A 136,996-nucleotide genomic window follows, 5' to 3' on the forward strand; every position below is an offset into this window, starting at 1 on the left:
TTTGCATACACTGATCAATCACCCATAAGCACTCATGCCTTGCTATCTGAAAAGCCTTGTATTTCTCTTGAGCCTGTTCCATATGGATAATGGCATTATCAATTGTTCCATGGTTCTGAGGGCTCGGGTGTTTTCAACATGGCCGTACCCATACCATATCACACTAACTCTCGACTTCCTCTAATCCCCTCACTGTATTTACTGTTACATATTTGCAGTGTGTTTCTGTTCTTCCCTTGTCAATTTAATCCTTGGTGTTAATCCTACCTAAAATATGCACTAAAACGCACAAAAAAAAATCTAATTTACTTTAACCAGGTTCTAGTAGCATTCTTATTCCTCATCCAGACCACTGAGGCCATTTTACCATTAATGTAACTAAAATTAACTTATCCCGATCAGCTTTGATGTTTGTCTCCTTCTCTTCTGTGTGAACCAAGACTTGTGCCATTAGAGATGACTCTCCAGGGCTGGGGATTTAGCTCAGTGGTAGAGCGCTTACCTAGGAAGCGCAAGGCCCTGGGTTCGGTCCCCAGCTCCGGGAAAAAAAAAAAAAGAACCACAAAAAAAAAAAAATGACTCTCCAATATTATAACGTGTGTGTGTGTGTGTGTGTGTGTGTGTCCTCGTCCCCATCCTGCTGTAGGACACATACTAAACACACTCCCTCTGTGCACATCTCTTTTGGACAGGGTATGCATATGCCCTTTTGATAGAATTGTGGGGGAGCATGCTAAATCTGTGATAATGTGTGTCTTAGTTATTTTTCTATCCTGTGAAGAGACACAATGAGCAAACAAAAGAGAAAGCATTTAGCATTTAACTGGGTTACAATTTCATAGAATGAGTCCATGATCTTCATGACATGGAGCACAGAAGCAGGCAGGAAGCCATGACCCTGGAGCCATAGCTGAGAGTTTACATGTTGAGCCAACAATCAGGAAGGAGTGGGAGGGGGGAGAGAAACTGGAAATTGAATAAAAATGAGGACATGACTGCTCTTAGATATGGTTGAAAAGGTTTTTATTGTAAATGGAGGGAGGGGGGACACCCAGAGGATCTGGAAGAGTTCAGAGCAGGGAGAGAAAGTAGCATATGGAACACAGCCACCAGACTAAACTGGGCCATGAGAGGAGGTGGGGGAATCAAGAAAGGAAGAGAGAAGGACAAGAAGGGCAATCAAGAGAAGAGGACTGAGAGAGTGAATGGCTGAAATGGTAGGTTTAGATAGGAAAGAGAGTGGGGCAAGGGAAGTAAAGCTTCTGGGTTAGAGATTTAGGGTAGGGTGGGGTGAGAGTAGCCATGGGTACTGAGTGAACCTAGACACTTTTGTATGCTAGTAGACACCACAGTTAGCCATTTGTCCTGAGTTTCTTTAGGATTTGATATTATAGCCTTTTTTTATTAATGATAAGGGGTCATGTAATCTCATCTACAGATGCTTCTTAACAAAATTACAGCATTTTTATCAGGGGCCCAGGAAGGTTGTAATGTCAGTCAAAAGCTGGTTAGGGAGAGAGCAGTTCAAGATGGGGGATATTTGTTTCCCTCAGTACCCTGGCCTTACTGGGTCTCTTAGGGTCTCCACTGCTGAGAAGACACTATGACCAAGGCAACTCTTATAAGGGATATTTAATCGGGGCTGGCTTATGGGTTTGGAGGTTCAGTCCATTATCATTAAGGTAGGTAGCATGGCAGTGTCCAGGCAGTCATGGCACTGGAAGAGCTGAGAGGTTTATACCTTGTTCCAAAGGCAAACAGAAGAATACTGGCTTCCAGGAAGCTAAGAGAAAGGTCTTGGGTCAGTTTGCAGTCTAAAGTTGATTGAAAATCTTCTGGGACAGATACGGACTAGGGATAGATGGTAAAGTTAAGGTGCTTAGAGTATGACTCATCCCCTCACACTCACTGCTTAGCCCATGCTCAACGGATGCCAAATCTCTGATGAGCGTGCACACACACACAACCCTTTCAAAGACATGCTTTTCCTAGTATTTGCCAGAAATACTAGGTTTTGGGGGGGAACCCAGAGGAAGTACAAAAAACAAACAGAAATTCGGTCTGTGCTGATGTCACTAATTTGGGAAGAATCCAGCCCATTTTACCATGGCCCACGTCTCTAACTCTGAATTCTTGGATCCACTGAGTTTTAGGGTTGAGTTGCAGGGAGGAGTAAATTATTGTTGTGCAAAGAATGCGGAGTTGTCGGACCAGCTCTACCAGATCAGAGAAACTCAGGTCATGTCAGTATCTAGGAAGTGAGGAAGGCCGGGTGGAGAGCAAATGCTTAGCGATGTCATTGCATTGCTGGTGGCTCGAGACCAGGGAGAGAAAACAAGGACCAAGCCCGACAGATACCCTCTAATCTTTATTCAAAACACAGCCCTGGTGCACCCTTATCCAGGTGCTGCCTAATGGTCCAACCCCATTTCAGGGAAGACGTAAGTTGATGGACTGCAAAAAAGTACAATGCCTCCTCCTTGTGTGGCACATCTAGGATAGCTTCCGTGAAGAAGCCTAACTACCTGGGGCCTCCAAAGTGAAAGAGACCAGGGTGATCAGGTAGCCACTCCTCCTAACATTCCACTTGGTGACCTCAGATGCTCCATGCTCAGCTTAGCGTGGGTGTGGCCTCCCACTTGGGAGGAACCGGAGTCCAGATCTCCGAGCAGAAACACCAAAGATAAATTAGAAAGCCCAGATTTTTTACAAAAGGATTAATTTGAACTTGATAAGTGTTCACAGGGGTTGGGGATTTAGCTCAGTGGTAGAGCGCTTGCCTAGCAAGCTCAAGGCCCTGGGTTCGGTCCTCAGCTCTGAAAGAAAAAAAAAAAGAGAGAGAGAGAGAGAGAGAGAGAGAGAGAGAGAGAGAGAGAGAGAGAGAGAGAGAGAGAGAGAGAGAAAGTGTTCACTTTGAAATGGGGCTATGGGGCTAGCCAATCAAACCACACGTTCTGAATGAGTTTGAAAAGCACCTACCCCACCTCAATCACAAACTATGGCCAGTCAAATATTTCAAAGGCTACCGTAGCCTTGAGGGGCAGTTCATAGATCTTTTGTGATCCTCTGAAAGGGAGAGCTGCCGAGGAAGGCGGAGGTCACACCCCATACCCTAGAATCAAGTCAAGCACTGGTAGCTCGCCACCTAACAAGGACTAAGATGATTGGCCGCCGCTAGGAGTATTGGGGAATGTAGTCGTTTCTCTCCCACACTACTCTTTCCCTTCCCCTCCCTCGGTTCAAGTCCTCTTGGACTACATTTCCCAATCAGAACTCCGAATGCAAGCCAAACTGCCTGGAGAGAATCCTGGACAAACGCACTTGGGCGAGGGGGCCGTTAGGAGTTGTAGTTTTTTTGCCTAAAGCAGCCCTCGCCAATGCCTGAGCGTGGGAGGATGAGAGACTACAAGTCCCAGGGGGCGCTCGCGGGGCGTTCGCTAGGCGGCCGGTACGAAAGAGGAACCTGCCTGGTGTGTGGTGAGTGAAGGCCCAGGTCTGACGGAGGTGGCTGCTGCAACTACACGTTAAAGGCTCCGGGTAGCCCAGACTCCAGGACTCATCCAAGGCCTAGCGGGACAGTACCCACCCTGTCTGCCTGCCATTTTGTCAGTGATGAGGCGGTACGGATGGAGCCGGGAGTGGAGCATGGTGGTTGCGCGAATGGACAGATGGAGGGAGGGGAGGTTGAAAGGGAAGAATGAACCGCAGGCAGCACGGAGGTGCGCGGAGCAGGACGTGGGAGATGAGGGACTTCCGTTGGTCTGTTGGTGTCATGAAGTGGTCCAGGTCCTGCCACGGGATGTGGTCTTCTTGAGGACTTTGCTGTGAGAACCACTTATCAGCGTATTACAAATCCTACCGCAAAAGGCTTTTGGCCCTTGTAGTTTCTCCACGCAACTGTATTCTTACCGAATTCTCAACTCAGTAGGCCTATTAAATTTAAAGGTGTCGAACTTAGCCCAGTATTTTGTTTTTGTTTTGGGAAAGGGTTTGGCCACGTAGCCCTTGCCAGCTTCTAACTTGCGTCTATTGGCCTGTAATCTTGTTGGGTTTTCTTAGTATTACTGCAGTGTACGAAGAAGACAAAACCCGGCTTTTTTGTTTGTTTGTTTGGTTGGTTGGTTCTTTTTTTTTTTATATACTTTTTTTTTTCCCGGAGCTGGGGACCGAACCCAGGGCCTTGCGCTTGCTAGGCAAGTGCTCTACCACTGAGCTAAATCCCCAACCCCCCCCCCCTTTTTTTAAATGTGTGCATGTGTGTCCTAGGTGGGGTGGGGGTCAGGATTTGAATCCGGGGCTTTCTCACATTTTGAGACCTTGCTGTACAAACCTTGCTTCTCCTCTACTATAGATCCTGCAAGAAAGTCATGGGCTTCACCAGGTTGAACCAGGTCACAAACATAGTCTGGTAACTATGTTAAGAGCCCGACAATAATTTGAGTCCGTTTTTATTTTTAGAAGCTTGTAGAAGAAACTACAGATCTGAATTATACAGAAAGTTTTCTTTCTCCTCTCTCCCCTCTCCTCTCTCCCTTCTCCACCACCCTCTCCCCCCACACCCCCTTTTCTTTCCTTTTTGAGACAGGGTGGCTCTGTAGACCAGGCTGGGATCAAAAGCCCCATCACCCAACTGATAGTTTCTTTTCTTGACTTCCACATCCTGACCTTAATAGTCTTCCCCAAAACAAAGCAAGCACTTATCTTGGTGGGCTTAAGCTCATCTTAGGTGAGCTCTTGTGTCCACTAACAGCATCTATCACAACCTTCAGAACTGGCTTGCATTTGTCCCTCATGTTAATTAGGATCTATAAAGTAACTCGTTTAAAGAACACTGCTACCAGGCAATGGTGACACACATTCCCAGCATTTGGGAGGCAGAGGCAGGCAAATCTCTTGAGTTTCAGGCCTCAGGGTAGTCAGGGCTGCAGAGAAAAGCCCTGTCTTAATAAAACCAGATGGTGGTGGTGGTGGTGGTGGTGGTGGTGGTGGTGGTGGTGGTGGTGGTACTGGCAGTGGCTGGCAAGATGGCTTAGTGGTTAAGAACCAGTATTCAACAAGAAACCCTGAGTTCCAGTCTCAGTCATGTCACACAATCACCTGTAACTCCAACTTTAGGATCCATTTCCCTCTTTTGACTTCCACTGGCACCTGCATTTATGTTTATAAATATATAACCTGTAATTACCTAGTTAAGATTAAATCTTTTCTAAAAATCCAACTGTGTACTGGAGAGATGACTTGGCAATTAAAAATACTCTCTGCTCTTGCAGAAGAAGACTAAGGTTGAGTTCTGTCGGTGCCTCGGCTGGTCTCAAATTCAGGAATCCCTCAACCTGTGCCTCCGGGGTATTAAAAGCCTGTGCCACCATTCTTGGTGCTTTTTTATTTTTATTTTTGTGACCTGTTGAATTCAGTTAACGCTGTCTGCTGGAATATTAGCTGATCTTGTTGATAGTTTGATCTTGCACAAGTAGCCGTAGCTTCATTGAGCTCATATGCAACGGTTACATAATGTTCACAAGATAGCAGTTTACAACATTATTCCCCATCCCATGGCTTTTAAACTCTTTCTGTCCTCTCTTCCACAATTTCCCCAAGCCTTGGGGAGGGGAAGGTTGAAATAGATGTCCTATTTAGGACTGAGCACACTTATTTTCAGTTCTTCAACCACCAGATCAATTTACATTTTTTTTTATATTTATTTGTTAAGCCAGGATCTCACTTGTAGACAAGCTGGCCTCAAACTCACAGAGATCTTTCTGCCTCTGCCTTGACCTTGAAAGTGCTGTGATTAAAGGTGTGTGCCACTATGCCTGGCCTAGATTATCTTTTAAGAGAGAATACAATAGTATGTAACATTTTAATCTTTGGCACATGCCAGTATGTTATGTCACTATCCAGGGCCAGAAGTATTCCATTCTTTTGACCTGCATGCTTAAGGGGGCATTTAGGATATTTTCCTTTGTAGTGTTACCAGGGAAATAAGAGGTGGTGCCCAACCAATATCAGGGAGAGACCTATCTTCAATGGCATCCAAGGCTACTAATCCTTGTGTAGCTACCTAATATAAAATATAGTGGAGGGCTGAGCATAGTGACCCACCTTTAATTCCAGCATCCGAGAAGTAGAGGCAGGGGAATTTCTGTGAGTTCGAGGCCAGATGACCTTCACAACTAGTTCTAGTTTTGTTGTGTCTCCAAAACAAAAAAATGGTGGAGAGTGATAGAGGAAGATATGTCTCTCTCTGAGCACCCCATGAGCCATGAGAGTGAATCCATACACATGTACACACACATGCACCACACAAAATACCAAAATAAAGTGGAGAGTAATTAATGCTGACTTCTGGCATATACACTGCACACAACAGAAAAGTATCTATAGGACCCACATAGTGAGAGAACTGACTCACACAGGTTGTCCTCTGACCTCCATGCATGGCACAGCAGGTGCGTATATATAACAAACAAATAATCAAAACTTTAAAAATTTTATTCATAATGACTAAACCAGTGGAATGGCGGAGTAGGTAAAAGGGTTTACAGCCAAGGCTGACAACCTGAATTTGATCTCTGGAACCTACATGGTAAAAGAAGAGAACTAACTGTTCTCTGATCTCCACATACATGCTACAGCACGCATTTCATGGCATGTATGTGCATACTCATGCACACACACAGACACACGCAGTGAATAAGCACCTGTTACAGAACCACCATATCTCATTGGAAGATAATACAATTAAAACACATAAAAGATGAGAAAAGACAGTTCAATAGGACCCACATGTGATAAGAACATCATGAAAAGATGCCAACCATTGCTAGTCATGAATGCTTATAACCTAAGATACCACTAGGTGCCCACCAGACAATGGTGAGGGTGTAACACCTTTGAGCTCTTCTGCTCTACTGGTGGGGAAGTAAAGAAGTACTCCTAAAAGTGTGACAGGCTAAACATACCTCTCTGATCCAGCACAAGTTCCTTGGTATTTACCTATGGGAAATAGAAATAGAAATACAGATTCACATAAGGTCCTCAAGGCCCCATGATTTCCAAAGTAGTAGAATCAGCCCAGGAACCTGTGAGCAGTTAATAGGTAAAGGAAATGAGGTATAGCCTCCTCACAATCACATAGTAATGAACAGAGCACATAACCAAGTACACTTAGAGATCCTCAGTGCTGAATGAAAGGAGCCATATATATTGTCTGTACTATTAATATGAAATTATAACTGCTTTGTAGTGACAAGGTCAGCTTGGTTTCCTGGGGCTGTAGGTTGAGGAAGGAGGGCTCATAGAAGGCTCCAATACTGGTAGCTTTTTTTGTTGCAGTGGTGGCCTCACAGGTACATATTTTTCCAGAACCCCTGACTTGTCTATTTTAAATAGACAAGTTGGTTGGTTATTGTGTGGAAATTATGCTTTAGTACAGTTGACACGTAACAAATGGCAGTGTTGGTTAAAATGTTGGGCTTTTTTACTTGACCTGAGAGAGAGCAGAAGGGTCTATTTAACATCTGGGAGTTTTCCTCCAGGGCAGAGAAATATGGTCTATGGAAAGTTGAAATTTGAGTACATCCTACAGTTGAGAGGCGGGCAGCCAGACTACAATATAAATATGTCTCTAAGAAGATTTCACACCTTAGAAAGAAGAGTTAAGTCAAGGACAGCATGCATTACTGAAACAAAGAAAAAAGCATGTACTAATGAGTGCCAGAAAGGTGCTGGGAAAGGCTTCACAGAACTGCAGGCCTGACCTGAGCACCACCTCTTGCCCCTCGCAGAGTGGTCATTGCCTTGACAGTACTGGCTTAAATCCAGTATAAAGTGAATTATAGTACAAATTCCCACTTCCCCTGCTGATAGGACTAGACCTGTATCATCCTGAACCCCTAAGGATCATGTGGACCCCCATAAACCCTCAAGTGGGGCTCCCCACTGCCCCAGGCCAGAGAGTGTAGTTCCTCATTTTTTTTTTTTTTTTTTGGTTCTTTTTTTTTCCGGAGCTGGGGACCGAACCCAGGGCCTTGCACTTCCTAGGCAAGCGCTCTACCACTGAGCTAAATCCCCAACCCGTAGTTCCTCATTTTTAGCCTCAAACTGAATCTTCTCTGCATTCTCTTAGACTTCCTCCACCTAGGAAGCTCAGACTACTATTGTTCCAGAACTGGAGATGCCCAGCTTACCTGCTATTTCAAGCTTCAATGGCCTCTGCTAAGTAAAAAGTCTTCCTAGAGGTAACTTATCATCATCATCATCACCATCATCATTATTATTTTGAGACAAGGTCTCATGGTATTTCAGGCTGGTCTTCAATTTACTATGTAGCGGTGTACTACCAAGTGTTTGGATTAGGGGGCGTGTGCCACCACACCAACTTATGCTAATGGATAAAACTCAGGGCTTTGTTTATGCTGCACAAGCACTTTACCAACTGAGCTACATCTTGGGTCTCTTAAGAGGTAACTTTGTTTAAAGTTTTATTCTTTATTTTCCTTTAATGTGATTGGGTGTTTTGGCTGCATGCATGTCTGTACCACATGCGTGCAGTGCCCTCAGAAGCTTTACCCCACTGGAATTGAAATTAAAGATATCTGCTATGTGGGTGATAGGAATTGAACCTAGGTCCTTTGGAAACACAGCCAGCGTTCCAATGGTTAACCACTCAGCCATTTCTCCCATCCAGGTTTTGTTTTTTGAGAAACCCACTATGTAGTTCTGGCTAGCCTGAACCTCACTAGGTAGACCAAACCATACCCTGCTGACTTTCTGTTGCTGTTATTATTTATCTGTTTGCTTTTCAAGACAGGGTTTCTCTATATAGCCCTGGCTGTTATGGAACTTGCTCTGTAGACCAGGCTGATCTCAAACTCACAGAGATCTGCCTACTTCTGCCTCCTGCTGTTGGGATTAAAGTCACACACCAATACCACCTGGTCAAGTTTTTTGTTTTTTAAGAGATAACTTTATGGCAAAAAATATTTCTTAAATCTTGTTTTGGACTGATTGATTTATAAGTACCACTTTATGAGTTAACATAAGTTTGTTGTAAAAGGGATTTTGGGGAGAGAGAGACTGGAGATAGCTTAGTGGTTAAGAGCACTTATTTTTGCAAAGGACCCAGGTTGGGTTTTTAGGAACCACATGCTATTTCACAATTGGCTATGACTCCATTTCCAGGAATCTGATGCCCTTTTCTATCCTCTGCAGGCGCTAAGCACACATGTGATTACGTACACACAGTTAAAACATTCATATGCATAAAATAAAGTGATTCTTGAAAAAAGTTAAAAGGAATGGGTGTAGCTCAGTTACTTACCTAGTATGCACAAAGCCTTGCGTTCAGTCCCCAACCCTGCATAAATCGAGCTTGATATCGCCTGTCTGTAATCACAGCGCTCAGTGGTAGAAGCAGGAGATGAGAGAGGTGGAGAGAGATGTTTTGGCAGTTGAAAGTACTGGCTGCTCTTGCAGAGGACCTGTGTTCTATTCTCAGCACCCACAGGGCAGCTTGCAACTGCAGCTGCAGTTCAGTAGATCCGATGACTGTACTGGCCTCTGCAGGTGCCAGGCCTGGTCGTGGTACACAGACATATATGCAGACAAACACCATATATGTAAAATTTTTTCAAAAGTTAAAAAAATTAGTATTGTTACAGATTGAGTTCAGAGTCAGCCAAGGAATATATGAAACCCTTATCTCAAAAATAGGAGAAATTATTAAGACTGTACACATGATATTACTGCTAGGCTTTGAGGTAGGTAGTTTTCCTCTATTACACTAACAATGAAGCGTTTAAGCACAAAGGTAGCAGTTTGCAGGAACCAAGTGTTCTAAGGTTTAAATCTTCTTGCAATAATTGTGCTCTTTCTTGGTCTCCGGATCCTTCCTCTTGTGACTACACTTTTTGTTTGTTTGGTACCTCTGTCTCCCCCTTTTTTTTTTTTTTAAGATTTATTTATTTGAGTACACTGCAGCTGTCTTCATACACACCAGAAGAGGGCATGGGATCCTGTTAAAGATGGTTGTGAGCCACCACGTGGTTGCTGGGGAATTGAACTCAGAACCTCTGGAAGAGCAGTCAGTGCTCTTAACTGCTGAGCCATCTCTCCCATCCTGCCTCTGTCTCCTGAGTACTTGGATTAAAGGTGTGTGACACCATGCCTGGCTTGTTCCTGTACATTTTTAGGCTTGGGTTTTACTCTGGACCAAGCAAGGTTTTACATCCTGTTTCCCCAAGGTCATAAAGGCAGTATACTGTATCACTGAGAATTCCTAATGAACCCATGTTTACCCAAACCCCTAGCTAGCTACCCAGAAGGAAACCAAGTCTTGTTAGTAGTGCTTAACCTGATTAGGAGCTCACTAGGAGAAATGTGTGTCTACATCCTGGGAAATGAGAGGCATAGTGGTCTTGGCTTTCAAAATCCTGAGAACATGGTGTTTTTAGAAGGAGCACCACCAGGTCATCCCTCTCAATCAAGGCCTTGCCCACCTGCCTTGGTTCCTGAGTTTCGAGTTAAAACTACAGTGATCAGGCCGGTGAGCTCCCCCCAGTCCTGTCAATGTTGACTAATTGAGGAGCTGGTATCTGTACTTTGACTACATATGCCTTCCCTGAAAACTACCCCACCCTTTCCATTAAAGCCTCACCCTCCCTGCCTTGGTCTGTCCTCCCAGTTATGTCCCTCTCAGCCCCCACCCACACTTACTAGCGCCTCCTCCTTACACACTGTTCTGTCTTGCAGATCTCCCTGCCAGCTCCCCAGCATGGCACTGCAGTGTCTCATGCTCCTGACTGGCCTTGTGGTGGGAGGCATGAGCAAATCCACAGAAAGCAAGGTAGGTAATCCTGTACCCAGTGGCAAGCTGAAGCCTCTTCACAGGCAATGGATCTTTACCCCACAAAAATTTCAGTCTTTGAACTTAGGTTTTGCTGATGTTAGCCTAACCCAGGTAGAATCCCCTTGGAGTCTACTGCTAGGGTTAGATTAGAGATACCTGGAATCTACCTGTCACCTGTTTTGTTCTGCTTTCTAGAAGATTCTTTGGCAGACCTACCTGCTGCTATACCTGACTTACAGTCTCTGCAGAATCTGATCACCCTCAGAGCTGCCGCTCTCAGTTGCTAACTCAGCAGAGCTCAGGACTGGTAGGCACACATGGTCAAGCATCTTAGCTCCCACCAGAAGTAGTTGAACAGAACCAGTGACACGCCTGTGGGGTGAGCTTTGGTATCTTCAATGGGGGTGCCATTTATTATTCTGCTTCCCAAGCCAGGCAGGATGGCGGCCTCACTGTTTGGGGTGATGGTATAGGGAATCCCTTGCTGACTTGGCCAAGGGTAATGAAAGGGATGACTGGTGCACTGGGCCTTGATCTTTCCCATGCTGTGTCCCAGTTACCCTCAGGTCACAAAAACAGACGTGCCAGGCGTGGTCATACAAACCTGTAATCCTATTCCACAGGAGTCTGAGACAGTAGGACTGGCCTACATAATGGATCCTTGTCTGTCTGTCTTTTTTTTCTTTCTTTTCTTTTTTTTCTTTTGAGATAGGGTTTCTCTGTCCAGAAACTTGCTCTGTAGACCAGGCTAGCCTCAAACTCAGAGATCTGGAGTATTGGGATTTAAAGACATGCCAGCACCTGACTGGAACCTTGTCTTAAAAACAAAACTAAACAGGGTCAACAGGATGCCTCTGCAGGTAAGGGCACATGCTGCCAAGCCTGATGAGTTTGGTCCCTGGAACCCACAGTTAAAGGATTCCCAGAAGTTGTCCTCTGACCTCCATGTGCATGCCTCTACTCACATATGCCTCTACTCACATATACAACAATAATAAAAAGTGAAACATCTTGAGTATCATGGCATACGTCTTTAATCTTAGCACTCAGTAGACAGAGGCAGATGGATGAGTTTGAGGCCACCCTGGCCTACACAGTGAGTTCCAGGCCAGCCAAAGCTATATAATGAAAGAAATCCTGCCTCAAAATAAAACAATAATAATAAATAAAATTTAGAAATTAAAAAATAAAGAAAAGGCAAACAATGTAAGTTTTACATTTCTTGAAAGCTTCTATAAAGAAATAGAGACACCTGTATATTTATGTTGGGGTTTGGGGAAGAGGGATATTTCTAAGAAAGTGTGATTGGACAGATGGTATGATCTGGCCGTTGACTAGGGATGGACAGAGGGTATGATCTGGCCGTTGACTAGGGACCTAACGAGGCTGCTGTTCAGGTTCTTGTCCTATGGCTTCAGAGACCAGGGGTTGCCCTATCAATAAGGGAGGGCACCACTATGAGGGCCTTAGCCTGTCCTTGCAGGTAAAGGGCAGGAGATAGTCAAAGACTTTCTTCTGAGCTCTTTACTATGTCTAAATATTCTATTTTAGGGCTGTTTGTTCTGTGCCACAGTATGCCAGGCTGTCCAAGACCCAGGCCCTAGGCCCGCTTATATAAATTCATTAGTTTGTACCCTTGCAGGCCTTTGGGAGACTGGGTAGCTGGTGTTGGAAATACCTGGTCAGATTCTAGCCTTGTACTTGGTGGCTCATTCAGTTATCAAATGTTCACTGGTCATAGACTTTGCACAGTCTAGACCTGCAGCCAGTGGGAGAAGGACCTGTTGGATAGTGGTTCATATGACGTGACAGCAATGTAGTTCAGAGACTTGTAGATAGGTATGTAGGTAACCCCAACCTGTTTGTACTAGTAACTCCCAGGTTTTATCTCTGTCTAGGGCTGGAGTTTTCCCTGAGCTCTGCCAACACAGGCTTCAGTAGGAGTAGAGTAGGAATACTCACTTATTGACGAGATGTCACTTGACCCTAGAGAGTTTAGGGGTTGCGGGTGATGAGACAGATAAGGCCCTGTTAAGACCAATGCAGTCCTTGACATGAGCTAGGTACTTACCAACCTGTCTCACTGATGTCTCTCCTCTAGGCCCAGCAACCTGAGTGTTGTATGGATGTGGTAGACGTCAATGCTACCTGCCTAGGTACAGGTCTCTGTGGCCCAGGTAAGCAACATTGCCGACCATTCACCACTCCACCAGCATTCCTGGGTGTTCTTACTCCTCAGTGATAAGACAGCTGGGGGGATGGAAGAACTTGGGGTGACATTGTGCAAAGAAGGCCTACCTACGGGGGTTGGGGATTTAGCCCAGTGGTAGAGCGCTTGCCTAGCAAGCTCAAGGCCCTGGGTTCGGTCCCCAGCTCCGAAAAAAAGAAAAAAGAAAAAAAAAAAAAAAAAAAAAAAAGAAGGCCTACTTACCTGGGCACTCTCCTTGAGCAATGTAACCACACCTTTGTCTACTCCATGCAAGGACCCTGTGGGGTACTCTTGTTCTGTAACAGGCTAAGGCACAGGGAGGAGAAGGCTCAGAGGAGACTAAGCCAGGACAGTGCTTCCAAGAACTCAGCAGCTTTTAGGGGTATCTTTTTTTTAAAGATTTATGTATTTTTACTTTATGTGTGAGTGTGTGTGTGTGTGTGTGTGTGTGTGTGTGTGTGTGTGTGTGTCTGTGTGTCTGTGTGTGTCTGTGTGTGTGTGTGTGTGTGTACACATATGTACAAACATAAGTATGAATGTATGTATGTGCACCACATGCATACCTGGTATTTTCAAAAGCCAGAAGAAGGTATAAGATCTTCTAGAACGTAAGTTATGGATGACCGTGTGACTCCACGTGGATGCTAGGAACCAAACCCGGGTTTTCTTTAGGAATAGCAAGTGCACTTAACTGCCCAGCCATCTCTCCAACACCTCATGAGATATTTTGACCCTGGAATATCTAGGAATGTTGGAAGTCATTTTTGATCATCACAGCTTGTACTAAATGAGTTCAGGATGATGCTTCTGGAGGTGGAGGCCAGAGTGCTGTGGCCAGAGGCTACAGGATAACTCCACTACAGAGGATGATCCAGCCTTAATGTCAGCACACCAAAGGTGAAGTTCCTGAATCACAAAAGATTCTTGGAAGGTCAGAGCTGGAGAGAGAAATTGAATAGGGACATCCAGGAGAGGAAGACCCAAGCAAGGTGTCAAGGCCACCCACTGTCTTACCTGTCCTGAGGCAGGACTGTGGGCTGTTGCTTGTTTTAGACTAGAATGACCCAGACCTATCCCTTTATCTGTCCAGGGGCACTCCTTGGCACCCGTCCTCAGTTCCATTACACTCAAAACTACACAAACCCAGAGGAACTACTCAGGGAAGCAAGCACCTCAAAGCGTTGGTCAGGTGTTATGAGAGCAGGACTTGGACAAAATGTTGAGGCTGGAGTGGAGTAGGGGTCAAGGATGAGTGTAGTTACAAAGGGAAAAGGACATTGTTCTGGGGTAAGCAGAGAAAATGTGAGGATGCCAAGGGCCTTCATTAGCCCTCTAACCTAAAGTTCCAGCAGTTAAACTTTCCTGGGTTTCTTTTTTAAAGTCCAAGGTGTCTCTGGGCATAGGTACAGAAATGAAGATAACCAAGTTTGTGTACAGGAACCTTCAGGGCTTCCACATGACTCTGGCCACCCTCTTCCAAAAATATAGTTTAGCAATCCAGCAGCAGCCCTTGATCGAGTCAGCTGCATCTCAACACAGGAAATTAATAAAAGGGATGATTCTAGAGATGATCTCACGTTTTTGTTTGTTTTGTTTTTTGCCACTAATTCTTACTCTGTAGATCTGATTGGCCTGGATCTCCTAGAGGACCACCTGCCTTTGTCTCCCAAGGGCTGGAATTGAAGGCATGCACTACCACACCTGCTGAGAATCTCACTTTTTGTACTAGGTTTTATACTGAGGACTCCATGTTCCTTGGTCTTGCCTTTAGTAGACATACTTACCTCCAATGAGATCTACTCATGCCTTGAATTGCTGAACGGAGGGAAGTTAGACCACTGTAGGAAACCTATTTCTCGTTTAAGATTCCATGTTTGAGGGGTTGAGGATTTAGCTCAGTGGTAGAGCGCTTGCCTAGCAAGCGCAAGGCCCTGGGTTCGGTCCCCAGCTCCGAAAAAAAAAAAAAAAGGAAAAAAAAAAGATTCCATGTTTGAGCAGGACTCTTCCACACAAGTAGAACTGAGCAGTTGGACTTTGTTCCTGTCTGGTCATTTGCCCACAGCATTGTTAGAGCTAGAATGGGCTGATGTCCCTCTTAGACTTATCCATTGTTCTTGACACTATGTCTGCCACCACAGAAAGGCTTCTGTCTTATCTCAACCCATCTGTTGAGACCAGACATGGTAACATTCATTATTAAGGTTCAGTGACCCATGGTTTAGCTCTGTATACTGCTCAATATCCAGCTTTGGCTTCTAGTACCCAGGCAACATATATAGAACATGTCTGCTCATTTCTTGATTGGAAATGTTAGAAGTAAAGGCAAAGACAGTCTTCAGGATGCCCTCACCTGAGGGGAAACAGCTATCCACAAATCACTGGCCAGTGCAGGCTGGGTCACTCCAAGCATGAAGGTTTAGCTTTGGTCAGTACCAATCTGGGATAGAAATTTGGCTCGATCCTGCTACAGAGACCCTGGGAAATGGCACAGGGACAGCAAACAAACCTATGTACACCTGCCCCATGTAGAGACCCAAGTAAGGGCTACACTGATACAAGGTAGGCAGCTACCTTATATCCTGGAGGAAGTGGTTCTGGTGGATAGTCAAGATCTTCAGATAGGACCTATTTTAGGTTTCCTTCCCCAGCACTTTTAAATAGTCTCCTGAGGTATCCAATAAAATAAACGGCTTAGTGACAGCATCCGCAGGAACTTGGTTGACAGCAGTATGCTTCCTGCTGAGTTTACTTCTTTTTCTAGAATTGGAGCTTGTGCCTTCACAGACTTCCACAACATGTTAGTGTTTTTGAGTTGAAAATTACCCATTCACAATACAGAAAAGCTTACAGAAGACAATGAGATGACCTTGACTTACTTTGGCTGAAAAATTCTGTCTCCTGGTGCAGGTTGCTACAGGCACTGGAATGCAGATGGGAGTGCTAGCTGTGTTCGGTGCTGGAATGGGACCCTCCCGACATACAATGGCTCTGAGTGCAGAATTCGTATGTCTTCTCCAGCTATCTGTCCCAGTTCCCCCATACTTCACAGGGGTCTTCCTGTCCAATTTGGGGAGAAACCAAGGGAACTGAGCAGCCCCTTCGATCCCTCCCTGAGTTTTCTGTTTACTGAGGATAGCTGTAGGAGTGAACTGCTCCTTGCTTTCTCATCTCTAACTAAGATGTCCCTTTAGAACTATATGTGGAGGCCTCGGGAGGGTCCCAGGCATGGCCCAGGCCTTCCCTCAGTTCTGCTCTCCCACAGTCACTGGCCGGGGCATGCAGTTTCCCATGAACAGAAGCACAGGGACACCTGGACAGCCACATTTTGGTAAGTCTCTTAGCTAATAAGTCCAGAACTGTGGCTGTGGCTGTGACCTGGGGCTGGAGCTGGGGCACATCGTCAGAGTTAGTACTAGTCTAGCATCCCCTGTGGCTGGGGTCGTTTAGTGTGAGCATGGGCATGTGCTGGGATGCCATGGGAGGAAGACGCTTCGTGGTTTCCAAAGAGTTTCAGTTATTTAATAGCAGCCCTCACTGCTACCCACTTGTGCTTAGCCTTGGCCTCATTCCATGTCCACTGTGACCCCCAGGCCCTGAGGATTGCATTGCCCCATCCCAACTTGCTCTTGTAGCATGTAGGCCTCAGAGGAGACTGTAAACACATAGGCCATGCCTCCTGATCTGTGTTCAAGGAAGGGGCATGTCCTATCACCTGATGCTTGTATCTCCAGAGCCTTCAAGCTTACCTTAAATGAAGGCCTAAGAAGTAAAGGGTGAAGGGACGGGTCCGGTTAACAGTGTGATCAGGCAGGCAAGAGAAGGGTGTGGGCCTGGTGCTGTTGGAGAGACTATGTCTGAGGCAGAGGAGCCAGACTGAGCTCCAGTAGGAGACTGCCTCTTCTGAGACTGAGTCACTTTAGGGACTCCAACCTGGGCTCATATCCTTCAACAGTAATGGGTAGCACTTCCCGTAGCTGGCAGTTGTTCTGTCCACTGCCAACCCCCTAGTCTTAACCCCAAACAAATGGAGATGAGCAGAAGGCAACTGTATGTATCAGAAAGCAGGTACAGTAGAAGTGCCTGCTGGCAAGGCTAGAGACTTTGACTGTCACTCCAAGAGGCTGAGGCCAGTATAGTGGAGAGAGCCCAGGACCTGATAATTCTGGACCCTGAAATTATCCCGGGCCAGGAGAGAGTGGGCAATATGATGCCCCTCGTTTTGTGGCTAGATGTGTTGGGCTCATGAAGGAGGCTGAGTGCAGAGCCCTGACTCTGACCTGTGGCTGGCACCTAGTAGGGGCTCAGGTACGTTTGGGAAATGGTGAGCCCCAGGGGTTAAGCAAGAAGCTCTGGATATCCACTCCCCAAACCCAGGCTCTCCTGGCAGCTGTTGGTTTGTCTGCAGGGGGTCCTCATGTGGCAGCTTCCCTCTTCCTGGGGACACTCTTCATCAGCACAGGCCTCATCCTCTCTGTGGCTGGGTTCTTCTACCTCAAGCGCTCCAGTAAGCTCCCGGAAGTTTTCTACAGGAGAGACAGAGGTACTTCCCACTATGGCTGAATTTCTACCTGCCTAGCTTCACAGGTACTACCCAGAGTCTGACCCACTCAGGGCTTAGGGGGTCCCCAACAGGTACAGAGCAGGCACAGGAACCTCACTGTGTCCGGATACCACTGTGCTTACGCTCATCAACAGAGTGCCTTTGGATGCTATTATAGCTGAGCATGTGAGGCTGGGCCCTGCTGCTTAGAGTTCCCCAGGTAAGAAATGTGGCTGAGCAGCTGCCCAGGCTCAGGGTGCTCTGGGCACTCAGAGCTGAGGCAGCTGCTGGGCAGCAGTGTGACACTCCATTTTCTTCCCCAGCCCCTGTCCTGCAGCCTGGTGAAACAGTAAGTAACCTATCCAACTAGGCTGAGAACCTGGGTTGTGTGTGTACCTGTGCCAGGCCATCCAAGTCTCACTCTGCCTTTCTCTTTTCAAGGCTGCAATGGTCCCCCTGCCACAGTCTTCAGGTACAGGCTGCAGCATGTTATGGGAGTTGGGTGGAAGGGTCTTACTGTGGGCTATCTGCAAAGCCTATTCTATGCTTTTATCCCCTCATATAAAGGTCCCTCTCTGGGACCTGACCTACCTTCACATATGCTAAGTGGACTGCCCCATAAGGCAGGGAAAGGACAGGCATTCAGCAGGCTCTACTCTTCTTTCTTACCAACCCACATGGTTTTCATGCTGTCTTCTCAGCATAGGGCCAGACTCCCTGCTTCTTCTCTAGCCTTGTCCAAGTCTAGCTCTTCTTGAGAGCTGTAAGGGAAAGGTTAGTTCTAGAGCTTTTCCCTGGTGGGCCTATCTGAGTGTTTGTAAACCAGTGTATAGAAGAGGCCATGAGCAGAGGTTCCACAGCTACAAGCCCCGGAGCAGTTTTCCTTAACTTCTTCCCCATCCCATTGTCTTCCTTGTGCAGTGGTCCAGAATAGAGAACCAGTGACACTGTTTCTTTCTGTTGAAGATAAGTAGATTCTTGATGAAGTTAGACATACCTTGTTCCCATTAATACCTGTCTCAAGTTCTCCAAAGCAGCCTTGTCCCTGAGGACTTTACAGGTGTTGTTAGGACCTGTGGCACTATAGTTAGTGACTATGCAGCAAAATACACACCCTGGCCACTGTAATGAAACCATATCCCTTGATAGTTCTCGGAGCCAGACATTAGAAATCAAGATGTTGGGGTGAGAGAGATGCATTTCAAGGCCTGATAGATGGGGAATCCCTGGTGTTTCTTCCAGCTCCTAGTATCTCATTCCTCCTGTGGCTTGTGTCCACATCAGACATGTCATGTCTCTCTTTCCCTCTGAAGAGGTTACTAGTCATTGGGTTCAAAGCCTACCTTTTTAATCTAGAGTGATCTCACCTCCTATCCTAATAGAATCTGCACAGACCTTTTTTCAAATAAAGGTTATGTTCATGGTCTTCAAAGCTCAGGGTGCAGACCTGTCTTCAAAGGTCTAACTCCCATGTAGTGCATAATGCAAGTGTTGTTGTAAAAATATAAAAATAAAAAGGTACGGTTGTCTTTTATCCCGCTAGGTCTGCACCACGGTGCCCAAGGTATCTGCTAGATATCTTGGCGGAAACACATCCCAGCCGCACACTTTCCTACACTCAAACCGTCACTTAAAAGAACACACAACACAATAATCTTAGATCCAATTGATAAGATATAATTGCCCACTTAAACATGCAAAGCCTGGTACCATCCATTCCTTGAGAACACTAATAACAACCTGTAAATACACAGAGCAGAATCTTAACATCACCTGTCATGGCTTTTCCCCCTTTCCTCTCTCCTGTCTATTCCTCTCTCCTCCTCTTCTTTCAAACTTCTCTCCTGCCCATCCTTCCTTCTCCTCCAACGTCAGGCCTCCTTCTATCCTGTACCTGCCCTTCACCTGTACTTTACAAATTCAATGGGGAGGTGGTTCTGGTGAAGTCACCTCTGTCCTTGGGGCAGTGGAATTAGCATCAAAATACAGATAACTTCAGGGCAAACCACAACATGCAAGTGTGATCTGTGCTTTTGTCTTGAGGAATAACTGGGCTCTAATACAGGCCCAGGGGAATGGGGTCTGGGTGAGGTGGGGGTGGGGGTCTAATAGGAAATACTTGAGCTTACGGGAGCCTCCATTAGAAGAAATTGCTGTTGTGCAAGTGGAGCCTGTTTCTTGGTAGAATAAATACCATATATGGGCTTTTGTGCCCTGTGGCTGTTCAATATGCTCCTGAGAGCCAACAGTACAGGCAAAGACCTAAACTTACCTATCTCTCACTCAGCTTGTCTTTGACCCCGTTTCAGTGAGAAAGCCAAGATACATCAGGCGTGAGCAGCACCCAGAAAAGAATAGGGATCCTTCTGCCTTCTCCACAGTAGAGGCCCACATCAGCAACGTCTGACGTAGAGGTCAACTGAGATGTCACAATACAGCAGTGGAGGCCTGGGGCTTAAGATATGCCAGAATTGTCTCCCAAGGACAGACACGTACAAATGCTGGGGGATGCTACCCTCCATGCCAGGAGATCTTCACTGTGTGGTTTAACAGGAGTAACATCTGTGAGACCTGAGGACTCAAGAGCAAGTCATGTGGGGTCTGTGCCCCTTAGGAGTAACAGCATCTGTAACAGCCGTAACACAGGCCTGATTCAAATGATCAAAACTTCTGGAGCCCACCCACTGGAACTCATAGCAGACAGCATCTCTCCTTCACCACCCAGCTAAGAAGAGTGAAACCAAGGTCCCAACAGTGGAGAAAACACAGCCTGGAAACTGGTACCAGCCATAGGTTGCTCTAGTGTCAGCTGCTACTTAACTGCTGGCCTCTCAAGGCACATATTTCTCAGAGTTGCAGAATTGAGTGTCCTGGGTTTTCTGATTCCAGAAGCCATCAGAACCTTGTCTCCCAAGGTCAGACTTCCATCCAGGCACCTTTCAGGCTGGGCACTCAAAGTAAAATGTTTACCCATGGGGTCTCCATCTCTGAACACTTCAGATCACTTGTCCCATTGGGCTTGCGAGATCATGCTGGTCAGCAGTCCTGTCTTTGCTGTTCCAAGACTCCAGAAGCTATGTCTGTGATCTGCTAGTGTGGCTGGTGGCATTGGTCATGTGCTCCTGTAGAAGACAGTGCAAGCCACCCTCCATGTGTGGTCCAAAGGTGTCTAGCATCTTCTTCAGCATCAGGCACACATCTGATGTTCCTCACAGTGTTGTGAGTTTGTTTTCCCAGACTTAAACCAGTGGCTCAGGTAGCAGCAGCAATTTAAAGTTGGACCAATTAAATTAGACTAGATCTTCTCTCCTCTAGCTTTATTATCCCAAGGGTCATCTATTCAGTGTGTGGGCTAGCTACCCCATTGCCATGTTCAGGGGACAGGAGGCAGGGAGGGGAGGAGGATCCCTCAGCAGGATCCAGACCTGCTGCTGTCTAGTGGGACTGGCAGTACAGCACAAACCACCCCTTCTCTTTCCTTGGCCAGAACCTGTTCCACACGTGGCTTCTCCCATTTCAGGATACTGTTGGGCGTGAAGAGATGACCCGGCTCCTTAGGACTTGAGGTAGAAGTTGCCAATCAAGTATGGCATGGTTCTTCAGATAGGACGAGATCACTGGGTTTTGAGGGGGCCACTGACAGTTTATGGATCTAACTCACCCTTGGGGAAAGTAGAAGCCCCTACCTGGCCACCTGAGTCCATCTTAGTGGTTCCACTCCAATCCTCTGTAGATGTGTAGATGTTTGTCAGTTGACTAGAGGTAGAACTGGGTAAGGAATGCCAAATGAGAGCATAGGGATTCTAGAAGTCCTGCCAGGCAGTTTGAACGAGAATGCCTACCCGGTGCCCCCTAGGCTTATATACCTGAATGCTTAGTCACCAGGGAATGGCACTTGAGAGGGGTTAGGAGGTGTGGCCTTATTGGAGGAAGTGTGTCTCCGGGGGGTGGGCACTGGGCTCTCAAAAGCTCAAGCCAGGCCCACTGGCCTTCTTTTCCTGCTGCCCATGGATTTGGATGTGGAACTCTGAGCTCCTCTTCCAGCACCATGTCTGCCTATGTGCTACCATGCTTCTTGCCATTCTGATAATGGACTAAACTCTAAAACAGTAAACAAGCCCCAATTAAATACTTTCTTTTATAAGAGTTGCTGAGGTAATGATGTCTCTTCACAGCAATAGAACACTCACTAAGACACTGCCCTTTGCTTTGTAACTTCTGTTGATCTCCCTATGCACTGACTAAAGAGACATCTGTTCAGACTTCAAATGAGTTTCGTGCCTGTGGCATCCAAAGAGCAACCCCTCTGCCCTTGGCCTTATTTCAGAAAGTGCTGGGCAGTAAGAAGCTAGGAGGCTAAGATATGAGGTTTAGGCCCAGCTCCTTTGTTCTGAGACCAATGCCCTGGCCCTGGGAACAGTGTGGAGTAGTGTGAGCTACAGGACGGAATCTGACCCAGCATCTTTACGTTCAGCAGCTTGACACCCTTTGGCCTACAGCAGCATTGGGTGCTGTAGCCAGCATGAAGCACCCTAAGGTTTATGGTTCCCCAGATGATTTCTAATGAAAAGTGAAAGTGGAAACTCCAGATTATTCCAGCCACCTCCGTGTGCCACCCATCCCCTATCCCTCCTCTTTCTGGTCCCCACACCTTCATTCCTTTGTGCACTCACTGGTTATTATTGGGCAGTGCTGGAAGTGTTCCAAAGCCAGCCCATTGAGGATGAGTGGGGCAGAAAAAGGATCAACAGCCTTAGGAGGAGGGCCAGACCAGAGGCCATAAGAGTGATAGGACAGGGATTGGGGCTGCTCGGTCATGAGCACAGGAAGAACTTTCACAGAACAAACCCATCAGTCCTAAACAAGCTTTCATATAGGGCTGGAGACCTCGTCCTCACTGCTGGGTGCAGAAGGATACTTTTGGTTAGGCTACCTTATGTCCCAACAGTATGAGACCAGGTCTACATTCAGCCCCAAAAGATGGCGTAAAATAGTAGGTGTAGTGGCTTATACCCAGTATTTTAATCCCGGCACTGGGAAGCAGAAACAGGCAGATCTCTGAGTTTGAGGCCAGCCTGATCTACAGAGTGAGTTCCATGACAGCCAGAGCTGTTACATGGAGAAACTGTCTGAAAGGAGTGGGGCCCACATCCAGGGGCACCTTCTACCCTGAAGTCTACCTGTTCCATCACAGCACCCATTGTGGGAAACTAGTTTGTATTTAGCTAGGAGCTGGTGCCTTAGGAGAAATTCTGGCCACAGGGCAACCAGTACCAAATGAGAATGTGCATCCAACCTTTCATGTCCATTGTTTGGGGATAGCAGAATGGTCAGAGATGACCAGCACCAGGTGGGAAGACATAGATGAGTGTTGGGTCTTAGTCTGAAAGCTAAGAAGTCTTAGTCCTAAATAACCTCATGCACTTGCCATACCTTGTCTCCCAACAGTGCACCATCATGGACTTGTAGCCCGGTCCATAGCCTTGGTAGTGAGAACTAGAGTTGGGGTAAGTGTGAGGTTATTACTGAGAGGGTATGACCACTTTGATACAAGGGTAGAGGCTCACAGTCAGAGCCCCTAGGGCTCTAGGGCCATAGTGAGGCAATAAGAAAGAAAGTTGGCCTTGTAGACACATGCTAACACAAATGAATACCTGTGCTCAATGGTAGTACTATGTTGACGTGCACATCCACATCCACACATTCACTTGCTTGGCAATTTCACTTTCCTGCTTCTTAGGATAGGGTCAAGATGGACCCCACTTACTGCCCTAGACAATGTACTCTGAGCTCTTCCTATACTGGTCTTTGCTCCTCCAATTCCTGGTCCCTCTGCAAGCTGGGAGTTGACTCCCCTTGAGGTCAGGCCTGGAAGAAGGCCAGGGCTGTGAGAGGCCTGATAGATTCCTAAGGCCTCACAGTACATTTGCCTCAGGATATTGACTGTTCACTGGGTAGCCTTGGTGATCTCAGAGCTTGGATATTCCCAGAGCCCTCTGAAGATTGTTCCTAGAACATCTGGGACTCCAGCTTCCTAGAGGCATCATGTGACAAGAGAGTCATACTCTACACAGATCACTTGGGCTGGACCTTGGGCAGCATTCTGTCCTCAGCACCTCATACCCTCTAAAATCCTAGACACCCCCCCCAAAGACTCTATCTTCCTCTTTAGATCTTTAGATACCTACCCATCTTCCCTCTAGGCCTCCATTCTCCCTCAATCCCTTACTTCCCTGAGCCCCATTTTAGGTTCTTAGTATTCATGGAATTAGGTTCCTAGTACTTGTGGAATTAGGCAGGGGACCCTCTGTCCTTTCAGAGCTCAGGTCCCCTTTTCTGATAGGACATTGTCCACAGGTTCTCACAGTCACGCATATCTTAGCTCCCTTGAAAGTTGGCCTTGAGCATAGACATCTAGGAACAAAACTGTGGCAGTTTCCAGAGATCTGAACCATTGTGTGGTCATTGGGTACCTGTAGATAGTTGAGTACCTAAGGCCATCCTCCTACCAAGATGAGGTCCTCCTAGCATCATACCCTCCTCCACAGGCCTGTGTGTGAGCTCCCATCTCAGGACCCTACAATTCACTGTGCCAGAATACGATTAAACCTCAGGGGTAGGGAAGAACTTGGACTGACCAAAGTGAGTGAGGAAAAGTCCACTGGGGTTATTGAGTCTGGTCAACAAGGATATCTTGGCCCAATAGGCCTGGAGTAGACCAGAGGTTGCCTGTGCTACTGCCCACACTCCCTATCCCATCCCATTCAAGTGTGAAACTCCCTGCCCCAACCTTAGATGCTACCAGTCCTTTAGACCAACATTTTCTTCTATTTACCTGGTCAAAACTTCTTGAGATCCCATCCTTTCAAGCACAGCTGAAGACTAGGGGCTTCCTAGGTGTAGAACAAATGGTACCCAAGCAGGTTCCCACACTCTACTGTGACTAGCCTGGGTCCCTAATGTTCTTAACTGACCCCAATATCTAGGCTGTTGTCCAGACCTGCCTAGCACTGACCTTGCACCCCTGCTTCCCGGACTTCAGATCAGGGAGTTCCCCCAAAGACAGCAGGGTGCTGAAGCAGCAGCAGATGGGGGCCTTGCATGAAGCAATTGTAAGAATATAGGTAAGATGGAAGGAGAAAGAACAGGACATTGCGGGGCACAGAGATGGGGCAGAAGGGGACAAACTGGGCTATATCTGAAAGTGTGCTAGACTCAGTGAAGGGTCCCTGCTGAGCACACTTTGGGATCAGGTGGGCACACTTGCTTTCCAGAGTGGAGGGGTTTGAGTACCTAAGCATCTACTCTTAGTGTGGAATCCTAAGGCAAGAGGCCCATGCTGATCCTAGACCTATCCTGGCTTTCACCCTTCCTCTGGTTCCCCACCCATCTGAGTCAGCCAGGGAAGAGAACAGCCAATCGCTGATGTTCAGGGCCACACCCCCAGCCACCATGTCCTGGAGGGTATAAATACACCTGCTTCAAAACTCATGGCCTGAGAATTCACACCTGTCTCAGTCAGCCGCCTCCTGGTTGAACACGGGCATCATACCTCCACTCCCACTACACACAGGAGAGGTGTGCCGGCCAGACCGGTGCCACCGGGAGGCTTTCCGCTGCTAGCCTGTGAAGGAACACCTGCCAGGTGGAGCAGAGGCTGAGTCGGACCTGAAGGACGGGGAATAAGCTCTACTAGAGCTGGTCAGCCCAGAGACACAGAGCTTTGCTGTGACCAGTGGAGAGGATCATGCCTAGGAACTGCTGACCCCAGGCTACCAGGTAAGGCAAGCTTAGCCTGTCCTGACCTTTCACCTATGCAGTCTCAGGGTGAGGCCCCTTCATGGAAGGTGAGGCCTGGTGACAAGGAACCAGTCCTGTGAGCAGCACAGGTCAGGGGAGGAGAAATCCAGGTCCCTGTTAGACCTTGCCAAGACCACTGCTGCTTCCAGGAAATGGTGACATCTCATGCGAGAAGGTTGGGGCTCTCGTGATGTCACAGTGATGTCAGATGATTCACAGACCCGGTGATGGTTCAGCAATCCCTAAGCCATTCTGCTAACTCACCTACTTGGGGCTGACGAGTGAGGCAGGGAGATGGGTCATCTCTGTTGTGGCTGCTGGGCTCCATGGGATATAAGGTTCAGGGTTTTGTGGTGAATATTCTAATCTGGTCAGAGTGCCTGTGGTTCCTCAGGGATATTCCTGACTGGGAGAGGGGTGGTGGTGGTAAGCCATCAGTACTAAGTGGTCAGTGTATTTCTAGGATTCCTCTCAGAGACGGGAGGTGAGCTGTCAAAAAGAGAAGGCCTGGATCCTCTTCGTCCCACCTTCTCCTTGACAGGCAATGGTATGATCAATTCTGGCAGAACAGGGCAGAGGAGTTCTGGGCACTGGTTATGGAGCATTTTAATTGCTGACTTCTGACACTTGTCCTTCTCCCTACTGAACAAGCTGGCCCCAGATTCCAGCCGCAGCTGTTCAAAGGCTTCGTAGGCCCCTACTAAAGCCCTTCCTATTTCTTGGAGCTTTATGGGCCCAGCTGCCCTCCCAGAGACCCCAGAATCCTTACACAGCTGCCAGCAACTCAGATGTATGCCATACAAATCAGGGACCCATACCATGACCAAATTCAAACTCCTTCCACCTGATCCAGAGCCACAGGTAGCTCATGAGCCTGTCAGGACCCAGCTTTCAGTGGACTGGGCCAGAAGACCCTAGTTAAGTCACTCCACCTTGAAGCTGTCTTCTCCAAATGGAGGAGCTGTTATGATTATTCTGTGGCATGAGTTCAGCCTTGGAGAGCATAGACAAAAATAGTAGCTGCAGTGGGCCACTCTCGTTATTAGCATGGAGAAGGGTGGGCAACAGGTGTCCAGCCATCAGTGTTGACAACCCTTAGCGCCTGGCCTCTATTCTTGAAATCTGTCTGGACTGTCCATGCCTGGGGTACTCTTGACCTTGTAGTGAATAGAAGAGGAGAGGTTACAGTTTGGACATGGGTAGAATTTTGGGGGCACCTACAGGTGGATAGTGTCCTTCATTGGCGTCTTTAGGGGAAAGAAGAGGTATGACAAGCTGGCTCTTCAGGAAAAGGGCAGTTTGTAATGTCCTGTCTCTGTTCCACAGTTCAGAGTCATGTCATCAGTCCAGAGGATATGGCGCACTGCTATGCCACCCTACCACCAGAACAGCTCCACAGCCACAGTGCCCAGGTCTCCTGGCTCAAGTGGCAGCCCCAAGTCCCCCAGTACTCCTGGCTCAGTGAAGGTGGCCTCCCCATTGGAATGTTCCATTTGCTTCTCAGGCTACGACAACATCTTCAAGACGCCCAAAGAGCTTTCCTGCACTCATGTCTTCTGTCTTGAGTGCTTGGCTAGGCTGGCAGCGGCCCAGCCTGCAGGCCGTCCTGGCAGAGAAGCCGTGCCCTGCCCATTCTGCCGGCAGCCCACAACTGTGCCCGCTGCTGGGGCTCCTGCACTGCGTACCAGTCGTCAGCTACAGGCCAAGATGCCGGCGCACCTACAGAGAGAGGAGCCTGTGTGGCTGGAGGGCACCAAACTGTGTTGCCGCCCTTCGCCCACTGCTTCTGGCCAAGAGGCCAGTGACTTTGTATGTGTGGATGTAGGCCTGAGCAAACCACCTGAGCCCACCGTACCTATACCTGTCCAAGACCCTGCACCCAACCCAGGCTGTCTGGCCCGCTGTTGGGCACGCTGTAGGGAATGGCGTCGTGTAGCGCTGGTTTCCGTGCTGTTGCTGGTGCTGTTTTGTGTGGTACTCTGGCCTGTGCACTGTGCACTCAAAACTGGAAATCTGCATTGCATTAACCGGCCACCTGCAGCCACTGTCACCATCGCTGCCACCACCGATGCCCTATCCCTTGGGCTCTTAGCCAACAACTAGGGTCACCACTTGGGCCAGGCCAGCTATTCCAAAAACTCCATGGCTAGGTCTCTAATACACTGAGGTCAGGAACACAGCAGCTTTTGAAGTTAGTTGGTCCCCCAGAACCCCATATAGGACACGTACATGTTCCTCACTCTTCAGGACTAGATGCCAACGAGGACAAAAAGAGTCCTCAAAGCCTCCAAGAACTTCTAAAGGCTCGAGAGACTGCCCTGGGATCCTGTCATACAGATGGGGAAAGGAGCCCCGGGGACGTCTGGTCAGATGTCTGGCCTCCCTGAACACACGGAACTGGCAAAACAGCAGGAGTTTGCCATCCTTCCTTTCCTAAGACATTGCTGGGGGTGCTGAGCAGCTGGTTATCCAAGAGTGAGAGTGAAGAGGCAGGTCACCCTCTGCCCATGCCACAGCGGGAACTTGCCAGCTGTCCCCAGCCATTATGAATAGTACATTTCAAAATAAATTATTTTGTATAAATATTATATCTCTGTGTACCCCCGTCTCTGTCCTTTACCATTCAATTTGTCCTGTTAGAAAGGCTTCCACCCCACATCCCCGCAACCCAGCCTCCACTCAGGTAACCTGATCACAGCAGGAGGCAGAGGGGGCAGGAACCCGTAATCATCTTCCCGGGCTTCACAAGGGCAACGATAACTTTTGATGATTTGGCTACTAACCAACACCAGGAAGCTGGGAACCAGTAGGTGGCCTGAAAACCTACAGGCCATAGGACCCTTCCAGCAGATCCCCAGCCTTCTCCAGGCCAGCCTGGATACTGAAATAGCAGTTTAATGTCATGAGGACCAAGCGGAGCCCTGCCCACCTCAGGACTGCCCATTTTTACCAGACTACGTCTTGCCTCGCTGCTGGGCACCTGGAACAACACCGGCACTAAGCTCAGGAGAGGCAAAAGTCAGTCAGTCCTTAATGTGGATCCTTAGTTGGGGTCTGGGATGATTGCTGTGGAAGATCGACTCCGTCTCCTGAGTACCCAGGCACAGCTGTTGTACCACTGGAAGTTGGGAATGGGGGTCCCTGGTCCATGCTTCCCCTCAGGACGCCCACAAGCCAGGCAAGAAGAGGAAGGCAGGGAGTGGCGGGGGGAGAGTAGATTGATTCTGAGTGCTGATAGTACGGAGGGGCTAGAAGAGAGAAGGCCTTCTCTGGGAGCTTTTTATTAGCCCCCACCCAGGTGATCCTTGATGAAGAGACAGCCTTTGCTTGTTCAAGCTGCTTTATTTGATGGTGGATATGTGAATGCATGCACCTCACTCAGGGTGGACCAAGGATTAAATACCCTTTGCAGGAAGAACGCCTAGGAAGGGAAGCTCATTGGCTGAATGTTGGGGGAGTGGGGGGCTCGTTCTAGATATTTCGTTAACATGAAGAACTCCAGGTTTTTATGATACATGACTGCCTCTCGGTGGGGTGTTGTGGTTACATGTTCCAGAGAAGGTAGAGTCAGGCAGCCAGCTGGCTCCACTCTTACCGTCCTCAATTTGGAGATTCACTCAATCTTACCCATTCTTCTGTCTGCTGGCATGGTCCACTGCTCCATAACTCTTTTGCTTTTGTAAAGCAGAGGTGTCATTGGAGTGACTGTCTCCTATGTTATCTGTAATTAAAATTTTGGATGGGGCAGAGTGGAAGCATCAGAATAAAACATAGCATAAGCCAGAGGTATAGTGAGGGGTGGGGGCCAGGATTATTGAACCAACTTAATTGCTCAATGGATTGAAATCTGAAGATCAAATCTGTACAGAGTTTGAGTGTATAAACATCAATATTTTGCAAGTCCCCCCAAATTTAGCAGTCACTAGACCCTAGCAAAATCTCCAGTCAACTGGTGCATCTGAGCAAGGCGGCTGTGGTCCCAGCAGCCAAGCTGTCTTCCCTTTCTTGTAGAGATAAGCTCATAGAATGATCGATCGTAAAAGGGATGCAGAACCCTGGCACATCTGTGCAGTTATGTCTGTGCATATATATATACATGCATTCTTTTACACCAGAAGTTAGGGTAATGCACAAGCTGATCAGGTAACAGTTTGATTGGTAGCACATTGGTAGTCTGTTGCTATAGCCCTAGGAAAGAGGCAAGGGTGTTAATCGAACTCTAGTCCTGCAAGGAACCCTTTAAGTGGGAAGTCACTTCTGTTGCATTAAGGAAAGCAGAGGGAAGAGTTGGGAATTGATCTGCTTCAGGTAGTTGGGAAAGAAAATACCGTGGTAATTTTGTATTTGGGATATGCAGTAACAGCTTGTCTGTAAAAAAGAAACTGCCTTAAGTAGATAGTATTATTTTATTAATTAAAGATTTTTTTTTTGGTTCTTTTTTTCGGAGCTGGGGACCGAACCCAGGGCCTTGCGCTTCCTAGGCAAGCGCTCTACCACTGAGCTAAATCCCCAACCCCTATTAATTAAAGATTAAACAATGGTTATTATAGTTGTCGGTTTAACCTGCGGGAGGCGGAACCAATATGATTTTTTGAAGCTGAAAAGAATTTTTAAACAAATTGAGAATTTTTAGAACAATTTTGGGTTCAAAAGCAGGAACATTGTTTTAAGTGTTCCTGTTAGGGAGAAGAACAAGCATTTAAACAAAGAAGCGTGCGAATTGAGCTGTGTGTGTTCCAAGATGTCAGCAGCAAGATTCCACCCATTATTTTTCTCTGGGGGGCTCTTCCCACCTGGGTGGAGGGGAAGGCGCCTCCTCTGCTGGACCCTGCTGCCAGCCATTTGCTCCAGCAGGCAGGTCCTTCTTTCCCAGACCCAAGCTTTGCCTTCCCCATCCTGTCTGGCTCATGGATGCCCTGAGGGGAAGTGTGGATCAGGGACCCCAATTCCCAACTCCCAACAACAGCCGCACCTGGGCACTCAGGAGACAGGGAACCACAGCAATCATCCCAGACTGTTGTTTCCCACCCTGGAAAACACGGACTGAGGAAACCCATTACACACTGCATTTTGCCTCTCCTGAGTAAGGTTTGCTGGGGGCAGTCTACACACCCCAGTGGCGAGGCAGGACACAGCCTGGCACAGGTTCTGCCACTAGCCCCAGGAATCCTGTACTACCAGTGAGTATGGCCAGAAGAACCCAGAGCACTTCAGCTTGGGCAAGTTTCAGCGTCCTCACCTCTGACCCCAAGGACCAGATACTTCCCGTTCTAACTAGCTGTGCCTTTGGCTAGGGCAGGGAGGGGGTTTAGGGAGGTACTAGCTGGGTCCAGCTTTGGGAACCCCTACACACACCCCTGCCCCAGCACCAGTAGACAGCAAACCGGGTTCACTTGAAGGTACCACAAAGCCACAGACCAGCTGTGATGGGGAAGGGTTCTATGTCTCATGAGCTAGTGACTTTGCAGTCTGTCATATAGTGATGCATACATGTGGAGCCACACCCATGTCACTGGCAGGTCCAGTCATGTGAGAATGCCTGGTCACATGAGCGTATCACATAGGCCTTCATTCCAAAAGCCTTATCCATTGTAACCAAGACAATGCTGAGTCGTCCATGACAAGGACCACCCTGAATCAGACCACCCTGAAGTGGTTAAGGTTAAGGCAGGGCACAAGGAAGCTGGGCTAAAGTACAGGTCAAGTCAGTCTCAGACTGTGCCTATCCTTGTCCATAAGGTCACACCACAGGACCATACAAAGCGTCTGGAATTGTGGCACCCACAGGTTCACATGTAATCTCTTGTCAGTCCTCCAACTCCATTTCAGCTGGGAACCAGGAACCAGGACAGGACACTGGGATCTCCAAATGGGCTTTCCACCGCTAGAACCTAGGCCCATCCAGACTGAGGAGCAGAATCCTGGATGTTTTCCACAGCTCTAGTCATGGTTGATCAGTAAAACAGTCCTTCAAGAAAACACAGGGAGAGGCTCTAGTGCACCTGGGGCGCCCCGGGGTTCTGCTTCCTGTAGCTCCAGGTTCTTCTAGCACACAGTCCTGACCCTGTGGAGACTTCCCAGGACCCCAAGATGCTGGAGTCCGCAGGTACTGCTCAGATCAGGAGCTGTGACTGGGACCCAGTACCCGTCCACCTATGCGCGCTGGTGCTGCCCCTCCCAACCTGTTTGCACAGTCACAGCTTCTGGCCTTGGATAACTACTGCAGGCCCAGGACGCACGCCTTCCTGCACTAGCCTCAGACAGAAGCAGTGGCTGGCTCCCTCCCTACTTACTTGTGGTAATGATTGACATTCAGCAAATTCAGGTGAATAGATAGAAGCTCAGGGAGGCAAGGTGGGTCAGGTGGGCGTGGCCTAAGTAGTGAGAGGTGCATCAGTGGGACCCAAAGGGAGGATGAGAGGGACGGGTGCAGGAGTTGGGTCAGGGAGGAGGCAGAACCCAGAAAGGAAGGTGGCATTTTTAGGGAGGGACCAACAGGCAAAGGTGAATCTAAAGGTGGATTCGTAGGGTGGAACAGGGAAGAGGACTCTGATTAGTCGGAGGTGCGCTGTGGGGCTCACGTGTTTAAGGATGCAGTCAACCAGAACATTAATCTCGACAATGGTGTTGGTATGTCTGATACTTGCCCTAAAAGGGTCACTATTGGCTCTTGAGCCTACATGGATCCGGCGGCCCATCCCCCAGCCACATCTCTGGCTTGCTGCTCTGAACCAGGTTCACCTCCTCCAGAAAACTTAAGGATGTCAGCCGCGGTGCAGCCCACTAAAGCACTACTACCAGGGCTTCACAGTACCGGAGCAGTGAGCTGGAGACCCCTGATCGGTTGTGGGGTTTACGGATGAGAAACAGATGCATCACCGGCACTCTCGTGGGCTGATTTAGAGATAAGCGAGGACTGATCGTGTGGTGGTATGGATGATAGACCAGAGTCAAACAAAAGGAGAGGCAAGGGAATACTTGGGGTGGGACAGAGACCCCAAGTGTCTTAGGTGCCTAGGAAAGAAAAGGAAGGGCAAGATTAGTACCTGAGTTCTATTTGGGAAAAAGTCGTCCTTAGGGACTTCTGAGGAACTGCAGTTTTACCTGCTTCCACTCACAGCTGCGGGCAGAAAGAATCTGTGCCTGGGAAAGAAATAGGTACCATTGAATAAAAACGGTTACCAAAGCTGTTTTGGGTCAGGAAGGGTATGAGTGGGAGTACAGGTGGAGCTGCTCCGGATCCCTGGATCAGAGGCCTGGATTTGAAGTTGACAACGTGGCGTCTTATTTCTGTGATCAAACACCATGACCAAAAGCAACTTGGGGAGAAAAGGGTTTATTTCAGTTTACATTATGGGTACAGTAATTATGAAGGGAAGTCAAGGCAAGAACCTGACTTCTGGTAAGAACAGAAGCACAGACCATGGAGGGATGCTGCTCACAGGCTTACTCCCTATGGCGTCTCAGTGTGCTCTCTCACGGTACTCAGGACCACGGGAGGACCAGCGCCATCTACAGTCCTCCCACATCAAGGATCAGGAAAATTCTCCCACAGACTTACCTACTACTGAGCTTAGGGCTTCCTCATTCTCAGCATAGACTTGGGGACCTGTAATTCTTATCCACTGGGATCACCTGGATGACGCTGTACCTCAGTTCCTTCTGAGCCCTGGGTCTGGTGCTCAGCCATGTTGCACAGCCACCTTCAACTGCAAGCTGTAATTCTGGCCGTTATTGGAAGCGCTTGTTCTAAGGGAAAGCATGCCCGTATGTTCTGCAGAGCAACACCCATACACAAGCAGTCACTCACTTCTCTGGACCTTCCTTTATCCCAGCATTCTACAGCTGTCTACAGCTGTCTCTAGAAGCAAGGAGTAAGGGAGCTGGCACTGTTGCTGCAATAGTGTCTGAGCAGATGGAGACTTCAGCATGGTTCCACTGATACCTCCTCTTATCCAACATCCTTGGACCCCTGTCCCAACCCCAGAGGATAAGAGTACAATGTGGAAACGTGTGGAACCATCTCCAATGTTTCTCAGAAGCCCCACGTGGCCTTCTCACTAGGGTCCTTAGCACAACCGAGCTCCTTCATTCCTCGTGGCCTTAAGAAACTAGCAGGGAGACTGGGCAAGCTAGGAAGAACCTGGACGACACCCTCCACAGGGATGGGAAATATAAAAATTGTTAATTCCTGAGGTAAAGCCAGAGTCCTGTGTCTCTGTCTGCCATTGCTCTCCTTCCCAGGTCCCTGTGTGGCTCACTGCAGCAATGGCCAAGAGAAGTGGTACCTATGAACGAGATCTGAAGACGCTGTGTCTGCAAAAACTGATGAGAATTGCAGCCTTGTGAAGAGATTGGAATGTTGTAGGCCTAGAAACTAATTGGGTTATCTTGGGCTACTCGTAGTCCTCTGGAACAGACATCCCTTGCCCACTTCTTTTTGGAAACTAAAATCTCGTGACTAATAGATAAAAACCTCTTAGAATCTGTTAACTGAGCAAACCACCAGCTTCCACCAACCCAAAAGCTCAGATATTCTCTTGGGCCTATAGAAAAACTTCTCCCATTTCACTTGACTGCTTCTCTGATGTACAGATGTTGCAATCTCCTAAGGAGGAGGGTGTGGACAACCCTAGGAGCAAGAAGTGGCCCTTCTTGGGCTGGAGAGATGGCTCAGCGGTTAAGAGCACTGACTGCCCTTCCAGAGGTTATGAGTTCAAATCCCAGCAACCACATGGTGGCTCACAACCATCTGTAATGAGATCTGATGCCCTCTTCTGGTGTGTCTGAAGACAGCGACAGTGTGCTTATATAATAAATGAATAAATCTTTAAAAAAATTAGCTTAAAAAAAAAAGAAGTGGCCCTTCTTAAATCAATCCTTGTTTTCCACATTGGCCCAAGATGACCTGAGCTAAACTGATGGATCAAGGGAAAAGAATGTTTCCATATATTACCAGGGTACACACACACACACACACACACACACACACACACACACGGGTAACTACTTGAGAACATGGGGAATTCAAAGTGTTTGGAAACACCATCTCTTTACTTTAAAAAAAGATTTATTAATTTTTATTTTATGTATGTCTGTGTGAGGGTATTGAATCCCCTAGACCTGAGTTATAGACAGTTTTGAGCTGCCATGTGGGTGCTGGGAATTAAACCTGTGTCTTTTGGAAGAGCAGTCACTGCTTTTAACCACTGAGACATCTCTCCAAGCCCCACGTTGCTTTTCTTTTTTAAATTTTTTTTAATTTTATGTATATGAATACACTGTATCTGTCTTCAGATACACCAGAAGAGGGCATCAGATCCTATTACAGATGTTTGTGAGCCACCATTTGGTTGCTGGGATTTGAACTCAGGACCTCTGGAAGAGCAGACAGTACTCTTAACCACTGAGCCATTGCTCCAGCCCAGGTAGGGCTCTTTTCTTTTTTTTTTTTTTTTTTTTTTTTTTTTTTTTTTCTTTTTTTTTCGGAGCTGGGGACCGAACTCAGGGCCTTGCGCATGCTAGGCAAGCGCTCTACCACTGAGCTAAATCCCCAACCCCATAGGGCTCTTTTCTTAATCATACGTTTTTTGTTTTTGCTTTTTGAAACAGAGTGTCTCCATGTAGTCCTAGCTATCCTAGAGCTCCCTATTTAGACCAAGCTGAATTCATGGAAGTCTTGCCGCTACCTCCTGAATGCTGGAACTAAAGTTGTGTGCCATCATGCCCAGTTTCTTAATCATATGTTGAAGTTAAGAATAAAGATGATTGGGCTGGGGTTGGGGATTTAGCTCAGTGGTAGAGCGCTTGCCTAGCAAGCGCAAGGCCCTGGGTTCGGTCCTCAGCTCCGAAAAAAAGAAAAGAAAAAAAAAAAAAAAAGATGATTGGGCTGGAGAGATGGCTCAGTGGTTAAGAGTACTGTCTGCTCTTCCAGAGGTCCTGAGTTCAAATCCCAGCAACCACATGGTGGCTCACAACCACCTGTAATGGGGATCCAATGTCCTCTTCTGGTGTGTCTGAAGACAGCTGTAGTGTGCTCACATATGTTAAATGAATAGATAAATAAAATGTATATTAAAAAAAGAATAAAGATGATTTAGATCAATATACACACACTATTACTGGGAATAACCCGTGGTTCTCAGAAGAGGTAACATTAGATGCTGAGAACTGTCAGAATAGAAAGAACTATAAAATGAAAACATCTGTAGACCAGGCTGCCCTTGAACTCAGAGATCCATCTGCCTCTGCTTCCCGAGGGATTAAAGGCATGCGCCACCACTGCCTGGCAAAATATTTTTAAAGTCCAGAGAATGGGTGAAACAAGGTCGTTTTAAGGAAATGGCTAAATCAGACTTCACAGGAGTGACCAGAGATTACAAGTTATCTCCTTTACAATAAGCTTGTAAATTTTCACCTCTTTGCATATCGCGCGTGCGCAATTCCTGTTGTTCCGTTCCTTGCCGTTCTATGGCTGATGTTCTTGTCTTCGTCAGACAATTCAGCAGCCCTTCCACCTTCCACAGCAGCAGCCAACAGGCTTCCACCACCAGCTGCTCCCAAGAGGCTGCCTGGCAAGCCCGTCTACAGTTAAAAGAAAGCTTGCTTTCATCTTTGGGTACAAAGGATGGGTATGCTGCTCGCTGATACTATAAATTTAAAAACTTTCAAAGATTAATAACCTGAGACTTTTAAATTTAAAAAAGCTTCAAAACCGAGGCTCAATAACCTTCTAGCCCTCAGTTATTTATTAAAAAACAAGAACAGTGGAGCTCACCAACTGCCTCAGGGCTTTAAGTAAATACGTAAAAATAAATAAAAGTTCCTGACTTTAAGATACACTTAGGGGCTTCTTCCAAACAAAACCCTGCAAAGACCTTTATGGACTTTGGCAATTTTCGACAATAAGCTATAAAAACACAGGACAATAAAGAGATTGCTACCATTTTATTTCCTTCAGTGAAAATACAAAATCTGACAAGGCCTCTAAATGTTTCAAACATAAAAGTCAGGCCTTGCCTTTTCCCAGCATGAATAGGCTTCCTACTGAGATAGGTAAATTCACAATCAAGTTTCAGTGAAAAAGCAGAATCAAAACTACCACGCTGTTGTCACTGACCAAAAGTTTGTTTTTCCAACCCCCTTACAGCATTGTAATAAAAAAGATTTACCTTTCCGATGACTGCTCTCATTGCTCTGTCTCATGGCATTAAGAAGAAAAAATAAAATAAAAAGTTTAATGAATATAAAGATTCAGAGATTTAAATTTTTTTAAAGACTTATTTATTTATTATATGTGAGTACACTGTAGCTGCCTTCAGACACACCAGACATCAGATCCCATTATAGATGGTTGTGAGCCACCGTGTGGTTGCTGGGAATTGAACTCAGGACCTCTGGAAGAGCAGTCAGTGCTCTTAACTCCTGAACCATCGCACAGGTTGAGAGCCATTGGTTTATAGGATTATAGGTTTATAATTACCACTATTCTAATAGTTACTGGAATCATAATTGAGTCTACCAAAGGAACATTGGTTCTCAAACAGAAGTACAAACAGCTCAATTTACCAATGAGCTAGTTAAAAATGTTACCATCAGTCATGGGATCTGATGCCCTCTTCTGGTGTATAAGCGGCAGTGTACCCGTATACATAAAATTAATCTTTAAAATAAAGATGCTGGGGGAAAAATCCTGTGTGACACACTGCAGTTCCCAACGCCATTAAGTTGAACAAATATGTGATGGAGGGATGGGAAAGATTCGTGAATGGTGGAGAGGAATGGAACTAGAGACATAACATGAGACAAGGCTGTAGTGGACAAGGGAACAAATTGTTACCAAGTAGGGCCAGCAGAGCAGAGAGTAGTAGCCGGGAGCTTGTGTAGACTCAGACACTATCGATCGCCCTGGCTCTGAGCAAAGACAGGATGTCCAAGATGAAGAATGGCTCATGTTCTAGACTGGATCTCCTTAAAAGACCTCATGGATGCCCAATGGAGGCCATATTGATATTTGTGATCTGTGTTGTTTTATGCTGAGTTGAAGCCTGGGTTTTATGTGGATATCAGTTGTCTGGAGGACAAGTTGATGTCTGAGGCCTAAGCTATTACTTGTAAAAGTTGCTTTTCTTTGCCTGATGTATTTGTCTCCAAAGCTTACTGTCTCAGTCTGCTAACCTAGTCCTAGTCCTGGAAACTTCTAGCCTCTGCAAAATCTTATCTAGGACTTGAATGTGTTCAGCCTCAGAGACTTAGTGCTGAATAAGTTCACCCCTTCCTAGTCCTTGCTGGTTGATTCAACTCAGCTGCTCTGACTCAAACTTCTCTCCAAACAGACTGATTCAATCTGCCTTTTCTCTCTCTGTCTCTTGTGAATTTCTCTGCTTGACCTCAAACGAACCATAGCAATTTGTCCTAATTCTCTGGCCCATTCCATCTTCACTTGTGTTTAGCTCGTTACCTTTTCCACCTGTCTCTGTAAAACTCTTCTGGTAAAACAGCCTCCTCTCTCCGTGCACCGCTAAGTAGCTTCCTTGTCTTCTCTCTTCTAGTGAGAGTTGGCGTATCTTATCCTGTCTAATCTTTCTCTGATTCATCACTTTGTCTGCCATTTAATTATGCATCCCTTTGAAACATCGGTGCTTCCTTCTACAAACTAACTTTACCTTTGTTGTTTGGGACTAAAGGTGTGTAGTAAGGTCTGTGTTCCATCTAGAAGGATTAAAGCTGTGAGCTATGGGGGTTGGGGATTTAGCTCAGTGGTAGAGCACTTGCCTAGCAAGTGCAAGGCCCTGGGTTCGGTCCCCAGCTCCAAAAAGAAAAAGAAAAAGAAAAAAAAAAAAAGCTGTGAGCTATGGACTAAGCCATACTAGAAACAGGTTTTCTCAGTAAACACAATCTTAGCGTTCACAGTGTGATCAAATATCCTGCAACAACTACTGGAGACCATGTTGGTGTGTGTGGCCGGCACAGCTAATTGAGTACAGGTGATAAGTTGATGTCTGTGGTCCATGCTGCTGCCAAGGTCTAGATTGAGACCCATGGTTCTGCTGCAACCAGAGGTCATGTTGATATTCATGACCTGTGCTATTACCAAAGGTCATGTGGATGTTTGTGGTCTCTGCCAACTCTCAATCCATGTAAATGTCCTTGGGCCATGTGGCCAATGGGGGCCATCTTGATATGAGTGGCTTTTGCAACCACCTGAGGCCATGTTTATGACCCTGGTCCATGCTACCACTGAGGACTATGTTTGGGTCTGTTGAATTGGAAACTTAAGGGTTATTTAGAAAGTCAGTTGTTTTGAATGGTGTTTTGCTGGGGCAAACACGAAGGAAGCATTTAGCTGAAGTGGATACAGGTGAAAGATTAAGGCAGACTCATGACGGAATGTTTAGCTGAAGCAGACACAGGAGAGGATTTCTGCTGAAGCAAGCACGTGAAAGGATGTGTGATTCTTCACTAATGACACACATGTATTGGTCTGCCTCACATTGCTTAGTTGAGCTCCATTTGTTGCAACTCCATGGAGAGAAATGCACCGAAAAACTTCTGTTGGGGTGCTGCAGTTTCTTTCTTTTAAAAAAAAAAAAAGATTTATTTTATTCATTACATGTAAGTACACTGTAGCTGTCTTCGGACACACCAGAAGAGGGCATCAGATCTCATTACAGATGGTTGTGAGCCACCATGTAGTTGCTGGGATTTGAACTCAGGGCCTCTGAGAAGAGCAGTCAGTGCTTTTAACCACTGAACCATCTCTCCAGCCCTGCAGTTTCTTGTCACATCTGTGGACTTGGACTGATTGGACACACGTGCTGAGGCAAGACCCATGGGGGATACATGGTGTTTGGCGGGTGTATAGAAAGGACTCAATGGACAGTGACAGAGGCTGAGCCTGGCTTGCTTATAGAGCTTGCTGTCCAATGCTTGTTGGCTCTGCTGATCTTCACTTCAATGACAGAGGCATAGCCAAAAACTTCTCCTTGAGTTCCTGTTGACCTGGTTCCTCCTGCTGACTGGTACTGAGGCCGAGGCCTGACTGTCTCTGCTAGGTTGTATTACCATTTTTTTTTTTTTTGGTTCTTTTTTTCGGAGCTGGGGACCGAACCCAGGGCCTTGCACTTCCTAGGCAAGCGCTCTACCACTGAGCTAAATCCCCAACCCCTGTATCACCATTCTTGTAACCCAACTCAACCAAACGACTATTGGTGTATCCGTGAAGTGTTTGAGTGTGGATTCAGCTGCTGCTGCCTGCTGACCTGTGAACTGAACTTCCCATTTCCAGACAACACAGATGGGAGTTGCTCCAAAGAACCTTTCTAATCAGGTCTGCTTCCCCCACATCCTTTCTTTTCCACTACCTTTGATGGGTAGTGGGCTACAAGGATGTGAAAGTGTTTAAGAACTATCATTAAAAATAGGCTTTGAAGAATATTAAAGGTACAGTCTATGGTCCTGCTACAACCTATGGGTTGACGTTCATGTCCATGTTACCACTGTGGATGTCTGTGGTCTGTGCTGTTGCCGAAAGCCATGTCCATAACCATGGCTGTTGCTGCCACTAAGGACCAGTGTCTGTGCTGTGGCCAAGGGTCATGTTGATGTCTGTAGTCTGTGCTACCACCAGAGGCCATGTTGATGTCCATGGTTATCACCAAAGACCATGTGGATGTCTATGGCCTGTGTTACCACTTGAATCAATGTAGATGTCTGTGGGCCATACTGCCACAGGGGGTCATGTTGGTGTCCATGGTCCATGCTGCTACTGAGGGCTATGGTGGTGTTCATGGCCTATGCTGTGGCAGAGGGCTATGTTGATGTTTGTGGTCCATCCTGCCACCAGAGACCATGTTGAGGTCTGTGGTATGTGCTGACATCAGAAGTCATGTTCTGTGCTGTCACAGAAACCATGCGGAAGTCCATGATCTGTGTTCCCACTGACTAAAGGACAAGGAAGCTTCTTTTGCTGTGGCATCAATCACACACTCAACAGTTGAGGAAAAAAGACATAACAGGCTTCTGCGACAACTCTTACTCCACCTCACAAAGCAACAGCCTAGAAGGAGGCCATTGAAGAGAATTCTGGAAAACTGTGATAAAGATGAATTATACAACTGACGGCTTCTTGTGGGGGTCAGGGTGGGGAAGGACGATGTTTTCTCTAAGGGGCTGAGAATTTAACCATGATCCAATGACTATAAAGCCAACACAAATTGGACCTGTTTTTTTGGATGAAGAGGTCATAAGGGGTGGGGCTGGGGCTACCTTGGAGGACCGGGAAGCGAATGGGATCAGGATGCATTATGTGAAATCCCTAAATAATCCATAAAAAAATATTATGTTTGAAAAAAACTCCCCCATTTTACTATTATACCTTAGGCTCATATGATTGGGGGAATTTTTGGACATACTGCCCATACTCCCGAATCTAAAGAGCCATTGGGGTTGGGGATTTGGCTCAGTGGTAGAGCACTTGCCTAGGAAGCACAAGGTCCTGGATTCGGTCCCCAGCCCCGAAAAAAAGAAAAATAAAGAGCCATTCTTTAGTAGTTTGTCTTTTCTACTTCATGGGTTCTTTTTTCCCACCCTTTATCCTCCCCCACTTCACATCCTATTACTAGAAAGAAGGATAGAGGGGGAGAGAGAGAGATCTGAACCTATTTTTTTTTTTATTTCTTCTTTGAGCACTAACAAACCACAACCAATGCCCCCGAACGACCAACAACTACCAACCCCACCTCTCAGGGCCCTCACACTTATACACCCTCTGAAAAGTTCCCAGAATTCCAAATGTCACACAATTGCAGAAACTATCTGCAGCTGGCAAAACCATGCCTCTGCTAAAGCGTGAGGCAAACCATTGTCAGCTGTTGCAGACAATCCAAAGCAGCCCCATATCCCCACACTTGGGACTAAAACGAAATCATATTCTTAGTTTCTCTCTCTCTCTCTCTCTCTCTCTCTCTCTCTCTCTCTCTCTCTCTCTCTCTCTCTCTCTCTCTCTCTCTCTCTCTCTCTCTCTCTCTCTCTCTCAAATCAAAATTCCAGAATTGTCACTATACCATTTGTAGAATTAATGGTGGGGTCCTGCGTCTACTCCACCACTGGGCTCAGGCTGCTGGGGAGGCCGGATGTGGGGAAATTGACCGCGGCTGCTTGCTTATAGGGCAGCCACAGGACACCGCGCCATGGGTGGGAAAGCACAGTCTGAGAGCGGGACACAGCTGGAGCTGGTTTGGGGCTCCCGGTCCTGCAAGGAGGCTGGGGCCATCTGGTTCTCAGGCTTTTGGGCATCCAGGTGCCGCTGGGCTGCTGGGGAAGAGCTGAGAACGGGATGGGGGCCCCGCGGGGCTGGATCTAGTCCAGGGCTAAGGGGAAAAGAGGGGGAAGCTCGGATTAGTCCTGAGGGGCGAGTCCTTGGCTTGAGCTTGGGCTGCTGCTCCTGGGAGCGCAGGGAGACTTTCTTCGGGAGATTAGATGCGGCTCCTGAAAAGAGACAGTCAGTGGTAAGGCATTTATTTAAAACATGGTGGAAAGTGGATGAGTAAAACCGTACCCCACTTCTCAGGGTGGAGCTGAGATTAAGTACGTTTTGCAGGGAGGAGTGTCTGGGAAGGAAAGTTTCCTTGGCTAAGCCTCCAGGCCTTTAGGTACCTCATTATAATGGAGATCTGTCTTGAGCCTACATGACCTGTGATTATGTCTTCTACCTGTGAAGGGGCTTGGGTCACTGCCCTTATGTAACTGATGGTCACAAATCTATGGAGGACTACGGGCTAGTGGCCGGCCTGGTTTCCTGGGAGTCAGGCAAAATGCTTACCACCCCTTCAGGGTCTCTGGGATTCAAGCCTCCTCAACAGGGAACCAGGGTGCCTTTCATTGTCCCACAACCATTCATGTGGATAAGACTATATTCCTCTTAAGACTCATGGGGCAAGCTCACCCAGGGCTCATTGGAAAACTAGATCTGTTAGGCCCAGGAGGTACTGCATTAAAATGTACATGTTATCGTAGAGTTGGTCGATTCTTCTGTACTAGGTTTGATGGCCCTCTGTATCCTAGAATACCTATTTAATCCCTAGGAGACACTGAGGAATGTGATATTAAACTGGCATTTGTAGGATTTGGCCAAGGTGTACCACCATCTGGACCCATGTTCACTCCATGCACTCCAGTGTCACCTGAAGTATTCAGTAGGGGTCTCATTGTGTCTCTATAATTCTGAAATCTGGAAGGCACCATTCCTCTTGGAGGAGGAGGAGTCATTCTCTGCATTTGTCCACACATGCTTGAATGTCCTTATTGTTGTGTGGGTCCATTCTGCTGAGGAGTAATGGTTGATTTCCTGGGACACCTCCAAGTACTTAATCAGGTACCCTCCAAAAAGGGCTTTGGACCTCCAGGATACCAAGGTGACATAAAAGGCTGAAAGAGTCCTGGTGGCACAGGACCCATAAGGGTCTGAAAACCACTGAAGGAAGACCCCAGTTCATTATGCAGAGACAAAGAGTATGCAGAAATAACAAGCATGTGGGGTCAACCATTTTCCAAAATGGCAACCCCAAAGGCGTATAGGCCTTCTTCTAGGGACTTGGAGGAACTCTCTAGAAGGGTTAGGTAATCTAAAATTTCATTGGTGGGTGCTGGGGGGGGTCACAGGTGGCCAGTGGTCTGCATTCCTATGTCATGAATGTTTAACCGTGGAATGAGATAGGACTGCCCAGCACAGATGGTCCATTCTGAGATAAGATATTTCCCCATTTTTGTGGTTACCCCCAGGCTATTCTTTGGGAGAGGGTTATGACCCTGTTTCTGGATTTTATGGTCTGTTCCTGGAGCTGGTGCCTTATGGCCTTCTTTTCAAAATCAGGCCTGGTCCTTAAAGGGAGACAAATGGGGTTTATGTTGTCCTTTCAGACCTCTTGGTATGCCATCTTCTGGGGCTTGTTTCTATAGGGCATGTGGACCATATCGCCAGAGGAACTGGCAAAGAGCTGGTAAGGTGGAGTATGCTCAAACCCCGGAAATCTCAAAAACTTGAGACCAGCATGGGTGGGCTTAACTCTCTGCTTGTTTCCATGCCTGCCTCAGAGCTCTTAACTTGGAAATCTAGCCAGGTAAAAACCTCTTCATGCTAATGAGGCATCTTAATAGCCTTAGTCTTCAGCCAATGACTTTCCCACCCTGGCTATTCTTATGCCTCTCCCCAGAACTATATAACCCTTGGTTTACCCCGAATAAAGGGTATATATTCAAACCTACCCCCGATAAAGAAATATGAACAAGTCAAGACTGTCTCAGAGAGTTGCTTCATTAAAGAAACATCAGAGAAAGCCTTCTTCATGTAAAGGAGTCATAATACCCCACCCCCACCCCCACCCCCACCCCCTGCAACCAGACCCAGCTACTGCTTGTCCCAGACTCCACTTCACCTCTTCCTGGCCTGGAAGTAGCTGCACTTGACACTCCGGAGGAAAGAGGCAGGCTGCAGACCCCACCCATTCCGGACTTTACCCTGACCTCTCTGAGCCAGTATGCTGGAGGTGTTCATTCAGACACTCACCAGGAGAGGTGGAAACCAGAACTATTTCACCCTGTCCTGTCCCAGCCAGTGTGACAGAGGTGCCCAGACACCCCAAGAGGAGAGGCAGAACTCCGCTCCACATGTTTCCTAGCATGGGGTGGGAGCTGCTACAGCACTATAGTCACAGAAGGCTTTTGCTCTGCTCGAATGTTCACAGCAATTTCTAGAGCTGTGTAATAGAGATGCTAAGATACATACCACCAAGGATGTAGGAATCCTGGTGGTTCCCCCAAAGTGATGTTTTCCCCCATCTTATCTCTGATTAAAACATACGGGCCAATTTCTGAGCTCCTCCATGTACAGTGCTAACGTCTCCCAGGCCTGGCTATTGAATGTTTCAAGCATGTTTGCTGTACATGCTTGGGCAAAGAGAAGCTCCCCATTTTCACTCCACGAGTCAAACCATCATAGCCTCCCCTTGCTCATTCTTGACATGAACCCAGAGTCCTGTGTCTCTGTCTACCATTACCTTTTCAGGGCCTTCTGATGCCCAAAGCTGTGTTGGCTTGCAATAATGGTGCTTTACCGCAGTAACAGAATCTGGTACCAGAATTGTGGTGTCCTGCTGTGATAGACCTGATTATGTTTGAGGGAGGCCTGTGGAAAGACTTCTGGAAAAACCATTAAGTGTTCAGAACACAATGAGCTGTTGCAGAAACTTAAAAGACAATGCTGAGAGCAGTGCAGATGATGGGCGGTTGACAAGTGATATTTTGAATTAAAGATTTGTGGTTCTGGCCAGTGGGAACCTAAGAATCTGCTGTGATTAACAAGAGACCAGCACCACTGGAATAAAACCTTTGCTTTTCTGGGACAATGGATGGTGGTCATTTGGGAGTGGAGAGTCAGTTATGATTAACGAGAGACCAACATCACTGAGGCAGAATCTTCTGGGAAGTGTCCAGAGGCAGCCAAGGCTCACAATGTGTAAGAGTCTCCAAGGTAGCATTGGTTTTGAAGGCATGAAGGAGTCATGGAGAGCAGTCGTGGCTGGCACTGTGCGGCTGGAGTCCTTGAAGAGAGTGTAGGAGAGGCTTTTGATAAAAGTACAGGCCAGTTGCACCAGATAACCCTGGCGTTTTTGAGATGCTGGTACCCTGGGATGGTCACCAAGGACAACAGGCATGGAATGGAGCCGGTGCGCTGCACATGGCAGGCCCGAGAGGTAGCGCTAGCTGCTCAGGCCCTTCAGAGCCCAGAGGATCACGTGTGGGTCCCAGACGTCAAGCACTGAACTCTTGACCGAGGTTTGGTTTTGTTTGAATTTGATTGTGGTTGTACTCTGGTTCTTTCTTCTGGATTAAGAAAATAGTCGACCTAGTTTGTATTTTTATAAAAACTTTGACTTTGAACTTTTAAGGATTTTTTTTTTTTAGTTTTCCAGAGATGTTGAAGTTTTAGAGACCAGATAATTTAGAGAGATTTATTTGAGATGAAACTTTTAAGGACTGTGGGACTTTTACAAATTTGTATGTTTCATATTGTGTGTATAGGTGCTGCTGAGGCCAGAAAAGGACATCCAGCCATCTGGAGCTGTGGTTTCAAGTGGTTGCAAGCCGTCTGACATAGGTGCTGCACACCAAACTCGAGTCCTCAGGAAGAACAGCACCGGCTCATAACCGTTGAGCCATCTCTCCACCCATACCCTACTTTTGCTATTGTTGTTTGAAAGGAGGTCTCATCACATAACTCTGAAACTTCCTATGTGGAACAGGCTAGCCTTGAACCCTCAGAACTCTGCCTGCCTCTGCCTCCCATGTGCTGGGATGAAAGGCGTGTGTCACTATGCCCAGCCATGCCCCCACTTTATATTTATGTGTCTGCATGTTCGGTTTTCATGTTCATATGGACATCACATGCATTCCCGGTGCTCTGGGTGTTAGAAGAGGGCATCTGATCACCGGAAACTGGAGTTAAAGATGATCATAAGCCCCTGTGTGGGTGCTAGGAACCTAACCCTGGCCCTGGGCAAGAGCAACAAGTGTTCCTAGCAGTTGAGCCATTTCTCATTCCTCTAGTCTCAACCCCCCTTTTTGGGGGATGATTTTATTGTGTAGCTCTGGATGGCCTGGAACTCAACATGCTATAGACCAAGCTGGCCTTGAGCCAGCAGAAATCTGCCTACCTCTGCCTCCTCAGAGTCGGGATTAAAGATGTGGCTCCAACCTTTGAATGAAAGGAGGTATATAGGCTCCCAGACTTCGATAGTGAAGATGCAGCTTGGCCCTCGACCTGCTGGTCACCTCCCTTGCACAGTAAGCATGATGAACAGATTTCCCCTGCCCCTCATGCTTGAGGCTCTCACTGTAATTGTTAACCTCTCCTAGTGCCAGCCTCAGATCTTCACACAGCCATGGAGAGTAAATTCATTGCTGTTATAACTTTCTCTCTTAGGAATCATTTGGGCACAGGGGCAAGGACTGATGGCTCAGCAGTTAAAGAGTGCAGGCTGTTTCTAGAAAACCTAGGTTCAATTCCTAGCACCTACATGGCAGCTTGCAACTGTCTGTAACTCCATTCCAGGGGTCCTGACACTCACACAGACATACATGAAGACAAAGCACCAATGTACATTATTAAAAAAGGCCAGGGGTGGTAGTACTCCATTAATTCCATCACTGGGGGGTTGGGCAGGGGGAAGTAGAGGCTGGTGGCTCTTTGAAAGTTCTAAGCTAGCCTGGTTTACAAAACCAGTTCCAGGATAGCCAGGGCTGTTACTCAGAGAAACTTTGTCTTGAAAACAAAACAAAACAAAAACGAAAGAAAAAAAATCACTTGGAGTCATGTCACCCTCAAAGCAACCTACAAGTATCACCAACAGTGACATTTCTTAGAGAACTCCCCTTCTCCTGGCCTTCCACGCTGCCTCTCCTTTTACCTCCCAGAATATTATGGATAAATGTGTACTCTTCAACCCTCTACAAGGTCTCAGCTCAACACAGTCCCCTTCAGACCATCAGGGACCCCCATCCAAGTCCTCCATGGCTATTTTCACCCCTGCCTGCAGCCTGCTCACCACCTTACATGGCCTGTGTTACGCCTCACCATGCTTCAGGGCCTCCTCATGAAGTCACAGCTTTCTGAGCAGTCTAGCCTAGACGTACTTAGCATATTTGCCCACTACTCCTATCTAATGCAGGGCACTGACTTGTGTTGTGCCTGGTGGCAGGACCTCAGGCCCATTGTACTCTGGCAGGAGTTGAGAGGAACCTCAGTTCTTCAGCCTTTCCTGAAGCAAGACCTGACGTGCTACAGCAATGGCCTTTCTGCCCATTCTGAGTTTTTCTGACATTCAACTGGAGCACTAAAGACACTTACACCCCTATTACAGCAATTTGATGAGGGGAGTAGGGTAGTGAATTGTTAAGACTCGTGGACTTATGTAAGGACCTCCTGGGTGAGTTACGACTATTTTCTGATTGTTGTTCATTTGAGACAAGTTCTCACTGTTCAGCTGTAGCTGGCCTGGAATTTACTATTTAGTTCAGGCTGGCCGAAAATTCAAGATCTGCCTGCTTCTGTCTCTTGAGACTAAACGTCTATGTCACCATTCCTGGCTATATAGGATTTCAGTTTAAATTTATTATGTGTATGTGTTTGTACTACTGCCCCGTGTGGTAGAAAAACATTTTGTGGAGCTGGTTCTTGTTGTTGTAAAAATATAAAAAATAGGGGTTGGGGATTTAGCTCAGTGGTAGAGCGCTTGCCTAGCAAGCGCAAGGCCCTGGGTTCGGTCCTCAGCTCCAAAAAAATTTAAAAAAGTAGGTTTGTCTTTTACCTTACTAGGTTCAGCACTGCAGTGCCCCAAGATGTCTGCTGGATATCTTAATTCTCAGTCAGCAAGTGTCTCACCCACTCTGCCCCATCCTATATCACACTGCCAAAGGCCTCTCTCTGAGACTGGCAGCAGTCTCTCTACCCATCTAGTTCCCAAGGCAGGTTTCCATGCCAGAGACACACATCCCAACTCTGTGGCGGCCCAGACCAGCCAGCGCACACTCCATTACAGTTAAATCTACACATGAAAGAACATGACACAATAACCCTTGACCCAATTGATAAGATATAATTGCCCACCTAAACATACAAAGCCCAATATACATCCATCCCTTAAAAACATTCCTAAAGGTACAATATGGAATCTTAATGTCACCAGCCATATTCTCCTGCCACGGCTTCTCTCCCTCTCCCTCCTGTCTCTTCTTCCTTTCCCGGTCCAGTCTCCTCCTCTTCCTTCAAACTTTTCTCCCGCCCATCCTTCCTTCTCGTCCAATGACAGGCCTCCTTCTATCCTGTACCTGCCTCACCTGTGACATCATCCCACAGGTTCTCCATCCACCTTTTACTCTTTTTTTTTTTTTTTTTTTTTTTTTAATCCGGTGCTGGGGACCGAACCCAGGACCTTGCTGGGGACCGAACCCAGGACCTTGCGCTTCCTAGGTAAGCGCTCTATCACTAAGCCAAATCCCCAACCCCGCTCCATCCACCTTTTATATAGGTAGGTTCTAGAGTTTGAATTCAGGTTGTCAGGATTGCATGGCAAGTTGGTTTTTTTTGTTTTGTTTTGTTTTGTTTTTTTGGTGGTAGTGGTTTAAATAAGAATGAAGAATGACCGCCATAGGCTCATATATTTAAATATTTTGTCATTAGTGAGAGGAACTGTTTGAGAAAGACTAGGAGGTGTGACCTTGTTAAAGGAAGGATATCCCTGGGGTTGGGCTTTGAGGTTTCAAAAGCCTAAGCTGGGCCCAGTGTCTCCCCACCATGATAATGGACCAAACTTCCGAAACTGTAAGCTAGCCCTACCTAAATGTTTTCCTTTGTAAGAGTTGATGTAGCTGTTGTTTCTTCACAGCAACAGAAGCACTGCTGTAATAGGCCGTCCATGCTTTTTCTTTTTTCTTTTTGTTTTTTAGTAATATGGACTTTGGATTTATAAAGCAGTTGAATGCCATAAGTGAGGCTTACTCGGCAATACCGGAAGGAGCACAGAAAACAGTGGTGCTGAGATGATGAACCGTGGGGGACTGGCTCAAGAGGCTTCAGAGAATATTCGTATGTGGCTGCTTTTTGCCCTTGTCCGAAGTCTGCCTCGGGCTAAACTGAAGAGTTCTGGGTTGGCATTAGCAGAGGAAATGTCAAATAGCCTAGGACCGACTCTGTCATGTGTTATTAGTGTTCACTCTTATAGAGAAAGATCTATAATGAAAAGAAGCAAGCTGAGCAAGAAAAACAAAATATACATACAGTTCAGGGAGAAAAGGGGCGCCAGGAAGTGGGATGGAGGTAAGTCCTGTATTCAAGGAGATAAAAAGATTAAAGTCTGATGTTGGATAGAATAAAGGGAGTAGTGATCTCAGGGCATGACCCTACCCAGCCAGGGTCTATACAGAGAGTTCCAGAATGGCCAAGCTTAGAGGTAGTGAAGGAAGCCATTAAAAACAAAATGTATTTGAACAAGGGGGCCATTTTCCAGGCCCAGCAATCAGCAGAATTTGCCACATAGTTCAAACTTTAGAGTCAAGAATAGAAGAAAGGGGTTATAGAATCTCCCTCCACGGCTAAGGAAAGCCATTGAGGCCAAGTATGTGTCAGGGGTGTCCCTGTATGGAGGCCTAGAGAGGCCATTGTGTGAAGCTGTAAATGTGAAGCCTTGAAGATCCGAGATGTTGGAAATGCCACAATGGAGGGATACCTGCTGCGGAGAGCTGCTAACAGGGAGTGGCCAGCCCAAGAGAAAGAAGTGTGTTATGATCAACAAAGATAAAAGGAGTTGGAGATCTGAAGATTACTTTAACATCGGACGTGACGTTAGACAGTTGCCCAGCTAGCTTTGGTATTGTTTTGGTATTTCCTCACTATGCTCTGTTAGAATGGTAATGTAGAGCCTGTGCCACTGTATGTTGGAAGTTATGTGATCTGGTTTTTCATTTTGATTTATTTTATAGGGAATAACAGTTGAGATTGCATGAGTCCCAAAAGAGACTTTAAATTTTTAAACAGGGTTGATACTGTGGTGGACTGGGGACTTTTGAAGTTGGACTAAATGTGTTTTGTGTTATATGGCTACACGCCTATGGGGGCCAAGGAGTGGAATGAGGAATGAGTAAAAATGGCCCCCATAGGCCCATAGAGTGGCACTCTATGGAGATAAAGCTTTGTTGGGGTAGGTGTGGATTTGTTGAAGGAGTGTGTCATTAGGGGCAGGCTTTGAGGTCTCAAATGCTCAAGCCAGGCCTAGTATGATTGTCTCTTCCTCTTGCCTGCGAATCGAGATGTAAAACTCTCAGCTCCTTCTCCAGCACCCTGTCTGTCTGCATGCCACCACGCTTTCTGCTACGGCGATAACAGGTTCTGAAACTGTAAGCCAGCCCCATGGAATGTTTTCCTTTATAAGAGTTGTGTGGTCATGGTGTCTCTTCATAGCAATAGAAACCCTAAGATTCTGAGGTCATGGTCTCTTTTCACAGCAATAAAACACTAAGACAGACTTTATCAACACAAAATCAGAATAGCATGATTTTAAATTTAAGTCACGAGTTCAAGGAGCCACTGAGCCAACTGTACAACCTCTTTTCTCTTCCTGATCTTAGGGGGAGCTTCAACATCTTGAAGACTTCCTACTTATATATTTTCGGAGGTGCCAGTGATCAGAATTTCTTTCTCAGGGCTTCCTAGTTAATGTCTCCCACCATATACATCTGAGCCAGAAAAAGGGCTGCCTGGCTACTATTCTAGCTCATATATTTCCACAAAGGCATGTTTACCCTATTTGCCTGGTTTTATCCTCCATGCAACCACTAGCTCCCTTCCTTACAACATGCTCATACACAGATACACTGTAGCTTTGCTGCCCAAGAATGGTACCCTTTGAGTTAGCCCTCACACATATCCTGTGCCCACCCCACTTCCAGCATTACATGCTCAACATGTAAGGCAGCTCAGCCAAAAGGAATGGTGGATTCCCAGTTCATGTTCTACTTTCTCCACTGAGGGACAGGAGAGCTTGAAGTCTGTGCCTCCTGAACGTGAGCAAGAAGCCAGCAGGCTGGTAAGTACAAACACAGTCCCCATTTTAAGGTTTTCAGACTTTATTTCATGGTATTTGACATTGACACATACTGGAGTTAGTAACAAGATACCATGCAGTTCCCTCTAGCCTTGATCACCGAAGCAGGAAGAAGGTCAGACTGCCCCCATCCCAGATTTGTCTGGTTTTTCTCCCGAGATGACTGTGCTGGACATTAAAGATAGGGGATGGAGGAGCAGACAGTTGCTTCAGTTTCAGTCATTTTTGGCTCTATAGTCATCTCTGCCATTCTAGTACCTGCCCTTGGCTGGACACCCGGCAGTAACTGTCACTCAAACAAGGATGACCATCGTTACAGTGGACCAACTGTGGGTTGCCCTCACGTTAGACCAATTAAAGTTTGCTGTGCGTTAGAACAGGAATGACCGCACTTCCACATCAGAAATCAAACAAAATCAATGGTTGAAGAATATAGTTAGGAGTCTGGCTGGACATCTTTGAGAGACAGATGTAGCTGGCTGCTTAGGCAGGTAAGCAATGGAGGTCAACCACATCCCGTAGTGACGCACTCCCTCTTAGGGATTCCTAAGTGGCCTGATGTTTTGGGGAAAGGATGACCATGTTCAGGGTAACTGAGTAGGTGGGGAAGGCCAACTGAGGACCAGCCAGGACAACCTAGATGGAGCCTGGCTTCTGTTTACAGCCTCCAGGGACAGGCAAACACATTTTGGGAAGTAAGATGATGCCCCAATTATCAGGTTTTTTATATCACAGTATTGTCACAGGGAGCACTAGGGGTCCAGGCTAGCTTGGGGTGAGGCTGGCCCTTAGCACACACAGGAGAGCAGCTTAAGTGGGAACCTACAAAGGACCCAATGTTACTTGGTTTAATGAAGGGCCCCCTCAACCCCAACAGCACCCTCCTGCTCAGGGATACAGTTCTCATCCAATAACACATTAATAACACACAAACAGGGCCTAGCAATGGGCCAGGAGACCCAAAGGACCAATACAAGTGGACAGGTAGGAACATACAGTGCAAGGGGCTGAGGCACGGTACCTTAGGCAGAGGAGTGTGTCCTAAGGCTGCCTTCAAAGCCCAGGGCTCTAGGTGCTACGGTCTACTTAAGAGTCCCTTAGCACCACTTTGTCTCTGCAGCACAGCTGCCCGGACGGAAAGGAGGCCAGGCCAGCAGTCCTTCTGGCCAACGTGCAGTCAAAAAAATCATATAAAAATGCAACAAGTTTACAAAAATAGAAAATAATTACAGTAGGGAAGGTGGCAGCTCTGGTGGCAGCTCAGGGAGTGGGGCAGGGTCTTAGCTCTGGTTTGGTGACAGCGTCCTCCAGCAGATGCAACTGGCGATGGCCCACTACCACGTCCCGCAGACAGCCCACAAAACCTGTGCCATAGGCCTTGGGTAGAGCCTGCCCCACAGGAAGCTTCTGCAGGCCTCCTACAGGACAGAGAGAAGATTAGCAGGTGCTGAAGCCAACATATGGGGCCCACCAGCACCTGAATACCAGTGGGGTGCTATGCATGTGCACAGACTAAGATCCGCAAGGTTAATGAAGAAGAGGGCACTGCCCTGCCCTGGAGAGTCCACCCCATTTGTTATCTAGATGGGCCACTTCAGATGTCAGCTCTAGGAGAATCTACCTATCATACAGTTTGAGACCCTCCCCTGGCCAGTTCCAAACACTCACCAAGCCACAGGGCTCCATCTGTGTCCAGTTGCGTGGCACCCAATGGGGAAGATCCAGTCACAGGGGCTTCATTGCCCACCTGAAGGGAACCTTCCCTGTGCTCCCTAGGGGATGGGTGGGACAAAGCTGTCAAGAGCATCCTCCCTACCTCCTCTAGGACCTAGAACCACATTTTCTCCATCACATGCCCTGTAGGTACCGCACCCCGAAGGTAACACTCTGTGTTATCCCGGCAGGCAGCGGCTGACTGCTTCTCCCATGTCGTCTTACGTTCCCTCTTCCCCTTCTCACTAACAGGCCCGAGTCAGGCTGCCAGTGACCACGGACTCAGCTAAGAAAGTTCATCCACCACCCACCGCTGTTCTCAGGGGGCTTCACTCACCTGTGAGCCCTGATTCGAAGCCAGCGGTTGGTGTTGACCTTCACAGTGGAGCGCAGCACAACTGGCTGGGAACCTAGGTCATAGCTCAGTTGCAGGTGCCCGTCCACGATGGCCAGGGCCATGTAATCTGCACGTTCTGCAGCCTTGCCAATCCACAGCACCAGCCCCTGAGTGGCCTCAGTGCGTAAGCTCAGTTCAAAGTGGTTGCTCTGCAGTGCCTTCTCACTGAAAAGCAAAAGGGTGGGTCAAGGGCTGCCAGGGTAGTAGGCAATGGAGTCGGGTGGGTGAGGGCGCTGTTAGAGCACAAAAGCTTAAGCTACTATCACAGAGGCCAGAAGCTGGTGATCAGACCCAGGCAACTGGCTGGGCAGGGCAACACCAACAATTCGACAAAGGAGAGATGGTGGTAGACACGGTCAACTGGACAAAGTTGGTGAGAGAGGTGGCAGACGAGAGGCAAGCACCTGGCAACGTAATGAGCTGGGTCTCTCAAGTACTGCCATGTGCTTACCTGAAAAGGGCCCGGGAATCCAGAGTTTCAGGGCTTAGAAGCAGGAAGAGAGGGAAGCAGTAAGCAGGAGACAAGACAGGCTGAATGCAGGCCAAAATCCCCTTTGTCAACATGTGCAGATGAGAGGCAGAGCAAGCATAACTCCAGAGTGTCAATGGCCCTTCCCACAAAGGGCTCTGGCAGTGACCCTTATGTAATATGTATGTTGGGGACATGCCCTGATGGGTAGTTAGTACAAGGAGAGAGGCATTGGTGATATGGAATCACAAAGGTGTTCTGATGGCAGCAGCCTTGGAGATGACCTAGCATATATATATGACCATGTCTGTGCGCGTGCATGCACACACACACACACCCACACACACACCACAGACACACACACACACCACATACATACACACCCACCCACCCACACACCACAGACACACACACACACCACATACATACACACACACACCACATACACACACACACACACACCACAGACACACACACACACCACATACATACACACACACACCACATACATACACACACACACCACAGACACACACACACACCACAGACACACACACACACACCACATACACACACACACACCACAGACACACACACACACCACATACATACACACACCACATACACACACACACACACACACCACAGACATACACACCCACACACCACATACACACACACACCACAGACACATACACACCAAATAAATACACACACACCACAGACATACACACACATACCACAGACACACACACACACACACCACAGACACACACACACCAGACACACACACACACACCACAGACACACACACACCAGACACACACACACACCACATACATACACACACACACCACAGACACACACACACCACATACATACACACACACACACCACAGACACACACACCACAGACACACACACACCCCACAGACACACACACACACAACAGACACACACTTGCATACATAATTCACACATCTATACAAACTCACATTTACATACACAGGTGCACGTCGAAAGCACATATGGGCATATGTAGATACAATACATACATACATACATACATACCCACAAATCAGATACAACCCAAGTACATACCGAGTACATACCAAGTACATACACATAGAAACATGTATACACAAGCACAAAATCACACTTGCAATGGAGCCTCAGTGGTGTGGGTGAATCCTAGGTAGAGGACTGATCACTTCCAAGGCAGGAAGCTGAGCCTGACAGGGTATGAACAGGCCCCGATCCCATTCTCCATCCAGGGTAGAAATTCTACCTTCAATAGGGCTCAAGACTGTGATGCTGGGAGCAAAGCATGGACATGAGTGAGTGCCAAGGCATGACTAGAGCCAAGAGCCTACTTACGCTGGGATCTCATTGGTCAGCTCGCTTGTAAACAAAGAGACAGAGATAGTGAGAATGAAGTGGGTAGAGTAGATTCTGGGCCTTCCCTCCGGGCCAGAGCTGAGAGGGATGTGGAGAATCTAACACCCATACCCTGCATGGCATGCACAGACAGGACCAGACAAGACAGCCGAGGGTAGAGGGTAGAAGGGAGTGCCTGGCTCCTGACTGCATGTTACCTCTCAATCACAGCATTGAGGTATTCGATGTAGGTCCGCCCATCAAAGGCCAGTGTTTCTAGGTCCCCCACTGACTTCTCAACTAGCCCTGGGAGACAGATGGGATGAAATGGGCCTCAGGTGAGATCTCCAAGCCACGTCAAGTCTCAGCCCTGGGCTGCCAGTGCTCACCCTTTTCGCAGTGCAGCCCAGAGAAGCCCCCAGGACACAGGCATTCATAAGTGGCTTCCCTCGGGACACACGAGCCCCCATTAAGGCAGGGGTTGCCCAAGGCCTGGGTACAAGGGTGGTCTGCAAAAGGTGAGACATCTACTGCCCGCAACACATGCTCCTGAGTCAGCAGTTGATGGCCTCTTAGAGACACCTGAAGAAGAGAGGAGGGAGCACCTTAGTCATGTCTGCTACCTTCTCTGATGAGACAACCCCCACCTGGGACGTAATCCCCACATACAATGACCCTCTCCACCCCACTGTGGCTATGTGGTTTGTGGCTGGTGCCCATCTCCATACCAGCTGGATGACACCATTGAAGCCAGAGGACACTGCAGCCCCCCTGGCCAGCTTGCTGAAGTCAGGAGCTCCCCCAATATAGAGAGGCTCCTTGAGGTTGAGCATGGTGTGCGGAACCTATAGGAGGCATGGGGTAAAGGGTCAATGTCTGATCCACCCACTGGCCTGAAGTATGCCCAACTGCTTGATGCCCCACACCCACCCCTCACTATCTAGGAGGCGGCATTAATCACACAGAAATGGCAGACTAGGTCTTAGTGGGAAAGGGCTACTCTAGGAATGGGTACAAGAGATGGTGAGTTGAGCTGGGTAAGAGGCCAACAGTACCTTGCGGGATTTCTGACATCCGGAGAGCAGGTGGGGGGATTGCAGAGCAAGAGCCAGAGAGCAGTGGGAGCAAAAAGGAGACAGACCGAGGCACAGGGCAGACAGAGAAAACAGTTCTGTGAGAGGTGGCTATCAGTGTCTGTGAAGCCCCCAGGGAGGAGGAAGGGAAGTGGTGGGACTGGGGTGTGGGAGGTCTAGACCTTCCTCATGCACTGGATGCTCACCGGAGATTCCCCTAGCACACGGGGACCATCACCCACTTGAAGGGCACCCTTGCGGCCATTTCGTTCCAGGAATACCCTGACCCAGGTTCCCAGGGCTATGGGCTCTTTGCTCCTGCAAAAAGGTATGAGTAGGCTTTGGTCTTTGCTCACCCAGAGCTCAAGAGGCACTAGCACATAACCCTGGTATAGATACCGTCATCCCAACCAGGTAGTCCTTTAGGTCCACCTTGTGATCTGTGTAGAATGTCTAGGGCCAACCCTGGTTAATGCCCACCTGATGACTGCAGCCCCCTTGCCAAGGTCATAGCAGAACTCTAGGTGCCGGTTATGCAGGGCCAGGGATACAAAGTCCCCCTTGCCATCTGTCTTCTGCCCATTGTAGAGGAGTAAGCCACTGGGCCCACGAGCCAAGAACACCATCTCCAGCGCCATCTTCTCCCTGGGGTCACGTGGAGTTGTGGGAGCGTGTCATGGTCTCCTCATCAGGTTAGCTCCCTTCCCTTAATCCTCCTGCCCTACTAACCCTAGGTCTCTCTCGAAGGTGTGCAAGCCTTTCAGTTCCAGGTAGGAGAAGCCATTAAAGTCAGCCAGGAAGGGCCGGGAGCCAGCAGTCTCCAGGACTATGGAGGGCCAAACAGATGTCAAAACAAGATTGCAGGCCCTGGTTTCCCTACTACTGTATCTAAATGATCAAATACAACCCTAACCGGATCATATACCAGACCCCAAATCAACCCATGAATGTGACTGTAACCCCTCATCCTTCCCCAGCAGCTCTTTGACCTCACCTGTCTGACAGAAGGTACCACTGCGTCCCAGGGGGCACTCGCACTTGGCCCCACCGCTGGAAAGCACACGACAGGGGGCTGCCCCATGGCAGGGGTTCGGCTGGCAGGGGCTCTTTTCATCTGCACAAGTTGGGCCTGAGGGGAGATTGGATGGGGGTTCCAGGAAACATGAGTCTTCCCACAACATCTAGATTCCTCCCCGGGCACCAGGCTAGTTCTCACCAAAGCGGCCAGGCGGGCACTGACAGAGGAACATGCCAGCCTCCAGTGCCTGGCATAGGGCCCCACCATGGCAGGGGTTAGGTAAGCACGGATGGTCTCCACATTCTCCCACACCAGAGCTTTGAACCGCAGCCCTCTGCCAGTCGCTAAGCTCCAGCTGCTGATTGTTGATATCCAGCATACGAATGCATCCTTTCAGGCCAACGCCCACAGAGGTCCGATCAAGCACCCTGATACCAGAGGGGGTCAGTCAGAGGCACCCTCTCACAGTCAGCTGTAATACTTACATGCCCCATAAACCATGGCTAGGGATCCGGAATGCCCCATGCCTACTCTCTTTATTGTGTCCACAGGGTGGCCAGCTCAGTGACAAGACAGAATTGGGAGGTGGGTATAAGGGTCAAGGGTCAGGGCTGAAGGTCAGGGATAGCCACCTTCACAGGTCTCATCAAAGGTAGTACGGCCAGAACAGATAGAGGGCCAGAAGATTGGTCAAGGTCAAAGTTACAGCCACCATCCGCACCCATTCCTCTACTACCCATCATTTGTCACAGAGTCAGAGACCAGGGGCCCAGCCAGGCCCAGCCTACTCTGCTCACATGGCAACTTGTTCTTCTGGGATACCACCCACATAGAGGTTCGTGTCCAAGTTGAGGCCATCGGTGCCACTGGGACTTTCACCTACAACAGGAGTCTCGCCATCCACAGAAAGTGTGCCCTGACGCCAATGCCGTGACAACTCGAGGCGGTGCCACCGTCCTGGTTCCACTGGCACTAAGCTCGTTAGCACTGCTGGCCCTGAGCCTGTGTCAAACCTAGACATGGGAGTCTGTGCTCAGGATGTTGGTCCAGGCCTACCTCACCTCGCCCACGGCCCACAGGATTTCATTCCCTAGATTCACGGGGTCTGGGTTGATCTCTGCCACCGTACTATATCTGCCCATGTACTACCCCATCCACCGTGCCCACCTGAACTGCACACGCCCATCCAACAGAGCCAGAGCCAGGAAATCTTTGCCACGTGCATTGCCATTGTAGAGTAGCAGTCCCTCTGTCTCCAAAGCCCGGAATTCCAGTGCTAGGCGCAGTGTGTGGTAGGCTCGGAGGGTGGGGAAGGCCAAGAAGGAGTGGCCCTTAAAAGCTGGCATGGAGGGGGGTTGTACTGCAGAAGACAGACAGAGTTAAACCTACGACCCTGCTATACCCTCTGGCCATAACCCCAAACCCTCTAGCAATGGGTGACCTCACCTTTCTCACAGACAGAGCCACCCCTGCCTGCAGTACAGCTGCAGGTGAAACCCTTGCCAGAATCCTGGTCCTGGCAGGTACCTCCATGGAGGCAAGGTTGGGAATCACAGGACTTTGAGGGCTGTTGATGGCCTGGGGTCCGAGGCCGGTCCATGTTGGTGGCAGTGGTTGGTGGCCGGCGAGTGGTTGGTGGTGCTGTAGTTCTGCCAACAGGCCGGCTGGTGTGACTGGGGTAGACTCGTGGGGTGACGGAAGAGGCCGGCAGTCGGCTCACAGTGGTGGCTCTGGCTGTGGCCATAGCAGCTGTAGTTCCTGTTGCAGCTCCCGTAAAGAAAGTGGGAAACCAGTCTACAGGGAAGGGTAACTGTCAAGTATGCAGGCCACAGGGCATACAAAGTATTGTTGAGGTATGGAGGCTAGAAGGAAGGACAGGCAGGATGAGACCTAACCTGGTACTCACCAAAGTCTAAGAATCGCACATGTTCCTGCAGAGGCCTCCTCACTGCCAGGGCCCATGGCCTAGATACCTGGATCTGTCGGAGCAAGGCCTGACCCACATCTGATGCCTGGAAGGCTGTGGCTGGGGAGAGGAGGGTCCTGAGCATGACCTGGCTCCCTGTAGTCCATACCCATCATCTCCCGTGAGGGGAACAGGGGCTTACTAGGGTCAAAGTGAACGTCCACAATGGCGCGGACCAACTTGCCAGGCCCCAGTTCCCGTAGGCGGACACTCCAGAAGTCCTTCTTGACGTCTGAATTCCGGAACAGGTCGTCCAGCTGTGAGCAGGTAATGGGTGAGGGCACAAGGCACTGTCTAAACCCATTTAAGATTGATTCACTTAAGCCAGTCATCTGGGTGTGTCCTAAACGAACAACCCACAAACCCTCATACCGTGCTTTCAATGCTCCTTGCGGTCTCCCCAAACAACTCTGACTTGGGGTCAGCCATCTCAGGTGTGTAGAACAGTTCCTGTCCCTCGACCCCCTCAAGCTCCAGCACGCCCTGGAATGCCTTGGTAGCTGTGGGGGAGGGGCAGTGAGGCCCTGCCAATGCCATCTAGCCTCCGAGGCAGCCACAGAAGCAAGGCCCACAGCAAGCCATGTGGGGTGCAGGGCGGGGGGTGTTAGTCAGATGACCATGGGGTTAGTAAGTGGGAACCCCAGGGCTGGGCTGGCGTCAGTTACCAGGCAATTCCTAGGAGCAGGTGCCCCAAGCTGGCTTGCAAGGAGAAAGATGGGTTAGGTATCGGGTCCTTGGCACACATGCATATTCAATGGTTGAAACCAGAGTGCATGTGTGTGCCAAACTTAATCCCCCCACACACTCGAAGTGCTGGAGCCAGAACACCATAACCTTATACCGACCTGCTGCCGAGGGGTGAAGACAGCACTCCTATCTATGCTGTTCCTCAAGCTCATCCCTTCCCCAAGGTTCACTTACCAGGACAGTTGGAGCCTTCGGAGTCCAGTGAGGGTGTCTTGCCATCTGAGCAGCAGCCCAAAGGTGAGTTGTAGCAGGAAGCCCTCTCGATGGGTGGCCCATGGGTCACCACAATGCTGCCCACCGGGGGCTCAAGTCCTGGGGAAATGTAGTCTAAGCGCAGCCCTGGGGAGGAGCCACTCTTGGGCTCTGCCCCCACATCACCCTCAGACCTGCCCACAAGTCCCTGAGGCCCGGCTCACCCCCAGACCCGCCCCCACTGGCCTCCTCATCTCCACTCAGTTCCTCGTCGCCACTCCCATTGGCGCTGCCGGATTCACTGAAGATTGATGTTGCGAGACTGGTTACGTCAGAGGCTGCTGCTGTAGGGGGCACGGTCAGCACAGGCCACGCGGTGCTTCTGGGGATGCTGACTGTGGTGTGAGGTGATATGGGTAATGGGGTGGGCCAATCATGGGTAGTACTGCCGGGAGACAGAGGAAGGCTGTTGTGGGGAAATGGCAGCGTCTTGCTCAGGATATGCCTTGGGGTAGTCATAGATGCAGATGTTGGGGAAGCCCCAGGAGTAACACTCTCTGCAAAAAGAAGGATGTTAGGGGCTCGAGTCAACAGGGCTGGGTCCTTCTGGTTTGTTTTAGTCCTAGGTCCTCACCCTGGCAGGGACCAAGACTCTGAGTGGAGATGTCCAGACGCTGGCGGCAGGCAATGGCCTTCAGCTGGCATTCATTGCCATATGTCACACCGTCTGATCCGCAGACCTGGAGTACAGGGAAAGGATGCTTGGGAAAGGCCTCCTTATCCCCAATACCCTCTACATAGTTCACTCCTTACCTTGGTAGAGTTAGCCTCTGGACATGTGAGGGTTGGGCAGATACATTGGGCAAAACCAGCCTTCTCTACGCAGGAGGCCCCGAACTCGCAGTGTATCTCCACACAAGTCACAGGTGTCATGGGATCTGGCACAGGGATAAAAACATTCCTGCTAACTCAGGTACTCCCACCCTCAGTACAGGGAACCCTAAGGTCAGCACCAGCTCCTGCCCTCACCTGCTTCACAGCCTAGATGGCCCAGGACTTGACCATCTGGACACTGTCCACACTTGGGACCAGCCACACCAGGCCTACAGGAACACAATCCAGTCATCTGTTCACAGTCATCCCTTACGGCACCCCGAGGGTCGCAGCTGCAGGCTGGGAGAGTGGGAGGGAAGAATTCATGGTTTGTACCTAGAAAAGTTTCCCTACTTGCCCCAGCCCTACCAGATACTGGTCAGGCCAAGACATGATCAGTGATGCGGTAGACAGGCAGGAATGCATGTAGTTTCATTACTCACGAGTGCAACCACTATGTCCATCGGTGACGATGCCACGGAAGTTCCAGAAGCCAGGTTCACAGCGATCACACCTGAGGCCTCCTACACCTGGTCGGCAGGAGCACTGCCCTGTGGCTGGGTCACAAGTGCCACTGTAGGAGCCATGGGGGTTGCAATGGCAGGTGCCTACAAGAGGAGAAAGCACTGGTCACTGGAGATGCACAGCTCTGCTAGATCAGTTAGGGCTGGGTTCAAATACTCACTGGGACAGCCAGCCAAGCCCACACCCTGGGCAGCAGTGAAATTGTCCTGGCAGCAGCCATAGGGGGTTTGGGCACAGTGTGGGAAGGCCACAGGTAGCAGTGGAGCCAAGGTAGGGCCTGAGGAGAAGTGCACATAGTTCATATTTGATGTAGTGGTGGTTGTTTACCCTAAGCCCAATCATTCTGCCTCAGTGATTCCTGCCACATGACCTCATTCCTTTTGACATCAAATCTCAATGGGAACCGAAAATCTGAGGCTGTCATGGGTGAAATCATCATATCACATATAGAGACAGAGCAAACGTAGAACCCCAAACCCATAAAACATAAAAAGCCACATACTCAGGTAGGGACATTCATCCATACGCACACATTATCAGAGCCACAAACAGATATGCATACAGATCTAAGGGTACACATATATAAAGACACATTTACACGTGCTCACTCATATTCCTCTAACACATTATTTATTCTTGTTTAGATACATCTGTGTACACGTACAAACACACACATCGGCCCAATCCCCACCCCCGCCGTCTCTGTCTCTGTCTCTCTGTCTCTGTCTCTCTCTGTCTGTCTGTCTCTCTCTCTCTCTCTCTCCCTCTCTCTCTCTCTTTCCCAATACAAGAGTTTCTCTGTGTAGCCCTGACTGTCCTGGAACTGGCTCTGTAGGCTGACCTCGCACTCAGAGATCCGCTTGACTCTGATTAAAGGTGTGTGCCACCACTCCCAGCCTAGCAGCAATCTCTCCTACAAGAGTGAAAGAGCCTAATCTGGCTGGTAGAATAGAGTACTTGGTACACATCTTTAATCCCACTACTCAAGGAGCAGACGGATCTATGAGCCTGATCTATGTAGCTAGTTCTAGAACATCCAGGGCTATGTAGCAAAATCCTGCCTCAAAATAAGTAAAATAACAAAAAGAAAACCTAAGTAAACAAATAAGTAAATAAACAAATTATCATCAACAATAATAAATGTCACCACAGCGTGTGCAGACGCCCACAGCCTCACATCTCTATGTTATACACCACAGAACACGCACATACAGAGAAACACAGCACAAATACATGATGAACACGCCACCACGTGCTGGATGTGCTCTGTATAGCCACTCACCACGGCAGGCTCCCTGAGCAGCAACGTACAGTTCTTGCTGTGATTCGCACCTGGCCTTCTTCAGATCACACTCGGTGCCATAGGTGACTCCATCCGAGCCACACACCTGGAGGAGTGGGGTCAACCTCAGCAACCTTGACCCCCTCCTCAGCGTACCCGCCCTGGAACCATGGGACAGTAGGGGTACTCACTGGGCTTCTAGGGACACTCTGGCAGCTAAAGTCACAGACACATGGCCCATCTTCTGAGTCCTCGTCCCAGATACCACCACGCTGCCGGCATAGCTCCTGTTCACACTCGTCGTCCTCCCCAGAACCAGAGCCCCCTGAGCCACACTCAGCTGCAGGGAAAAAGAGCAGTCACCCGTGAGGTCTCCGTCAGAGACTGGGATCTAGGGGTTCACACCAGCTACTTGAGCTTACCCGGCTCACATGGCCCTGCATGGGCCTCCTCAATTTGTACCTGCTGCTGACAGGCAGCTTCGCGTAGCTCACAGGCACTGAGGTAGGTGACACCATCACTGCCACACACAGGGCCAGGTGGAGGGTGCTCACAACGGGGACATACACACTGTCCAGCTGAGCACACAGCCCCAAAAGTACAAACTTTTTCTCCACAGGTCTCTACAGGAAGAAGCAAGAATAAGCATGGTTCCCTGATGGAGAGACTCACGGAAGCCTATCCCTTCTGGTCCCACTCACGGCAGTGTCCAGCTGAGGCCACGTATAGGCTGATCTGGTGCGTACAGGCGTGGACATGCAGCTCACATTCACTAGCGTATGTGTGTCCATCAGAACCGCATACGGGCTGGGCTGACTCCACACACTCAGAGGGGCACACACAGCGTCCAGTTTCCACCTCGCACAGGGATCCAAAACGGCACTGCCCACATGGGTCTGGGGAGGAAGCTCTATCACCATGTTGACCAGAAGCCTCCTCCCAACCCAACCCACTTGCCCGTCACTGACCACAGGGTCCTCTGCGGGCCACTTGGATTTCCCGCCCAAGGGTACAGGCCATGGATTCCAGCTCGCACACACTGCCGTAAGTGACACCGTCACTGCCGCACACAGGATCGTAGATGCCGGAGCACACCCGCTGGCACTCACACTCGGCTTTCCCGTTCTTCACTGTGCATACTGCCCCAAATGCACATTGCACTCCATGGCATGGGGACGGGGTCTGGTCTGGGGAGGATGAAGTACTCAGTCCACATTCTCCTCCATCTGTGGACAAAGCCCACTCCCATGCAACAGCCCCTCTCCAGGGTGGGAATGGCGGAGGAAAGCTAGATGCACAGGACACAGCAGAGAAAGGGACAGACACATAACAGAGGTGGATGGGGACATGAGTTTCTGACTGCCCATAGCAGGTCACTGACCCTGGACCACCAGCAGCCCTGGGATATCATGCACATGGGGGGTTGAAACTTTTCTGCCATGGATAGGAAAACTACACCCCACAATCACAAACTACACAGGGAAGAAGGTGTCTGTCAACTTGCTCTGAGGACCAGAAGGCCAGGCAGTAGCAAGCCACTCCCCCCAGCCGCGCCAGGGGCAGACCTCGGGCTGTGGGCTCCTGGCGGGCAGGCGCAGCACCTCATCCTGCCAGCAGGTCAGGCTGGAAGACACAAGAGTCGGAGCGGAGAGGGAAGGAAGGACCAAGAAGAAACAGACAGATGCAGAAAGAAAGATGGACAGAGGACTGACCAAGACAGACAGCAGAGGCAGGCAGGGCCATAGAGGCCCACAACTCCAAAGGGGCCTGCTGGCCACTGCCCAATTTCCTCCACCCTCTCCACTGGTCCCTCAAACCCCAAATTACTATCTACCTCTAAGAGGCTTGGGACTGCACTGTGTTCCTAGAGCAAGAACTCTCCAGTATCACATCCACTCCTGCCCACCCAAGCAGTCTGTTCCCCGTGCAGTACGGAGACTGATGATGATGGACCAGAGAACCTGCTGGTGTAGCAAGGCCAAGTGCACACTGCCTTTTGTCCCACTTCCCAGGTTCCCCAGTTCCCCTCCTCATAGCCTCCACACACCAGCACCCTCCCAAGTGACTCCAGCCCGGGACCCCAGGAGGAATATGACGAGATGGAGATGGTGTATGATAGGGACGAGGAGTGATGCAAGACCAGCTATTCCCAGCCGGATCCCAGGCTGCTCACCACACGGGCCCTGGTGCTTGGGAGGAATGGCCCGCTGTTGTCGACACTCAGCCTGTTGGCGCCAACAGTCATTGTTGTATGTGTGCCCATCTTGGGCACACACAGGCCTGTAAGACCCATCACAGGTGACACGATCGCAGGAACAGTGGGGACGGCCACGGCGGGACAGGCATACGGAGTTAAACTGGCAGGTCTCCGGGCACTGGTCTGGGAGTAGACAAGGAAATCAGACACCTGACAGACTCGTGGACACCTGACACAGTGCATGGGGATACAGGTATGAAGGGACGGGGGCCTAACGAGCCACGGTGACAGGGCTGGATCCATCCTCTGGGAGCACCAACCTCGAGTTTGGCATTGACCAGAGCGTACTTTCTGGAGAAGCAGGCCACGGGTTGCACCTATACGGCTCATGACACAGTCGTTTTCATAGGTGACCCCATCATCTCCACAGATAGGCGTGTGCTGGGCAGGGCAGTTCTCAGGCCGCAGAAGCATTTCTGGGTGCCGTGTACGTGGGTTCACACGGCAAATGTGGTTCAGGTCTGACATGCTGCCCTGGCAGGGATCTAAAGTCCAAGAGCAGAAAATCAGGAGCTGTCACCAGTGCACACTGAAGAGTCGAGTATGGGGAGAGGCCGTGCAGAGTGCTTTGCTTACCACAAGGACCATTGAACTTCTTGAAGATGTGCTCCTGGCTGGCACAGGCATGACTAAGCAGCTGGCATTCACTAGGGTAGTCAACACCGTCACTGCCACACACTGTGCCATCAGGGGCCCCGAAGCAGGTTGTAGGACACAGACATGAGGCAGTCTGTCCGTCAGCCGAAGGTACACAGGTACTACCGAAACTGCAGGTCACGTTGGCACAGGGGTCCCGGGACCCTGTGGGTGTGCAGGTGGGGTCATGCCGATTGTCCACTGGGCTGCCCCCCACCTCCCACGGTCACTTACCACATGGCCCTTGGCGAAGCAGGCGGATGCGCCGTTGCTGGTTGCACTGCGCGCGCTGCAGCTCGCACTCGTTGCTATAGGTGGAGGCATCTGAGCCACACACAGGAGCCACCGTAGCAGGGCAAGCATTCTTCTTGCACACACAGGAGGCACGGCCTGGATCCTCAACACTAGGTTCACACACAGCACCAAAGCCACATAACATTCCCCTGCATACTGAGTTTAGACCAGAGAAAGGGTATTCAGAGGCAGGCCACCACGGTCCGTTTCTAGGTCCACACACCCATGAGCCCTTGTGCCACATTCTGTTTGTGCCCAATTTCATGGGGAGACGCACATCCAAGAATTCACATGACTAAGGTCCCACCCAAACCCATAAGCACCTACAGCCTACAACTGTCACGATGCTTATGCTCAACCCTACCCTTGGAAGACTCCTGGGACCTTCCCACATGGGAGGGCAGTTTCCCTCACTACACACCTTACAACCACAGCGTTCATGCACCCACAATAGGACAGAGCACTTATTCCCTGCACCTTAACACACAGCAGGAGAGGGCCCCAGCTGCGGATGCTCTCCAACCACGAGAACTCAGCCCTTGTGGTTGCTGCGGTTGAATGTGAGGGTAGCTGCCCTGGAAGGGCTTTGAAGGATTTGGGTATGGATACACACTAAGGGGCCTATGTAATCTCAGAGAGAGCCTGGCCATTGCTAGCTTGAGGGATTAAGAGATAGAGATGAAGGAAGCCGGCTATAGGAGTTACATCTGTCTGTTTCTACGTCACAAAACTCGGACTCACCTCATCTAAGGCTGCTGTGGCTCCTTTCTGGGGGGCAGGAGGGTGGTGCTTCTGTGTCCACCTGAATCCTGCTATCCCCCCAAGTAACGAGCACCTCCATAACCTTCTGAGTTCACCCCCTGACCCCCAACCTCTTACTTTCCTCCAGGCCTGATGGGCACTGTGTAATGCTAGGAGTCTGGAACTTTGTTCCACACATCCCCTTCCCTTTTTTATTGCTGCCTTCCCTCATACCTCTCCAGTAGGTCTCTCTCGTCCAGAAGCACACTGTCCTGCCCTGCCTCAACCTGTCCTCTATTCCCAGTACCTTTTTCCTCAAACTCTTTTCTCTGTCTATTCCCCTAACCTCCCAAAGCTTCTCTCACTTACGATCATATAATGCTTCCACTCAGCCTCAAGTTGGCAGTGGCACAGGTCTCTCTAGGATCACACAGGTACTTTCCCTCTGTTCTTCTGGGCCCTCGCCTCAGGAAGTATCCTCATTCAAGTCCTCTGAGTCCCCCGTCAGTGCAAGTGGCCCCTATATTCAGCCTCACACACCCATCCACAGAAGAGCTTTATAACACGGTAGTCTCAGTGTTGCAAACAGCCATGTCCAGAGGAAGGGCCAGGTACTGTTTACTAGTAAGACCACAGGGAAAGTAGACACTGGTATATTTAAAGTTAGATACCCAATGGGGAAGCCTTGCTAAGCACACTGGAGCTGACCCCTTCTGAAAAGAAGAACCATGAGTCTTGTGGGCCCCTAAGGGGCTATAGTTACCTAGATCTAGTAAATGTTTAATTGGGTGTAATTATCATCACCTCACATCATGTCAGAAGCAGTCTTGGACATCTCCTAGGAGGGCAGAGTACATTGGGGACTAGACCCAGCCACTGCAATAGCAATGACCTACCCAGCCTCCCTCCCCTGTTTGTTTGTCTGTGTAGCCTTGCTTCCACCTGAGAAAGCTGAAATTACAAAACACCCACCTGTCTTACATATGACCCTCTTATGTTTGGGTTTACCCTCCTGAGCTCCCACACCGTGCCTCAGTGTCCTCTTCCCTTTTATAAATGGGCACACTAAGTACCTACTCCCAGAACTATGGGTTTGCCAATATCTACAAAACTTAAGAGAAGTTTTGTACTTGAGAAGACAAATACTGGGTAGAGCATACAATAATAGGATTGTTAGCACCAACAGACTTCCCTGTCTTGGCTCAAAACAAATTATATCCACCAATGGCCTCTCTTCATGCCTGGCCAACACCTCCCTCCTATTTAGCATTCTCTCTCCCAATCATACCATCCTCACATTTTGTCTTCTCTTACCCAAACCCCTTGAAGGTCTCACGCCAAATTTAACCACTACTTTGAGGCTGAGCTGATACTTGCTGGCTGAACTCTTTGGCTATTGGCCAAGGTGTCCCCTAGGTCCAGTCTCTGGATCGGTGCCTAACACCAAGTTCCTTGGCTGACTGATGGTGACTATGATTCTTGGGATTCTCTATCTGATTACTTGGCCTAGCCAACCTCCCCCAGGTCTCAAGTCCACAGCCAAGGATAGCTATTCACTCCTTCCTCCATACACCAAAGCCAAGTACAAGATTCTGTCTCAACAAAACAACAACAACAACAGCAATGGACCTGGACTAAAGTTCTGTGGCAAATTCAAGGTTTAAAGAACACAGGACCCATCCTGTTTCTGTAATCAAGAGTTAACTTGTGGCTGGCAAGACAGCTGAGTAGATTAAGCACTAGCTACCAAGCCTGACCATCTGAGTTTGACTCTTGAGACCCACATAGTGGGAGAGAACTGATTTCTGCGTGTCGTCCTCTGATTTCCACCTGTCGTGTCATGGCATGTTCGAGCACACACACATACACACATAAATAAGTGTTTGGAAAAGAGGAAAATCGAGGGGTTGGGGATTTAGCTCAGTGGTAGAGCGCTTGCTTAGGAAGTGCAAGGCCCTGGGTTCGGTCCCCAGCTCCAAAAAAAAAGAACCCCCCAAAAAAAAAAAAAAAAAAAGAGGAAAATCGCACAGCTTGGGTACCATCTATCACCTTAGCAAACCCCTGCCTTGCACTCATACTCAAGCCATTTGACTGATGAAGATTGATCGCTTAAACCATGGAGATCCCCATTTTAACAAAGTTTACACGTGTCCTTTCCTCATAGGACAAAGGGATCACAAGAGCTCAAGAACAAATTTGTTTGTTTGTTTGGTTGGTTTTTGAAACAGGATTTCTCTGTGTAGTCTTGGCTTGTCCTGAAATTTGCTCTGAAGACCAGGCTGGCCTCAAACTCAGACACTGGGTGCCTTTGCCTCCTGAGTGCTGGGATTAAAGGTGTGCACCATTACCTCCTGATAATTTTCTTAATATTAGAACAGGCACAATCTGAGCCCACATGCAGAGAGGTATGGATGAAGTAATTACACACATTAGTACAGCAGGCAGAGCTGTTATAACAGCTTTGGGCTTCGAGCACCACTAAAGTATCATCATATGCTGTGTTCATGTATCAGAAAAGTAAGCAGGGGCTCAGTGAGGCTTCTTGACAAAGCTTCATCCCTAATAAACAACAGGGCTTAGCTCGGTCCCCATCTATGCTCCTGGTCACTTCCCCAATCTGCTTCTCATAAATACAGGTGGCACTTACGCACCTTTAAGTGCATGCCTGGGCACCTATGAGTCAGCAGTCTAATGGGTCACGTCTGGTTTTCTCAGGAAGTGTCTTTAACCCCTGAGGAACTTCTCCCTGGCCTCCTGGCTTCCTACCCAGTCAGGCATCTTTTCATGTGACGTCGGAGGCGTCTTCTACTTTTTATATCTATCACAGTGGCAGAGGGTATATTTAACTTTTTTCCTAGTCTTTGGTAGGTTGGGAAATGAAACATTTTCCAAGAGCCTGCTTATGTCTATTTATGTGTGATGAGTATTTGTGTGTGTGTGTGTGTGATGGCCATGGTCCGTGTCTGACGTGTACAAAGGGAAGCTGGGTACCAATAAGAGGACCACGTGTACAGTTGTGAGGAACGCAGTGTGAACACAGGAAAGCAAACATCTGGCAGTTTTGGAGATTTCAGAAGGAGCTGAAATTGCCGAGAAGGAAGATCTCTTTTCCTCCTGAGCCTTCCTTGAATTAGACAGCTGTAGGCCTCTTGCCCCTAGTCTATGGACACTCAGGCCTAGTCTCATGCACCACACTAACGGGCACACTCCACCTACTAACAGCCTACCTCACTGCGAGTGATTTGGTTTCTTTTTAAAAGATACTGATAAGTGAGAGTCACTTCCTCCTGCATCCCAACCCAACTTGCTTACTCATCCGCCAACCTGGCCAGGAGTTTCTGTAGCTCTAGTAATAGTGAGGGTCATAGAGCACACAGTGGTATCTTACTACCCTGATAGTAACATCTCAGGCAGAGGCACCCGGGAAGAAGCCTGAGGAAGGACACTAGGGTCTGGGACCAAGACCTGGGGCCACAAAGCCAGAGCCCAGGGCTCGGTCAAAAGCACCTACCACTCACTCACTACCAGCCTCCGCTTGCACTGTCAACCAACACCGCCCAACTCGCAGTCTAACTAGGCACCAAAAGTCTCCTGGCACAGTGTCAACGAATATGCTATCACTTTGCTAACACAGATGCAAGGAATAAAGGGCAGCTGCCTAGAGATGACCCCTCTCCACTTGTCCATCAAAAGGTAGAAGAAACCCTCTGATATCCTGTATAGAATCAAACTCCTGCTTTGAGATGCCTAGGCTCCTCATTCCCAAGGAAACTCCCTACCCGACTTTACAGACTGCTGAGGCCTCCAGAGAGCTCTACCTTTGCCCTAACTTCCTAGTATACAGCAGATGGGAGGATACCTCTTCCGTTCCCAAGACCCAGGAAGTGACCCAGATTATCTATGTAACCCAGGGCTGCCTCCTAGAAAGAGAACAGAGTCTGCTCTCAGAGTGACACCCACAACCTCAATCCCAGGATTCCCTGATGTCCCCATAACCCATATCCTGGTCAAAACAGGAACCATGGCTGAGCGTGGTAGCACGCACCTTTATCCTAGCACTTGAGAGGCAAAGGCAGAAGGATCTGCAAGTTTGAAGCCAGCTTGGTCTACACAGTGAGTTCTAGGACAGACAAGGCTATATAGAGACCCTGTTTCAACTCCCTACCTCAAACCAAAAAAATCCCAGAAACCATGGCTTTGCCTCGCATGAAATAACTCTAGACATATAACTTCTATAAGGCTAGTCAGTTGCCCAGGCAGCAGAGTTGACAAGATAGTAGGTACCAAGGATAGAGCTGTGCCCTACTTGCTGTGAGGAACCAGGCTGGACTAGCAGATACAGTTGATCCCCAGTCTGCTTTTTCTGTAACACTGTCAGTTCCTCTTCTCTTATCATCAGCTTAGTTACAGAAGCCTAGCACTAGCAGCCCCTCTGGGAGTGCTGGCCCCAGCCCATAATGCCATGGAAAAGGTTAGCCCATCCTTTCTATCCTCCCCCACCCCAGGGGCAGACCTAGGTCCTCCAGCCCTCAGACAGCTGTCACTGGCTTTACTGGGCCCTCCCCCACTACCCAGCCCACTTTCCCTTCTGTGCTTCTGTTTCCAGCCCCACCCTTTCCTGAATAGGGAAAAAGACAAAGAAAAGGAATCCCTCCCCAAACAGACGTCAGTGCTCCATCCAAACCTCACGCAAATCCTCTTGACGGTTCTAAAACTGATCCTGCTCGGGAGTACTGGCCAGCACCTAAAGATCCCTGTGGACTCCCTGGAAGGGGTCCAGACTCCCTTGCACAGCCTCCTACTCAAAATACACCTGGTGTACACACTATGGAACTGCCCCAGTCCTGGTAACCCTGCCCATTTGCACCCCCATTATAGCATGCCAACCCCCTGCCCCAACCACTGCACTCACCATCAGGAGGCGTAGGAGGCGCTGGTGTGAAGTGGATTCCAGGTTTGTCTGGGGAGGAAAAGTTAGGTTTCTGTGAGCAGGTTCTTTGCCCACTCATACCCATTCAAGATTCCAGTTAAAATCGGTAAAGCTGGAAAGTCACTGACCAAGGCAGGGCAGACTTTGCCCTGCCAACTGCATAGCCACCTTCTTTCTCTGGGTAAGTCAGGATCTTGCCCTCTGCTCCCAATCCCAGCACTGATGCATCCGTGCCAAGCCTCACAGTTTCCTGCAGCTCATGATGAAGATCTATACCATTAGGAACCTAAGGATCGGTTATTATAGGCCAGGAATCTAGTGTGACCTATTCAATACCCAGAAGGAAAAGGCGCCCCATCCACAGCAACCCCTGGATTTGATTTGACCCTGCCTTGCCTGAAACCCTTGGTAATCGAGATGAGGGGCTCAGTGAGCAGAGGAGGTACACCCAGCAGCCACGTACAGTTGCTGAGGAAAAGCAGAACCGCAAAGCCCAATGTGGAAGTGGCCAACAGGATCAAGCAGATGTTGCAGGGGATCATGAAGTATCGAACCAGCATGGAGGCACCAGGCTCCTGCCTGGGTCTGTGTTCCAGTGGCAGAGGAGGCATGATACATACAGCTCGAGCCCAATTCCTGGGTGTGTGTGGGAGTTCTTATGGAGTGCCCTTAGGCCTCTTCGGAGCTACTCCCCCCATGCTGGGTGCTCTGGAGCAGCAGATGCAGCTGTGATCTCAAAGTTTAGCCAGTTATGGCTAGGGGAGCACCAGGTCCTCTCCCCAGCCCTCCAGGTTCATGGTAGGAGATAAGCAGAATTCTCTCCAAGTAGAAATCCCAAACGTGAGCTCAGAAGCAGGCAAAGGGTGATGATGGAGAGCCAAGGCCACCCCTGTTGGTTACAATTCTTCTGCCCACTAGCCAGTGCTGTCTTCGGTAGCCTCTGCACTGCAGGGAAGGCCCCAGAGACCAGGGGCGCCGGTGCAGGGCCTGTCTGCTCCTGCCTGGCAGAGGCGGGGGAGCACGATGGCAGCGGCGGGAGGAGCAACGGCTTTGGAGAGAGAATAAAGAACCGCGGAGGCGCCTGCCCACCTCCAGTAGCAGTGGTAGCAGCGGCGGCGGCGGCAGCAGCAGCAGCGGTGGTGGTGGAGGCAAGCTCTTCTTGTCTTCGCTGGGCTGGGGCAGTGAGTGAGGGGTGAGGGAAGCCGAGGGGGCGGAGGCGGTGAGCATAGACAAAGGAGGATGTCTCTGGGGACTCTAGCGTCCACAGGGAGTCGCAGTTGGTAGCAAAGAGGCTGGAGTGGATTAAGACCAGGATGCGAAGTGTACAAAAGGGACAGAGCAGCTTTGGGCAGAGGTAAAAGCTTGGAGAGGGTTGGTGGTGGTGCTGGTGAGAGGGCAGGAATCAAGGGAGGGATGAGCGATGGGAGGGCAATGGAGCTGGAAACTGGAGGACAAGGGAGAAGTAGGAGTGGGCTAAGTGTTGTCACAGGGGAGAAGAGGTTGAACCTAGAGAGAAGGCGGTTGCTTGGCATTTGGAGGCTGTTGAGGAAGGTGGGGCAGGAGGCAGCCAAGTGGGAGGGTCAGCAGAGGCAGTCCTCCTCTATCTTCCTAATGCCTGGCTGGGCTTTAGGTCCTGAATCACCTCCCGGGGACTTGGGCCTGCAGGAAGCACTAAATTCTGGGATTTAGTGCTTATGCATGCCATTGTGCCAGAGTCCGTGTTGTTTCTGCTCCTGCGGGCTTTGCCCTGGGGTGTGGTATGTAAGATGCTCAAGTGGTACCAGCTGGAGAGTGAGGTGATGGGTCCATAAGTCACCCACCTACCTTTCCTCTTGTAATAGAAAACAACACCTTAAACCACCCATTCACTGGACTCCCCAGCAATGAAAACACATGCAAATAGCTGTGAAACTCTTGCCATCCCCTGACCCTAAGCCTGGAGCACACCCCAGTCCTCAAGCTACTTTGCAAACTCCAGCAGGGCCACCTGAGGCAAAGGGTTTGGGATGGAGGCACAGTTCACCCAAGGCCCACTGAGGGGCTCCTTTCCTGGGAAAGATCCCCAGCCCAGGTGTCCACAAGCTTGGGGAGTATGCACGTCTACACCACCCCGACTTGATGTAGCCACTCTCCTGTTAAGTCTGGTCTCAGCTGAAATCACCCAAATAGCCCCGATAACGCACACTTGGGTTCTACCAACAGGTACACAGTGCCACAACTCAAGCCTCAAATCAGGCTTCCGTACCAGTAAGTCCGACTCTTCAGCCCGCGATTACTCTCAAACCTCATCTCAGTAAATCTTTTTTTTTTTTTTTTGGTTCTTTTTTTCGGAGCTGGGGACCGAACCCAGGGCCTTGCGCTTCCTAGGTAAGCGCTCTACCACTGAGCTAAATCCCCAGCCCCTCATCTCAGTAAATCTTAAGAAAGCCACATCCCTCTCTACAAGGAGTCGTTGGCCTATCTGTGGGGTTCCTCTTTCCATCCTTCATCCAGCCCTTCGCAGGGCCCTGAAACCTACACGCACTGCCTATTGACTGGAAACAGCCTCACTTCTGCAGGTGAAACCTCTCTGAGATCTCTCTGGCCGGGCACTTGGTGCCCCCTCCTTGTGTCCTTTTGATCTGTCAGATAGGTTTCTCAGCCCTAGTTCATAACACTCTATCTTCTCATTCCTTTGGTCAGGCATAAAGTGCCATCCTCCACTGGGCCATTCGTTCACCACCTATGCTAAGAGGCTTTCCAGCAGTTGTGGCCCCAAATTCACTCTTCTAATGAAATCTTACAGGAAACTCCAGAATAAAGCAGGGTTTCTGAGCCCTGGACCTGCAGCCTAGGAGAGCATCAGATCGAACTACTGGAAAACTCTCCTCACAGATCGTTTCACCCTCTCCTCAGGAGAGCTCTGGCCCGAAATACTTTCTACTCAACTTTGGCACTGTCTGTAGCACCGTAGTCTCTGTGATGCTAGCTCCCCTAGAACCAGGAATAGGGTTTGAGTTCTAAGCTCCAAGGGTAGGGTTTGACGTAGAAAGGCAAGAGAACTTAGTTGGGGAGCCCAGCACAGGCCATATATGATGTTATTTCTCCACCGCTAGTGAAATGAGCCAATTCGATCCAGATTAGATTATATTAAATGCAGGTTTATTGAGAAGCGGTTCTCAGGCAAGTTCACTGGCCCTAAGGACCCAGACCAGGGAAGTCACCATGGGGAGAGAGGGGGAGGGGAAAGAAAAAGAGAGAAGGGGTGCACACATGCTGAGAGAGAGAGCGAGATCGAGAGACAGAGACAGAAAGACAGAGACAGAGAAGAGACTAAACTATCTGGATTATATAGGGAGGAGCCTCTGAGGGGAGGGCAGCCCAGCCCCTCCGCTAGAAAATTCAGGGTTGTGGGTAGGGTAAGCCAGGTAGAGACGAAGGCTGCAGGGAAGATTTGGAGAGAAGGCCTGCTTTGATGTGTAAAATATGTACCTCAGTCTCTAGTCCTGGGGTCCTAACCATCTTCTGTTTGCCTCAGGGTCCCACAGAAAAGTGCCAGAAAACACGTACCCCAGGCAATACCCAGCATGATGCTATTGGACATGTTGTTTCAGCCCTGGAATGTCCCAGGGTGCTGTACAGGAAGCACAGACACCAGGGACTTGGAGAAGTGGGCCCCACTGGTAGTAGGAGCCCTGGGCATGAGCTGGCAGAAGCTTCCAGTGATCTTTGGAAATTTGCTGTATGTAGCCTTTGCCTACCCCCTTTCACCAAGCAGAAACCCTGAGATCTGCCACTGTAGAGGTCTCAATAGGCACATTTTTTCAGTGCTCATATGGGGCTCTAGTCAGCTCTGGGCAACACTGGAGTGGGGTTTGAGGTCTGTTGGGCCTAGCCATGGGAAAAGGAACTAAGCAGGCAGCCTGGCCCCACCAAACCCCAGTCAGTATCTGAGCCCCCTGCAGGGGCAGGATGCCTTCAAAAAAACAAAGAGCCTTTGAGGCTCCAGACCAGTGGGGGGAGGGGAGCACAGGCTACTGGAGTTATTTTGGGATCTTTAGACAAAATCATTCAGCCTAGACTGCCCCAGCAGGCTCATGCCTAGGAATGAACAGGATGCTGGTCCAGGCTTACCCCTTTGGGCTCACACCCTACGAACATACAACCACATATATGAGCCAAGACATTAAGTACTTCTGTTTTCCAGCATTCGCTCAAGCTTGAGGGCACTGCATCTCCCACCTGACACACTAGACATTCTTTGTGTAGCACAAAGCTTGTCCCTCACTCCCAGGCACAATGGGTGTGGCCCTATGCTCTGGTTCTTCTCAGGACTAGAGGCAGTTGGGGGACGGGGCCTAGAGAAGGGTCCCAGTCCAGCTACTGTTAGCTCACTGGTCCCATTCTCTCGCAGACGACCCTTCTACCTTTCTAGATAGCCTTGGCTCCCTTAGAAAAGAAGGTAAAGAGTTAGGGGTTACAGGACTGAAAGGAGCCCAAGGAAAAAGCTGCCTTTCCAGATATTTAGCACACATTCAATTCCCCAATGCACAGGTCTCACCCGGCAAGTAGACATGTCTCACTCTCACCTGTTCTCTTTGGTTGTGGGTATTTCTAGGCTCAGGTACAGAGGTACCTGATGGGCTTAGCTTGGCTGCCCTCGTCGGGGCAGGGCCATATTATCCAGCCTCAAACTGCACCTTGCCTTTTCTCTCTCTCCAAGTCCCCTCAGCCTTAGATAATAAGCACTTCACAGCAGGACAGAGGTACTCAGCCTGGTCCACTGCCAGCATGAAGGGGCCTCTGGAGTTCCTCTTGCTAGCTTCAGGCCTAAGGTGTGCCCACCCACACACCTAGACAGTCATCCTGTTCCACAGGGTGGCTAGATTAAATTAAAATTTGAGACACAATAGGGCTTTTAGGCAGCCAATAAGCTACCAGATTGTCTTTCCCCTTTCCTTGGCTGGCTAGGCTCTTCCACCCAGGCTGTTCCCACAAACTAAGTACACCAGTCTGACCTTCAAAAGACATTTTGGTGGTTTCAAATGAAGGTCAGATGGGTAGAGTGAAATTTGCACATCAACCAAGTAATGTGTGAGGCCAGAGTGGTCAGAGAGTTTAATGGAGATTCTCAATCTTTTGAATTTTGGAATCCCACCAGGGACCAGAATGACCAAGAGCTGCCCGCTGAGCCGGTACAAGCGAAAAGGCAGTAAGGGCAGGGACATTCATGCAGTCTCTTCTGCCCAAACCCTGCTTTGCCAGGTCCTGCCTATCTCCAGAAAGAACCGGAAGAACATGTGATCCGTGCTTGGTGAGTCAGGAGACCTTGGCATCCCTGATTAATACTCCCTGAGTAGGTGAGAGACAACAGAAATCGGGGAAGGGTAAACACAGCAGGGGTTCTATGGCCCCAAGCCACAGGCTTAGTTCCAGAGGGCTTCATGGAGGGGATGGGCAGCCAGGTATTAGGGATGAGAAGCTAAGGCAGAAGAGGGACAGAGGACCAGAGATGCAGGAAGGAGGGAGCAGAGACAGACCCAGAAAGGAATGAGGCTGGGGCAAGCAAGGAGTGCTTGAGATCAGCAGATAGATAGGAAGGGCAGCCCAGAAAGGGATTAGTTTGCTTTCTCAGCCAGGGGGACAGGCTGCTGGAGATGGTTTTTAGTACTTTCTTTGCCTCACACACACAGCATCTTATCTACCAACAACCACCTACTGTTCCTTTCATTCACCTTTTTCTCAGCTCACTGCTTCTTGAGAGGCCAGCATAACACCAGCAAGACTGCTGCGTTGGCAGCCACAGCAGATGCCCCATGAACCCTATAGGGGATGGCTGTGGAGTGGTGGTGATTTGACCCATGTGAGAAGGAGGAGCTGATGGAATCAATGATGGGTGACACCACAGGCCACCCTAAGCAGACAGACACCTCAACCCTTCTACCACTATGGTGTCTGTGCTGTTCTTCTATATGTGCTGGAACCTCACTCGTGGGTACAGGAGCCTGCACAGGCATAATGCTAGCCTCTATCTTCTGGGACCTAGGAAGTGATGGTCAAGGGAGCTCTCAAACTGACCTCATGCTAGCAACAGATGGGGGCAGAGGGGAGAAAGGGTTGTGTCAGCCTCAGGATCTAGCAGGCTTGTCAAGGTCAGTGACCAAGTTTTGTGGTCACAGCAGCTCACCAGACACATCCTCATTTTAAATGTTTGCGATCTACCTCAGTCATTCCTAGAGGCAGAGCTAACAGAACCAACAGCAGACAGATGCCGGGACTCACATGCCCATGAGGACAGCATCTAGGCTCTGAGCACTTATATATAAACCCAGAAAAATCAAGGCAGTGAGAACCACCCCACCCCCGACCTGAGCATACACATCTATATAAAGTTCACACAGCTGGAAACAGCCTCAGCCTTTGACGACTGAGCCTACGAACTTCCCGGCCTCCAGGCCTGGGAGAGGCCACCTCTATTCCCTAGTAAATTGCCCCTGCAGGGGGCCTTCCTCAGAGGAAATTCTCAGGGTTGGTGCGCAGGAAGGGAGGGGATGAGATCCCTTTATCCCTGGATCCTCCACCACAGATCTTCAACTCTCCCAGCTTCCAACATGGGTCACACAGGCCCACTCCTGGGTCCCAGAAGGAGGTACAGGGGGCATAGGGCTCTCTTCTTGTTGGTGACTGCCCCAGTGCTTGGGTCTCTTTCTTGATTCTGAGGTAAACAGCTGGTCTGAGTCTCACAGGAGGAAGACAGCTGTTCATCACTTCTGACTTCTGCCTCCCAGGCATAGCAGACAGGCATAGGAAGCAATAGAGGGTCCTTACCAATCAGGAATACAAGGACTCTCCTGAACCTCTGTGGTCCTGAGTGTGTCCTCCACCTCCTCTCTATTTTCATTCTGTTCTCTCTTACTTTAACTTGTAGGAACTGCTGAGTGGATTGGGTTGGGGTAGCCTCAGACCTGGGTCAACACCCCAATCTCCCAATTCCTCAGGTCTGCAATAGAGGTCCCATACCCACAGGACTGCTGTGTGGGCTCAAGCATGTGGAAGCAGGCTTTGCTCTGTCCAGAAAAATCCATGTAGACAGAAGTGGTTTCAAAACACCCCTCCCCATTTCTCATTCACAGAAGCCTTCGTCCCTGGATCCTCCCCCACAAATCTTATCAACTCTCCCAGCTTCTCTGGATAGGGGTGGAAGAGTAAGATGGGGATAGAAAAAGACAAAAGTAACTTCCACCAGCTCAGTCTTTCTTACTGCCTACGTAAAGGGAGGCCACTTCCACAGAACGGATAGTATCCTGCCTGTCGCTCACCTATAAGCAAGCACTCTTCTTGCAAAGCCCACCCAAGGCTGCCTTGAGCCCAGAGATGAGACAAGCCCATTCTTGCAGCCGACTTCCTACCAGAACTTCTTGGCATGGAAGAGAGGCCTTTCCCTACCTGGGCAGGCCCTTCTCTGGGCGAGAAGCAGTAGGCCTAGCAAGCAGCCTCCAGCTCTAGCAGCCTCCAGCCCAGACCTGCCTTGGGGCGGAGCCCTCAAAGGACTCTGGGTGGGGTTGTAGAGTAGTAGAGAACCTGGAGTCCAAAGGGAGAGCCACCTCCCGCTTCAGCGGAAGGAATGTGGGGGAGGTGAGGGGAAAGAACATGGCAATGGGAGTCTAAGTGTAGCCTGGAGGGCAGTCCTTCCAACAGTCTGACAACTGTCACAATATCCTAGGCAATCCCAGTGCCAGAAGCCAGCCTTAGTTGCTCAGGCTGCTCCAATCCACTGCCTTGGGACCTGGAGCCCTTCTACTCTATCCTTCTAAAAGTCCTGGTCTAGCAGAGAGTAAGGACGGAAAGTATCTGGCTAGCTTAGGCCCAAGAGTATAGTCACCAAGACCCCAGCTTCAGAGATGGGAAGGGCCAGGCTGGTCAGGTGCCAGGCTCACTCAACCCTGGCCCCCTGCCCTGTCCTTGTGCCAGGTGCTGGCTGGAACAGACAACACTTCCTTTCTCTGCTCCTGGCTCTTGGTGGGGAAGTGCAGGTCCCCAGCCAAGCTTGCGTCTCTCCTGGGGGGCTTCAGAGAGGGGCCAATCCAACTTTCTCTAGAGATGGGGCGAGGATAATAATGGGCCTATCTATGCTCAGTAAAAGGATTCTCCACTTCCCTGACACAACTTTGTCAGAGTGGTCCCTTTCCAGAAGGAGCAGCAGCCACTCCTGCCCAAAGGTGATGGGAAGGGAAGGGCACATACCTGCCCCAGTTATGCCAGGAATGTGGCTCCCCAGGCAGAGGACCAGAGGAGCCTTTCTGGGGTGGGGGAGGGGTTGGCTGGCGGGGGCGGGGGGGGGGGGTAGTTCCTGGAGTGAATGAGAGGTCAGGAGTGGCCCAGATTTCACCCAGTTCCCAATGTGAGTGGGGCAGAGTAGGAGACCTGGAGGCAGAACTGGACGTCAGATTGGAGGGTTGAGCTTGCTGAGGATCTAGGATGAGGTTCAAAAGCCTCAGATCCCCTACAGATCAGGAAATGGACCCAGTTTCAGAGCGGGCAAGAGATGTCTCATTTCTATCCTAGATCCTAAGCCCTGACAGCTCCTTGGCACCCTACTTACCCTGCGGCACTCTGGTCTGCTTTCAAAACAGATTCAACATACCATTTCAGCTTCTTACAATGGTGCCCAGGCTCCTTTCCCTACCCCATGGTACCTTTCACATACCTCAAGGAATCTCTTCACACCCCCTGTCTCGTCTACTTAGGAGTCTTCAGTCCCATATCTGTCATCCTGCCCCTTCCCACCCATCCTAGCAGCTACTCCTGGGCTCCCCACGGGTAAAATGCTGGTCTGTGAGTCTTAGGAGCTAAATATCCCTAAGCGTCAACCATACCCAGGTGCACAGGAGGGAGGCACTTTCCATGATTCTTCTTCCTAGTGGTCCTGCTCCAAATTAGGCTCTGCCAGCACCAAAGCCAGAGTGTAGCATGGGCATAGCTGGCTTTGTTGAGATGCTAAACCTTGTTCTGCACAGGGTGAACACCCTACCCTGACCTCTGATCTCAGGGGAAGTCCTCAGTTACTGAGTCACAGAACCTCAGGCTACTAGATACACCTGGCTACTAATGATTCACCCTCTTGGTCTTGTAGGGACAAAGGACTATGGTTCCTCCTCAGATCCCTAAACACCCCAAGTTGACTTATCTACCTTTGGCCTCATATATACATCTTCCCCCACTTTTCCTGCCCCCAATTTCCCAAACTACAAACTTCCATAGTAGAATTAGAATCTCTGGTTCTTCTCTACATAGGGTCTCAGAGCCCAGAAGCTGGCCATATCTGGCTGAGAGGCCACAGGGTTTCCCATTCTGGTCCTGCCCCTCCTATACTGATTCCCCTAAGGGACAGGGCTCTAGAGATACCACTCAAGAGTCAAGCCAGCATCAGAGCAGAAAGATACAGGCGATTTAAGACTTCTGGACCGACAGATGTATCACATCAGAGGACCAGAAGTCATGACCCTTGCCATTGCCCTGAAAAGGAAGTTTCTTCCCCAGCCTTACAACCCTTCCAGTCAGCCATGAGGGAACAGAGTGTAGTAGCAAGGGGAAAAAGCATTCTTTACCAAATTTACCCCCAAAGGTGTCAGTCACCAACTGGGGATGTTCTGAAGAAGAGAGAGGGAAGACCTGGATGGCTAAGTAATCCTATTCACCTTCTAGAGGATGGCAGCATAATCCCACAAAGCTGTTCCACAAACTTCCTCTGGAACACACGGAAGAGTTCCCAACCTTCCAATCCCCTGTGCCTAGCCAATCCAACCAGATGTTCAGACTTCCGGAGGAATAAGATAAGCGATGTGCATTCACCTGATCCCAGCTTCCGTAGAAAAGGATCTTTCAAGGGGGAATGTAGAGTGCCGAGGAAAATGAAAGACAAAGCAGAGACACCTGTCTCTTTTCAGGACAGCAGCTTGTTTGTTTATGGCTCCAAGACCAAACAAAGATTAGCATCAGAGCTTGGGGTTGTTTTAATCTGGGTGGCTAGAGATGGGGTTAGGGGCAATAACGCTGCATCACAGGCAGGCAGCAGGACGAAGCTCTCCTCTGCACCTCACCCAGTTCCCATAAATTCTCTGTCACTATCAGCGAGCCACTGGCCCTTAAAGGAACACCCTCACCACGCACCTTCTACACAGAACTCCACCTCTTCCAGGTTCCGCAAAGTGATCCGCATAAGGCTGGAGTTAAGCATCAACTCATTCTTGTGGGCTGGCCACATGTAGGGTGGTGCCGGGTTCACAAAAAAGATTCTAGTGTCCCCAGTGGACACCTGGTTGTCGCAGATGAGGGGGTCTCCAAAGCCACCAATTACCACCTTGTTGCCACCATCCAGCAGACTCTCCTGGGCCACCACATCTTTGCCTTTCAAGTACCGCCACACTCGGACCTGAGCAGACATGGAAGTAAAAGTGTATTGGTTAGGGTTGCAGACTGGCACCTGGACCCTCCCCCTCTCTGATCTCATTAGCTCAAGCCAATGTCCACAGTGGACTCCAGCCTTGGGCAGAGATGGTCAAAGGCTGCAGTGCAGTAGACACCTACTGGATTTGGTGATACAGAAGAAGGCAAACCTTACAAAATTCCCACCCCAGGTTTAACCAGCCCAAGTTCAACTCTAAGGGTCCGGTCAGGACTTACCACTCAGGACAAGACCCTTTAAGGTGAAAGGACTTAGGAGCAAGATCCCAGCTGGGATCTTCACAACAAATCCCCCAGGAAGTAAAGACCCACTTCTTTCCTCCATAGTCTGCCTGAGTCTGTGCAGCCAAAGCAGCTCTGAACCACGAAGTCAAGTTTGGGCAATGCAAGTTGGCCCCACCCTCCACCTTCTTATTTGGGGCCCCGAGGGCACCCTTTCTGACTGACATGGCTGGAGGATGCAGCCAGCAGTGCCCACAGGACAAGACCCAGAGCCTAGACACTTTTTGGAAAGGATTTCTATGGAGAAGCCCCTTATTCAGGTGCTCTGGGGATTTGGGATTCTGGAATGGAGGGAGCAAAAAAAGACAATGGGCAGCTTTTCCACCTGCCTAGCTTGTGCTGGGCACCTAAGAATTGCAGCACCTAAAGAACTTCATCTACCTGCGCTGCCCCCAACCCCCACTATTGTGGGAGATAACCCAAACGGGGGAAGCTCACAGTTCTCACACCTCCCCCACCCCAGCCACACCCAGGAGCAGCGGGGAGGAAGTCGGGAAAATCCTGCAGGGACTTGGCAAAGTGCCTTGGCTGGAAGAGGAGGGGGCCCAGCGGGGGGATCCCATGAACACACGCTACTCTGAAAGAAGTCACCATCCTTCTCATTCCCAAAGAGTAAGAACAATCCTATTTCCCGTGAAGTGTCTGAGGGGCTAGGAGAACCAGCAACGGATATTCTGAGGGTATCGACCCCATACCTATTCCAAGGTGCTCTCAAATTCAGCTTTAGTTGAAATAGAGCTGATTCTTCTACTGTATGGTAGGGGAAACCCAATTCTTCCAGCAGTGGTATTGAGCACCTGCCCCTGCTCCTCGCGCACGGGAGACTCAGCCACAGCCCTTTGCCCATCTCTCTGCTCCTGCTCCCGGGACACGCATTCACTGCAGCACCTTACGCAGGCTCCTCGGACTTGCGGATTAGACTACGCACCCCCTTACTCTCTGCAGACCACTCCTCGCCCTGGTAGAGGCCTCCCTCACCACAGTTCGAGTTCGTTCCCACCTCATGCCTCCCCAAACCCTATTCCTTTCTTTTGGCGAGAATGTACACTTGTTTCCAACAAGAGAAAGGGGCTTTGGACAGGGGTGGGGGCAGGCAGTACAGCAACTGGGGCCTGGACACCATGAAAGGAACCACAGCGGCCCCGTAGTAACTTTCGCCCTGAGCTGCAGAGTTTTCCGGGACCTGATGCCCCACCCGGAGGCTTGGCGGTCGCCAAGGGAGCTCCAGCTGGGGCTGCAGAAACGTTTCGGGCTCGTTCCCACGGCTTGGGGCCGGGGTCCCAGCGGGGCGGCCGGCACGCGAAGGGCGGGCCTCAGGGACGGGAACCACGGGGGAAAGAGCCCCTGGCTAGGATTCCAGAGGGCTGGGTCTCGTGGGGTCCTGTAGGGGCCCACCTTGCATGAGTACGTGTGCTGCACCGGGTCCACGTTGAGGATCTCCTCCACTGTGCCGGTGAGCACCACATTCGCCTCCTCCTCGCGCCGCTCCAGGGCGCGCTCCGGGCACGTCCCGCTGGCGCCCGGCAGGGTTCGCGCGGCCACCACCAAGAGCAGCAGCGGTGGCAGCAGCGGGGCCCGGGAACACAGCCGCAGGCTGACCATGGCGCAGCCCAGAACGGCGGAAGGGAGCCGGGAGAGCGCGCGGGCCGGACCGTGCAGGGGGCAGGACAGAACTGGACCGCAGCAAGGCGGAGGAGGTGGGAGGGCGGACGGCGTGGGGGCGGGCCGGGGGCGGGAACTGGGCAGCACCGCCCCTCCCCCTGGGAGCTCAGCCCGTCCCCCCGCTCCCTACGACCCGCGCGGGCAGCGAACAAAGCCCGGAGACTGCGGCGCCGAGCTGGGGCGGGGGCCTCGGCCGGGTGGGTGGCGGGCCGCCTTGGGGGAGGGGAAGGCGTGGCGCCGGGGGCCCCTCCCCCGTCCGCCTAAACTGTCCTCCCACCAGGAAATGCAGCTGAAATCAGGTTAATGTATAATCGAGGGGCGACGTGCTGGGAATTCCAAGGGGCTCGCCCGGGCGCCAAGAGCCGCAGGGCTCTCTGGACACGAAAGGATAGCGGAGCTGGACCTCCGGTTCCCCAACCCCTTGGGTCGGCCTCTCGCTAGGACTGCTCGCTGAGCTCCCCGCGGCCGTACGGGTACCACCACAGCCTCTACGACAGCCCAGCAGGGCTACGCCCCCTGCCGATGGCCGGTCAGCGGTGACTGTTCAGAATTGCGCTCAGACCTGTCCACCAGGCCCCTGGCTGGGTAAGGCAGCGGGATGCACCTTGTCTACCTAGAGCTGTCTTCTCTAGTCTTGCTACAGAACTTACCACGTTCCCGCCCCCCTCCCTTTCCCCCAGCGCTTCCCCAGCTTGGCCTAGCAAGGTACATGGTATAAACTGAGGCCCACGGGAGCCAGGCCAGCGCTAGACCTACAGAAGGTTGAAGGAAAGAGAGAAGACATTGTTCTGTCTTCCAAAGACTGTGTATGGGCCATAGGCCGTTGAACCAGAAGCCATTGGGAAGTGTGAGTGGCAGAACCTCTTCCTCCTGAGAGACTCCACCACCGGGACCCTGCCAGGATTCAAGGAAGGAAGTGGTCAAGGAAGATTTGAGGTCACATCTACACTGTGGGCTCCAGCATTACTAGATCTGGGGTCACCTAATCTGGATAAACACAAACACACCAACCAGAAGGGGGTCTTCTGAGTCTCCGTTCAAATTCTCTTTCTCTCTCTCTCTCTCTCTCTCTCTCTCTGATTTATTTATTTTCTATATCTGAGTACACTGTAGCTGTCTTCAGACACACCAGAAGAGGGCATCAGATCCTATTACAGATGGTTGTGAGCCACCATTTGGTTGCTGGGATTTGAACTCAGGACCTCTGGAAGAGCAAGTCAGTGCTCTTGACCACTGAGCCATCTCCCAGCCCCGTTCAAATTCTCTTAAAAGTCTGAAGGGCCATAGAGGTACTTGCCCTGACTTGTTTGTGTCTTAAGCCGACTCAAAGGCTTGTGATAGAGGAAAAGACAAGATAAAGAACCATCAGGCAGGAAGGGGGTGAAGCTTTTTCAAATTGGGTACCTCCTTTCTGAGATCTGATTTCCTTTGTGGACAGATGAGCCCCCAATCCCAGGTGCCCATCTAATCTGCCTAAGGTAGCCTCTTTATAGCCCTGATGAGGTGGACTTGCTAACCACCATGTCCTAAACAGCAGGTGACTGATTTGAGTAGTGAGACCCTGTCCTTCCCTCTGTGGTCTACTGCAACTGGGACTGGGAACACCCATATCAGCCTCCTTCACAGCTTACCCAGATAGGTCCAAGAACATTCCTTCACTGTTTCCAAAGGATCTGAGCAGTTAACTGGTCCTATTAGAAGTCTCATCCTGTTACTGGTAGGAACTGACCTGATGTGTCCCTGAGCCACATGTAGACTTGGGGAAGTTTTTAGATGCTGGCAGAGGCTCAGGACTGGGTCCCAGTAAAAGTATCTTTCTCCAGAAGTGAATTAATCACCCAAAGGGTCCTCACTAGGCTCTAACTGTGAAATCCTTGTCTTTTAACTTGGCAACCCAGAGCCTTGTCACCATGGAAAGAAGGCATTTCTGAATGGGACAAGCAAACAGAAAGCAGAACTTTTTATTGTATTGTCTTTTATTACCTACATTGGCTCTGGATAGGGGCCTTAGAAATAGTAGTCCCCTCCCCCCCTCAGGCGCAAATTCATGATCACTGTGCAGTGGGGTGTTAGGCCATACTCCCCCAGTGGCTCTTTGTCCTCCATGGGCCTTCCGTTGAAGCTCAGCCAGAATTGGTCTTGGGAGACTTGCTCGTGCTGGGACACCTGCCTCATAAGCACTTCCACAGTCTGTGTCAGCTGGACCTCATAGACATTGCTGCGGCCCCTTTCATTCCTCACCAGGATGCTCAGAGGATGGCTGCAGTTCTCTACCATCAGCATGACTGTGCTGCCAGAACTAAGGCCCTGCCTGATAAGGGCAACACCATCCTGTAGCATTTCACCGCTTTGGTGGGCCAGGCGCTGCTGGAAAGCTGGCACACCACTCTTCTGAGCAACCTGCTTCTTCAGTTCTGACAGCATCATGGAGTTTGTCATGGACACCAGGAACTCCTTGCCCCCCAGCATCTTCACCTTTAGGTTCCAGGTCTGCAAGAATTACATGGATTTAGTAGTGGTTCTCAACCTTCCTAATGCTGCGACTCTAATAGAATGCTTCTGTTCTTTAATACAGTTCCTTGAGTTGTGGTGACCCCCAACCATAAAATTATTTTCATTGCTATTTTGTAACTGTGATCTTGCCGTATGCAGGATATCTGCGAGAAGGACCTCCTGTGAGAAGGTCGTTCAGGCCCCCAAAGTGTTCATGACCCATGGGTTGAGAACCACTGGCTTAATAACTTTGGCTGGGAGTTACCACATGCAAAGCACTGGTCGTAGGGCCAGCCCCCATGTCCCACATCCATCTTCTCCTCAGGGAGGACCATCCAGTATTGTATGATACAGAGGCCTCAGTTTTAAAGGGTCAGCCTCCCACAACCATCAGATTGTTTCAGTTCACCCACAAAGATATCCTTCTGGGTCCAGCCCTAAGGGATCTAGGGCTGATAACTGAGCAAAGAACCCAACTCCACCCCCAGCCCCCAAGTGAGCTTTGAGCAACTTTATTCTGTCCCCACACTGAGGCTATTCTGCCTCTGAAAGACCCTATCGAGGAATAGAATAAAGTCAACTAGAATGAAGCCCATCTGCCTCTGCCCCAAATTGGACTCACCATGGCTGTAGGCTTTAGCACTAGGTCCCCTGAAACTAAGGAGTCTGCTTCTCTCTGCTTCTCTCAGCTTCTGGCTGCTGGCTCTCACAGTCAGAGAGAGACTCACTGGGTCAGCTCTCTTAAAGTCTGAGCTGTGGATGTGAAGAGGCGGAGTCTCTGGGCTCCAGAGCTGTTTCTGTTTCGGTTTCCTTTTCCTGAGGCACACCTTAAATGGATGAGAAAAGCAAAACTGAATGAAAAGAAAAGTGTAGTTGGGAAGAAAAGAGACAGGCTCTTAAGGGTCAAGTCTGTAATTTGACGTGTGCCCTAAAACTCCCTAAACTCCCAGCACTTCAGGTCCTGCGTAAGGCATGTAAAAGTCAGAACAGGAACTAATAGTAGAAAACGTATTTGCCATTTGTTAGCTTGGAAATTAGTTATCTTGGAAAAATGTTATAATAATAAAGAAACTACATAACATAGTAACAATCAGAATTACCCAAAGATATTGGTTATTAGTTTAGAACAATAGTTTTCAAAGCATAGGGAGTTGGGGTAGGGGGGGTTGTAGGAAGCATTTCTATCCTGTAATAGTTTATTAAGACCTTATTGTAGCTGGGCAGTGATGCATACCTTTAATCTTAGCCTCGGGGAGGCAGAGGCAGGTGGATGTCTGAGTTCAGGGCCAGCCTGCTCTACAGAGCAAGCACCAGGACTCTGTCTTGAAAAGCTAAGAGAAGAAACAAACAAACAAACAAACACTATTGCTTACGTAAAGATACATTGAGTCAGATGAGTTTGTTTTTTGAAGTAGTCTTGCTATGTAGTCTATGCTGACTTCAAACTCACTTTGAAATTGGCCTTAAACTGGTCCTTCTGTCTCTTCTGCTTAGGTTCTGAGATTTTAGTCATTTTCGGCAGTGCTGGGGATAGAACCCAGAGCTTCGTGAATGCTAAGTAAGTGTTCTAACAATTGAGTTATATACTTAGCACCCAGGTTTTTCTTAAGGTTTAGTTTTAATTATGTTGATATAAGGTATTAGGGGGGCGTTGTGTATATGTGAGTGCAGGTGCCCTTGAAATTTAGAAGGAACTGGGTATATAAATTTTGTTTATCTATTTTGCATATAGGTTCTTGTACATGTAGAGGTCAGAGATTAATGTCGAGTGTTTTCTTCAATCACTTTCCACATAGACATCACTCCAGCCCAATATTTAAAAGAAAATTAAAGAAGTAGGATCTTTTCTTTCTTTCCAATGCCTGTATAACAAAGACAGCCCATTTCACAAGTTAAACCTTAATCATTAGTATGGCAATCATAGAGGGGATGTGGTTCTTGAGGTTTCTTCCCTCTATGTCCCCTGCTTGTCTGATGTCTGCAGGAGGCAGAGGTTCAGGGGATTCCACACAGACTCCTTCATATGGCTCAACATAGGTCCATAGCTGCGAAAATTACAGCCCAGCCTTCTTGTCAACCCCAAGACAGGGACTGACTCTTGTATAGAAGGCATGGGTATGTGTATCTGGGGTGTTGGAATACTACATTTCTAGAATACTCTGGGAGTGCCGTACCTGGCCTCTTGAAAACATCCATCTCTCCGAAAAATCAGTTGTGAAGACTTTGAAACTACTCAGTGGAAGTGGCATTTTCAAGCTGAAGGTGATGGTTCACTCCCTTAGTTCCAGCACTTGGGACGCAGAGGCAGGCAGATCTTTGTGAGTCCAAGGCCAGCCTAGTCTACAGAGTGAGTTCCAGGACAGCCAGGGTTACACAGAGAAACCTTGTCTCAAAAACAAACAAACAAACAAACAAACAAACAGTGCCATTTTCTCTAACCCAACAAGCTAGCCTCTTTCTGTGGCTAACTAAAGCAGATTTGAACCACCAGGAGGGTGTCCAGCCCCTACTGTGCTCTCAGGCCACCTCTATTGAGTGAATACATGGAGGCAGCTGGCAGGCTATGCTGTGCCTAGTAACTAGGGCTTGCAGTGTAACTCAGAATGAAAACAGTAGCAACCATTAAAATATTAGTGGCCCTGTCTTTTTTTTTTTTTTAAAAAGGATTTATTTATTTACTTTGTATATGAGTACACTGTAGCTGTCTTCAGTGAGGGCACCACTGAACACCAGAAGAGGGCATCGGATCCCATTACAGATGGCTGTGAGCCGCCATGTGGTTGCTGGGATTTGAACTCTGGACCTCTGGAAGAGCAGTCGGTGCTCTTAACCACTGAGCCATCTCTCCAGCCCGGCCGTTTTTCTTATTCTCCTTTCAAAAAAAAAAAAAAAAGATTTTGAATTTGCCGTAATTTTTGGGTGTGTGTGTGTGTTTTGAGACAGGGTCTCACTATGTAGCTCTAGCTGTCCTGGAACTTACTCTCTGGATTAGGCTGGCCTCAAACTCACCAAGCTCTTCCTGCTTCTGTCTCTTGAATGCTACATTAAAGGCATGTGTAACTTGCCCTAACTTTTGAGTTCTTCTTTGCTGGACTTAGCAGTGGGGTAATTCAGAATACATCATTAGCACCATGACATCATCCCATCTGGTTTCTGTCACCACTGATATCCTTACATTGCATGAAGTTGTCCTTCCACCGCCCTGTGATATCAGCTGATGTCACCTATCAGATAGGTGAGCAGAACCAGTTGACCTCCCTCTAGTCGCGGTGGCTGGTGTTGGTTCATCTTTTTTACCAAAGCTTGTGCCAAGGCTTCTGTGTTTGTTACAGGCTCCTTGCTGGAAACAACATTGCACATGAGCAAATGATTTTCAGCTGAGCAGACAAGTGGCTGTCTTGATACTGCTAGAGTCTTGGGTAGGACTGCGAGGAGACGCAATGACTCCTGGCTTCGCAGCCTTGAAAATTTGTTTTCTAGTCTTTGGAGAAATTTCCTAAGAGGTGAACATGAACTTCATTCCATATCCCCCAATGCTTCCTTTCCGAAAGTAAGTGAGCCAGGAGCTCCGCCCCGCCCACTTACTTCACCACTCTAACCGCAGAGCTCCTTTTGGTGCACTGCCCTTAGATAGTGGACTTCAGCGTCGGGTTCACGTTTGTAACCCCGGTCTTCCTGGGGACTGGTTACACGTAACAACCGGAGAGGGCGGGCCTCAGGCCGGACTGGAGTCTGGCCCTCCTATTGGCTGGGAGGAGTGTGGGAACTGAAGTCCAGAAGCATTCACAGGCCCCGCCGCTGCCCCCCCCACGCCCCCCCCCCCACGCCTTATTTAAGCACGCAAATGCTCGGGCTCGAGGTTCACTCTTTTTTCTTTTTTTTTTTTTTTTTTTTTTTTTCGGAGCTGGAGACCGAACCCAGGGCCTTGCGCTTCCTAGGTAAGCACTCTACCACTGAGCTAAATCCCCAGCCCCAAGGTTCACTCTTGTAGGTGCTCGCCCACTCTGTGCTCACTTGGGCGCTAGGTGCACTGTGGAAAGCCGAGCGTCTCAACCCTGGCCTGGACTCTGACCAATACCAGCTGGACCCCCAGATAAGTAAGACAACGCTGCCAAAACCCCTGCAAGGTTGAGGAAGGGACAGTGGAACACTGGACTCAACCACTACTCCGCCTAAATAGTCCTCCAAGTTGGAGAAGGGGCGGCGAGCGCGCATCAACGCAAGCATGGTCCTGCTCCAGACCATCATTCAGAACGCGCGCACAGGAAGGATGTGAGTGAGGGTTAGGATGAAGCACTCAAAGAGTCCAGTTCTCAGGGCTTACTGTGGCCCTCAGAGCCTAAGATAGGGTAACTCTCTGGCTTGCCACCCATCCTGCATTCTTGCCTCCAGAGCTCCCAGCTCACAAAACTGGGGACAGCTGACATCCTGGAGATGACCATAAGATATCTGAGAACCAACATGGTCGGGTGACAGCTGTTGTGTAGGTGACGCTGCGTGGAGGTGAGATATGTGTAGGATACTACTGCAAGAACAGATTCCCACTCTTGCTACTCCCTGACCCTGACCCTGACCCTGACCTTGAGATCTCAGCAAGATCCTGTAAGTCCTGGGCTCTTTTCAAAGAGTGCGTTACTGAGATGTTTCCTGGCGGAATGTGAGGATGTCCCAACCGGTGGCCTGTGCTCCTGCTTACTTAGCCACCTGGCAGCCCACCTGTCCCAGCTGGAATCCAGGTGCTGCTCCAGGTGCTGATAGCTCTGCCTCGGGGCTTTTCTGCTTTTCATAGTGTACGTGCAGAAGCTTTGACTACAGCTGACTCCAATAACCTTTTACTCTGGGCCTCTGGGCCAGAGCTGAACCCGGAGGTTATAGAGGTGGCCAAGTGTGGCTTGTCCTACTACTGCAGGCTTGAGGCCTAGACTGTACCAGAGGATACTTATTTAGAGAATCTAGTGGCACTTTTGTTTTGTTTTAAACGGTATGGTTCAGTAGCACTACGTCCTAGCTCTGGCATCCCTGACCCAGGTCATTTCCCAAGCCCTTTGTCTAGCCAGGGCATTTACAGATGTGTATACATCCCCTCATACTCCAGGGTTGGCTTTGCTTTGGTTAGTGGTGGAGTCTGCAACTGCCCTCAAACATAATAGGTACCCCCAAGAGGGGGCAGCCAAGAAGATGACAGTCACCAAGTTGTCTCAATGCAGGAAGGTGATTGGGGAGTATTGGGGGACGATTCTGATTTAAAACTCTGTGTGTGTGTGTGTGTGTGTGTGTGTGTGTGTGTGTGTGTATAATGTATGTATGTGCCAGTATGTATCCATGGACAAACAGCAAAGACACTGAATGTCTTCTGCCAGAGGTGGGGTGCGGTGGTGATGAGGGTGGTCCATGCCTTTCATCCCAGTGCTTTCAGGAGGGAGAGGCAGGCAAATCTCTGAGTTTGAGGCCAGCCTGGTCTACAGATCAAGTTCTAAGACAGCTAGGGCTACAGAGAAACCCTGTCTCAAAAAACAAAAACCAAACCAAAGTCCAAAATCAAAACCAAACCAAACCAAAACAAAACAAAAACCCCAAACACCCAAAACTCTCATTGAACTGAAAGGTGAGCCTCTTAGATAGGCTGGCTGGCCAGTGAGCTCTCAGAATTTGTCGATCTCTGTCTCCTATCTCTTGTGCTGGGCAGTCATGTCTAGCTTTTTACATGGGTTTAAACTCAGTTCTCCATGCTTGTAGAACAAGAGGTTTTACCCACTGAACCATCTCCTTAGCCGTGGTACTACTGGGCATGGTGGCACATACCTTTAATCTATGCTTAGGAAGCAGAAGCAGGTGGATCACTGTGAGTTTGAGGCCAGCCTAGTCTGCATAGTGAGTTTCAGGCTAGTGAATTTCAGGCCAGCCAGGGATGCACAGTGAAACCTTTTCTTTAGGAAAAAAAAAAAAAAGATAAATTTTCCTCTCTTCTTGCATCATTCCTAGACTCGAGTGTACAGAGTATCTGTTATTTACTGTATGGAAGCCTCACCTGCCAATAAAAAAGCTTATGGCCAGGGTTGGGGATTTAGCTCAGTGGTAGAGCGCTTGCCTAGGAAGTGCAAGGCCCTGGGTTCGGTCCCCAGCTCCAAAAAAAAGAACCAAAAAAAAAAAAAATCTTATGGCCAATGAGCTAAGGCAGAAAGTAGGAGGTAGGACATCTGGCAGAGATAGAATTCTGGGAAATAAAAACAAGAGAGTGGCTAGAGAGATGGCTCGGTGGTTAAGAGCTCCGACTGCTCTTCCAGAGGTCCTGAGTTCAAATCCCAGCAACCACATGGTGGCTCACAACCATCTGTAATGGGATCTGAAACCTTCTGGTGTGTCTGAAGACAGCTACAGTGTACTCACTCTACAGTGTACTCACATACGTAAAATAAATAAAAATCTTAAAACAAAAAAGAAACAAGAGAGATTCACCCCAGAGTGCTGAGGAATTGGAGGTAAAAAGAGGAGGGGAAACCAGCCACATAGATGAACTCAGGTTATAATAAAATTGAGTCATGCGCTAGTTGGAGAGCAAGCCAAAGCTTGTGGCCCAGGCCTTTATTAATAAATAAGTCTCAGAGTCGCTATTTCTGGGAACTAAGTAGTCGGGAGGAAAACCTCAACACTCAAGAGAGACTCATGAGGAGTCAAAGACCTGAAGCTCATCCAGCGGGAGAAGGTTGGGGTTCCTTTCTGCATTATCCTGATCACTGGCATCTGGATGCTACTGAAGACACCAGGCACAAAGGCTAGGACACTCATACCCCACAAAGGCACCACTGTGCTGCTTATGTCTCTTTATCCTCAAGAGTTGCAGCTGAGTGCCGTGATTTCCTTGTGTAAGGGGTGGGCCCATCTCAGGTTTAGCCTGCAGAGTCTTGTGAGTGGTATGGAAGCTACACCCAAGCCACCATGAAGTAAGGCAAGGAACTCGGTCACAGGTTGATCCACCACCTCCTTCAACAGGCTATCCCTGGAGACCCTTGCATCGAGCTGCATATGCCTTGGAGAAATCTCAGTGAGCCTTGGCTAAACTTGTCACTTCTGCTTCCCTACTGCTTTTCATCATCCTGAATTTCCAGGGGCTGGAGCCAGTGATCCTGAACCTATGCACCACATGGGATACATGCTGTAACCTTCAGACCTGCGGGAGGAGGACAATGGTAGGAAGGAACGAACTGGAGGATTTTCTTAGCAGGAGAGTCTGTGTGGGAGGTGGGGAACTGCTCACTGCAGAAAGGTATACAAGGAAAGGGGAGTTACTCATATCTAGGCTTCACCTTCAGGAGGTGGGAGGGGGTATTTTCTGTGTGGCCAGGGGAAGAAGTGTCACCTGAGAGGGCACGAGGAGGTGGGTCATATTGGCTCTGTAGTGAGAATTCTGGGATTTTGGTTTCTTTAGGAAAACACAGAAACAGTGTAAGAATATGTTTTGTTTTAATCTCAGATGTGGAGATGTGGGGCTGTTTCACAGCAGTTGACTATGACTTGCCTTGTGCTCTAGCAGAGGTGCGATTTTGCCAGCTGCAGATAGTTTCCGTGGTTGTGTGACACTTGGAATTTTGGAGAATTTCAGACGGTTTGTAAATGCTAGGGCCCTGAGAGGCAGGGTGGATTGGTTGTTGGTCATTGTTGATTGAGGTTTATTAAGTAGTTGTACACACAAAAAAAGAAATTATATATCCTGCCGGTGAAGATCAAACTTGTCCCAAGGAACTCAATTCCTAATTAGCAGGAAGTAGTCTAACCATAACATCACCCCCCTTAGCACCTGACTTTATTCAGAAAGCTCTTCCCTTTCCTCTAGATCTTTTTTTCTCTCTTATCTAGTCTTAGTGGGTTAAAAGGTGCAAGAGAGAAGAACCCATAAAGTAGTCAAAGGCCAGCTACTGGACCCCTTCCAGAAGAAATGCATTCGGAAAGAGTGGTAATTCTCCTAAGCAGACCCTAGCCTAACTGCCACACTTCTTGTCTTCTGTAGTTTGTTCTGGACACCCTTAGCAAAGGGATCAGTTGATGCTGGCCTCCAGACCTTGGCACAACCGATGGCATGGTGGAAGTGCCATTTGGGCCATGAAACTCAGCACATAGATACCACCTACCAAAAATAAGAACAAAGACCCAATCCATCAAGTTCCACAGTTATTGGGAAGTCCCCAAATCTACTAACCTTGCTTTTGGGCTTTTGTAATTCTACTCTGTCTGAGATGTTTCAACCCAGAATTGTGTGTGTGTGTGTGTGTGTGTGTGTGTGTGTGTGTGTGTGTGTGTGTGTGCGCCTGCGTGCATGCTTAAAAACTCAATCTGAGAAAGGCTTGGGAATGCAATGGGGTCTTGAACATCCAGTGTAGTCACTGGCCAGCTAATAAAGGCTTTCTAGTGACTTGAACCCATTTCTTTAAAATTTTATTTATTTATTTTATTTATGTGAGTACACTGTCACTGTCTTCAGACACACCAGAAGAGGGCATCAGATCCCATCACAGATGGTTGTGAGCCACCATCTGGTTGCTTGGAATTGAACTCAGGACCTCTGGAAGAGCAGTCAGTGCTCTTAACCTCTGAGCCATCTCTCCAGCCCTTAAACCCATTCCTTAGTAGTCTTCTCTCATGGATTCATTACAGCAACCAAGGGGCAACACATTCCTTTGATCCCAGAACTTACTTCTACAGAAAATAGACCAGGCTAGAACCACCTGTCAATAACAATGGTGGAGTCTAAGCTGAAGCCACACCAGGTCTTCCTATCCTGAGAGACTCTGAGTAGCCACTGTCAGCAGAGCCAGTCTTTGATATCTCCCATCAGGGACTGTGAGATCATAAAGGTTTTCCATTTCCAGTGACTTAGTTTTTGTTATGAAGATAATCTCTATATAATCCATTAAGAAAATGTAAAGAACAGAAGCTGTGAACACTAAAATACTCCCTGAAGGTTGTATTACAGGCCTAAGATCACCTAGAGGCCATGGGGTATGAACGAAGTCAGAGGGCTCGAATCTGGAACAGCTCCTCTGTGATAACTAGAGAATAAAGATGAAAGGACCACTTAATCAGTAAAGCACGAGACTCTTAATCTCAGGGTCATGAGTTCAATGATGGGAGCACGAGCACTTTCTGTGTAGTTACCACAGAGATGTAGCACGGAGCTGGTGGTTCAGATGTACGTTTTGGGCTGCTATTAGCAGAAGGCCTGATGTATGACCGTGGAGGTAGGAGGGTAACATAGGGGTACTTGGCCATCATCACAACTTGCTAAGCAGTCACAGGATGAAGTCACCTGAGTCAACAGGTAGCTTCCCATCTACAGAATAGGAAAATGGATGTACTGGTTTCATTTAAGGAATTTCAATCAGGTATGGTAGAACACACCTTTGATCCCAGCCCTTGGGAAGCAGAGGCAAGAAGATCTCTTTTGAGTTTGAGGCCAGCCTAGACTACATTTTGTATGTTTATCTCAAAAAACAAAAAAGTAGGGGCTTTAGCTGTGTGTGTTGGGACACACCTTTATTTCCAGCTCTTAGGAGGTGGAGGCAGGAGGATCTCTGTAAGCCTAGTCTATTGAGCTCCATGCCATTCCAAGCTATATACTGTGACCCTGTCATGTCATAGAAAAAGAAAAAAAGAAAAAGAGACGGTAATAGCTCTAGCTATGGGTGGTGGCATCCACTTTGGTTTTTGTTTTTGTTTGTTTTGAGGCAGGCTCTCACTGTGTAGCTCTGGCTGTCCTGGAATTTACAATGTAGACCAGGCTGGCTTTGAACTCTCAGAGGTCTTACTGCTTCTACCTCCCAAGCTTGATGACACACATTTGTAATCCTAGTACTTAGGAGGCTAATGCCGGAGGCTCTCAATTCTGAGGCCAGCTTTAACTACAGAGTCAGACCTTGACGGAGGGGGAGGGGGAGGGGGAGGAGGAGAGGCTTTACAGGAGATATTTTTAAAAATGAAACGATAAAACTACAGACTAGGAAGAACACTGCAAACCACATACATAAGGGCTTTACCCCTTGGACTATTGCACCACTAGAAGGTAGTGACACAGGCCTTATCTAACAGTTTCCTTCTAGATTGAAACATTCTGATGTGCATGGAAGCTCTTTAAACAGGAAGTAAATAACTCAGAGCTTCAGGAAGTTCCTGAAACTGACCAGATTCCCTAGATCTCTCCTGCCAGAGTAAGCTGAGAGTCCCCTTAGACTAGCAGAGACAAGCTGCAAATAAGATGCTAAGACAAGCTGAGCTGCGGAAATCTCTCAGACCAGACCAGTAGCCAAGAAGACACAGTTCAGCCAAGCTTCAAAGACTCGGAAGAAGCAGAAACCAGCCGAGCTGCTTGGAAGAGGTTTTGGACCATCTGAAGCACCCAGAAAGGACACTCTCCAATCTGTTAGGCTGCCTGCAGGCTGTGTAGTATGCTCCAGTTCCTAGCTTTGTGAGCCGTCATCCATGCTGGGGTGGGCTTTGGTAATGCAATTAACTATCTGAGTGCTGTCAGTAACCCCATTAAAGCTCATTGGTTTATCAAGTTGGACTCTGGTGGTATCTAACTTTGGTCTGTTCCTATCTACGGTCAATATGTGTGTGTTGTGTCTCTCCAGTAAAAGTTTTGTCACACGACAGCCAGTGAGTTAGCTCAGCTGGTGAGGGTGACTGCTTCCAAGACTGGGGATCTGAGTTTCATCTCTGGCACCCAAATGGCAGGAGAGAACCAATTCCAATATTTGTCCTCTGACCTCCACATGCATGCTACAGCATATGCATGTCCACACATACCTACAAAACAAATAATTGTAAAAATTGCTAAGCATGGACAGGGTTTCTATTGCTATGACAAAACCCATGACCAAAAGCAAGTTGGAAGGAAAGGGTGTTTTTGGCTTATATTTCCACAGCACTTTTATCATTGAAGTCAGGACAGGAACTCAAACAGGGCAATATCCTGGAAACAGAAACTGATACAGAGGCCATGGGGGTGGGGTGTGTGTGGCCAGTGCTGCTCACTGGCTTGCCTCCTATGGCTTGCTCAGCCTACTTTCTTATGGAACCAAGGACCACTAGCTCAGGGATAGAACCACCCATAATGACCTGGACTCTTATCAATAACTAATTAGGAAAATGCCTTACAGCTGCTCTTGTGAGGGTATTTTCCTCAGTTAGGTTTCCCTCCTTTCACATAACTCCAGTCTGTGTGTCAAGCTGACCAGCTTAAGCAATGGTAGTCCACACGTTTACTCAGCATTTACAAGGCGGTTCTCTGAATTCATCAGCCTGGTCTGCATAGCAAGTTCCAGACTAACTAGAGCTACACAGGGAGACCCTGTCTTTAGAAACTGTAGAATTCGGGGCTGGAGAGATGACCCAGTAGGTAAGAGTACTGGCTGCTTTTCCAGAAAATCCGGGTTCAATTCCTAGTACCCACATGTCAGTTTATACCTGTCTATAACTCCAGTTTCAAGGCTTTTGACACCCTCACCAGGCAAAACACCAAGGAATATAACATAAAAATAATTTTAAAGGGCTGGAGAGACGGCTTAGTGGTTAAGAGCACATGACTGCTCTTCCAGAGGACCTGAGTTCAATTCCCAGCAACCACATGGTGGCTCACAACCATCTGTAAAGAGATCCGATGCCCTCTTCTTGTGTATCTGAAGACAGCTACAGTGTACTTATATATAATAAATGAATAAATCTTTAAAAAAAAAGAAAAATAATTTTAAAAAGGAACTACAAAAATACTTTTTTGAGACATGGGGGGGGGGGGTCACTATATAGTCCTGGCTGGTCTGGAACTGTGTTGTGCAGATGAGGCAGGCCTCACATTTACAGAGATCTGTCTGCCTCTGCCTCTCTGCCTCTGCCTCTGCCTCTGCCTCTGCCTCTGCCTCTGCCTCTGCCTCTGCCTCTGCCTCTGCCTCTGCCTCTGCCTCTGCCTCTGCCTCTGCCTCTGCCTCTGCCTCTGCCTCTGCCTCTGCCTCTGCCCCTGCCTCTGCCTCTGCCTCTGCCCCTCTCTGCCTCTGCCTCTCTGCCTCTGCCTCTCTGCCTCTGCCTCTGCCTCTGCCTCTCTGCCTCTGCCTCTCTGCCTCTGCCTCTGCCTCTGCCTCTGCCTCTGCCTCTGCCCCTCTCTGCCTCTGCCTCTGCCTCTGCCTCTGCCTCTGCCTCTGCCTCTGCCTCTGCCTCTGCCTCTGCCTCTCTGCCTCTGCCCCTCTCTGCCTCTGCCTCTGCCCCTCTCCTCTGCCTCTGCCTCTGCCTCTGCCTCTGCATGCTGGGATTAAAGGTCTGCATTACCACACCTGGCCCCTAAGTTTTAAGCATGATAAATGTAAATCAGATGTGGGGATTCACATTCGTAATCTCCGAACTCCAGAGTCTGAGGCAGCAAGATTCCCTTGAGTTTGAGATCATTGTGGTCTACAATGTGAGACCCTGTCTCAAAAAATTTGATAAATGCAGTAGGGTGGATGAACTTAATTTCACACGGTACAAATATATACTGTCTATGAAGTAGAATAAGGTAGAAAAGACCAGTTATTAGATACTGATTTATTGGGTAATTTAGTGATTTTCCTAAAGCACTACTTGTACTGCCTGTTCGCCAAGAATTACTTCACTTGCTACCTGGAACAGAACGACTTGGAGAAATAGCTGTAGCAATGGATTGCGACACTTGCTGACAGTATGCTTCTGTAAAATCTTGCTTGTTAGCCCTAGCTTGTGGGTATCATAACTTCAGTCCACTGGTGAATCCATCTCTCTTCTACTCTCATTGATGTTCGATGCTGGAACACGTGATTCCATTTACATAAACTTCTGGACAAGGTGACTCACTTTACAGTGACAGAAAACTGGCAATGGTGTCTTGAGAGGAGGGGGAGGAAAAAAAATCACTAGGACAATTGGCTCTCCGAGATTGGCATCCTCACTGAATACTTATGTCCAAGTCTAGCATTGTATACTTTAAACATTTGCAGTTTGTCGTGTGTTAAGCTCAGTAAGACTATTTTAAAATAAATCTTTTTTAAAAATCAAAGCTCTCTCTCTCCCCCCTCTCTCTCTCTCTCTCTCTCTCTCTCTCTCTCTCTCTCTCTCTCTCTCTCTGTGTGTGTGTGTGTGTGTGTGTGTGTGTGTGTGTGTGTAAGGACAATTTGCAGAAAGTTGGTTCTTTCCTTTGACAGTAGAATTTTGGCGCTCTCTCGTGGCCTCCAGGGGCACTTCAGGCAAAGCTTTGTCCTTTTGAGTCATCCTTCCTTTTTGCCAGCTCATTTGTTGTACCTACTGATCAGGCTGTGGTCGCTTCTACAATTAACTGTACATGTTACCTTCCTGCCCAGACTGAGAATACTTACAGATCCTTTCCCTTGGACAGACATCTGCTCCCAACCTCTCACTGAGAAGGCTCAGAGTTGAGGCGTGAGTGGAAGAAAGGGCTTCTTTCTGAAGGCTGAGCCAACTCCTGTAAGTTTGTTTCAGCAAAGCCTTCCCTCCTGGCCCCACAGTAAGACCCTTTTCTATCCTAGTCCTGCCACCCCCACTTCCCTCTTGTTGAGCCTGTATTCTTTTTAATTACTTACTTACTTAATTAATTTTATGTATGTGAGTACACTATAGCTGTCTTCAGACACACCAGAAGACGGCATTGGATTCCATGACAGATGGCTGTGAGCCACCATGTGGCTGCTGGGAATCGAACTCAGGACCTCTGGAAGAGCAGTCAGTGCTCTTAACCACTGAGCCATCTTTCCAGCCCGACCCTGTATTCTTAAGTGGGAAGGCCAAAGCATCTGTCTAAAACTCTGTCAGATCATATCATCCCCCACTCTGACCCAGACTTCCACAGCTGTTTTATTTCATGAAGTCCATAAAATGCTTGGCTGCCATTTCCCTGGACATAGATCCACATGCGTGCACCTCCTAAGCTATGATGAAGTAACACTGCTCTCTTTGTAGGACACAATGCTGGGTGTCTTAGGCCAATATGGGAACAAACCAGTGTGCTGTGTCCCACCAATACCAGTAGCTGGGGAAAGTAAAGCAAGATTATTTTCATGGGTTTTGAAGCAGGCAAAGAAATCTAACCCCTCCTCCCTTTTTAGATAGAATCTTATGCAGTCCAAGTTGGCTGCCCTTAAAAGTCCTGATCTTTCTGGTTTTACCTCTTAAGTGGGATTACTGGCATGTACAATCATGTCTAGAGCAATAATTTTGTGTGTGTGTGTGTGTGTGTGTGTGTGTGTGTGTGTGTGAGAGAGAGAGAGAGAGAGAGAGAGAGAGAGAGAGAGAGAGAGAGAGGGGTTTGTTCTATGTGGTCCTCCATAACTGTCCTGAAGCTTGCTATGTAGACCAGGCTTACCTCGATCCCACAGAGATTCACCTGTCTCTACCTCCCTAGTGCCGAGATTAAAGGTTCCAGCTTAGAACACCATGTCTCTGAGGGGATAAGCAGTATCCAGGAACAGCAGCACGTACCTTAATCCTAGAGCTTTGGAGGCTAACATAAAAGAATTGTAAATTTGGTGCCAGCCTAACTATAAAGCAAGTTTGAGGTCAACCTGGGGAGTATTAAACAAACAAACAACAAGCAAACAAGCAGAGCCTGGGGACCCTGTTCTGTTATGTGTTGTCTGTGTGGAAATTACCCTCTCTTTGTCTCATGTCCTTTAGAAAGAAGGATCTCCTGGTGCCTGTCTTAGAGAGGTGCTCAGGGACCTAGCAGGGAGCTCAGTATAGATGTGGTTGCTCTGCCCATGTCTTCATGAGGTAGAGTGGCCACCCTGTCTTAGGACTATCCAACACATGCACTTTCCCCGCAACAGCCTACACCTTGTTCCATTGACCTTGCTCACTCCTTTTTTTGAGGTCAAGGGTCAACGCCTATCTAGCCCTTCACAAGAACAAGGAATGCACCCACTTCCTTCTGGTCCAGCTGGCAGGTTTAGCAATGCCCAGGAGGCCCTATGAGCCCTGGATGTCAGATCCAGGTCAACAGTGTAGTCTGCTGGGTTGGGCTAGAAACTTTTAGGTAGTAGGTGGGGTGGGACCGAAGTTTCATTATGAGCTGGAAGCATGGGTCTCCTTCTTCTTAGGAAGGGAGATCTGCCTAGTGCTAATCATAGGGCACTAGTTGGAATCTGATGTGACCTTAGCTAATGCCAACCCCCAGTGCTGGCCCTACACCAGGAAAATGTCCTTCATATTGCTGGAGTCCCCTCAAATGCCATCTATTTGTGGCTTGGCTCTGAGACTGGCACGAGTCATAAGTGATCCCAGGGACAGGATATTTTTGGAAGTAGGGGCGGGGCATGCATTAAGAAGCCTAGCACCTAGCTGCTTGGGGACAAGCCTCCAGATGATAGCTCCATGGCCCTAGCTGGCTGCTGAGAACCAGGTAAGATACACTTAGCCCCTTTCTTCCGTCTAGTGGTCCTAATGGCAGGAAAGTTTTACCATGGCCTCTCCAGAGGATTAGAGAGGAGAGAAAGGCTGATAGGTAGGAAGCCCCCAGTGGTTTTTCTCACTCAGGATTGTTCCAGTCATAGTAACTTCCTACTCGCCTCATTCTAGACATAACTGGCCATGGTCCCTTCAGGGGTCAGAGACTGGAGGCCTTGGCTAGCTCAGACCATCTTGGTTCACTCAGATTGGGCAAAATGGAGCTTTGGATAGCAGGGCAGGAGTAGATGGGAGTACAGACCCTGAGAACAGCCATAGTGGTTTGCTGGAGTTCAGGGGGCGGGGGGTGTTTAAGTTCTGTGACCTCTGGCCTAGGTTCCTCTTATAAACTTTTGAGTAGGCTCTGGCCAGTACCAACATGACCTTGGTAAGCCCAGAAAACTTGCTCCAGCCAAGGCTGGTGGAAGGTCATTGTCCAGAAGGGTATCATCCGATGGATGCTATGGATTCTCTTCTGTGGTTGGCTGCCAGTGGTGGTAGCTGGGGAGGCTAGGAATGACTGTCATAGAGAACTGATCTCTGATGCAAAACCCTGTGAACAGAGCTGGAGATGGGAAATCAGTCCCATTGAAAGATCTCAGAGATGTGAGGGGACACCATCCAGACATGACTAACACTTGTCTTTAATTTGCTTCACTAATATGAAATCATATTTCATTTTAGGACTGTGACAGTATGTCACGGTACTGTTATTTGGAGCTGAATTGAAAACAGGGGAAACTGAAGTAGATTTCTAACTCAGAAGAATGAAGTAGAATCTGGAAAGAAGGAAAGTCTGTCCTGTGGTTCTTCCAGATAGAATGGACTGCCAGGGCGGGGACAGGTGCTACAAGGTCAGGCAGGATAGTGGCAATGTGTGCTACTTAGTGCATGGAGCCTGGATTTGTGAAGACCCTGCCTGGCCCAAAGTCTTGCTGTCACTCCAGCACCTCTGCTGATGTGCAATGGACAACTTCCAGTACAGTGTCCAGCTCAGCGATCGTGAATGGGCCGAGTTCTCAGCCACTGCTGATGAGTGTGGCCTCTTGCAGGCTGACCTGGCTTCTGGCGACGAGCCCTTGTCCAGTGACATTGACCAAGGGGACAGCAGTGGAAGCAGCCCCCCTGGGCCCCCACCCCTCTTCACTGGGCAGCTGGTTTCCCAAGGGAGGGGACAACAGGGCTGTGAGTTGGAGGACGTGGCCGCTCAGCAGTTGGTCAGCAGGTCTCAGTGTGAGCCTGTCCTGGCTCTGGAGGCCAGTCATCAGGTAGTCAGCACGTCCACACAGTCAGAAGCCCTTCCGTTCCCCAGCTCAGACAGTGTCTGTCCTGGCCAGGCCTTGTCCTTCCCAGGGTCAGCAACTTTCACAGACAAAATGCAGAGGCTTTTGCAAGGTCCTGCCCCTAGTTCTCCTGGTAAACCCCCCCATAGTCCCGAGTCTCCTGGCCACAGTGCCATCCCTCAAAGTCCCCCTGACAGCCTTGAAGCTTCACCGCAGAAACCTGGTCGTAAGAAGAGGCGTGGTGTTGGTGCCAAGGGGACCAAGTACTCTGGATCTCCAGACTCTGCTGCTATCCAGATGAGCTCCCCACAGCTTACGGAGGCCAGGCCCAAGAAGGTTCTTATGTCTGGGACACTAATAGCAAAATCCCAGCAGGATAAGCCACAGTCGGACTCCACGGGTGCTCCGGAACATGACTCTAGTATTCCTGAACAGATGGCCAGACAGGAGTCAGGCTCGGATCTTCCTACACCTACTCCGATAACTGAGCAAGATACTGACCAGATCGGAAAGAAATCCAGAGCCGTGTTACACTTGGTATCCAAACCTGTCCAGGAAGTTCATCCAGATATCTCCATGGCAACACCAAATATGTCTAAACCTGCCACCAAGCCTCAACCCTACATGGCTTTGTCTAAACCTGCCTCCAAGCCTCAGCCTGACATAGCTTCGTCTACACACCCCTTCACGCCTGACATGGCTTTGTCCACACTTGCCTTCAAATGTCAACCCCATACAAATCAGTCTACACCTGCCTCTGAGCCTGACATGGCTTTGTCCACAACTGCCTCTATGTCTCAACTGGGCAAGGCTGACTTTGCCTCTTCGTGCACACCTGGATTGCACGTGGACCTCTCTGCAGCAGGCTCAGAGATCAAGACAGAAGTTTCTCCCTCTGTGCCTGCTTCAGTGGATGTGCTTTCTACAGATTTGCCTCATTCTGTTTCAAAGACTGAGTCTACAGAGAGTGTGTCTATACCTGTTATGCCTTCTTTATCCCCTATTTCCCAGGCTGAAGCTGCTGTGGTGGATACAGCAGTGACTCTGCCTCCAGGGGGAAACATTGAGAAGCCAGTAGGGCAGTTCTCAGCAGGGTCCTCAGGAGAGCCCTGCCTAGGTCCTGTCCAAGGCCCCAAGAAGAAGAAAGTACGATTTTCCATGGCTATACCCAGCCATGAAGAATCAAGGTCAGGCGAGCCTACAGGATCATCCTCCCTAACCCCGGACTGGCCCTCAGCTCCCAGGACAGCAGCAGGAAGCCGTGGGGGGTCAGCAGCCTGGGACGCTGTAGCTGTTGGACCCCGACTCCCCCAGCCTCGGATCCTCAAGCACCTGCCTCCTCCTATATCCTCTGTATCAGCAGAGGCTGAGCCTGGAAGCTGCTTTGCAGTGACTCTCCCTGAGGCCTATGAGTTCTTTTTCTGTGACACCATTGAGGAAGAAGATGAAGATGTAGAAGACGAGGAGGCAGCCAGCCAAGCCCTGGATGAAGTCCAATGGCCTGACACATGCGAGTTTTTTTTTCGGGATAGCAGAGCCCAGAGGTCAAGATGTCAGAGGGGCCACTCCTCAGTGTCGCCACCGAGAGCAGACACTGTGGCACCTGTTCCCCCTGGAGATTTAGTGCCAATCTCCATCCCTGAGGTCTATGAACACTTCTTCCCTGAGGAAGGATTTGGGAACAGACAGCCACCAGCCACTCATATCCAGATGCAGACCTCAGAGCTTTCTAGGGAAGTCGGGCCTGAGGCACCTTCCAACCCTGTTCCACCTACAGCAGAACACCTTAGTTTAACAATCAGGAAGGCAGGTAGGTGTTTATCAGGTCCCAGCCCCATCCAGGTCCTGGAAACACATTGTCCAGGGAGCTAGAGTAAGAGGATATGGTAGGGGGCAGGGAGTGACCCTGATACCTGCTTGTACGTATGCGTGTTCTTTCATGCTCTGGGATCTACATGGAGGAAGGGTAATCTCCTAACTTACCCCAGGAAACATTTAGGATAGGGCAGCTCAGGCCAGACGCTTCAGGGTTTTGGCTTTATCACTGACCACTGTCCAAAATCTCCTTTCTCCTCTGTAAACCATGCCGCAGACCAGAGAACAGAAGACCCAAAAGGCAAATCTCCCAAATTGTTCTGGTTCAACTATCACATACTCTCCAGTGTCTTAAATAGGAGACGTCGTGGGGAAGATCTGACTCAAAAGATCTATCTAGGACAGGTGGAATTCTATGGCAGGCATGTCTCAGAGAGGAGCATCTAATGGACTTTTCTTTCTTAGGGGAACTACGGAGTCCCCTTACTTCATTTAAATTTAGCCAAAATGACATGTGCCTGGTGTTCGTTGCCTTTGCCACGTGGGCTGTGAGAACCTCGGATCTACATGCCCCAGATGCTTGGAAAACAGGTTTGGAAGTCCTGGGATGAGGGTGTTATGCCTAGAAGACCTAGGGGCTAGAGCTGCTTACCTGTCTGCTGGGCCAGCGGGGACGAAGGGTGCATGGGGGTTCAGGCTCCTTGACCTTGCTTTTGTCATTGCTACTATACCTCCAGCACACCGTCCTTGGAAGACTGGGTGGTACAGGCGGAAGGTGTGGTAAAGCCCGAGCTGGCTCTCAGGGTATCTTCTGCTTCTCCTACAGTCTTGCTGGCCAACATTGGCACCATCTCCGCTATCCGCTACTTCCGTCGCCAGGTTGGGAGAGGGCATGGTGGCAGACCAAGACCCAGTTCCAGCTCAGACCCCAGCTGCTAGAAGCCAGGCTGGCCTGGTGAGGCATGAGCATGAAGATGAACCCAGGTGACAAGGACAAGATGTTGCTCTTCTCCCCACCCTTTGACCCCTGTCTTCTAAGGCATCTAGGAAGGAACCAGTGTCCTTGGTACTGATTTACTTAGATTCAACCTAAGGGTCCAGCCACTGACTAAGGCCAAGGCCATTTTTCCATACCTGGGAGGGTAGAGATTCAGGGTTGTGGGTAAGTGGGCACTAAACATGGATTTGCAAGGAAAAACGACAGGGCATCGAGCTAAATTTGAATTTACATGAAATTCCTGAAATGTACTTGTATGAAGAAACTGTTATCTGAAACCTAACTTAAATGGGCATCCTGCCTTTTGTCTGGTGAGAAATGAAAGTGATCTACAATAAGTGTCAAAGCAACAAGGCCCCTCTGGATATGTCTAGGCCAGGATGAGGATACTAAGTGCCTTCAAAGCGAGAGGGAGGCAGGCCAAGAACACTGCCCTACTGAAAGGCAGGCTTGGCCGGCTAGGGCCTCCAAGGCCCTGATCCCTGAGGCACCACAGCCACAACTTGTGTAGGCCTGGCCCAGGTCAGTGAATAGGTTCTAGGCAGTGGTTCTCAACCTTCCTAATGCTGCAACCCTTCAATACAGTTTCTCCTGTTGTAGTAATCCCCAACCATAAAATTATTTTCATTGCGACTTCATAACTGGACTTTTGCTACTGTTATGAATCATAATGTAAATATTTTTTGGAGCTAGAGGTTTACCAAGGGGGTTGTGAGCCATAGGTTGAAAACCATTGTTCTAGGAATAGCTCCAGGGGTGGTTTCTGAGGCCCCCGCAAGGTGGGATCTATGGGGCAGGGTTGGATCTTCTCCAAGAGCCCCCAACAGGATATATATATATATATATATATGTATATATATATACTTTGATAGCATCCCATGGAACGACTGTCTCCTGATACTAAAGGGAGCTTGGAAGAAACCAAGGCTGAGAGAAGTTGTAGAGTGGGAAGGTAGGCGAAGGGATTGAGGTGACACAGTGATAGCCCCTTCAGGGTGGGGTTCTACCCAAGACAGCAGATAAAGGTCCTTAGGATGGTAGATTACTCTGGCTGCTCAGAGGGGAACACAGGGACACAGCACCAATAAAATCTCTTTCTTGTTTATGGTGTTCATTTTTCTGACCAACCTTACCCTGTGCACCCAACAGTACTAGCTTTTCCTATACTCCTTTGCTTCTTGTAATAGCTCTCACCCTAATGATCTCTGACCCTCATGCCTTCTGGCTTCACAGGCTGGGTTTGACAACCTGACTTTTTCAGTGCTCTGTATTTCACACGCATGCTGTTCCCCACTTCTAAGTAAAGACCTGCACTAGCACCCCCACCTCTCCCCCTAGAGGTATAGCTTCTGGGGTTGTACAGAATCTTACTGATGTCCCTCACTGGTTCGTTCCTAGGGTTACCTCCTTTCATTTGTTCCAACTGCTAAAGCTGAGTAGCTAGAGCCTGGTGAGAGGTGCCTCTATCCTCAAAATTCTAGAAACACCCTCGACCTGATGGGGTTAGGCCCTGGTGTATTTAATATAAGTCAAAGGACTGGCCGAACTGCATACTCTTATCCCGGTTGGTGCTGGCTGTTTGTGTTTTTTGAGAAGCAGCAGCTCACTCGGGGGCCATCAGATCCACTGGATGAATCCCCCTTCCACCGCAGGCTTCCTGGGATGTGACCACTTCTGGTGGGAGGGAGAGGAAGTCTTGTTCCAGATAGGAGCCTCTTCATCTAGTAGGGGAGTCAGAGACGACTCAGGCATCAGGTTTAAGAAGTAGGACCCCTTTCCCTTTAGGAGGTAAGACCCTCACTCACCTGGGGGAGGTGGCAGGGAACTGGGTGTACCTTCTCTGGCAGGTGTGACCTGGAAGCCCCAAAATACAAGTCTTAAAGCCAGCACAGATCAGCCCACTCGACCTGCCAAAGCCTTGCCACTTCCTTCTCCTTACCCTCCTGCTTCCTGTCCTACCATGCTGTCTTTGTCCGTGGTTTCTCTCTGCCCCATATTCGCTTGTTTTTCTCCTTGGAGTCCTAGAACCCCCTACCCAATATCCCCTGATCTCTGGGCCTCCACACCAGAGTGGAGAATGTGACTTACAAGCTGAGGGAAGTCTGAGGGCTGTGGGGCCCTGCTCTTGATGGAACCCCGGTGTCTCTGGGAAGCTCTGGACTGCAGGGCTCCTTTCTTGGAGAGCAAGTGTGAGCCCAGAGGCCGGGGGGAGCTGGAGATTCCAGAGTTGGAGTCAGAGACAGGCACAGACACAGAGACTGAGGGGAACGGGCTTGATAGTTCAGGTCCAGGTGATGTCTGTACTGCACAGAGGAACTGCTGGGAAAATGAGAGTTACCTGAAGCCCTGGTCTGAGACCACTGTGAAGCCCAGAGATCCCTTGCCCAGAAACATCCTCCCTTCATAGTCTTCAGGTTTCTGACATCTCCTGATATCACTGTAGCATATTCAGTCCTGCCACCCAGTAGAGCACTGACCTCATCCAGGCCTTGGATGTCTGTAATCTTGTGGTGAGCTATAGCTGGTGGTGTGTAGGGATCAGCATAGAGCGGGGAGTGTGGAATGTCTGGAGAGCAATCCTGAGCCTCTGGGCCACTATCTAGGTTCAGGACACTCATCTACAAGAAGAAGGGAATACATGGGTTACCTCAGTTAGATGCATCGAGAACCTTCTGTCCTTAGAGCATGAGGTCTCTGAGTTCTAGGATCACCTAGACAAGTAAGGAAGTAGAAACAGGAAGGAAAATGGCCTGGGGTCAGGGTATGTGGTGAGGTTACCTTCGTCAGGTCCAGGTGCAGGGGCAGTGGGGCAGTTGAGCCAGATACTTCTCTTTGAGCTTTGCCCCTGGGGAACTGGCTACTGCCACTGTGCCTCAGCTCTACCTTCGTTTGGCCAGTGCTGACACAGTTAGAGTTGGTCTGGTTCTGTGGAAACCAAGAACAACTCAGAAAGATCTCCAGGGCTTCTTTCCCACAGACTCTTCTATGAGCCTGCATGGAGGTCCCTTCAGTTCATGTGCCCTCCCTATGGTCCAGTAATCATCACCATGGGACAACGGGACCTAGGCTCCCCAGGAGACCGAAGTCCCATGGGTTTTTTTTTATCCCCCCCTCTCATGTCATTCCTTTAGGTACTTACAGGCACAGGATGGGCAGGGACACCTATGGTGGTTGGCACTGAGGGCTCAGGGAGGGATTGGCTGGTAGGGAACACTGGACACTCTAATTTCCGGCTGGTTCGTCCATTGGAAGAGAGTGAACCTCGGCCTCTACCTAAAACCTAAGTAGCAGAGGTGAGGTGAGGGGCTGGATCTGTCTCCTTACCTATCTATCCCTGCTTGGACCTACCTTTCTGTTCCCTAGTTTGTACCACTGCCACAACCTGAGTTACAGGGACCTCACTGACTCCTCACCTGTGTGGGTCTCTGTAGTCCTGGGAAACTCTCTGGGCCAGGCAGCAGGTGGGCCCCATCCCTGTGAGAGACCGTCCTGAGGCACAGCAGCCATTGACTGTAATCCTCATAACTGGCACACACCACTCGGATGGTGTTGATGAGACGGCCTAGCACGAGATATGTGAACTAAGGTCTGACAGGACAGGTACACTTCTCACCCCACAGAGCAAAGAGTTGAAGCATCCACCAAACGTATACCCCTCCCAGAAGCCCAGTTGAGCAGTGGGTAGATTCCAGGTAGGACCCTACCTTCGATGAGAAAGGAGCGGATCTCTTTTTCCTTCTCTTCTAAGTTGATATGGATGGCACTTAGTGGAAGCTCCCCCTGTGGAGTAACTAGGTATTTATCTGGGTCATCCCAGCCTCTTCCTGGCTCTATCCTTCCATCCTGCTCTCCAGAGCTGGGCTGGAAACTCAGGCCACCTAGCCCCGAGGATGTCACTCTGAGAAAAGGCTCAGCAGCTTGGTTCTGGAACATCTACACTCTACCTCCTGTTGGATCTTCACCAGCTGACGCCAGGTGTAGACAGATGCTAGTAGGGACCAGCCCTGTGAGGGAAGCCCCCTTGGTATGTTTTTTAGTGACAATGAGTGCACACCAGTGTCATGCTTTAGTTCTAGACACTTGCTCATGCACGCCCTCTCTCCGCATGATGCATGGAGGGTGCTCAGAGACAAGGGGGATCCCAAGAAGTAGCTTGTTCCATGCCACCCACTCCAGGATTAAGGATGTCCCTGCAGGATGAGATGGGACGTAGAGGGTGGAGACTCCTGCTCTGTGCCAGAGCAGAGACCAGACTGACCAGGGCAGTGGGGCCAGATAGGTGGAACCCTGTGCTCTGTCCCAACAGGCCCTGAAATACAGGTTTCTGAGTCTCCGCCCCCACCCCAGAAAGGGCACCTTCCCGGACAGGTGTATGTGGAGAGGGCCAACCTTAAAGTTAAGGCCTTCTGGCTCCTCAGAGAAGATGGCCAGGGATGCTGGGTACAGTACCAGAAGCCGGTCCCACTGCTCCTGTAAGGGGTCAAAGGATAGAGTGGGGTTGGCCACCTGGAGTCCAGCCTTACTTATTCCTTTATCCTTCCCTATCTCACTGCACCTCAGGTCTTTTCCCACCCACCTGGGAGGGCAGATGCTGCAGCTTGACCCTTGAGGCACAGATTGCGCTGTTCATGGGTTCACACCCGTGCGCTCGCCATAGCTGGGTCCAGGGGAGTTTATCTCCTAGAGAACCCTGAGGAGGAAGAAAGAATAGGTCAAAGGCAGGCCAGGGAGTCTGAATGGGGGGAGGACTCTGCTACTGACCTGTGGGGGTGCTGAGTGGCATTGCCGCAGACCCAGGAGAGCCATTTGCTTTTCCAGGTGGTAGAGCCAATGGCTGAGCTCGGCCTCACTGTGGCAGAGAACAAGGAGTGGGGCAGGCAGTGGGCCTAGGGGCAGAAGAGTCAAGTGGGCTAGGGGCCAAGCTTAGAACTCACAGAAGCCCACAGGAAAGTCTCCTCTCCAAGGGCTGCAAGTGGACCTCCAATGCCAGGTCCAGAGGTCCTGGTCCAGTGGTGGCCAGGCCAGGTCTCTCCACACACCTGTAATCTGGAAGGCATGCTCTCTGGACCCATCAATCGGGCAGATGCTCAATTCCGTCAGTGGTAGCAGCCCCTGCCACAGGACAGTATAGGAGGGGCTGCAGGGACTCCTAAGGAACGTAGTCCCTCCCTCCCTCTGTCTATACCACTCACCTGGAATGTAAGTCCTTCAGAACCATGGGCCTGGAAGTACAGGTGGGAGGGGAACAGTTCCAGATAGCAGTCACTGATGTCCTGGGGGAGAGCAGAGCCACTAGTCTCAGAGGCTGGGCAGACAGCCCCAGGCACGGATGTTGGTTCCCAAGTATTTCCTAACATGGTGTGGCTCCTACCTGGCTGTGCTGGAACCGCAGCTGAACCTTGGAATAGTGCACCACCTTGCCTAGGTTCCTCACAGGTGTCCTCCGCCACCCTTTTTTGAATACACTCAGGAATGGCTGTTCCAGGTTTTCTGGATGATTTTCTGGGCCCAGGATGTCCTGAGGGAGTAGGGCTCAAGAGAGGGACCAGATGGGGCCAGATCCCCACGCACTATACACACAGCTTCTGAATATAGTTCTGAACTGTCCGTGCACAGTCACAGAATACATTCATCAAGAACATGCACATACATGCATACCACACACGCCTAAGCCTCATCACATGAAAAGTAGAATATGTGTACACCACACGCATACATAGAACACTCCCTACAGTTAGAGCTACCTGCTGTGTGGTATAGACTTAAGTTGGTATGTCCTGGGTTCAATCCTTATCTTCATTACTGCCTATTCTGTGCAACTTAACTTCGGTCATTCGACACCCTCAGGCTTGTCCAAGAATTCAGAGGTGATACGAGAATGAGATAATGCTCAAAGCCATCTCAGGTTTTCAGTAGCAGTTGGAAATGTTTTTTTTTTTAAATCTGGTTCTATGAAAATGAAATAAAGAAGAAAAAAAAAACCCAAGGTCCTAGCTCGTAATATTTGCTAATTTTTTAGTGTAAATATTCCCAACATTGCCCAAGTTGAGTCTGGAAACTCATGATGTCTGAGAAGTTGGAACCAGAGAGAGGTACTAGTCAGTGTTTGTGAATCTGTGCTGGCTATCGCAGCTCACCATGTGCACACTACTTAACTTAGAGTAGAAGGTAGAGCATTGGCCATGGCCTGAGGAGTTCTCTAGGACTAAACTTGGGACCCAGTCCTCTTCCCTCCTCCCATTATGTAAGACACATAAATGTCTCACCTGTGTGTGTGCAATTCTCTGCTCAGCCCTAACTTCCCGTTTCACCCCTTTGTGGGCTCTGTTCAAGTTTACCTTCTTTCCGAATGTCCTAAAATTCAGCCTTTGGTTTTCACTTAGTACTCGTTTAGTCTGGCTTAGTCTATCTTCTCGTGTTTTGTCTTGACTGTCTTTGACATAGGAATGGAAAAAGGTGAGAATAGAAGTCTTATTCTATTTTGCTCACTGATGACTCCACATAGCCTAGAACATGACTGGGATGTTCTGGGAGGCAGGAAGAGAGGTGGGTCCAACATCTATACAATTCTTAGACAGTCTTGGAAGAATCCTCTGTGTCATTTTAGAGATCAGGAATGGAGTAAGCTGTAAGCCATAGGCTTAGGACAGGTACCATGTTGCCTTTGGGAGCTACCCAGGACTACCTACATGGGCTACGCTGCCCTGATCAAGTTGGACTACCTGTAGCACAGGCCTAGGAATGTGAACAGACAAAACCAGCTCACATCTTCACTGATTCTGGGTGGGGCCTCCTGTACCTACACCCAGTGTTGAAATGGACGTTGGATGGCACTGAAAAATAGGCCATGAGTAGGAAAGGTATGAAGCTGGTCCTGGTGCTCAGACAGCTGAGGGCTCACTCTTGTTAGGTGTAGAACCTACCTAGAGTCCATAGCCCATGTACAGTGCTCAGGAGGACTGGCCCCACGCCTGGCTAGGGCTCCTCCTCCTGATCCCACTTCCTGGGAGGGTCATGTTTTGCCCTTTCCAGTTATTGTGTTCAGACTAGGGTCAACTACTCTGGAATTCTGGGACTCTTTCTTAAAATTATGACTGGGCCTGACTGGAGGGAGTCAGGGTCTAAGATGTGCCCACGGGGAGGGATGCCACTCTTGGTCACTCCAGGCCCCATTTCCCTCTTTATTTCTTTGAGGCAATAAGGTTTCTGAAGGTGACAGCTGCCTGCAGAAATTCCTGCAACCTCAGAGACCAGGAGAGGCTGTGGTACAGTTTTCCTAGTTTCCTGGGATCCTGTGAGAAAGGTGTACTTTGGGAGTTTGCATCAGCTGCAGGACCCAAGAATACAGGAGCCTTGCCCCGACTCTGGTAGAGGCTGCACATATAGAACAGAGCCTGGCTCACTGGGGTGGGTGTGGTTCTCCAAGAACAGCAGAGTAGGAGGAGTTCCTGTCAGACCTGCAGCCCAGGCTCCTCCCAAGTATTGCTGTAGAGTTGGAAAAGGGGAGGGGAAAGGTATGTTTTTCCTCAGCGAGTCATTAAACCCACAGAATGGTTAGCCTTCTGATCTCAAGAGGTCTATAGGAACTCCAGAGCTGGCTCCTTGCTGTATGGGGATGGGTGCCTAGAAGGCAACATGGTAGCTGTGGGCTCTACATAACAGAAACAGCTGTGGACCAGTAACACTTGGGAACTGAGGCCTACACTATGCTATTTACCAGAAGTTCTCACCCAGTTCTTGGGCCCAAAAGACCCAGGTTGGAGCAGTGGAGGTTGAGGGTGGCCACTGTCCCTCTGGATATGCAACAAGAGTGGGCAGGCTCTGCCTGCTCACCACTGACTCAACGCTGGTCTTGGTTTCACTCTCAGCCTAGACTTTTGAGTGAGCTCCCCGGAGAGGAACAGCGTCAACTTCCTTATCTTGCTCTGGACTTGAATCCCTCCAAGCTGGCCAGGGGTCACCCTGAGTTGCTGGAAGATGTGATGCCCACATTACCACTCACACTGTGGCACACACAATCATACAGGGGAAGCACAAAGTTGCCCTCAGACTCCAGGCCCCGTGCCATACCACTCCAGCCAGACACGCCCCTCTGCTCACCGTCCCAGGGATGTAGTGGAAGATCTTGTTAGCTGCGGTGTCCCCATCAGGCCTAGCCTCGGTGCCAAACAGGCCAGCCAGCTTCCTGGCGCTGTCTTCTCTGGGAACAAGGGAAACCGAAGGCTCAAGGCCTGGTCCAGGCATCAGGTCCAGGGAGACCCTGTTCCCTTGTGGCCAGGCCACACCCCTCACCTGTTTCCCTTGAGCGAGGGTTTTCTGGAAAAGGAGGCCCGTAGCCTCCTGGGGGTCTGAGGGACGCAGTGGCTGTTCCCCATGGATGGCAGCTGCTAGCTTGGGCAGGGCAGGTCGACAGGTCTGGGTCCTTCGCTCCGTCTGCTAACACCTCCCGCTGATGGGCGTAGCCACAGGACGCCCTGCCCCTACCCTGGGGCTGGAGGAGGCTCCTCTCTGGGCCCGGATTGGCCCCTTTTGAGGGAAACCTTCCAGTGAGAGCCCAGGTTTTCTAGGCCCAAGGCAGTCAGCCTAGGGGTAGGGTAGCTATTTCCTGATTGGACCTGGAGCCCTCTTCTCAGCACTCTGTATAGACCTGGTCAGAAGGACCTGGTCTGTATACACCCTGAACACCTGTATTCAGACTGGAGTGTCTAGACATTGGACTTCTATGAACGCTGGGATTCTTCCTCCCAGTTGCCCCTCCCCTGCCGGGGTGCACACATCCTGTTTCCACATGAATCCCAGCTGTCTGAGTCATTGGTGACTGTAGGTGTGCTCACTCTCAGCTGCTCAATTAGTGCAACTTCACATAAAGGGAGGCCAGGACCTTCTCTCAGCTTCTCTTCTTTCTGGGCCAACCCTCACCCAAGCCGAAGTCAGGGTTCCCAAAGCTTAACCAAATGCAAGAAAGAGGCCACATGCCTCCCAGGTTCCTAAGGCAGTAAAGTAGGGGCCTATCTTCCTCATTTACCCATAGTCCCAGATCATAGGCGTCTCAGGACTAGGATGACAGCCAGTCTCAGCTGGTCAACAGATATACCAGTCTCTGTTCCATTTGGATGCAGAAGTGCCATTTTGCAGCCCCAGACATTAATGTAGCATCTGAGTCTGGCTGTACACTTGCCTGTAGACCTTCACCTTGTTGTCCAGAGAGGAGCTAAAGATGTGCTGTAGGCCCACAAGCAGAAGGTACAAAGGGGGCCAGAGATGGACATTCAGCCTCAGGCCCATGGAGCCCAAGAAACATGTTTATTGTTCAAGTTGGCTCATATTGCTGTGTAGGATCTAAGTGCATGTTGTGTGCCCAGCTCCATAGAAGACCCAGAAAAGACATCACACTGTATACACGAGACGTAGGAAACAAGTCTGCTTTGTGTCCTTCAGGGACAGTGCCTGGCAGAGACAGGTAAGTGCCATGTGCAAGCGCTGGCTAGGGGTCTGCATCTTCTTAGGAATCCCTTGCCTCTGCTCCTGTTGCCGCAGTCGCTCTGCCCCTCACTGTTTGCAAGGCCCAGCTGTGTTGCTCATCCTCTTTCAGTGAGCGTCCGCCCCCAGCGTTCTCTGCTGTTCCACAAAGGGAGACAGGCAAGAGAACACTCGAAGGGCTCCTTGGTCCCCTACATGCAGGAGAGCTGGCAATTGAGAGTAAATGTGTGAACTGGAAGCTGCAGCACTTCTCATCCATCAATAAATAGTGAATCAATAAATAAGTGAATGAACGAACATCACACAAATAAATGAACAAGGACAAATGAACACAGAGACCAAGACAGAAGAACAGGAAATCTCTGGGGGGTATGGGATCTGCCCTAACACTCGGTGGAGGAGACAGAGGTGGTAGGGCCACCCCGTAGGGTTTAAGGCATGTGGGAGGCTGCGGGGCCTCTGTGCAGTCTGACGTGTGTCAGAGGCTGGTAGAGGACACAGACAGCGTGGGTGAGGAAGGTGGTGGGAAGTTGAGCAGCTCCAGCACTGCCACACCCACACTGCTGCGTCTTGTGAACATGCAGGATGCTGCCACCCACTTGTTGGTCCTCGGGTTGTACTTCTCTATGGAGTTGAGGCTGGAGCTGCCATCATTGCCCCCGACAGCGTAGAGCCAGCCGTCCATGGCCACGAGGTCATGCGTGCTCCTGGGGAGTTGGATAGGCAAGAGTAAGCCCGAGGGGCAGGCCAAGAGACAGGCCAGATGAGTGGGGCATAGAGGGAGGAACCATAGGGACAGGGCATCAAAAAGAGCCCCAGATGCCCAGGAGGAACCCAACGACCTGCTGTACTGGTGAGGTGCTGTGTGCACAACCCCTGGAGCTACACTCCTGGAATGAACTAGACGTAGTGGCAGAGCCACTCACCACCCACCCCTGGCCTTATACACCTGCGGATATTCATGGGTGCCACACTCTCCCAGGCACCAGCCTTGGTGCTATATCTCTCCACTGAGTTGAGGCAGCTTGTGCCGTCATTGCCCCCTGCGACGTACAGGGCACCCTCCAGTACTGCTACTCCTGCTGAGCTGCGCCGGCTCAGCATGGAAGCCACGGGTGTCCATGAATTCACCTGTAGAGACACGAGGACAGGCTGAAGGCAAACCCACCAAGGGCACCTCACCCCTGACTCTACTCTTGGCTGGGTATCTGAGGGTCAGGGGTGGGATGTAGAAAGCAGACCCCTTGGATGGTACAGAATCTGGGATTATGCCCCATTCCACCCAGCACTTTAGAGGAGGACACTGTGACAGGGGTGCGCTATGCACCTGGGGCTCATACTTCTCCACGGTGGCCAGGTGTGATGAGCTGTCATAACCACCCACGGCGTACAGGTTCCCATCTGTGGGAAGGCAATATACCCACGATGCTCCTGCAGGGTGTAGGAGTTTTGGGGGTGGGTGGGAAGGGGATGGGCAGGAAAGCAGGTACCACGGGAAGCAGGTCCTGTCACCCACCAAGTGTGGCCACACGCACATATCGCCTCCGGGTGCTCATGGCAGCAATGGATGTCCACGTTCCTGTCAGTGGGTCATATCGTTCAGCACTGTGGACACCAGAATGGATGTTCAGTCACAACAGTCAAGTGATCCTGTCTCAACATCTGTCCCCTCATCTCCCCACTGCTATGGCTGAAATCCTGGGCACCACAGACCGAATAGATGGCAGTGTGTGCTGGGCGGGTACAGGCTACGGGCTGCTTGGACTGGAGGGAGGGCCCCTCTTGGGGGAAAATGGTGCCGAGGCCCCGCTGACGCTGTGACCTAGGTAAGGACGCCTTAGGGACCCAGTAGCCTGGATTAGGCAGGACCTCATCCTCTTAGCCAGATGTGACTTTGCAGTCAAGCCAGCCTCATCTGCTGCTGCTGAGCCAACCCTGCAAGGCCACTGGGGCCCTAACCCAAACTACTACCTGTTGAGGCAGGAAGCCCCATCGTAGCCACCGGCTGCATACAGGAGCCCATGCAGGGCAGCTACACCTAGGCAGCTTCGCCTTGTGCCCATGGAGACCTCGGGCTGCCATGTGTTTGTCACAGGGTCATAGGACTCCACCGTAGCCAGGTCTGAGGTTCCATCATAGCTAGGAGAAGAGTCCGCTACTGATCAAGGATGGCCTGGCAGGTGCGTGACAAACCTTTGAGCCTGCATGCCCAGCTTCTATGCTTACCCGCCCACAGCATACAGTCGGTTCCCAACAGCAGCGACTCCTACACGAGCCCGACGTGTAGACATGGAGGCCACCACATGCCAGCGGTCAGTTCGAGTGTCATATGCTTCACAGTCTCCATGGATAGCAAAAAGGCTCCCCCCACCTGGAAGATGGGTAACTATATAAGTAAAGGGGTTCAAGGAAGCCAGGCAGAGGACTCTAGTGTGACCCAAGTACAAAGACATGAAGGCTCCAGGGGTGGGAGAGACAGAGACTGGGTCCCACTAGTGGGCCCCATACCATAGGGTCTTTGAGATGCACAGGTCCTAAGTATAATGAGTTGGGTTCGTACTCTGAGTTGGGGTAGATGGCTTGGGGCAAGAATGGGAAGGAGAAGGGGCTCAGCATACCAACAGCAAAGAGCACAGGGCCAGCACCCTCACAGCGACGGGGTCTTGTGCGGCTGGTACCCAGAACACCTCTCTGTTCAGGCAGCAGGTGGAACTTAAGGGCCTCAATGAGCAGATCCTTGCAGTCAGGGTGATGCCTCACAAGGCTTTCAGCATCCACGTGGCCCAGTAGGAAGTCTCGGCTCAGCAGAGGCAGCCGTACACACTTCATCAGCTAGGGCAGGAGGTGCCACGTAAGGTGAGACCCTAGGGCATACTTGTCCCAGGGCTAAGACTCACTCAGGTGCCTATAGAATTTGTACGATTGGAGATGGTTGAATCACCCCATAGGAATCTCTGAATGGAAGATGCTAAGGACCCGAAGAAGTGAGCTTATATCTCAGCCACCTGCATTCCCCTCTAGACAGCATGGGAGCTCCAGGACTTGGCCTCACCCTTGGCACATGCTGCCTCCGAGTGTCTACATCATGCTTGACCCAGCTCAGGACTGCACGATACACATCTTCCTCTGAGGGCACATTCAGGCTATCACTAGAGACCAATTCCAGCACCTGGGGGTGAGAGGTCCTCAGACCTGACATCTGGGTAGGGTAGGGCCCAGAAAACCCTGAACATGTCTGAGAGTATCAGACGGAGGCCACGCGCATGCACAAACACACACACTTAATGCTCTTAGAGTGAAGGACCAAGCAAAGTCATGATTCACAGATTTTGTTTCCAGTAGTGGTGCTGATGGGTAATGGGGGGGGGGTGTCCGAGGTCCTGAGTAGTCTTAGGTACATAAGTCAGAGGCTGGGAAATAATGGTCCTAGAGTGTGGTAAAGACAGGCATCTAAAACAAATGGCTGGGTGAAATGAGAAGATGGAAACAGGGTTGGGAGGAGATGGCCAGGGAATAAATCATAGGGTGAAACTTGCACTAGAAACTCGAAATGAGGATTGCAGAACACTGGCTGCTAGGGTCTGGGCTGGGGCAATGCATGGTGGGGGGCTGGGCCCAAACTGGCATGTTACCTGCTTCAGTGGTTACCTGCTTCAGTGGCAACAGCATGAACTCCTCAGTCTTGGCCACATCCACGAAGTGCTGCAGCACGTACCTGTGTGCTGCCTTGAGCAGGTCACTGCATGAGTGTGTGTCTGCAAATCCTCGAATGCCCAGGCAGTTGGAAGGGTCGAGCTGGCTCAGGAGGAACTTGCAGCAGGCATCTCGAACACCATTTAACTGCAGAAGGCTGGCAGCTGGGAGTAGAGTCTGGGGCATGAAGATGGGTGAGGCAGGAGAGGGCCAGAAGAGCACAGAGTAACTGGATATTGAGGAGAGGCATGGGGGAGACCAGGGTGCAGAGATCTGGGCTGAAGATCTCAGGGGTCACGGGTATGGGAACGGCATGCCTCACCTGAACGTTGCCCTCGCCCACCACAATCTCAGCCGTGTATGCAAACTGCACCAGCTGGTCTAAGGCTTGCGGGTCAATATCATGCAGTGTCACATGTGTCTGGCGGCTCTCACTCATCTCATCTGTGAAGACAGTGGATTAGGCAGCCTACCCTGGAAGATGTGCAGAGATCCCCCTAGGGCTACCCAGACTGTCGTATGTGGTACTTGCTTGTGAACATGGCGTGAAAGTAGGGGCTACAGGAGGCCAACACCACCTTATGAGCACGGATCTCCTTGGCTGCCACGTGCAGGACGATGTCACACAGGAGGCCACGCTGCCGCATGCGGCTCATAGCCACAAAAGCATCATGGTAGTGCCGCTTCGAGTTGTGTGCCACGCTGTGACCCTCTCTGCTCAACAGCTGCATCGCACCTTCCATGGGGGCTGCAGGCCGAGCCTGCCTGGGCCGAGCTCGCTCTGCCTCGGGGCTGCAGGCCGGAGGACTAGGTCAGTGTTTATACACTGTAGAGAGCCACTCACCCACCTTTGAGAACTCCCAGCACAGCCAAGGCAGCTGCAGTCTATCCTCAGTAGTTCAGTCACCAGGGACCAAAAGCCCATCAAGGACCATCCTGTCACTCACTGCCACTTTCCAGGGCTCACGTTCTCTCTCCTGTCAAGGAACCCCGCTGGAGCCAGAGCAGCTTCCTTCATAAATTTGAGCCTGCTCTCAACTGGTCGGCAGCAGAGGAAGCGGACACGGCTCCCTGGGGCTCCAAGCTCCTCTTCTAGTGCCCCGAGGAGAAGCAGGCATTTCCCAGGGAGCCGTGTCCTCAGCGCTCATTGTGAGCACTGTAGGCACTGGAGAGAAGTTGGCCAACGCTGTCCCTCTGAAGTGAATCCCCAGATCCCACGCACCAGGTTGACCTCACCCGGCCCTGGGAGCAGTCCCTTCGGCCCCATTCTGCAGATCTGCTTTAATAGTCGCTGGAGAACCCAAGGGCTGAGACCCTGCACCACCTCTTGCAGGGTGCCATCCCTCCCTCCATCCTTACACCCTACTCACGCCGGCGGCTGGGGCGGCGGTGGCGCCTCAGGCCCGGGCCCCGGGCTACTGTGCTCCGGACTCTGTGTCCTGCCTGCAGGCCGCTCACCACGGGGCTGCATAACTTCAGCCTCCAACCCCGCGACAGACAGCGCGACGCTGCTTGACTGATTCGGACGGTAGGAAGACTGCCTGGCCGCTATGTCCACTCCGGCGCTCGCCGGTCTCCGCAGCCCCTGTTTCTCGGCGCCGCCCGCCCTGCTTCACACAGGGTTGCCCGACCTGCTCCCACCCCCAACCGGATCAGCGCTGCGCCGCCAACCTCCCTGTGTTTGGGAGCCCCACTCCCATCCCCGCTCTCTTCCAAGGAGCACCTACCCTGCGTTTGGCGCCCAGGTTAGCTTCAAGTCCCAGTCCCAGTACTCACCTCCCAGGTCTTGGGACAAAGCTATGGACAAAGCTCCATAGCACTAAGGGTCGAGTTGGACGCTAGCCCTCCAGTCTTATCCCCAGGCCTCCTTTTCACAAGCGTGTGGAAAGGCTCGGCGCTCATACACACACATATTTGAGCATTAGGTGGATGGGGGCTGCTAGGGTCTGAGAGGTGCTGTATTATCCATTGACACGGATACAGCATTCTTGTCACATCCAGGCTCGCCAAGGAATTGGGTGCCCTTTGACTTAATTTTATTTCATTTATTTCATGTGTATGGGTGTTTTGCCTATTTGTATATTATATAAATTACGTGTGTACAGTGCCTACGGGAACCGGAAGAGAGCATCAGATCTCCTGGGACTCAAGTTACCAACAGTTGTGAACCACCCGGTGGACCCTGGGAATTGGACCCCCGTCCTCTGGAAGATCACCTGGTGCTTTTAAGTCCGAACCACCCTGGTCCGTCGGTTGGTCGGTCTGCCTGCCTTCCGTTGTTTACTGTCTGTCTGTCTGTCGGTCTGTCTGTCTTTCTGTCCGTCTATATCTGGTCTTTCGAGACAGAATCTCTGTGTAATCGTTGCTGTCCCGGAATTCGCTCTGTATACACTGGCCTCAGACTCAGAGCTTTGCCTACCTCTGAGCGCTGAGATAAAAGGCGTGGGATCCCGCCAGCCCCTTACTTTAAAAAAAAAAAAAGTTTTTTTCCTGGGCGTGGTGGGCAGGACTGTTGGGATTTTCAGCCTTGTTTCCCGGGTGGGAACGGTTGTTAAGGTATTTTATGGAGGGCTTGGAGATGTGCGAGCGGGTCGCACGCGCTGGTGGATTCTTGCGGAACTCAGCACACCTGCTGCGCCGAGAGGACGAAGGCACCCTCCCGCCCCGGGACCGCCCGCACTCGCGCTCGAGAACCTTAAAGCCACCAGCGGGGTAGGACGGGCGGGGCTCGCGAGAGGAAGTCTGGCGGCACAGGGCATTGTGGGCCCGGAAGTGCGGCGCATGCTGCTTTGAGCATCATGGCTGTGTCTCGCTGTCCACGGAGGTGAGTTGAATAAATGGGCGTCCGGACCCCCGGCAGGCGCTCGCCCCCAGGTTCTTTACGTTTCTAAGTGTGGTTGGCGGGCCGGCAGAGGTCTTGACCCGATATAACTTGCAGGCGACTGGCGGAGTTAACAGTCGACGAGTTCTTGGCCTCGGGCTTTGAGTCGGAATCCGAGTCGGAGCTGGAGGACATCAAGGAGCCTGCGGCGAAGGAGAAAAAAGGGCAAAGAGCAGTCGCTAACCGGGAGCAGCGGGGAGCGCACACCTCACCCAGGTGAGCGCCCGCCCCTCCCTCCGGCCCCGCCGCACGGCGATCTGCTTCTGTAGTTCTTTGGTGCCCGTGCTGTGGGTTAGCCGGCTTTGGGCCAGTGTGCGTTAGAAGATAGTGTAGAAGCCTTTTTAAAAACAAACAAACAGGGGTTGGGGATTTAGCTCAGCGGTAGAGCTCTTGCCTAGCGAGCACAAGGCCCTGGGTTCGGTCCCCAGCTCCGAAAAAAAGAAAAAAGAAAAAAAAAAGAAGAAAAAGAAAAAACAAACAAACAAGAAAAGCACTTGGTCCTGGATAAACCAGTGGGTGTGTTGGAGGAAAAATAACTATGGGTAGTAGGGGAAAACAGAGACGGGAGAGCGTGTTTGCCAGGGCAGAGATGGGTGCGGGGCTTGATGTGGAATGATGACAACTTGATCGCAATGTGAGCAAGAACTGCAAAGAAAAAGCAGGCAGCCTTGGAGGAATTGGAGTAGAGAATGGCTGTGGCAGAACAGATCCAGGAAGGTAGCAAATCAAGAGTGACAATAAACGGGCCTGGTTCTATAAAGACTTTTGGTAAAATGGGAAGCTGTCTCAGGGTTGAGCAGCGAATTGACATACAAAAGGAGTCTCTAGGGTTGTGATTGGAAGAGTTGCAACGTTGGAAGTGGAGAGTTTTGAGGGGAAGTGCACACATGGTTTGGAGTTGTTGTGGGAGAGCTAATGACAGTTTACAACAATGAGGTGAGCATGGTAGGTGCATAGCTGGCCAGGGAGTGCCTGATCTTAAGCTGAATTTGAAATGGTTTTGTTGAAACAATGTCAAAGGTGCTGTATATGTGTGATTATGGAAGAAACATGAGCCTGATGATTTACCTCTGGATAATCTTCATGCTTGGTCATTGGTCCTTCCAGGAAGGGGATATATTAATATGACCTCGTTGAGGCAGCAACCAAATTGGCTATGTGGGAGGACAGAAAACTCCTTCCCCTGTTGGCTTTTCACCAGCTTTATTGACACCCATTTTCTCAGCCTGCATAAGGGGCGTGCTTCTGAGCACAAAGACCAGCTCTCTCGGCTCAAGGACAGAGACCCTGAGTTCTACAAGTTCCTGCAGGAGAATGACCAGAGCCTACTGAACTTCAGTGACTCAGACACCTCTGTGGAGGAAGAAGAGCAATTCCACTCCCTGCCAGATAGGCTGGAGGTGAAACCTGGCAGACCTGGGCATTGGGGCACCTATGATTTCTGTACTCTTTCCCAGCTTTGTTCTTTTGAATCTGGTACAGGAAACAAGTGAAACGGAGGAAGATGGAGGAGGGGACAGTGACACATTGCCCAGAGGGCTGCAGAGGAAGAAGAATGAGCCTGTACCTGTGACCCTTGCCATGGTGGAGAGGTGGAAGCAGGGCGCCATGGTGAGAAGCAGTATAAGTCTCCACAGGCAGGAGACTCTGACCTGGCCCATTTGAGGTGTCTGAGACAGTAGGTGAAAAGAGTATGTTTCTGGAAAGTACACAGTGAGGGTCTTTCTAAGTGCCAGGTTCCTCCAGCTATGTCTCCCAATTTGTAATGTGTAGTCCTGCCTACTTCCTTCTCATCCTCTCGGGGTGCTGGCCATTGTGGGGGGGGTGTAGAGTTTGTTTCATTTCCTGTTGCTTTAACAGGATGCCACAGACTGGGTAATTTGTTTTTTGTTGTTGTAGCTTTTGTGCGTGCATGCGTGCGTGTGTTCATATGTATGTATATGTATGTATGTTTCACCTGCATATATGTTTGCGTACCACGTTTACGTTCATTGTTAACAGATGGTTGTGAGCCACCATGTAGTTGCTGGGAATCAAACCTGGATCATTTGGAAGAGCAGTCAGAACTCTTAACTGCCAAGCCATCTCTCCAGCCCCAGACTGGCTCACAGCCCTGAAAGGTGGCAGGTCTAAGAGCATGGTGGTGGTCTTGGTAAAGGCCTGTGTTATGATCCTTGTTAAGTTATGTCTCTCTTGAGTTGTTAGATAGCAAGCCCAGGACGTGTACATTCTAGGTCCTTGAGCTTTCCTGAGGCCTGTCTCTTGTTTTGTTTTTGTTTTTGTTCTGAGACAGGATCTCATTAGTTGTGGCTGTCTTGGAGCTTGATATGTAGAACTGTTTCTGTTTTCTGAGTGCTGGGGTTAAAAGTGCCAAACTTGTTCCCAGTATCTGTCTTATAAGTCAGCTAATGCCAGCATGAAGACCTGAACCTCATTTCATGTAATCTTGATTACTTTTGAAAGGCTCTATTTCCAAATACCACCAAATAAACTTGGATATTAAATTTCTACTACATAAGCTTTTTGGACCATAGTCAGACTTTTAGCATTATTTGTTCACTGGGGAGTAGGAAATGAAGTCATTGTCCTATGAATAAAGGAGATCACTATGTAAATCACCCTGTGGCTAACCTTGAACTCTGTTGTAGTCTCCTTGCCTTTGCTTTCCCTGTGCTGGCATCATAGACATCAGCTATCATGCTTTGCTCTCATATTGGTTTCTTTAGGGAAGGGAGTGGAAAGGGGGAATTCCTATATACTTTCTGGAGTGGTTTGTAATACAGCAATCTCTCCCCTGTCTTCTGGGATTCCTGAGACGTGCTCTTCCTGACCAAATGGGATCAATACCTTTTTTGTTGTTGGCTCATGGTCCAGTGATCTTAGGCCCACAATTGCTCTGGGCCTGAGACTGTGGGTTAGGAGCGTCTTTTCCAGGAGGTTCCTGGAGCCAGGTACTGTGAACTACTCCTCTAGTGATCTTGATCTCTTGCCCCTTCAGCACCACCTTACTCCCAAGCTGTTTCATGAAGTTGTACAGGCATTCCGGGCAGCTGTAGCCACCACCCAAGGAGACCAGGAAGCTCCTGAGACTTGCAGGTTCCAGGTCACAGACAGTGCTGGTGAGCTGGGGACAAGGGACCTGGGCCAGGCTTCAGTGTGAACCTATGTTCCCTATACAGGTGAATAACACTCTTATTCCTTGCAGTGTTCAATGCTCTGGTTACCTTCTGCATTCGAGACCTCTGTGGTTGCCTTCAGAAGCTACTGTTTGCAAAGACAGTAAAGGATAGCAGCCGGTAAGGGGTGGCCAGGGCTTTTGTCGTTAATGTACAGGAGGTCACAGAAAGGCCTAAAGCACAGAGAACAGCTAATAAATACAGATGAGTCATGAACCAAGAGTAGACACAGCTATGTCTTGAGGCAGCAAAAACAGAAGAGCAAAACCTGAAAGAGAAATTGGTGGCTGTTGGTTGATGCATTGGCAGGATGTGTCCATTTAGAGGCAGCAGAGAATGAGGGGGTAAGGGAACCTCTAGATGAGGAGGGTAGACGTGATTGCACAGAAGCCCAGGGCAGTGGCTAATGCACCCAGACTCTGGAGAGCAGTTGTCATGGAGGGGCAGTTCAGGTTGCCTCCTGAATTGGATACAATGCTTAAGGTGTCGCACAGATGAGATGGTGTTAGTTTAGAAACCTGGAAGGTTAGACAGTGGGGTATCTTTATGGACTCTGTTTGTTTGTCCTTGGTACAGCTCTGTAGATTTTGGTAAACATCTGCTGTGTACTAAGCACCCAGACACTTAAGGAATAAGGCATGAAACCCACAGGGAATTAATTGCTGTTGCCAAGTGCTCAGCTATTGTCAGCTAAGGGTCTGGAGTTTTATAAGCACATTTTTTATGGTATGTGGCATATACAGGTCCAAGACACACAACCTGGAGCAGCAAGGGGTGACTGGTTAGGTCCCATGGGTCTCCAATGCTGGCAATGAGTTTGAATGGATAGAACTACAGGGACTTAGAAGAGAAATATATCTGAGAAAGTCCAAGGAAAGATACTTGGGGAAGTTAGACTTGAACTGTGGCCAAGTTGGTGGCCTGTGCAGGGGGCAGGTGTTGCTTTCCTGCCGGGGTCAGTCTGGGCTATACTCAGGGAGCCCCTTGGCTTTGGTGATCGGGTTATCTGACCTTGTGCTTGGGCAGACTTGTGTCTGAATTTCAGGATTGGGTGGGTGTATTCCCTGCAGGATGCTGCTGCCCTCTAGTAGCCCACTGTGGGGGAAGCTTCGTGTGGATGTGAAGACATATCTGAGTGCAGTTGTACAGGTACTGTTCTGGTGGGTCAGGAGTCCCAGGAGCCCTGGTCATGTCTGATAGTCTGGTGCTTCCTACACCCCAGGCTTGAATGACTTTGGGCCTCATTATTCTCCTCTCCTTTAGCTGGTCGCCTCTCTGGCTGAAGCCACGGTGTCTGCCGCTGTCCTGCAGCATATCAGCAGCTTGGTTCCTTACTACCTGACTTTCCCTAAGCAGTGCCGAATGCTGGTCAAGGTAGGTTGGCCCGTCCTACTGTGTTGGTGTAGCTAGGTGTGCATATGCTGCCTTTTCCCTACTCCTGGCTAGGACAGCGGTAGCATTTGTGCCTGTACTTGTTCTACTGCTGCTGTGTCCTCTACCAAGCCAAGGGACCCAGTCTCAGCCCTCAGTCCTTTCAGGGCAGCATTGCTTAGTAATGTGAGAATAGGTTCCACTGAGGCGTGCCTGCTAGCCATGCAGGGTTCTAGGCCAGGAAGGGCAGTGATGTATCTTTTTCTCAGAGGATGATAGTTCTGTGGAGCACGGGTGAAGAATCTCTGCGGGTCCTGGCCTTCCTGGTACTCATCAAAGTCTGCCGGCACAAGAAGGAATCCTTTCTTGGTCCCATCCTGAAGGTAGTGGTAGTCTTCTGTTTGTTCATTGAGTCTAGGTTGGGAATCAGCATGAGCGCCCGGCAGATGGTCTTGGTGGTTGACGGTCCTTACTGGGACTTGACACCAAACTCTGATCACAGTTTTCTTACCAAGAAAATAGGGTGGTGATGGAAACAGACTCCATGGTCTTGTAGGTATTGGTGGTAGTGGTGGGAGGGGGCTCTTTTCCCCTTGGGATGAGGATGTTAAAGGTATAAAATAGGAACATGTCTGAGGCCACAACCAAGATCAGACCCTGCTGTCCAGCTCCAAGCCTGGGGCGGCATCATCTGGAGTCCCGCTGCACAGACTCAGCATGAAGCACAGCATCTTCTGTACTTCTAGCCCTTCAGTCCTGTCCTTGCCTATTCCCCATCTTACCCTTCTCTCTTTTTTTTTTTTTTTTTTTTTTTTTGGAGCTGGGGACCGAACCCAGGGCCTTGCGCTTCCTAGGTAAGCGCTCTAAATCCCCTGAGCTAAATCCCCAGCCCCCATCTTACCCTTCTCTTACCCTTCACTTTCCTCTCTTCTGCATACCTTAGATGATTTGCCTTGAGGCTGGTGGATGCAAATGTGTAGGCTGAGAAACATCAGAGTCTTTGAATGCTGGGAACCATTAAGATTGAGTCTGCAGCTGAGCTTGGGACTGCAGTTCTAATGGAAAGTCCTAGGTGTTGGCAGGGGACTTGGAGCTGGACAGTGGTTGCTCAGGTGGCTCTTAACTTTGGTTTGTCTGTCAGCAAATGTACATCATGTATGTGAGAAACTGCAAGTTCACCTCTCCCAGTACCCTCCCCCTCATAAGCTTCATGCAGCGGACACTGACGGAACTGCTTGCCCTGGACCCCAGCGTCTCCTATCAGCACGCCTTCCTCTACATCCGACAGCTTGCAGTCCACCTGCGTAATGCTATGACCACTGGCAAGAAGGTACGAGGTCAGACCCTTCTAAGCCAGTAGCCCCACCCCAGGCCTTAGGGCATGCTGGACGTCACCTTCTAATGGGGGCGTTTAATGGGAGCAGTCTCCCTCAGCACTCTGGAGGGAGGCTTTGGGTGATTCTGCAGGAAAAATGGGCCTTAGATGTGGATGTCACTCTCACCAGGAGACATACCAGTCTGTGTACAACTGGCAATACGTGCACTGCCTGTACCTGTGGTGTCGAGTCCTGAGTGCCCTTGGTTCCAGCGAGGTCCTGCAACCCTTACTCTACCCTCTCTCACAGATCATCATTGGCTGTATCAAGTGAGTTCAGGGACAGGGCTAAGTTCGATTATCTGGGCTTGGGGGCAGCAAGTTCCTCAGTTATTTAGCAGTGCTCTTGGTTTAGAGCAGAAGTTTCTGATCTGCTAGCTTCTGTGAACTACATTGTACAAAGAATTTTCTCCGGCGCCACACTTTAAATATTAGCTTTTGTGTTTGTGGTTTCTGAGGAAGGGCCTGGGAAGATGACTGGATATAGATCTCAGCCATCTGGGCTTTGCAGTCAGCCTCAACTTAGGTAAATAGGTTAGCTGTCCACAGTGGAGCGCCTGTGTGTTCTGAGGCCTGCTTGGGCCCTCATGCAGTTAGTTGGAGGGCAATCACATCTAGTTCTAAGTGCTTTTGATATGCTGCAAATATGCTGTATACCTCTCTGGCTAGGAGGGGCCTCTGTCCTCCTGAGCTTTCTCCTGACACTGAAGACTGGGCTAGGAAGGGAAGAAGGCAGGTAGTACAGGAAAACAGAGCAGTAGGTGGAGAGGAGAGGAGGCAGGAGTGGAGAGGAAAGGAGTGGATGGCTCTAGATTAAAGCTGGATGGGTGTCTTTCCAGTCCCACAGCTGAGCAGTGGGGCAGTATCCAAGGCCACGTATTTTGGTTGTGCCCTCTTGATTGACTATTTAAATTACTGTTCCCCGTGGGTGCTATGTGTACTCACCCTGTAGGAGTGATGAGAACCCTCCTGTGGCTGGAGCTTGTGAATGGGGAGGAGTCAGAGGCAGTAGGCAGTTAATGCTGATGTTTGGGCCTGGCTGCCTGACTAGGCTCTGCTTCTTCTTTTTCCAGGTTGTTGCCCACTGCCCGCTTTTATCCGTTACGCATGCATTGTGTACGTGCCCTGACACTGCTGTCCCAGACCGTCGGTACCTTCATCCCTGTTCTGCCCTTCATTCTCGAGGTGACTGTGCTTGGCACAACTTGGGTTAGACTTAGAAATGTCTTTTGGAAATCACATCTCCAAGTCTGCCAGTAGTAACTTCTAACAATGGCCCTGTGGCCTCCTATCTTGGCAGTCCTTTCAGATCTGCGTTCAGTCTCTCCAAATCTCACACTTACTATGACACCTTTCTTGTTATCCTAGGTAGACCTTATTCTGACCTCTGCCTTGGTTCACTGTACCTGCCCTTGGGCTCTTCACATCAGGTCCAGATTCACTGAGAAAGTGAACCACAAAGGTTGACACCAAGCCCTCTGCTGACAGAGTGTCACTGCCCTTACTTTAACTTATGGGTAGGATAAAAGGGGAAATTGATCTCAGTTCTATATATTAGTTACTATCCTCTGCTCAGATAGAGAAAGAACATTCTCTGCCCCCAATTAATCATTAATCGTTGTATCTGGTTCAGCTTCCAGCAACTTATTGCTATATAAGTTCTCTTGTCAGGACTTTCTGTCTATGTAGAAGACATAGAAGTTTCTTGTAGAACTTTCCGTCTATGCCTCTGCATGTACCTTGTGGCTCCTTACCTGCTCTGTGTGGGTGTGGTGGGGTGGGGGGTCTCCTAGTAGTTGGGGAGGCATCCTTGGACCAAAAGATTAGGCTAGGCTCCTGTTTTCCTCTTAGGAAGGCCAAAGGATATAGCCTGCAAAGTCTGTGGGGTGTGGAAAACAGTCTTTCCCCTGTCACTTGTCTCTCTCCTCTCTGTGTTTTTTGTTGATGGTTATATCCACAATGCCTGGGATGCATGAGGCCTAGATCCATATAACCACTGTCTCCATAACTTAGGTGTATACAGCAATCCTTATGGTTATCTGCCAAGGGGCTCAGGGCTCTGGAAGGTGAATAGGGTCTGGAGGCTTCTGTGGGGTTTGAGCTGTCTTTAGGTGTGCAGCCTAGTCTTGGGGCATCTCTTTGGATTGGGCTGACACTCTGTGGGTAGATTTTCCAACAGGTGGACTTCAATAAGCGGCCAGGCCGCATGAGCTCCAAGCCCATCAACTTCTCTGTGATCTTGAAGCTGTCCAGCACCAACCTGCAGGAGAAGGCATACCGGGTGAGCCTGACCTCAAGGCCCTCTGGGAAAGGCCTGGGGCTATGTTTCAGGCCGCTGGTATACAAGGGAGGGATTCCCATTGCTCTGCATTTGTGGTTTCTTTTGAGACCAGATCTCTCTATTGTGAGGCCTCACTGTCCTGGAACTTATTAGGTAGATCAGGCTGGCCTTGAACTCTCAGAGTTCCATCTCTCAAATGCTGAGATTGAGATTTCTGTAGTCATAGAGCAATGACTCTTTAATCTCGGTCCCTGTGAAGCTGGGTGTGGCTGCAGGAGGCTGTGAGTTCTGTTTTATAGCCCTGGTCTTGGAGATCGAGCAGAGTCAGGGTGAAATAGATCATGGGCTGCTGGGCTTCACTGATGGAGTTGGGCCTGCCCCCTCAGGATGGTCTGCTGGAACAGCTGTATGACCTTATTATGGAATACCTGCACGGCCAGGCCCACAGCATCGCTTTCCCGGAGTTGGTGCTGCCTACTGTTCTACAGGTAGGTGCTCAGCACCCGACTTCCTTCCCTGGCCAGACCTTGGCATCCTCTTTGTGACTCACTTGGACAATCTTTTAATAGGTTTGTCTTCCCCTTATGTTCTAGTCCTAGAAGACCAGTAACAACACCATGTTTATCTAGCTACCTGGCAGCCAGGTGCCAGTGCAGGTGCATTGGTGCCAGTGCAGGAAGAGAGTGATTATTGCCTTGGTAACTTGAGGAGCTTTTCTCTAGGGACTGTGGAATTAACTTGTAAAGGATTACCAGCCCCTGACAAAGTTGGGCCACTTAATCAGGATCTCAAGGATTTACGGACCCTTCCCCAGGCTGGCTGGAGCCTTCCATAGACTATGGAAGTCTAAAGCCTGGGTTGGTCTGGTCTATATTTTGCTTTCCTATGTGGTCCGAGAATCTGTTTGCTCTCAGCTCAGCGAGTTCCCATCTTGTTGCTCATATCTGAGCTATACCTGTGCCAGGCTCATGCAGACACAGGTGTTCGTGTGAAGGAGGAAGTCACATATATAGCTGTGCACATGCGCTCTATCCCTCTTGCTTCATGATGTGGCACTGGGCTCCCCCTGTGTCCTCTTCACTGATGATGCCAGGTAGTCAGAACACCTTAGTTTTAGGCTCAGCATTTTAGGTGTATGGATGTGTGGATCCAGAGGAGGAGTTAGCAGATGTGTTTTCAGTTAAAATCAAAATAGAAAAAAAAAAAAAAAAAGGTTTTATGGCTTCTACAGCTCTTCAGCTGCTTGCCTCTCAGGCTGCTGCAGAAGCACTCAGACAGCACACGAGTAAAACACATGAGCTACATCTTATGCCTGTTAGACCTAATTAAGACATTGATAGCAGGTCCTTGTGTCTCGTGATTATCACATGGCTTTTCACTACTTGGACCCCTCGGGGGTGAGGAGTGGGACTGTCACTGGAGCTGTACTGAGTCCTTCCTTTCTGCAGCTGAAATCTTTTCTCCGGGAGTGCAAAGTGGCTAACTACTGCCGGCAGGTGCGTCAGCTGCTGGAGAAAGTGCAAGAGAACGCAGAACACATCCGAAGCCTTCGACAGAGAGTGACCTTCAGTGTGTCTGACCAGCTGGCAGTGGTGGGTTGGGGCTTGGCATCTGGACTGGAATGGTGCTGTCTGAGGTCCCAATTAGGGTGTGGTTTAAGGGGGTGTTTAAGGGTTTCCCAGGATGATCGTGGTCCTGAATTTACTCAATCCTTAGGATGCTTGGGAGAAGAAGGTCCGTGAAGAGGGGACCCCTCTCACCAGATACTACAGCCACTGGAAGAAGCTGAGGGACCGTGAGATCCAGCTGGAGATCAGTGGCAAAGAGCGGGTATGGCTGGGGTCTGTGAAGATGGCCTGGTAGAAAGTGGTCAAGCAGGTTACTTGTGAAGGGGTCTGGGCTGAGGGAGTGAAGTTGGGAAAGGAAACAAAAGCAGCAGGGACAAAAGAGGTGAGTTTGAGTGAAGTCTGTACACTGCTGTCCCTGCAGGGCAGCTAGCCCCACGCATTGCTATGGGTGGTACCTGAGGTGGCCTGGACCAAGCTAAGTTCTACCCAGTCCTCTTGGCTCCTCCCCACCCTCATTTGTTTTCTGTGTTTGGTCCTTGAAGCTAGAAGACCTGAACTTCCCAGAGATCAAAAGGCGGAAAGTAGAAGACAGGAAGGATGAAGACAGGAAAGAATTAAAAGACCTGTTTGAGTTGGACAGTTCTGAGGGAGAGGACAGCACAGACTTCTTTGAGAGAGGTGAGGCCTGAGGTGGGAGTGGTTAAGACTTGTGTGTGTCTGGGACATTCAGATCTGGCTGGTGGGCAAACCTGTTTTGTTGTTGTTTTTAATTTTTTATGTCTCTGTTTTGCCTATGTGTATGTCTGTATCACAGATCCCCTGAGACTGGAGTTAGAGACATTTGTGAGCCTCTATGTGGGCACTGAGAGTCAAACTCAGGTCTTTAAACCACTGAACCATTTCTCTAGCCCATCTCTAGATCTGTTTCTTATACTACTCAGTGGCCCCTAAGTTTAAGCTGGGCACTCAGTATGGGTAATTGTCACCATGCTGGGGTCTCCATATAGGTGACAGAAAGGGCTGGTGGCCCCCTTGCCACTGCTGAGACCTGGGCCCCTGTTGGATGTCCAGAGGGCTGCTGGGCTTGCCTTGCACCTGTGGTTTGCATGTGTCTGTGATGCTTCTTCACTTGCAGGAGTTCCTGGGCTCCTGGAATCTCACAGAGGAATGAAAGAAGGAGGTCAGGAGGAAGAACATAAGGAAGATAGTGACAGCAGTTCAGAGGGTAAGTGGTTTCTGTTATGAAATAGGCTGGCCCTGGAGTCTGTCTTAAGGCGAGGCCATGAGAAGGCAGCTCTAAGCCAGGCTTATGTCCCTCCCTGGGGTGCCAGGCCAGCTGCTCTGTACTCTCTAGCAACCAGCTATAGCACACTGATAAATTTAATTAAAGCTGTAATTAATTAGTGATGAGTAAATAAATTCTAAGGCTTTTTCATGATGTAGCAGAGTTTATGTAGCCTCTTCTTTCTCTGTAGATGGAGACACAGACACAGGGGTGGATCTGAGTGAACTGTGGCAGCTGGCTCAGGGACCACAGGATGAGCTAGAGGATCTTCAGCTCTCAGAAGAGGACTGAGGGCCTCCTGCCAGCTCCTGGAGGCCTTGAGGACAACAACTGTTTTGCAAGAGGACAGGAGACAGTAAACAGGGTTTTATTGTTACAGCACAACAGAACAAGTGTTCTAAGAGCCATTATGACCCTGAAAGAGAACTATTTCTGCAGAGCCTTCTGCTGCCCCAAGCAGGAGGCTGACCCTGACCTACAGAGTTGTCCCAGTTCAGAGTGGGGAGGGTGGCTCCATGGCCTCTCCACTTTGTCTTTGGTTTGTCTGCAGACCTCTGCAGTTATCCCTAGAAGGTGAATCCATTACTTTCTTATTAAGCCATATGTTTTCCTTTTAAAAATACTCTTGGCATTTTTGCATCTAAAAAGGGGAAATACCCTGGGGGTGGGGTGGGGTGGGGTGGGCAGTTTGACTGGGTGTTAGGGAGTATGATGGATGCCTGCTAGGTCATTAGAGAAGCTGGGAAGGATCTGGGGCCCCTGGGAGCAGAGCTATGGTCCCTGACCCATTCTCCTGCTTTGGTGAGGCTTGGCCTGTGGGCAGGTGGGTCCCTTCATATGGGGAGGTGGTGGTTGCTGGGGACAGAGGTTGATGTCCTGGGCTGAGCACAGGTGCTTGCAGGCTTGGTGTCTGCACTGGCAGGGCCACAGGGAAGCTGGCCATGTAGAAGACACGGCCCAGGCGCTTGGCCACCTACAAAGAGATGAAGCTGGGTGAATGCCTGCTAGTTAAAGGGGCATAGGTACAACTCCAGGTACAAAGAATCCTTATGCCCTTTCTAGATGGATAAAAGCACTGGACATACTTACTTGTGCCCTGATCTTGAGGGCAGGCCCAAGCTTCAGTCCCATGGTGTTCAGAAGGTGCTCTTCTGTCAGTAGAGGCAAAGTTTCTCCATCTATTCCTTGTTCTCTGAATACCTGGGGACAAGTTAGGCCCATAGAGTAGAGTTGTACGTCTTACATGGAGAAATAACTCAGAAAAAGGAAAGTCCTTCTTTCGTGGGGTGTAGAGACTGGGACATTGCCCAGAACTGGGCCTCTTGGCCAAGCCCTAGGGACCTGCCACTCCCCTCACCCTGGCATACTCGCCACAGCCAGAAAGGCCCCCCACGAAGTTGCAGACATCATCTACAGTCCACTTGTTGATATCCTCAGGACCTGTGGTCTCCTCGTCAGTGAAGAGTCCCCCCATGGTGCCTGGAGATAAAAAGGATGTCACTAGGGCTTGGGCTTTTCCATTTCTTTGCCTCCTTCCCATTGGCTGGCCTTTCTCTTAGTTGGCTCAGTGACAGGATTTTTCTCCCCGTGGAACCCCCTATCAGTGGGTGGCTAGGGTTGCCCACCTGTGTGGAAGTAGGGGCTGACTGCCCCACAGGGGAATCCCAGGGGCAGAGGAGGGGGCAATGTGGACCCTGATAGAAGCCCCTTTCCTTCTGCTCTGGTCCCTCCTGCTGGGACTTGGCTGGGAGTAGAGGCCCCTCCCCGGGCAGCTGCTATCTCAGGGTCCTCTCCATCTGAGTCCTTGGATGGCTCCTCAGAGACATCTTGAGCCCAGAGGCCAGCCCTTGTTGTCTCCTTAGGCTCGCTGGGCTGAGCTGAGGCAGCACCAAGACTCCCCTTTTGGGACCGGCTTCGGGCAGACTCCTTGGCTGGAATAGGGGGTCCTGGGCCTGGGGGTCCCTGGGGTGGCAGGGCCAGTAGTGGTGCTGAGCCATGTTTCAAAACCAGCATGGAGCCACGTCGTTGGAGCTCGTCAGGACCCTCAGGGATATGCAAGGCCACCTCTGGCGCCAGTAGCTGTGGCCGGTGAACACTGCCCAGTTCTTTCTGCCTAAGCAACTCAGACATCTCCAGCCTGGACCAAAAGGACAGATGGTGGGAGTCAGCCTGGGCGTGCTTAAAACTACTCCCTCTGATCTTCCAGGTGCTTACCGAGCCAAGCTCTGCTTCCGTAGGAGCTCCTGTTGCCGAGCTAACATCTCAGCCTGGGCAGAGGGCAGGAAGCTGTAACCTGGGATAGAAAAACGACTGTTGACACTGGACTGCTCTGTTCTGCTTTTATCCAGCTGCCTAAAAACCTTATAGAGATACAAACAGCTTACATACCCGACTTTCTCACCTGGGGTCTGACACAGAGCTGTGGGCATTCCAAAAAAAGGAGGCCGGAGATGGGAACCCATTGTGATGTGGGGGGCATTCTGGGGCGGCAGCAAAGGGGGTGGCTGTGACAGCTCCCTGTGGACAGCAGAATAGTGAGCACATGCCTGGTTCCATCTGTGCACACCCCTCTTTCCTGTGGCCACCTCTGGGTGCACCCCTGCTGACCCCTCTAGCTGCTGACCCCTCCGGTGGTCATTGATTTGCTGGTTATGACTTCAGCTTGTATACACGCGCGCGCACACACACACACACACACACACACACACACACACACCCACACACCCACCCCTGGGCTTCAGCTTGTATACACACACACCCGGTCTAAGCAAGCAGCTCCAATTAATCTCCCTGTCAGCACAGAGGAGATGACCCTGTGGGCCACACTGCATCAGTAATTAATGGGGTGGAGGGAACCTCTCATCCTGAGCAGTGAGGGGAGAAGCACAGGACAGGGCAATTAGCCACAATTCATGGATGTGGCAGATGCAGTCTGAGGCAGGTTGGGGAGAGATAGGGTGTGTTTTGGAAACCCGGGGCCCCTGGTTTGTACTGTGGACATCTCTGATGTCTCTATGGAATTATCGCAAGATGGAGGGAGTGTATATCCTTAACTCCAAACCCTCTGGCTGGTGGGAATTCTAGGTGATAAGTGGGTTATTCCTTGCTTTTCTCTAATAGCTTCCTGCAGTGGACCTCAACCATGGTGAATGCAGTATCCATATATATGTGATGGAGGACTCAAGGGAAAGAGAGGGTTGGCCTTCTCAAGTAACAAGCACAGGGACCTTGCAGAAATTCCGTCTTAGTACCTTTCAGAGAAGGATGTGGTAGCAGCTGGAACGGTTCCCTCCCGGTGTTGAACTAGGCCTTGCTTCCGCCGATGGCCTGCTGTAGATGAGGGCAGGTGTACTTCCAAACTACTGGGACCCCTCAGTGTTGCAGTTGCCACTTCCTGCCGTACCCTTAGCAGATCTGGGAAGGGAGGTGATAGCAGTGACCCAGATAAGCTCCCCTAGGGTTTCCCCTTTCTATTGGTGAGCAGGGCAGTGTCCCAGTGAAGGTAAGAACAGGATGGGAGGAGGATACTCTCACATTGTTCTGAGCCTGGTTTTGTGTCACGGGCTGGAGGATTAGCAAGGAAGGCAGTTTACACCTACAGGGTGCAGCCAGGCAAGTGAACTTGGAAAGGAATGTGAATGTAAGTCGGTAACCAAAATGAGCTGGGAAAAAAGGGCTCCAACATGTAAAGTATTGGTGCTAATGTGTTTTGAACCTTTACAAGGTCAGAGGCACAGGGCTGTTCCAAGTTGGTGAGTGGGGCAAGAGAATGGATTGGGAGGGGACCTCGAACAGAAGGCTGCCCTGGTACCTCCTTTCTAGACCGGAGGCAAGAACAGGAAGGACTTATCAACCCCACAAAGCAATTCATAGCATACATGGTTGTAATAGCAGATACCATTAACTAGCAGTAACACA

The 136,996-nt window shown here is 49.8% G+C and overlaps 9 protein-coding genes and 1 pseudogene across 44 annotated transcripts in view; 4 read left to right on the top strand and 6 right to left on the bottom strand.

The window, feature by feature from the left end:
- Positions 1 to 3,229: 3,229 nt before the first annotated feature.
- C5h1orf159 (similar to human chromosome 1 open reading frame 159) lies at positions 3,230 to 20,903 on the top strand. Of its 7 annotated transcripts, none has more exons than XM_063287841.1 (11): positions 3,236 to 3,477; positions 8,129 to 8,240; positions 9,957 to 10,152; positions 10,753 to 10,846; positions 12,951 to 13,026; positions 15,966 to 16,061; positions 16,321 to 16,386; positions 17,464 to 17,598; positions 17,922 to 17,947; positions 18,040 to 18,070; positions 19,908 to 20,903. In XM_063287841.1, exons 4-11 carry the CDS (start codon positions 10,775 to 10,777, stop codon positions 20,003 to 20,005), a joined length of 600 nt encoding a protein of 199 aa, XP_063143911.1. In that variant the 5' UTR covers positions 3,236 to 3,477; positions 8,129 to 8,240; positions 9,957 to 10,152; positions 10,753 to 10,774; the 3' UTR covers positions 20,006 to 20,903. The 7 variants fall into 7 exon arrangements, with proteins under 7 accessions (XP_038966053.1, XP_063143911.1, XP_006239641.1 ...); XM_063287842.1 differs by lacking the exon at positions 9,957 to 10,152 and adding an exon at positions 11,045 to 11,228 and having other exon boundaries at positions 3,237 to 3,477; XM_008764364.4 differs by lacking the exon at positions 9,957 to 10,152 and having other exon boundaries at positions 3,238 to 3,477.
- Positions 20,904 to 25,095: 4,192 nt separating this feature from the next.
- On the top strand, positions 25,096 to 27,986 carry Rnf223 (ring finger protein 223). 2 transcript variants are annotated; one of them, NM_001398967.1, is made up of 2 exons: positions 25,096 to 25,377; positions 26,725 to 27,986. In NM_001398967.1, exon 2 carries the CDS (start codon positions 26,734 to 26,736, stop codon positions 27,499 to 27,501), a length of 768 nt encoding a protein of 255 aa, NP_001385896.1. In that variant the 5' UTR covers positions 25,096 to 25,377; positions 26,725 to 26,733; the 3' UTR covers positions 27,502 to 27,986. The 2 variants fall into 2 exon arrangements, with proteins under 2 accessions (NP_001385896.1, XP_038967326.1); XM_039111398.2 differs by lacking the exon at positions 25,096 to 25,377 and adding an exon at positions 25,391 to 25,945.
- Positions 27,987 to 42,471: 14,485 nt separating this feature from the next.
- Positions 42,472 to 48,300, bottom strand: Ssbp2-ps1 (single-stranded DNA binding protein 2, pseudogene 1; annotated as a pseudogene).
- A 2,757-nt stretch (positions 48,301 to 51,057) lies between these two features.
- Positions 51,058 to 83,959, bottom strand: Agrn (agrin). Of its 10 annotated transcripts, none has more exons than XM_017593169.3 (39): positions 83,664 to 83,959; positions 81,693 to 81,954; positions 71,526 to 71,573; positions 65,813 to 66,028; positions 65,519 to 65,743; positions 65,203 to 65,427; positions 64,859 to 65,065; positions 63,654 to 63,872; positions 63,387 to 63,581; positions 63,108 to 63,308; positions 62,877 to 63,025; positions 62,686 to 62,791; positions 61,564 to 61,680; positions 61,322 to 61,486; positions 61,035 to 61,178; positions 60,819 to 60,943; positions 60,640 to 60,745; positions 60,230 to 60,562; positions 59,988 to 60,125; positions 59,439 to 59,566; positions 59,209 to 59,323; positions 59,007 to 59,126; positions 58,547 to 58,858; positions 58,268 to 58,460; positions 57,898 to 58,113; positions 57,299 to 57,528; positions 57,077 to 57,211; positions 56,812 to 56,908; positions 56,563 to 56,727; positions 56,289 to 56,400; positions 56,065 to 56,076; positions 55,738 to 55,854; positions 55,399 to 55,591; positions 55,228 to 55,315; positions 55,010 to 55,033; positions 53,615 to 53,647; positions 53,104 to 53,328; positions 52,722 to 52,825; positions 51,058 to 52,471 (listed from the first exon to the last, which is right to left on the bottom strand). In XM_017593169.3, the coding sequence occupies exons 1-39, from the start codon at positions 83,868 to 83,870 to the stop codon at positions 52,314 to 52,316; spliced, it is 6,165 nt and encodes a 2,054-aa protein (XP_017448658.1). In that variant the 5' UTR covers positions 83,871 to 83,959; the 3' UTR covers positions 51,058 to 52,313. The 10 variants fall into 10 exon arrangements, with proteins under 10 accessions (XP_017448658.1, XP_017448655.1, XP_017448656.1 ...); XM_017593166.3 differs by having other exon boundaries at positions 58,547 to 58,894; XM_017593167.3 differs by lacking the exon at positions 56,065 to 56,076 and having other exon boundaries at positions 58,547 to 58,894.
- A 1,939-nt stretch (positions 83,960 to 85,898) lies between these two features.
- On the bottom strand, positions 85,899 to 87,186 carry Isg15 (ISG15 ubiquitin-like modifier). Its single transcript, NM_001106700.1, has 2 exons — positions 87,046 to 87,186; positions 85,899 to 86,420 (listed from the first exon to the last, which is right to left on the bottom strand). Exons 1-2 carry the CDS (start codon positions 87,046 to 87,048, stop codon positions 85,938 to 85,940), a joined length of 486 nt encoding a protein of 161 aa, NP_001100170.1. The 5' UTR covers positions 87,049 to 87,186; the 3' UTR covers positions 85,899 to 85,937.
- A 14,592-nt stretch (positions 87,187 to 101,778) lies between these two features.
- Positions 101,779 to 107,072, top strand: Perm1 (PPARGC1 and ESRR induced regulator, muscle 1). Its single transcript, NM_001108001.1, has 4 exons — positions 101,779 to 101,829; positions 102,558 to 104,966; positions 105,437 to 105,562; positions 105,798 to 107,072. The coding sequence occupies exons 2-4, from the start codon at positions 102,839 to 102,841 to the stop codon at positions 105,908 to 105,910; spliced, it is 2,367 nt and encodes a 788-aa protein (NP_001101471.1). The 5' UTR covers positions 101,779 to 101,829; positions 102,558 to 102,838; the 3' UTR covers positions 105,911 to 107,072.
- Plekhn1 (pleckstrin homology domain containing N1) lies at positions 107,054 to 115,096 on the bottom strand. 5 transcript variants are annotated; one of them, XM_063287515.1, is made up of 17 exons: positions 114,261 to 114,301; positions 114,069 to 114,168; positions 113,699 to 113,938; positions 111,340 to 112,397; positions 111,161 to 111,241; positions 111,008 to 111,080; positions 110,730 to 110,854; positions 110,545 to 110,658; positions 110,358 to 110,438; positions 109,673 to 109,748; positions 109,382 to 109,530; positions 109,108 to 109,248; positions 108,747 to 108,893; positions 108,446 to 108,586; positions 108,057 to 108,284; positions 107,774 to 107,822; positions 107,054 to 107,689 (listed from the first exon to the last, which is right to left on the bottom strand). In XM_063287515.1, the coding sequence occupies exons 7-17, from the start codon at positions 110,772 to 110,774 to the stop codon at positions 107,586 to 107,588; spliced, it is 1,275 nt and encodes a 424-aa protein (XP_063143585.1). In that variant the 5' UTR covers positions 110,775 to 110,854; positions 111,008 to 111,080; positions 111,161 to 111,241; positions 111,340 to 112,397; positions 113,699 to 113,938; positions 114,069 to 114,168; positions 114,261 to 114,301; the 3' UTR covers positions 107,054 to 107,585. The 5 variants fall into 5 exon arrangements, with proteins under 5 accessions (XP_063143585.1, XP_006239627.1, XP_006239626.1 ...); XM_006239565.5 differs by lacking the exon at positions 113,699 to 113,938 and having other exon boundaries at positions 111,340 to 111,486; positions 114,261 to 115,096; XM_006239564.5 differs by lacking the exon at positions 113,699 to 113,938 and having other exon boundaries at positions 108,057 to 108,287; positions 111,340 to 111,486; positions 114,261 to 115,096.
- Positions 115,097 to 115,230: 134 nt separating this feature from the next.
- On the bottom strand, positions 115,231 to 121,475 carry Klhl17 (kelch-like family member 17). Of its 7 annotated transcripts, none has more exons than NM_145671.2 (12): positions 120,512 to 120,725; positions 119,674 to 119,933; positions 119,464 to 119,585; positions 119,097 to 119,318; positions 118,501 to 118,617; positions 118,067 to 118,280; positions 117,675 to 117,819; positions 117,420 to 117,587; positions 116,965 to 117,053; positions 116,776 to 116,849; positions 116,398 to 116,579; positions 115,231 to 116,155 (listed from the first exon to the last, which is right to left on the bottom strand). In NM_145671.2, exons 1-12 carry the CDS (start codon positions 120,610 to 120,612, stop codon positions 115,927 to 115,929), a joined length of 1,923 nt encoding a protein of 640 aa, NP_663704.1. In that variant the 5' UTR covers positions 120,613 to 120,725; the 3' UTR covers positions 115,231 to 115,926. The 7 variants fall into 7 exon arrangements, with proteins under 7 accessions (NP_663704.1, XP_038965208.1, XP_063143231.1 ...); XM_039109280.2 differs by lacking the exon at positions 120,512 to 120,725 and adding an exon at positions 121,358 to 121,475 and having other exon boundaries at positions 115,237 to 116,155; positions 116,776 to 116,879; XM_063287161.1 differs by having other exon boundaries at positions 115,237 to 116,155; positions 116,503 to 116,579; positions 120,512 to 120,647.
- Positions 121,476 to 121,898: 423 nt separating this feature from the next.
- Positions 121,899 to 133,698, top strand: Noc2l (NOC2-like nucleolar associated transcriptional repressor). 4 transcript variants are annotated; one of them, NR_174168.1, is made up of 19 exons: positions 121,899 to 121,965; positions 122,080 to 122,238; positions 123,248 to 123,422; positions 123,505 to 123,633; positions 125,021 to 125,141; positions 125,228 to 125,318; positions 126,269 to 126,347; positions 126,462 to 126,572; positions 126,839 to 126,952; positions 127,711 to 127,899; positions 128,075 to 128,214; positions 129,018 to 129,129; positions 130,112 to 130,225; positions 130,612 to 130,713; positions 131,674 to 131,817; positions 131,942 to 132,055; positions 132,340 to 132,489; positions 132,957 to 133,018; positions 133,269 to 133,698. NR_174168.1 is itself a non-coding variant. In NM_001399191.1 (19 exons), the coding sequence occupies exons 1-19, from the start codon at positions 121,940 to 121,942 to the stop codon at positions 133,367 to 133,369; spliced, it is 2,247 nt and encodes a 748-aa protein (NP_001386120.1). In that variant the 5' UTR covers positions 121,899 to 121,939; the 3' UTR covers positions 133,370 to 133,698. The 4 variants fall into 4 exon arrangements, 2 of the variants coding, with proteins under 2 accessions (NP_001386120.1, NP_001029069.2); NR_174167.1 differs by having other exon boundaries at positions 132,340 to 132,471; positions 132,929 to 133,018; NM_001399191.1 differs by having other exon boundaries at positions 132,336 to 132,471; positions 132,929 to 133,018.
- The window catches only part of Samd11 (sterile alpha motif domain containing 11), a 28,127-nt gene continuing 24,560 nt past the window's right edge, over positions 133,430 to 136,996 (bottom strand). For 4 of the 7 annotated variants that reach the window (XM_039109114.2, NM_001415981.1, XM_039109112.2 and 1 more), the window contains 7 exons: positions 136,330 to 136,492; positions 135,480 to 135,595; positions 135,293 to 135,371; positions 134,704 to 135,215; positions 134,436 to 134,557; positions 134,168 to 134,278; positions 133,430 to 134,051 (listed from right to left, as the gene is read on the bottom strand). In XM_039109114.2, the coding sequence (XP_038965042.1) occupies positions 133,809 to 134,051; positions 134,168 to 134,278; positions 134,436 to 134,557; positions 134,704 to 135,215; positions 135,293 to 135,371; positions 135,480 to 135,595; positions 136,330 to 136,492 (1,346 nt within the window). In that variant the 3' untranslated portion in view covers positions 133,430 to 133,808. Of the gene's footprint in view, positions 134,052 to 134,167; positions 134,279 to 134,435; positions 134,558 to 134,703; positions 135,216 to 135,292; positions 135,372 to 135,466; positions 135,596 to 136,329; positions 136,493 to 136,996 lie in introns of those variants that run through there. The other 3 variants (XM_039109113.2, XR_005504352.2, XM_039109119.2) reach the window with 3 other exon arrangements.

The sequence above is a fragment of the Rattus norvegicus genome, chromosome 5 (genome assembly GCF_036323735.1).
Source record: "Rattus norvegicus strain BN/NHsdMcwi chromosome 5, GRCr8, whole genome shotgun sequence".
NCBI classification, from domain to species: domain Eukaryota; kingdom Metazoa; phylum Chordata; class Mammalia; order Rodentia; family Muridae; genus Rattus; species Rattus norvegicus.

Coding starts and splice junctions, on each gene's coding strand:
- C5h1orf159 (XM_006239579.5), top strand. Junction 16,062..16,320: donor TGGCTCTGAGTGCAGAATTC/GTATGTCTTCTC, acceptor GCTCTCCCACAG/TCACTGGCCGGGGCATGCAG. Junction 17,599..17,921: donor TTTCTACAGGAGAGACAGAG/GTACTTCCCACT, acceptor TTTCTTCCCCAG/CCCCTGTCCTGCAGCCTGGT.
- Agrn (XM_017593166.3), bottom strand. CDS start 83,870: ATGGTCAGCCTGCGGCTGTGTTCCCGGGCCCCGCTGCTGCCACCGCTG. Junction 60,746..60,818: donor CAGAGGCTAACTCTACCAAG/GTAAGGAGTGAA, acceptor CCTGTACTCCAG/GTCTGCGGATCAGACGGTGT. Junction 52,826..53,103: donor CTTCGAATCAGGGCTCACAG/GTGAGTGAAGCC, acceptor CCCATCCCCTAG/GGAGCACAGGGAAGGTTCCC.
- Perm1 (NM_001108001.1), top strand. CDS start 102,839: ATGGACAACTTCCAGTACAGTGTCCAGCTCAGCGATCGTGAATGGGCC. Junction 104,967..105,436: donor TTTAACAATCAGGAAGGCAG/GTAGGTGTTTAT, acceptor TTTCTTTCTTAG/GGGAACTACGGAGTCCCCTT. Junction 105,563..105,797: donor CCCAGATGCTTGGAAAACAG/GTTTGGAAGTCC, acceptor CTTCTCCTACAG/TCTTGCTGGCCAACATTGGC.
- Plekhn1 (NM_001134523.1), bottom strand. CDS start 114,343: ATGGGGAACAGCCACTGCGTCCCTCAGACCCCCAGGAGGCTACGGGCC. Junction 111,081..111,160: donor CTGAAGGACTTACATTCCAG/GTGAGTGGTATA, acceptor GTCCTGTGGCAG/GGGCTGCTACCACTGACGGA. Junction 109,531..109,672: donor CCGCTCCTTTCTCATCGAAG/GTAGGGTCCTAC, acceptor ATCTCGTGCTAG/GCCGTCTCATCAACACCATC.
- Klhl17 (XM_006239521.4), bottom strand. CDS start 120,612: ATGCAGCCCCGTGGTGAGCGGCCTGCAGGCAGGACACAGAGTCCGGAG. Junction 118,281..118,500: donor GGAGGCAGCATGTGCCAAGG/GTGAGGCCAAGT, acceptor CTCCTGCCCTAG/CTGATGAAGTGTGTACGGCT. Junction 117,054..117,419: donor GGGGCTTCCTGCCTCAACAG/GTAGTAGTTTGG, acceptor TGGTGTCCACAG/TGCTGAACGATATGACCCAC.
- Noc2l (NM_001399191.1), top strand. CDS start 121,940: ATGGCTGTGTCTCGCTGTCCACGGAG. Junction 123,634..125,020: donor GGTGGAAGCAGGGCGCCATG/GTGAGAAGCAGT, acceptor TTGCCCCTTCAG/CACCACCTTACTCCCAAGCT. Junction 132,472..132,928: donor CACAGACTTCTTTGAGAGAG/GTGAGGCCTGAG, acceptor CTTCACTTGCAG/GAGTTCCTGGGCTCCTGGAA.